The 115,940-nt window shown below is 38.7% G+C and overlaps 3 protein-coding genes across 7 annotated transcripts; 2 read left to right on the top strand and 1 right to left on the bottom strand.

The window, feature by feature from the left end:
* Window positions 1-24,031: 24,031 nt before the first annotated feature.
* Window positions 24,032-25,012, bottom strand: LOC112309148 (methylglutaconyl-CoA hydratase, mitochondrial-like). The gene is given in 1 exon segment (XM_053919706.2): window positions 24,032-25,012. A coding segment is annotated over 1 exon segment (804 nt). The 5' UTR covers window positions 24,992-25,012; the 3' UTR covers window positions 24,032-24,187.
* A 17,623-nt stretch (window positions 25,013-42,635) lies between these two features.
* LOC112309272 (guanylate-binding protein 6) lies at window positions 42,636-62,471 on the top strand. Of its 3 annotated transcripts, XM_071220950.1 has the most exons (12): window positions 42,636-42,820; window positions 43,099-43,255; window positions 47,776-47,979; window positions 48,782-48,909; window positions 50,667-50,776; window positions 50,975-51,171; window positions 54,254-54,499; window positions 56,095-56,375; window positions 56,684-56,896; window positions 57,875-57,977; window positions 58,277-58,470; window positions 62,234-62,471. In XM_071220950.1, exons 3-12 carry the CDS (start codon window positions 47,790-47,792, stop codon window positions 62,456-62,458), a joined length of 1,887 nt encoding a protein of 628 aa, XP_071077051.1. In that variant the 5' UTR covers window positions 42,636-42,820; window positions 43,099-43,255; window positions 47,776-47,789; the 3' UTR covers window positions 62,459-62,471. The 3 variants fall into 3 exon arrangements, with proteins under 3 accessions (XP_071077051.1, XP_045055470.2, XP_045055472.2); XM_045199535.2 differs by lacking the exon at window positions 43,099-43,255; XM_045199537.2 differs by lacking the exons at window positions 43,099-43,255; window positions 54,254-54,499.
* Window positions 62,472-77,873: 15,402 nt separating this feature from the next.
* On the top strand, window positions 77,874-113,085 carry LOC112309147 (guanylate-binding protein 6-like). Of its 3 annotated transcripts, XR_011650983.1 has the most exons (12): window positions 77,874-78,152; window positions 80,197-80,400; window positions 81,870-81,997; window positions 83,930-84,039; window positions 84,237-84,433; window positions 89,909-90,154; window positions 90,869-91,149; window positions 91,872-92,084; window positions 93,057-93,159; window positions 93,459-93,652; window positions 108,589-108,729; window positions 109,603-109,992. XR_011650983.1 is itself a non-coding variant. In XM_053920894.2 (11 exons), exons 2-11 carry the CDS (start codon window positions 80,211-80,213, stop codon window positions 112,838-112,840), a joined length of 1,683 nt encoding a protein of 560 aa, XP_053776869.1. In that variant the 5' UTR covers window positions 77,874-78,152; window positions 80,197-80,210; the 3' UTR covers window positions 112,841-113,085. The 3 variants fall into 3 exon arrangements, 2 of the variants coding, with proteins under 2 accessions (XP_053776869.1, XP_024421124.2); XM_053920894.2 differs by lacking the exons at window positions 108,589-108,729; window positions 109,603-109,992 and adding an exon at window positions 112,820-113,085; XM_024565356.4 differs by lacking the exons at window positions 108,589-108,729; window positions 109,603-109,992 and adding an exon at window positions 94,623-95,848.
* The last annotated feature ends 2,855 nt before the right edge of the window (window positions 113,086-115,940 follow it).

The raw sequence follows: 115,940 nt of genomic DNA, 5'->3' as shown, positions 1-115,940 counted from the left end.
TAATATTAAAACGTAATAAATCCCAGGGTGTTTAGTGATTGAAAGAATAAGTAAATAGATGAATGGTAAGATGAGTGATAAATGTATAATTTGTTTATTATTTAGAAGGATTATAAATATCTCTTCTGTTATTCATAGTCAAAAGAATAAAGACTTTTGCAGAGAGTGTTGTGATCTTGGGAACCACGGAACCAGAACACAGACAAGTTCCTAGGTAGAAAGATCACATGACTAGGCTGATGCAAGGCTCTATGTAGCTGGGTTGGAGGAAGCAGGTACCATGGGCAAGCTCCCTCACAGAGCAGGGCTTGGGCTTTATAGCCCTGTACTCCAGAGTCCCAAAACACGGTTAATCCAAAATATTCCTGACCTTATTACGACTCAAAATGATTTCTTGTCTTAGGTTTGAGTGATTATCAGAAGTAAATAATCTTGTTAAAAATGATCTCATGAATTTTTCTCCACCCTTTTCCTGAGATACTTTCTCTGTTTCCAACACCAGTATCTGGGGTGGACATATTGATGGCCTTTGCCTGATTGGCTCTGAGATCATTTTATTCCCTTTCCTGCTGCTCCCTATTGTAGTGGGACTGGCAGCCACAGCACCGTGTTCCACCTCTCCAATTCAGCTAGCTGGCCGCCTGCTGGGTTCAGGCAACATAGGAGGCACTGGGTCAAAATTGCAAGTGGAGAGTAAAGGGCAATTTGGGGTTTCTTACACTTCTGTGTGCCTCACATTGTATCAGGGGGCAGGTTTAACTCCTCCACTGCTTGAATTCCCAAAACACAAGCCCTGTGTGATACCACACTCCACTGTGAAGAACAGGCCTCTAGGCTCTTGTATCATCACCTTGTGACTTGCCTTTCCAGCTTTAGATTATTGCTTCTCCCTGGTTTGCTTTATGAGCCCCTGCTTATGGTCTCAGCTCCTCTATCAACTGTATAAATGCATTATGTTTCAACAGACTTAAGTGGTTTCTGGTTCCATGACTGTACCATGACTTATAATGTCAACTCTAGAATGTTCTTTTCATTATCTCTTTTTTGGAAGTGTAGCTTCCCTACTCAGCAGTTATTTAACTGGAATCCTTCTTAATTTAGACAAATGTGATCCTATCACCTGATCATCTTTATTTAAAAATTAAATTTATTGGGGTGACATTTGTTAATAAAATTATATACATTTCAAGGGTATAAATCCACATTGCATTGTGAGCTTACCACCCAAAGTCAAATCTTCTGTCACCATATATTTGACCCCCTTTACCTTTTATTACCCTCTTCACCTCCTTCCCTCTGATACCCCCCAACTGTTGGGTCTGTGTGTCTTTTTCCCCCTGCTAATATGATAGTGTTTTCATTATTGTCACTTTGTATATGATTTAAAGCCAGAAGAGTGATACCTCTAGCTTCCTTCTTTTTTCTCAGGATTGCTTTGATTATTTGGGAGTCTTTCATGGTTCCATAGAAATCTGATGATTTTTTTTGTTCTATTTCTTTAAAAAAATGCCATGACCATCTTTTTGAGGTCATTTGTCTCGTGCTGGACTGAAGGTGGTGCCCACTCTTTGCTCAGTTGATTGGGCCAGGTAAAGTCCCTGAGAAACATGAATTAATGAGTAATTTTCCCTGATATATGAGTATTTTGACTAGGAGAGGCTCCAATCTCTTGTCCCTCTTGAATGTTCATTAATATATAAAATGCAGAAACTATCACATTGTCTTTTCCTTCCACTAAAATACTTGAACACTTTTATTGTGGTTTAACATTTTAACTATTCTAAAGGGTACAGTTTTGTCAAATTCAATGTATTTACGTTGTTGTGCAACCCTCACCACCATCTATCCCCAGAGTTTTTCATCATCCAGGACCTACAGTCTGTATCCGTTAAACAAGTCTCGATTTCCCTCTCCCCCAGCCCCTAGCTACTCTGGAGAACACAAACAACATCATACAGTATTTCTTTCTTTTTTTCTAACTGGCTTATTTTACTTAGCATCATATCCTTAGGTTTATTTATGCTGTAGGATGTTTCAGAGTTTCCTTCCAGTTTCAAGCTGGATATTATTCTATGCCACATGCATTTGTACTTAATGATTAATAATGTTGAACAAATTTGCATTCATCTGTTGATGAAGAGTTGGGTTATTTCCACTTTTTGACTGTTATTAATAATGTTGCTATGAGTATTGCTCTTCACACATGTGTTCAATTTTCTGCTTTCAATTCTTTTGGTTATATAACTAGAAGAAGAATTGTTGGATCAAATGGTAATTTTATGTTTAGTTATCCAAGGAACTGCCATGCTGTTTTTCATAGCAGCTGTGCCATCTTACATTCCCCACAGCAACGGACAAGAGTTTCTATTTCTCCACCTCCTCACTAAAACTAGTTTTCTGTTTTTAAAAAAATAATAGCCATCTTATTGGGTATGAAAGGTATCTTTTTAATGTTTTGATTTGCATTTCCTTAATGATTAATGATATCAAGTATCTATTCATATGCTTATTTCACATTTGTATATATATCTGGAGAAAGTCCATTCAAGTCCTTGCTCAATCTCTTTCATTAAATATTTTATTGTTGTTCAGTTACAGTTGTCCCCATTTTCCCCCCTTTGGTCTCCTCCACTCAGCCCATGCCCCGCACCTTCCTCACTTTTGGATTGTTTTGTGTGTGTGTATGTGTGTTCTTGTTGTCGAATTGTAGGAGTTTTTAAAAATATGTTAATCTTAATATGTTATCAAATAAATAATTCGCAAATATTTTTCCCTTTCTATGAGTTGTATTTGTACTTTGTTGATGTCCTTTGATGCACACAAATTTTTAATTTTGATTATGTCTAATTTATTTATTTTTGCTTGTTGGTCATTCCTTTGTTCATAGCCAAGGAATCCTTGCCAAACCCAGTGTAATAAAGCTTTCTCCCTATGTTTTCCTTCCAAGAGTTTTTTTATAGTCTTAGCTCTTATGTTTAGATCTTTAATCAATATTCAGTTAAATTTTGAGTATGTTAGAAGATAGGGTGTAACGTCAATCTTTGGTGTGTGTATACTAAGTTTTCCCAGTACCGTTTGTTGAAAAGCCTGTGCTTTCCCATTTGGATGGTCTTGTCATCTTTGTTGAAAATTGTCTGATCTTATAGGAGAATGTTTATTCCTGAACTCCATTCTATTGGTCCATATAATTGTCTTTATGTGAGTACCACATTGTTTTGATTACTGTGGCTTTATAGTAAGTTTTAAAATCAGAAAGTGTGGTAACTCCAACTTTTTCTGTTTTTTAAATTTTTTAATGTTTTTTTGTCTACTTGGGATCCCTTAAAATTCCATATAATTTTCAAAATGAATTTTACTATTTCTGCAAAACATCGTTGGAATTTTGAGAAGGATTGCATTGAATCTGTCGGTTGCTTTGGGTAGTGCTGACATCCTATGAATGTAGATATCTTTTTATTTATTTATATTTTCTTTAATTTCTTTTAGCAATGTTTGTAGTTTTAACTGTACAAGCCTTTCATTTCCTTGGTTAAGTTTATTTCTAAGTATTTAGTTCTTTCGATCCTATTGTAGATGGGATCTTTTGCTTAATTTTCTTTTCAGATTGCTATTATATAAATATAATAGCTTATATTTATATAAGCTATTTATATATTTATATATTTATATATTTATATTATTATATAAATATAAGCTATTATATTTATATGATATAAATATAATAGCTTATATTTATATAATAATATTTATATTATATTATATAATTTATATTAGATAATAGGTGTAAAATATATAATATTTATATATTATATAAATACATAATATATTTATATTATATAAATGCATTATATTTACTCTACAATTTACTACATTCTATTTTATTTAAATCATAAAATATATTTATATTATATAATTTATATCATATTCTATAATTGATATTCTATAATATTGATACAATAGCTGTAATAAATATTTATGTAATAGATATAATAAATATATAATTTATATTATATGATACTTATATAAATCTACATAAATATTATATAATTTATATATTTACATAAATAAATAATCTATATTTATTTATATAAATATAAATATATAATATAAATATATTTTATATAATTATATTTGTATTATATTATATAGTTTATATTATATAATATTTCTATAATAGCTGACATTTGAGTGTTGATTTCTTAACCTGCAAATTTGCTGACTTTGTTTATTTGCTTAGATAATTTTTGTGTGTGTGGAATCTTAGGGATATTTACATGTAAAATGTGGTCATCTCTTAACAGAGAGCATTTTACTTCTTTCTTTCCAATTCTGAATTCTTTTATTTATTATTTGTGCCTTTTTGTACTTGGTAAAATTTCCAATAGGATGGTAAATAGATGTGGCAAAAGTGGGAATTCTCTTCTTGTTCCTGGTTTTAGAGAAAAGGCTTTTAGTCTCTCACCATAGAGTGTAATATAGCTGTGGATTTTTCATGCATGATTTTTATGTTGAGGAAGTTTCTTCTATTCCTAGTTAGTTGGGTGCTTTTTCTTATTTTTAATAAAAAAGGTGTTAAATTTGTCAAAGACTTTTTCTGCTTCAGTTGTATGATCGTGGTTTTTCTTTCTTTTTTTCAGTTAGTGTGGTATATTACATTGATTGATGTTTGTATTTTGAACCAATAGGATTTAATAAACATTTATACAATACTTCATAAAAATAGCAGAAAACATTATTTTCAAGCTCACATGCAACATTTACCAAGAAAGACCACATTTGGAACATAAAACATATCTTAAAAAATTTTAAAGAGTAGAAATCTTACAACATATGTCTCAGACAATGATGGGACTAAAGTAGAAACCAAGAAGAGAAAGATAGCTGGAAAACCCTAGAGAACCTAGATATTAAACAGTACATTTCTACATTACACATGGACCAAACAACTCTCAAGAGGAACTAAAAAATATTTTAAATAAAATGGAAATGAAAACACAGCTATCAAAATTTGTGAAATGAGGTGAAAGTTGTTGAAAGAGACAAAAGATTTACTTTTGCTCTGACATGTAATTTTATGCCAAATGTGAACTAAATTTGGGGAGAGGGACTGAGGAAACTCTGAGTGGCTGCCTGCGTGTTTTTAAACTCATCTAAGAGGATAAAATATTCATTCTGTTTCTAGCTAATCTTTTCACCCTCAGGTAGTTGTTTTGGGGTCTCTGAGCTCCTCAGAGCCTTTGAACGAGTGGAGAAGGCCTAGTCAAGTGAGTATATAGAGTTAAGGAGCTGCAGTGGGAAGGAAAAAAATCTGACAAGGGTGGATTGAAGAACAGAGTGTACAGTAATTTGGAAGTGGGACTTACTAACAGATCTCATGTCTTCGAATAGGCGGTACTCCTTTCCATTTGATTTTTAACAGACAGAATGGAAGTGTTGCATGAGTTAGAATAGGAGCCAGGAGTTCTTTATCTAGTATTTCTGGAATTATTGGGCAAAATCTCTCAAATTTGTTTAATTTTAAATTATACTTGGGAATCTTGGGGAGGGACATAGAGGTTTCTACCTCTATTTATTATGATGTTTTCTTATGGGGTTGCACACCCCTGTAAATGCCCAATGTCAGTGGAATTTGCCCACAAGGAGGAGGAATCTGTCCACTAATTGGCATAAGTTCTCAGTAAGATAGATAACAGGTTGAAGAGGGCAGAGGGATTAAAGAAGTCAGATTTTAGGAAACACAGGTGTAAAGGAAATGAATAAGGGGAATTTTGACAGGAATCCTTCTGGGTCACAATAAATTTTAACACCCCAGTCCATGAAGTTATTGGCATAGTTGGGCCCAGGAGGAAATGTGTTTAGCCTTAAGGGAAACTATAGAGATTTTGAAGGAATGAGAGACAAATTACGAAGTAAATTCTCAGACTTCATCACTTGACAATGTTTGGTGACTCTGAGGAAGAGTGTGACAAATGAAGCAGTGTTAAGGGTGGAATGTGTCATCCCTATATTGGTGAGAAATATGGTAGGTTGTCCTTCAAGCAATGTGGATAATATCACCTTTTTAATCCAGTGAGATTTGTTTGGAACATTTTCTTTCTCAGAATTGAGTTAGTATTCCTTCTGTGAATGGGGTATTTAGGTTTTTTCCCTCATTTTGAGGGGTGGACATTCCCAAACCAGGTAACCTTTTCCTTTACAATACCAGCAAGTACCCAGATCAATACGTCTTACATTTCTGGGTCCTATCTTTATTTGAGCTTTTCTAATGGTTTTAATTGTAAAGCCTCAAGCTTGGGTTGAGTATTTTCTGTCTTACTGGAAATGCTACCCTAATAGCTAGTGTTAGAAGTTCTGACATCTCAGTATTTTACCAGTAGACGTTATTTTGTAGCGACACTAAGCTCAAGACTTAGGCAATTCAAAAAGCCTGTAGCTAGAGCAAAGGCTATTTGGTAATTAAGTTTAAGCCCCAAATGTTCTTTCCAAATACTTTCTAATCTGTGTCAATAACTTGCCACAGTTTTATCTTTTAGTTGTTTATAATTTTAAATATGACCAATCAGTTTTAATAGGATAAACCTTGAATTAGCTTCTAAAGTTTTTCCTTAACTATTGGTCTCTGACTGGACTCAGTCGTGGTTTGAGAACCCTTGAGGTCTTTCAACACAGTAGTCTATTTTGCTTTCTTAAACCAAAGAAAGACATCTCTTAGTCCCACAAATAAGTGGGCCAGTTAATATAATTTGGGGAATCTCAGATATAAAGATTTAATACATTCTGAAATGTTCAATAAGTTTCTCTCTCTCTTTTTGGGAAATGGGTAAATCTTTAGTTAGGAAACTGAACCAAAACCAAGGTTTAGATGCTGCTTCCACAGTTTGGTTTCAGTTGGGATTAGGTTGTGAGAGAGGCTTGAGCATCTAACAGATTTAGTCATCAAGCCAAACTAACAGTAGGACAGCATTCTGAGAGGAGAAGGAAAAGGGAGAGGGAAGAGAGGATTATGGAGACACTGTGGGGTGGGGTCCAAAGGATTGGGTTTTGGGAGGTCAAGAGATGTCTCAGGGTCTGAATTAGTGATCTTGGAAAATTTTTGTTCCAGGGTTCCTCTAAGGTGAAAAAGTAGCTCAAAGTTAATATAACTAAGTACACAACACAAAGATGCACCATAAATAGGCAGAAGCAGAAATAAAAGAGAACAGGTAGAGAACTTCAAAGTCTTTAAATATAAATTATGAAAAGAATATTAAAAATACTTACGTTCTCTATGTGTAAAGAAATAAAAGACGAGAACCAAGATGGCAGCATAGGTAGACACACTGCGCCTCCTCGCACAACCAGAACTGACAGAAAATCGAATGGCAAGGAAGTCCGACACCAAGGAAATAAAAAATAAACATTCATCCAGACCGGTAGGAGGGGCGGAGACGGGCAGCCGGGGAGGAGAGGACTCGCGTGGCCGTGGCGGGACCGAAACTGGCAGACTGTGGGACGAACGAGGCAGGCAGTCTGACCACTGGCAGACCCTGCAGCCCCACATTCGCACAGATAAACCCAGAGGGCCGGACTCAGAGTGGCGGAGAACGGGGCAGGCAGGACGGTGGGTAGCACCTGGCGGCCCCACATTCGCGCACAGATAAACCGGACAAATGGCAGGGAGCGAAGCAGACCGAGCAACCCAGGGCTCCAGCACGGGGAAATAAAGCCTCAAACCTCTGATTGAAAGCACCCCTGGGGGTTGGGGCAGCAGCAGGAGAGACTCCCAGCCTCACAGGAGAGGTCGTTGGAGAGACCCACAGGGGCCTAGAGTGTGCACAAGCCCACCCACTTGGGAACCAGCACCAGAGGGGCCCAGTTTGATTGTGGGTAGCGGAGTGAAAGATTGAGGTCCGGTGGAGAGTGGAGCGGGCGCCATTGCTCCCTCGGCCCCTCCCCCACTTACAGCATCACAGCGCAGCTACCAGCATTACCCCGCCCAGGTGAACACCTAAGGCTCCGCCCCTTTAAGTAACATACGCGCCAAGACAAAAAAAAAATGGCCCAAATGACAGAACACTTCAAAGCTCCAGAAAAAATACAACTAAGCAAGGAAGAGATAGCCAACCTATCGGATGCACAGTTCAAAACACTGGTTATCAAGACGCTCACAGAATTGGTTGAATTTGTTCGAAAACCAGATGAAAAAATGAAGCCTATGCTAAGAGAAACAAAGGAAAATGTACAGGGAACCAATAGTGATGAGAAGGAAACTGGGACTCAAATCAATGGTATGGACCAGAAGGAAGAAACAAACATCCAACCAGAAAAGAATGAAGAAACAAGAACTTGGAAAAATGAGGAGAGGCTTAGGAACCTCCAGGACACCGTGAAACGTTCCAACATCCGAATGATAGGGGTGCCAGAAGGAGAAGAGGAAGAACAAAAAATTGAAAACGTATTTGAACAAATAATGAAGGAGAACTTCCCTCATCTGGCAAAGGAAATAGACTTCCGGGAAGTCCAGGAAGCTCAGAGAGTCCCAAAGAAGCTGGACCCAAGGAGGAACACACCAAGGCACATCATAATTACATTACCCAAGATTAAACGCAAGGACCTACATCCAAGATTACTGTATCCAGCAAAGCTATCATTTAGAATGGAAGGGAAGATAAAGTGCTTCTCAGATAAGGTCAAGTTAAAGAAGTTCATCATCACCAAGCCCTTAGTATATGAAATGTTAAAGGGAGTTACCTAAGAAAAAGAAGATCAAAAATAGGAACAGTAAAAATGACAGCAAACTCACAGTTATTAATGACCACACCAAAAACAAAAACAAGAGCAAACTAGGCAAACAACTAGAACAGGAACAGAACCATAGAGATGGAGATCACATGAGGGTTGTCAATGGGGAGTGGGAGGGGGAGAGGGCGGGAAAGGTACAGAGAATAAGTAGCATATATGATAGGTGGAAAATAGACAGGGGGAGGGTGAGAATAGTGTAGGAAATGTAGAAGCCAAAGAACTTATAAGTATGACCCATGGACATGAACTATAGTGGGGGGAATGTGGAAGGGAGGGGGTGGGCAGGATGGAGTGGAGTGAGGGGGGGGAATGGGACAACTGTAATAGCATAATCAATAAATATATTAAAAAAAGAAATAAAAGACAAAAGTATCTTCAGGAAATGGTAAACTGCATGATTATATATATATTTAAAATGAACTTATTGAATTTCTAAAAACAGAAGTTCAAATAATTGAATAAAAAAACTCAAAAATGGTTTTAGAAGCAGATTAGACACAGTTGAAGAGAAATTGATTGAGCTGGAATATATATCAAAAAAGTGGCTATGGTGAAAGGTTTGTAATAGAGAGGCTGGAGCAAGATAGTCTAACCAACCTGTAATCAGAAATTGTAGCCGAGGAAAGAGAAATGGGACAGAAGCAATATTTGAAGATAAAATGTCAGAGAGTTTTCCAGAACTTTAAAAATCATCCATGAGCAAATGTGTGATTTAATGAAAGCTTTTTTTTTCTTAATGAAAGCTTATTTTAAAAAGTAAATCTAATTCTGAGCAATCAGGACAGAATTTTGGCATATAAATGAGAATGTCTTATAAACATCTATAGAGCAAGAGCTTACTTGCTTCAAAGGAAGACATAGTGAAAGCTGACTTCTCAGCAGCACCGTGATAGTCAGGCAATAGTGGAAGAGGGAAAGTGCAGGCAGAGAAAAGAATAATTGTTGACATAAATGGATGTGGAAAAACTTCCAAAATATGTGCAAAATTCATATTTAGAGAAGAATTTACCACAAGCAGATTGACTAACAAGCTCTAAATACATGTTTTACTTTAAACAGAATTAAAGAGATCCCAAATAGAAAATCTGAAATACAAAGCAAATGAGATTGCAGACAGCCTAAAATATGTGAAACCATAAATAAATGTTGACAGCATAAAACAATACTATGGTGTGTGTGGGAGCTTTACCGCAGAGCCCCCCGTCTGCCACGGATGAGAATAAATCTACCAAGACATGATCTGCTTGGGGAGGAGAGGTGGCCAATCTCTCAAAGGAGAAGGGCCAAGAGCCTTTTCCTCTATGGACTTTTATTAGGTTCATTTTGCACAGGAATACAGGTAAAGCTCATCAATCGTTGTCAGGCAGTAAGGGTCAAACAATGGATAACATATAAAGAACTTTGAGGGCTTATTCTGAGTTAGGGTCAGTTAGTTAAAGGGCTAGAAACTTTGGGAAACAAACTCATTTCAGGCCTGGACCCTCATCATTTATGCTGAGGGTATAAACAAAGCAAGTTTCACAGGATTTTATGCATTCTTTTTTAGGCCTGATTGCCCCAGGGAATCTGCCCTTTCAAGCACAGGACTGCACCACCCTCTGTCATTGTTTCAAGCTTAAGTCAGGCAGGGGAAGTAAGGCAGCCAAGAGATTAGGAGACTTCTTGCAGACAGAATGAGGACTCAGGCTATGTCAAAGCCGAGGGGCGAGGGTCCATCACCCCCTTTTTCTATAGCCCCCCAAGTCCTTCCCTGTGGGCCTTTTTCATGACCATGCCTGTCTTAGGTCATTCTTCCCTTGAGGAATCTTACCCGTCATTGGCTAACTGGTCAAGCTCAGGGCCAAGCAGGGTGAACTAAAGTGGGCAGAGATGGTGCCCCTGCCAGGGATAAGCTTTGTCTCCTTAGTGGCTTATGGTCCCAAGGTCTCTGACTCAGCCTTACCATGGGGGGTTACAACTTCTGAAACCAGGCAGGGCAGTTCCCAACAATGGTGTACTCTGGGATTAGAAGAGAGAAGATAGCATTAACATAAAATAATACAAAAAGAGTGGGGATATGGATCAAGCGTTCTGAGGTCCTTGGATTGTTTTGAAAGGTAAGTAATTTTGAGTTTCATGACTTAAGTCTGGATATTGTCATTTATATTGTACACAATACAGAACAAAGAAAGTTTTAAGTTTCCATAGCAGGAAAAGTAAAAATGATTTTCACATGCCTTAGTAAGTTAGAAAAATAATAGACCAAAAATGTCAGTAAAGTTAGAAAAAAAATTTTTTTAATAAGTAATACAAATTTGGTCAAACATATTGATGTACAATAGAACCCTACTCCAAACAAAATAATACACATCTTTTTAAAGCACACTTGGAACATTTATGTGAAGTTTATATATACTAAACACCAAAGCAAGATTAGCAATGTCATAGGTAAGATTCCCTAGAAGCAAAACCTCATAGGTGGATTCATGTGCAACTGATTCATTGAGAAAGTGCTTTCAGTAGAACGGGCCTGAGGGAAGTAGGAAAGGGCCAGAAAATAAAAATGAAAGAGGCTGCGGTCAAGGTGGAAACCGACTTCAGCCTGATCTCAGGCTGCACGTACAGCACCAGAGTTGATCCCTTCTTGAAGCAAAGGGGCTGGAATCCTGTAGAATGTCAGGCATTGCCTGGGACCATCCATGTTAGGCAGAGAGGTCCTATTAGTTCAACGGAATGAAGGCTAACCAACCCAGCTGTAACAATCAAATGTTTCTCCAGACTTTGGCAAATGTCAGGTGGAGGGCAAAATTACCACCTTCAGGCACTACAGAGCTGGAAAAAATAGAGTCATGTCTATTCAAACACATCTTGATGTCATAATAGGTGTTCCAGGGTACAAACAGCCATAAGGGCCAGAAAAAAGCAGGGAAGATGGGGCCATTTATTAATGTCTAAGGGAGATGTCTTCTTTGCTTTAAAATGTTTAAATTGCCAATCTGTGGGGAAAATAAAAGTAACATGATCCAACCCACTGAATCATGATGTACTTCCTCAGCTCTCTTCGTTTTGTTTGCCAGTTAATAAGGAAGTGGGCCTCATTATAATAAAAGTTTTCCTCATTTATTATTTTATATTTTATTATTTTTTATTTTATTTATTTTTAAAATAACTTTTTAGTTTTCAATTCCAGTTGACATACAATATTATATTAGTTTCAGGTGTACAACCAAGTGATTTGATGTTTATATAAATTATTATGTGATCACCTTAATAAATATAGTAACCATTGACAGCATATGTAGTAATTACAATATTATTAACCATATTCCCTGTACTTTGCATCCCCATGACTGTTCTGTAACTACCAAATCGTACTTCTTAATCCCTTCACCTTTTTCACCCATCCCCTCAATCCCCCTTCCATCCAGTATCCTTTAAAATATTCTCTGTATTTATGAGTCTTTTTCTGGTCTGCTTGTTCATTTATTTTACTTATTTATTTTATTTTAGGTTCCACAAATAAGCGAAATCATATGGTATTTGTCTTCCTCTGTCTGACTTATTTCACTTAGCACAATACCCTCTAGGTTCATCCATGTCGTTTCAGATGGCCAGATTTCTTTCTTTGTTTCCTTTTTTATGGCATATATGCACTGCTTCTCCTTTATCTGTTCATTATTGATGGAAATTAGGTTGCTTCCATATCTTGAGTACTGTAAATAATGCTGCAATGAACATATGGATGTATATATCTTTTTGATTTAGTGTTTTAGATTTCTTCGGATAAATACCCCGAAGTAGAATTGCTAGGTCCTTCTTTGTCTCTTGTTATAGCCTTTGTTTTAAAGTCTATTTTGTCTGGTATAGGTATTGCTACCCTATATTTTAAAAAAATTATTTTCATGAAATATGTTTTTCCATCTCTTTACTATCAGTCCGTGTCTTTTGACCTGGAATGTCTTGTTGACAGCATATGTAAAGGTCTTGTTTTGTTATCCAATAGGCTTACATGTTTTTTGATTGGAGCATTTAATCCATTTGAAGTAATTGTTGATAGATACATATTTATTGACATTTTGTTATTTATATATTTAAGATTTTTTCTTTTCTTCTCCTTAAAGAAGACCCTTTAACATTTCTTGCAATACTGGTTTGGTGGTGGTGAACTCCTTTAACTTTACTTTATCTGGGAAGCACTTTATCTGCCCTTCCATTCTAAATGATAGCTTTGCTGAGAAGAGTAGTCTTGGTTGTAGGTCCTCATTTTTCATCACTTTGAAAATTAGTGCCAACACCTTCTGGCCTTCAAAGTTTCTGTTGAGAAATCAGCTGACAGTCTTATGGGAGATCTCTTGTAGGTAACGAACTATTTTTCTCCTGCTGCCTTTAAGGTTTTCTCTGGGTCTTTAAACGTTGGTTTTATAATTATGATGTGTCTTTATGTGAGCCTGTTTGGGTTCAGCTTATTTGGACTTTCTGTGTTTCTTGGACTTGTATATTTATTTCTTTCACCAGATTAGAAAAGTTTTCCATCATTATTTTTCAAGTAGGTTTTTCAATTCCTTGCTCTCTCTCTTCTTTCTGCACTCCCATTGAAGCAGGGTGCAGCCAAGAGGAGGGCCCTAAGAAGGGATTTGTAATGGGGTCCAGGACTCGGGGTGTCCAGGAAACATTAGAAAAATGTATATAGGATGTCCTCACCCCTACAGGCCTGAGCCAGGGGGGATGGGACACATGGAACAGGGCCATTCAGAGCTGTTTTGGGTAGCAACAGCTTTGTAGCTAACCCCTGGCAGTCATTTAACATATCTATAACCTTTAACTGGTTTCATGGATATGTTAAATAGCTGTGGCCCTGCTTTGAGCCAGGGAGATGGGAGTGGCTTCCACCCAAGATGGGACTGGGAAGCAACTCCCCCTGGTTACAGGGCCTGCGTGAGAGCTTGGAGATGATTGGCTCCAAGCCATGGGGCCACACCTGCCCAGACTTACTATGGCAGCCCAGTAAAGCTGGAAGAATACAGGGATGCTGGCAGGTGTAGCTGACTGTAGGAGGAGTCGGAAATGGGCTGCAAAGGAAGATGGGAACTGGGATTTAAACCTAGGTCCGGCAGCCATAGGTAAGAGGAGAGACCATGTGGCTCTGAAGGGAAGAAGAGAGACCATGTGGCTCTGAAGGGAAGGAGAGACCATGTGGCTCTGAAGAGAAGGAGAGACCATGTGGCTCTGAAGAGAAGGAGAGACCATGTGGCTCTGAAGGGAAGGAGAGACCATGTGGCTCTGAAGGGAAGGAGAGACCATGTGGCTCTGAAGGGAAGGAGAGACCATGTGGCTCTGAAGGGAAGTAGAGACCATGTGGCTCTGAAGGGGAGGAGAGACCATGTGGCTCTGAAGGGAAGGAGAGACCATGTGGCTCTGAAGTAAAGGAGAGAGACCACGCGGCTTCAAAGAGTAGGGAGGACCACAAGGTTATGGGGGAGAAAGAAGAGACCATGCAGCTCTGAAGGAAGGAGTGAACCACGAGGCTCTGAAGCAAGTAGATAGATAGAGGTCCATGTGGTTCTGAAGTGGGGAAAAGGACCACGCGGTTCTGAAGGAGAGTAAAGAGGACCACGAGGTTTTGGAGTGCTTCTTCTTGCCACGCGGCTTAGGCAGCAGGAGAGACTTTGCAGCCATAGAGAAAGGGGAGAAAGGACTCTTGCTGCTGGGCCATGAGAAGGTGCCACATGGCTTTGGATTAACTGGAGATCGCAGCAGCCACACAGCTGATGGTGCTGGGAGCATGAATCACGGACTTCTACTTCTTTTCCTGAGACACGGTACCCCGGACTGGGCACAGGGAGAGGGAAGGACTGTGCATCTGTGGGTATTCTAGAGGACTTTAGTATCTTACTGAAGACATTAGGTCATTATTCTAAGTTTGTGTAACTTTTGAATAAACAATTCCTTTCCTTTTCACCAGTCTCTGGCATTGAGAGACGTCTTTCCTCTGGCGGCGGGCATTGCGAACCTAGCAGGTGGGCGTGGGGGGAAGGAACCTCCAGAGACAGAAAGGCGGAATCCTTTCTGTAATAATTTATCGTGAACCACCCCCACCCTCTTGCTCTGTAACACCATGATGCTAATGTTGATAAGCTTAAAGTTGTCCCAGAGGCTCCCTAACCTTTTCTCCTTCTTTTGGATTCTTTTTGTTTTCTGGTAGGGTGTTTTCTGCTTCCTTATCTTCCAAATCATTGATTTGATCCTCTGCCTCATCTACTCTACTGTTAAGTCCCTGTATTATATTCTTCATTTGTAACTGGTACTTTTTAATGTTTTATATCTCAGTTTTTATGTTTCTTATCTCTTTGTTGAAGTTCTCACTAAGTTCGTTTACTCTACCCCTAAGTTTATTGAACAATTTTATAACTAGTGTTTTGAACTCTGCATCTGGTAGGTTGCTTGCCTCTGTTTTGTTTAGTTATTTTTCTGCAGTTTTGTTCTGTTCTTTCATTTAGGACGTGTTTCTTTGTCTCCTTATTTTGATCGTATTTCTGTGTTTGTTTTTATGTATTAGTTAACGCTGCTATATCTCAATGTTGATAGAATGTGCTTACGTAGTAGATGTCCTACAGTGTCCAGTGGCACAGCCTACCTGACCTGGGCATTTCAGATGTGCACCGCAGGTAGGCTGTGTGCACCTGCCTGTTTTAGTTGAGACTTGATTGCTGTTGGCACCTTAATGGGAGGGATTTACTCACAGTTGATCCACTGTGAGGACTGCTTGCAACCACTGTAAAGTGTCTGCTGTTCAGGGGACAACCCAATTGAGCAGAATACATTTCACTGGGATTCTGATGCCCACTGAATCTGCCCCTTGAGGGTGTCACTCATTGAGGTGGTTAGATGATGCTTTGGTGATAGGTCTGAAGCTGTTCACTAAGTGTCTGTCCCTGGGCCTTCCCACAAGGAGCAGACCAAGGTCAGGCGCAACCAGTGCCCTGCCCTAGGACACCCAGAATGAGCTACAAAGTGATCTCCAGATGGCTGCTACTTGTGCTGGGATTGGAAATAACTAGGAGAGGCCAAGCTATGAAATGAGTGCCGGTCTTGGGACCACTGAGGCCAGATGCTGTTTGTTTGAGAGGTTTTAGGAAAGTCTGCAGCATGAACCTAGACAAGTCATTTTTATGGAAAAGCCAATGGAAATGGCTTGGGTGGGTCCAAAAGTTGGGTGGGGCAGGGTCTCACGAAATCACCAGGGTGGGACAAATAGTGTTAATCAGATTAATGGAGACTCAGAGATTGTACCTGCCTGCCAGCTCGTAGAGGAGGGCTGAGCAAAGGAACAATGGTTTCTGGCAGCACTCCTGTCTGGAGAAAGCTGCCCCTCCAGCTTTGACTCTGAAGCCAGACAATTCAGTTCCTCTTCACATTTTGACCCTGGCACATTTTGAGCTGCTGCCTCAGTGCTGGAGCTCAGAACAAGTGAGTCCAATTAAATCCATGTGTACCCCTTTAAGAGGAATGTCTGGGACTTCAGAAGCCCTCAGTCATACTAAGCCACAATCCCTACTATTTTTCACAGCCAGAAGTTATAGGGACTTTTCCTCCTGGCACTGGTACCCTGGGCCGGGGGGTGGGGGCGGCCGGCAGTGTTGTTGTAGGGCTGGGACTGCTTGTTTCTCAGTGGGTATCTTCATTGCTGAGATATCTCCCCTGATTTTTAACAGCCACATGTGTTAAACAGCCAGGAGCCCATTTTGTTAAACAGCCACATGTTATACAGACCCTCCTATCAGTCACAATGTGGTATCTTCCTTATACTCTTAGTTATAGGACTTCTTTTTAGCTAGATTTCAGGTGGTTCTGAATGATGTTTTATTTAAAGTTTAGTTGTAATTTTGTTTAAAAATATTTTTTTATCCTCACCCAAGGACATATTTTCATTTCTTTTAGAGAGAGAGGAAGGCAGAGAGGGAGGGAGGGAGGGTGGAGGGGGAGCGAGAGACAAACATCTATGTGAGTGAGAAACATTGATCAGTTACCTTCTTGTAGGCGCCTCAACTGAGGATTGAACCTACAACCTGGGTGTGTGCCCTGACTGGGAATCAAACCTGCAACATGGAGGTCTACAGGACAATGTTCCATCCAACTGAGCCATATCGGCCAGGCATAAGTTTAGATGTAATTTTGATGTGGTTGTGGAGGATGTGAGTAACGCATTTACCTACCTGCCATCTTGACCAGAAGCCTGTTCTTCTATTTTTTATTCAGAATAATAGTAAGTAAATAATTGAACTCAGAATAAAATTTAAAACTCTTAGTATAAAAAAATATAAGGAAAATACCTAAATATCTTTGGTTTTGTATTATACATTTATGTCTTTGAAACACTGTTTCTTTTGAGTCACGGAACCATCAAAGGCAAACCTAATGCAGATGATGATGGTGATGATGGCAGCGGCAAATACAATGCTATGAGAGCACACCTCTATCAATTCATGTTCTGTGTATTGCCATTGTGTTCTCCATACTTTGTCAAGGTTACAATGCAGAGAGCAAAACTCATATGTTCCTGACTGACATCAAAATGGGTGTTTTAAATGTGACTGCATTTCCTCACTCAATAAATATGTGTTGACCACTGACCATGGGCTGGTCACTGGGAAAGGCATTGGAAAAATGCTGAGGATTGTGTGGCTATCATAACAGCCATGGTCCCTGTGCTCATGCATTTTTTTAGTTTAGAAATAAGATATTAAAGCAAGTTACACAAACAAATGTCATACCAGGTTTCCGATAAGCATTGTAAAGGAATACCACAGGGTCCCATGAGTTAAGGGTAGAAAGAAGACCCATTTAGATTAGTCAGCCAGAATCTCGCCTGATGAAATGAGATTTAAGATGAATTTTCAGTATGAGGATGATCAGTAAAGAAATGGGAGAAGTGAGTTATAGGCAAAAGGGAAGTTTGTGTACAAAAGTCCGTATTAGTGAAGAGTGGGGTGTGTTTAGTGTCTGAATGAAGGACCATGTGCTGAAGCTCAGATTACAGGCGATGAAGAGTGGGCAGGCAGGAGCCAGCATGTGTGGCATCTTGCAGGCATAGTATAGAGAATACAAGACATTTGTGTAGAAAAAAGTGACTTAATTTTTGTTTTAAAAGATTCACTGTGACTACTGTGTGGACACGAATCAGGACTGCCACACCCTATTCTTGACCATACCTTCAGCCCTAAAAATAAGACAACCAGCAGCTTCTTAAAATTATCTGCTTGGTTGTTAAAGATTTAAAATGCCAAGTGCCATATACTTGCTCGTAAAAACAATAATGAGAGCTGCTAGAACCTTTTATTTGTAATGTTTTCCCCCTTACTCCCTCTAAATTGCACACACTTCCAGTCATTACTTTTTCTTTTCAGCTTTAGTGAGATATAGATAACATTCAGTAAGTTTAAGGTAAACAGTAGTTAGGTTTTTAAATAACCTGGCGTGAAGGTTTTCCAGCCAGAAAAACAATTTCTTATGTCATGCAAGGCCACTGGGAATGTTATTTCTCAGAAACAGAACTCAGATGAAACAGAAAGCAGTGAAGAGCCACTTTTATCATGAGCTCATTTCCAGGAAATCAGCTATCTTTCTGTATGAGCAACTGAAGAACCTGCTTTGACCATCTAAATCTGTAGCGGAGTGCAAAAAAAGTGACCATTGTCCTTGATGTGCTTTGCATGCTTTCTTTGGACAACCCATTCTTCTACTGGGGACGAATTGTATTTCATGGGCCAAAAAAAAAGTCACGGATTGTACAACAGCTGCTTGTTTGGAAACCTCACTAAAATTCCAGAGTGCTGTCACTAAAACTGTGAAATTCAACTCAAGCTGCATGCCTCTGGCTTCCTGTAGTGCCTTTTCCCACAGTTTCCAAAAGAAAAGTGCCTGGGCACTAGTTGAAATCTTAAGTTGTTCACACACAGCCTTATTTCTTATAAATGAATAGATATTGTGATAACATATTATAAAAAATTAAAAGAAAGTTTTATTATTTTAACTTTGACCTCCATTTTTAATTGAATTTATTAAGGTTACATTGATTAATAAAATTATATATGTTTAAGGTGAACAATTCTATAATACGTCACCTGTATATTGTATTGTGCATTCAGCACCCAAGTCATGTCTCTTTCCATCACCATTTAACCCCCTTTACTCTCTCCTGTGTCCCCTACCCCATTTCCCTTTGGTAATGACCATACATTTGCTTATCTATGAGGTTTTTTTCTTAATCTGTTCAGCTTTTTAACCCAGCTCCCCCTACCTCTTCCCATCTTACTAATTTGAAAAAAATATATGCACCCTTGTGTTCATTGCAGTATTACTTACAATAACCAGGATTTGGAAGCAGCCCAAGTGGCCCTCAGTAGGTGAGTAGATAAAAAAGTTGTGATACATTTACACAATGGGATACTACTCAGCTATAAAAAAGAAGGAAATTTTACCTTTTGCGACAGCATGAGTGGACCTGCAGAGTATTATGCGAGGTGACCCCCAGTTCTTGATAGATATGGAAATGCGTGTGTTTGTGAAAATTCATTAACATGTCAATTGGAGCAGAGGGAAGATGCAAGGACGTAAGCATCAGGAGAAACCCCAGCAATAAAAAATGGTGTTTAGTTGCTTTATTAGAGAAAGTTTAATTGCTCCTAAAAGCAAGGTAGTGAGTAAAGGACAGGCTGGAATAGGGAGATGAGGGTGAGCCAGCAAGGTAGAAGGGGCTGGGCTGCTGTGGTTTGAAGAGCTCCTGGTTCCTGTCAAAGCTATGATGAGCAAACAAATCTTAGGGGAAAATATTCCTCCCAATTTTCAATAAAATCTATTACATTCACGTAAACCTTTGCATAGTCTTGCATTTGGCAGTGAGGTTATAGGCGGTGATATATGCAGCTCTATAGCTCATTGAATTGCCATCTAGAAGGTGAGGTCATTTTCCCTGTGCCTGTAAAAGTCATGCTGCACAGAATCAGACAGTGTCACAACATGGTGTGAGAGCCCTTGAAACCACCCAAGTGTCACAGGAAATAATGGGAATCACTCCTTGATCTGCTTTCCCCTTAAGGATGCTGTGTAATTTGAGATAATATTTTTGAATTAGAGAAATGGGATTTTATTCCAATAAATGACCTAAGCAGAGTAAAGAAGTCCATCATGAATTAGCAAGCAGAAAAAAGAGCTCTGAGAGTGGAATTCTAGGGAAGGAAATGGAAGTTCAGCCACATATTCTTGGACTGTTTTAAATTCTTAACTATGTTTCATGTGTTGGAGACTGGGCTCCCGGCATTAGATTGGCTCTCAGGTAAGTATTGGAGGATGAGCTACAGATTATGTCTGCTAAATACTAGAGGTGGTTTTAGAAATATTTTTAAGAAATGAAAATAGTCTAAATGTGTTTCAATGGGCAAATCCAAATGTTTGTATCCATAAATGGATATGGATATTTGTATCCATAAATACTGTTATTTAAGAATATGTACATTTGCACATAGATGTCAAAAATCACATGAAAGAAGAAATATTATAATCAGTTCCATTTTTCTGACAAAATAATGAAAAGGGATATCAAATTACCAATAAACATACAAAAAGCTACTCAATTAAATGAGTCATTAAAATTTATTTTTATTTTTAAAATATATTTCATTGATTACACTATTAAAGTTGTCCCATTTTTTCTCCCCTTTATTCCTTTCTGCCCTGTACCCCCCTTCCACCAGCATTCCCCCACCCTTGTTCATGTCAATGGGTCATACATATAAGTTCTTTGGCTTCTTCATTTCCTATACTATTCTTAACCTCTCCCTGTCTATTTTCTACCTACCATTTATGCTTTTTATTCCCTGTACCTTTTGCCCCCTCCTCCCCACTCTACTTTCTCACTGATAAACCTCCATGTGATCTCCATTTCTATGTTTCTGTTCCTTTTCTAGTTGTTTGCTTAGTTTGTTTTTGTTTTCAGGTTTGGTTGTTGATAGTTGTGAGTTTGTTGTCATTTTACTGTTCATATTTTTGATCATCTTCTTTTTCTTAGATAAGTCCCTTTAACATTTCATATAATAAGGGCTTGGTGATGATGAACTCCTTTAACTTGACCTTATCTGGAAAGCACTTTATCTGCCCTTCCATTCTAAATGATAGCTTTGCTGGAGAGAGTAATCTTGGATGTAGGCATGAAACCTTGCCTTTCATGACTTGGGATACTTCTTTCCAGCCCCTTTTTGCCTGCAAGGTTTCTTTTGAGACATCAGCTGATAGTCTTATGGGAACTCCTTTGTAGGTAACTATCTCCTTTTCTCTTGTTGTTTTTAAGATTCTCTTCTTATCTTTAGTCTTGTAATGTAATTATGATGTGCCTTGGTGTGTGCTTCCTTGGGTCCACTGTTTTTGGGACTCTCTGAGCTTCCTGGACTTCCTGGAAGTCTATTTCCTTTGCCAGATTGGGGAAGTTCTCCTTCATTATGTTTTCAAGTAAGTTTTCAATTTCTTGTCCTTCTTCTCCTTCTGGGACCCTTGTTATCCAGATATTGGAATGTTTAAAGTAGTCCTGGAGGTTTCTCAGCCTCTCCTTATTATTTTGAAGTTTTGTTTCTTCATTCTGTTCTGGTCAAATGTTTATTTCTTCCTTCTGCTCCAAATCATTGATTTGAGTCCCAGATTTGTTTTGTCTAAAACCTAAAAAGACACTTGAAGGAATTTAATAACTCTGCCTTTAAAATTTTATATCTGCCTTTATCCCTAACTAGTATTATTAACTACCAGGCAAAAGCTCTACAATCTGAAGGAGAAAAATAGACAGAAATGGGTGCCAAAAAATAATCAGATGAATGACATATTGGGCCAAACAGATTTCCTGTAGTTCTTTTCCCTTTGGATGTATGGCTGGTACTTTTATCTCTCCAAATGGAACATACGTGTGGACAGGGGATAATTAAGAAACAGAAAGAGAATGGGTTTTTCCCTGGCATCCACAAAATTTCTAACCAATTACTTCCTAGTGAACAACTTATAAATCTTACCCAACTTTTGAAAAAACATCAGGAAGTATTCCTATGTTCATACTGCCCTTTGCGGCCCTTCAGATAAAACTTAGATGCCCCCAGCTGCAGGCTAATCTCACCGATTGGTCATTATCTGCATGTTCAGTGGGTGGACTGAATGCTGTAGGACTAGATGTGCTAACACCGCAGCAGTGGCAAAAAATTTAATAACTGTGATAATCTATATTTTGCATTTCCTTTTATGGATTGAAACAGAACAGGAAGTTTATTTTACATCAGAGATAAACTATGTGCTTGTACACACTCTGGGGTACTAATGAAAATATCATACCTCATACCATCCTCAATCCTCAGGGCAAATAAAGCATAAAAATCTGAAGGAAAACAGGACTTTAGAAAAGATCTATCAAGAACTGAACTTACCTGGTCAGAAGCTTTGACCTTGGCCCTTGTAAAGATCAGGAATACTCAAAAGAAAAGAAATGTATTGATTCTTTTAAAAATAATATTTGAATACCCAATGCCTATTGGCATCTCTAAATTTTCCATTCTTACGTGCAGTGAACATTATGGGAATTTAAGTGAACAAACTGATGCTATGACTAGCTATATCCAAGACCTAGCTAGCATATAGAACTATATAACCAGCAGGTCAAAGAGGCATAGTCTCAGGCAACTGACAAGCCTTACCATCCCATTTGACCAGGAGACCGAATGTACATCAATTTCTTTAGAAGAAAACACAATCACTTCCATAGACAGGACTACCTACACTGCCATCAAAATAAAAGTCTTCCTGGGTCCACGCAAGCCACGCCAAAATAGACCCATCATTCTCGAGACAATATGGAGATATCTAGGGCCAATCCCCAGGCTTAGAAGCAGATGGCACTGTGACATAGACAGCTTTTCTCAGGATTATGGATCAAGAAACTTTGCTTTCATCTATTACCCTCCCTTTTAACACCCCCTCCCATATACATACACAATTATTAAGCACATTTTTTGCACATTTATTAGAAGCCTGACTAAAGAATGCTTATTTCTAACCCACTTTCTCTTGCTGAAGCTGCAATCCCAGCCTTTAATATGTGAAACTTTCAGGGCCATTGTAGAGGAGGGAACTGACAGGGCCCAAGATAGGCTGCCTCAAAATATCCTACAATGACATATTGATTACTTCAAATTAAAATGACTTGAGAAGCAGCTGGTGCCAGAAGGGTACCTTGACCCTCCCTTGTCTCCTTAGGTGTAGGAAATAAACCTCCCACTTGAAAAGTGTCCTCCCTAAGTGAAGGCACTTCTTACTGCTAGCATTAAATAACTCAGAACTGAAAATTTTGTATAATCAAATCTTATTGCCTCTTCTCTAATTTATTTTATTACTTTTTTAGATTTCTCACTAATAAATACCCAAACTTTGCTTAGATTCCTTTCTTTCGAGCACTTTCATTGTCTGTCCTGTCAATTTATCACAAATTTATTGTCTGCTTAAAAAAGTATAAAAAGGTACCCGATTCAATTATTTTGGAGCCTCATTTTATGATCTGAGCATTATATTATCATCTTCCTGTTTGCATGTATTAAATTGGTTTTCCTCCTGCTAACCTAGCCTTGTGTCAATTATACTGTTTTATTATTACTCCAGCCATAAGAACTAAAGAAGGCTAGAGGAGGGGATTCTGCCCTTCCCTGACAATATTGACAAATGCAGTACCTGGCATTTAATAGATGCCCACTAAATACTTATTGGATTTAATTTATAACATCTCTATCCCATGGGTATTAGGTAACCCAGGACTAATAAAAATTTGCTAAGGAAATACCTGTCCATTTGCTGTGCATCTACTGTGTTCTAAGCATTTATTAAATATTTTACACACATTGACAGCATCATTGACTTTTTAAATTCCCATTTCCCTACCTCCTCCTCTTTGCCAAACATCAGCTTCTTCTCTATATCAATGAGTTTGTTTTTATTTTTATTCATTTGTTTTTTTATTTTTATTTTTTGCATATAGAAATAATTTTATTTTCATATTGTAGCACAGTAGACATACAATCAACATTATTTCCTAGAGTGTGTAATATATAAATTACATTAAAAAATTAAGAACAGAAAGCTTCATATGCAGGGAATATTTTAAAATGTCTACCTACTTTGGAATCTGTTTTGACAGTACACATCACTAGCTTTATAGATCTGAATGCATATGACATGTACACAGTGGAACAAAACACACATATAGGCCGAGTCCAGATGTTTAACTCACTATATGGCTCACTCACTCCTCACTTTGGTCATTGGGATTCCAGGTGTTGAGGCCTTGGTGGATCTGAAAAATACTCCCAGAAGTGCATTTGTTACAGTGACATTTGAAAGATTGCTGTTTCTTCTATTCTCCTTTATAGCGAGGGGATCTTTTCTCCTTAAAAGCCAGAAGACCTTCAAGTCTGTCTTTCGCTGGAATGGTCTGAGCATAACAAGCTTCTTCTATGGCTAATCCTGTTACTAAATCCACCTCCATCCCTTGATTAATGGCTAATTTTGCCACTCGCATTGCAACAGGTCCCTGAGGTAAGAACTCTCTCACCAAGTTCAAGGCCTTTCTGTAGGCAGCATCGCCCTCCTGGTTCTATTCTAGAACGTGGCTGATCAAGCCCACTGCTTTGGCTTCTTGGCCATCGAGCACACGTGCAGAGAAGATGAACTCTTTGGCTAGGGACATCCCAATGACGCGAGGCAGTCACTGCGTTCCCCCTCCACCAGGAATAATTGCCAACTTTGTTTCAACCAGGCCCATTTTTGTAGAGGAAGCTGCCACTCTTATATCACACGCTAACTCCAGTTCAAGACCACCACCTAAAGCGAGTGTGTCTATGGCAGCAATCGTTGGCACTGGTAGATAAGTGATTTCATTAATCACTGCTCTTATTTTGGAGACAAAAGGACCAACTTCACTGGAATTCATTTTGACTCTTTCCTTAAGGTCAGCACCAGCACAGAATATCCCTGGAACTTCACTCCTGACTATTACAGTCCGTACTTTCTTATCAGATTTGAAAGCATCCACAGCTTTTGAAAGCATTCTTACAATATTTTTACTGAATGAGTTTTCGGCATAAGCTCTGTTTATTCCAAGCACCACAATTCCTCGGTTCTCCTCCTCCAGGTACCGCACCCTCAGCTCGTCCTCCATCTTCAACTCAGAGCTGTAGCCCCGCCGCAGGTTCGCCTCCCACCCCCCGGCCGCGGGCCTCCAGCCCAGGACAGAGATTGCGCAGCTGACCCCCGGGCGGGTAAAGGAGCCGGGTGTTCTCCACCTTGGGCGAAGCGGCGCACAGCAAGCTGCCGCCAAATGGGCGCGGCTGGCCTGCAAAGCGCCCAATGCCCCAGGTGCCGCTGCCACCGCCAAGTTGTCTGTTTACGGCGCCGGCCTGCCTCATTTGTTTGTTTAGATTCCACATATAAGTAAAATCATGATATTTGTCTTTTTCTGTTTGACTCAGCATAACACATCCTAGATCCTCCATTCATGTTGTTGCAAATGGCAAGATTTCATTCTATTTTATCTCTGAATAACAATCATTCACTTCTTTTAGTAGTTAAAGATGTGGAGGCCCTGAGAAGGGTTAATATAATACCAAAGCTGAAGTTTGGATGTAAGATTGTCTTCAAAACTTGTTTCTTTTTTCTTTCTTTCTTTCTTTTTTTTTTTTTGCCCTAACATTTTACTATATATCCTACAGTTGAAAGAAAGAATGAATAAATGAATGGAGAGTGAACTCCTAAATCTTACTCTGCAATATGCTTTCTAGGTTGACTGTGAGAACATCTCATGGATCTTTGTGCTGACTATACTTGTGAGCAGCGCTGTTGCCCACTACAGCAGGAGCACCATCAGCCACCGGGCTCCGAAGTAGCTACTGGATTGTTAGGGAAGGCCATCAAGGCCGCCAGCGGGACCCAGCCAATCAGAAGACTGCCACTTCATTCCCTGTGCTTGGAATATGCCCTCTGCTTGAGTCTGCCCGAGGACACCGCCTGGACACAGTAATGTGGTGATGAGAGCATCTGGACTGGGCACGTGGCTGAACCCTGTTAAGGCCTCTTATGTACCTGACTGAGCCCAGTTAAAACATTTACATAATCTTAAAAATTTTTTTTTAAATTTTATTGTTGTTCAATTACAGTTGTCTGCATTTTCTCCCCACCCCTCTATCCCACCCCAGCCAAACCCACCTCCCTCCCTTGGTTCCACCCTCCCCCTTGGTTTTGTCCATGTGTCCTTTATAGTAGTTCCTGAAAACCCATCTCCCCACTATCCCTTCTCCCCACCCCTCTCGCTATTGTTAGATTGTTCTTAACTTCTGGTTATATTTTGTTTGCTTTTTTCTTCTGTTGATTTACATAATCTTTTACAATTTGATGGGTGGGTGCCAAAATCTATTTGTATTGCAGGTGCCAAGACAAGCCTATTACATCACTTCCCTTGTGCGTTAAACCTGTCACCTAACAGTCTGGAGTGAGCTGCTTTTCTCCTTGGTCTCTCCCTGTCCTTCCTGTGTATAGGGATGTGTTTCAGATTATACTTGGGAAGCTCCCACTGGCTGCTTTGATGTTCTTATTTGAAGAACTGTGCAGAACACACCATGGCAAAGAGGAAGAACAAATGGCTATTTCAGTGGGTGACCTCTCTATGGGTAGTTCTGCTGGGCACGGATGCCCAACCAGAGACTAGAACTTAAGGTAGAAAGTTGGAGAAAGAGCTAAGATTAAAGAAGGATGTGCTGTTATTCACCTTGGGGCCACTTACTGTGAATCTACATTGTATTAAATACTGTATTATATATTTTACACATATTTACAGTATCGTTCACTTCTTTGTGCAAATTTTTTTTATTCCCATCCCCCAGCCTCTCTCCTTTGGCAACTATCAGCTTATTCTCTGTATCTATGAATTCTGTTTCTGTTTTGCTCTTTTAATTAATTTGTTTGTTTTGGAGGCTGGCAGACATGGTGAAGGAGCAGGATAACAAGTTGAGACCCTGGCATGCCGTTTTGCAAAGCTAGGAAGGTGAAAACTGCCTCAGAGTAAGGTCCGAGGGCTTGTGACAAAGCCTGATTAGGACACCAAGAGGTAGAATCCCTGGGAAAGTGAGGAGAACAAAGGGGAAGATGTTATGGTTGACAGTGGCACAGATGCAGCACCTCATGCCCTCTGACCCCCAACACAAAGGAAAATTTTAAACAGCAGTTAACCCCAAACTCCTAGGAAAAAACTTGCATTTACTCTGTCTCTTGAAATTATAAATCTTATCATGTCTCTTAAATGTAAACACTCTAGAAGGTAACCAAAACAGAAACGGAAGAAAAAATAAAAATACTGTTAATTTTAATGTATAAGTTCTTCTAGGGTTTATCTACATTTTATTGATTTATAGGTCTTTAAAAAATAGACTTCTACTCTTCATAGACTAATAAACTTATTGTTATGGACATTTCAAGTCCGTATGCATGCAATACATAACTTTAGCTTGTCTGGGAAAGGGTTTGGAGCATTGGCAAGAATCTCTCTTCACAAAGTTCACAAAAACAGCTGTGCCTGGAGCTCTTTCTCACTTCCCTGACACAAACGCTTTTTTTTAACCAGAACAGGCAACTGATTTCTTAACATTAGTCCGATTTCAAAGTAGCCCTGCTCCACTTTACTTTCATTCTCACTTTGAGTAACAGCAAGTTGTCCTGAAAATGACACCAGAATTTTACATTCACAAGAAGGAGAGGGTGAACTTTAGACCTTATCCTCTGCAAAATAGTAATCGGACAGAAAGTTAGGGAAGAGGAGGGACAGGCAGAATTGGTGAATTGTTTCCCAGTTTCTCTCAGATGAAAGTTGCATATAGTTCCCACACGTATTGACATAGTGGTCCTTTTTGCATCTGAGCCCATGTTACTGGTAACTTGGGTAAGAATCTGAATTTTAGATGAGGCTTTAAATTGTCCAGATCTTTAAAAAAGTTTCCAAAGGTTATTTGCTAACTGTGACATTAAGGAGGCAACATCTTGTCTTTCTGTTTTGGGTTTTATTTATTTATTTTTTTTGCTATTTTTTGCGTTATAATAACTTTTGCCATAATTTTTTACCTTTTAAAGTAAAACATAACATAGAAACCAAAAAGTGCTCAGCTCCAAAGTACAGAGTAGGTGAAACACACAAGACGAGCCCATCTCTGTAATTATTACCTTTGTTTAGTAAAAAAGGGAGCACTTCCAAATTCCAGAAACTTTCTGTACCTCTAACCCCTCAATTCAACTCAAAGATAGACAACTCCCATTAGTTTTTTAATCAGAGACTAAGTTTGCCTATTTGTGAGCTTTAAGTAAACAGAATCAAATAGCAAGCATATAATCTAGTGTGCAGATTATTTTACTAACCATTATGACTATCAGGTTAATACATATTTTGGGGTACAAGTATAGTTTTTATATTTTTATTACTATTACACATTTCTTGTCCAATATGCCATAGTTTATTTAGCTACTTTGGACGGACATTGTTTATATCCAGCTTGGAGCTATTATACATGTCGCTACTATGATCATTGTCTGGTTTTTATGTACATGTACCCACATTTCTGCTGGACATATCCTTATGAGTGAAATGGTCAAGTCATAGAGAACTGAAGTTTAACTTAAGTATATTGTTCCAAATAGTTTTCCTGAGAATACTTCAAATCATCTTGACACTTATAATGGCCTCTAAAAGAGAAATAGCTTTTCTAGAGTTTTACTAGTCTGAAATAATTTGTTTATAGTATATTTATGTATTTTTTGTGTCTTGCTTCTTTTGTTTAACAAAAGGTTGATTCGATTCATCCGTTTTGTTTTCAGTTGTAAGCTTATGTGTTCTACTGAATGACAATGTGACACTATTCTACTATTGAGACATGTCCGGGTCTCAGTTTTTCTATTACAAAAATATGTCTACAAAGCTTTCACATATACACTTGTACACATGTACATAGATTCTCTTGTGGAAAGGTCCAAGAGTGGAATTCCCGAGTCATAATATATGTGCATCTTCAGTCTTTCTAGATAAGGTTAAACAGCATTTGAAAGTAGCTATAACAGTTCACACACTGACCAGCAGATTATGATTGTTCTCCACATCACAGTTTTTAACTTTTTAAAATTTACTGGCTGTGTGGTGACATCTCATTGGGACATTAATTTGCACTTTCTTTAATACAAATGCAATTGAGCACCTTTTCATGTTTGTTTACTATTTAGTTTTCCTGTGAAATTTCTGTGAATACGTTTTTTCCTATTGAGTTATCTCTCTTATTAATCTTGATTTCTAGTTTTCTTATATGTATTTTATTTTATATTATTTTATTTTAAAATTGTTTTTCAAGTACAGTTTTCTCCATATTTCCCCTGTAACTTCCCCCTGCCATACCCATCCCCACCTCCCACACTCAATCCTACCTGCATTGGCTTTGTCCATGTGTCTTTTATACATGTTCCTTGATGATCCTTCCCTTATTTTCCCCATTATCCCTCCCCCACTCCCCGCTGGTTACTGTCAGTCTGTTCTTTATTTCAATGTCTCTATTTATATTTTACTTGCTTATCTGTTTTGTTGATCAGATTCTGCCTATAGGTGAGATGATATGGTACTTGTCTTTCACCACCTGGCTTATTTCACTTAGCATAATGCGCTCCAGATCCATCCATGCTGTTGCAAAGAGTAGGAGCTCCACCTTTCTTTCTGCTGTGTAGTATTCCATCGTGTCAATGTACTATAGTTTTTTGATCCATTCATTTAGAGATGGGTACTCAGGTTGCTTCTAACACTTGGTTATTGTAAATTGTACTGCTATGAACATTGGGATGTCTAGGCTCTTTTGAATTGGTGTTTCAGGATTCTTAGGCTATAGTACCAGCAGTGGGATTGCCAGGTCAAAAGACAGTTCCACTTTTAGTTTTCTGAGGAAATTCCATACTGTTTTCCACAGTGGCTGCACCAGTCTGTATTCCCACCAACAGTGCACTATGGTTCCCTTTTAGCTACAACCTCACCAGCACTTGTTTATTGATTTGTTTATGATTGCCATTCTCAATGGTGTGAAGTGGTATCTCACTGCAGTTTTAATTTGCATCTCTCTGATGGCTGTTGATGCTGAGCATCCTTTCATATGTCTCTGGGCCCTCTGTATGTCCTCCTTTGACAAATGTCTGTTCAGGCCCTTTGCCCATTTGTAATTGGATTGTTTGTCTTTGTGGAGTGGAGTCATGAGTTCTTTATATATTTTTGAGATCAAACCTTTGTCCAAAGTGTCATTTGCAAATACATTTTCCCATATGGTTGCTTCCCTTTTCATTTTGCTGATGTTTTCTTTATCCATGCAGAAGCTTTTCATTTTGATGAGGTCCCATTTGTTAATTCTTTCCTTTATGTCCCCGTTCTAGGGGACATATCAGTGAAAATATTGCTGTGGGGAATATCCGAGATTTTCCTGCCTATGTTCTCCTTTAGGACTTTTATGGTGTCACGACTTATATTTAAGTCTTTTATCCACCTTAAGTTTATTTTTGTGTATGGTGTAAGCTGGTGGTCAAGTTTCATTTTTTTGCATGTAGCTGTCCAGATCTCCCAACCCCATTTGTTGAAGAGGCTATTTTCCTCCATTTTATACTTCTTCTTCTTTTGTTGAATATTAATTGACCATAGAGACTTGGGTTTATTTCTGGGCTCTCTATTCTGTTCCATTAATCTATGTATCTGTTCTTATGCCAGTACCAGGCTGTTTTGATTACTATGGCTTTGTAATATAGTTTGATATCAGATATGGTGACCCCTCCTACTTTTTTCTTCTTCCTCAAAATTTCTGCAGCTATTTGGGGTCATTTATCATTCCATACAAATTTTTGAAATGTTTGTTCTATATCTGAAATATGTCATTGGTATTTTAATAGGGAATTATGTTGAATCTATAAATTGATTTGGATAGTATAGACATTTTGATTATGTTAATTATTCCAATCCATGAACATGGCATATGCTTCCATTTGTTTGTGTCTTTCTTAATTTCTTTCTTTAGTGTCGTGTAGTTTTCTGAGTACAGGTCTTTTATCTCCTTCATTAGGTTTATTCTTTAAGTACTTTATTTTTCTTGTTGCTATAGCAAATGGAATTTTTTTCCCTGATGTCTTTTCTTGATGTTACATTGTTGGTGTACAAAAATACCTTTGATTTCTGAATATTGACTTTGTATCTTGCTATTTTGCAAATTCACATATTAGGTTGAATAGTTTTTTGGTGGAGTCTATAGGATTTTCCATGTACACTATGATGGCATGTGCAGACAATGACAGTTTTACTTCCTCCTTTCCAATTTGGATACCTTTTATTTCTTCCTCTTTTCTGATCACTGTGCTAGGACTTCCAATACTATGTTGAATAGAAGTGGTGGAAGTAGACACACTTGTCTTCTGATCTCAGTTCCTGATCTCAGTAGGATAGCTTTTAGTTTTCGCCTGTGTCAAGTATGATGTTGGCTGTAGGTTTCTTGTATGTGGCCTATTATGTTGAGGTATGCTCCCCCTATTCCCACTTTGCTAAGTGTTTTTGTCATACATGGGTGCTATACTTCATCAAATGCTTTTTCAGTATCTATTGATATGATCATGTGATTTTTGTCTTTTGTTTTTTTTATGTGATGTATTACATTTATTGATTTGTGAATATCATACCATCCTTGCATCCCTGGGACAAATTCCACTTATCATGTTGTATGATCTTTTTAATGTATTGCTGGATGCAGTTTGCCAATATTTTGTTGAGAGTTTTAGCATCTATGTTCATCAGCAATATTGGCCTGTAGTTTTTTTTTCTTTGTTGTGTCTTTATCTGGTTTGGGGATTAGGATGATGCTGGCCTCATAAATAGAGTCTGGGAGTCTTCCCTATTCTTGGATTTTTGGGACTAGTCTGAGAAGGATAAGGGTTAGCTCTTCCTTAAATGTTTGTAAAATTTTCCTGTGAAACTGTCCAGTCCAGGGCTTTTGTGGGCCAGGAGTTTTTTGATTACTGCTTTAATTTCACTAGCTGTTAGTTGTCTGTTCAAGCTTTCTGCTTCTTCTTCATTCACTTTTGGAAGATTATATGTTTCTAGAAATTTGTCCATTTCACCCAGGTTTTCAAATTTGTTGGCATATAATTGTTCATAATAATTTCTTATGATCTTTTGTATTTCTGTGGTATCAGTTGTAATCTCTCCTCTTTCATTTCTCATTTTATTTATTTGGGTCCTTCCTCTTTTTTTCTTGAGGAGTTTGCTCAAAAGCTTGTCAATTTTGTTTATCTTTTCAAAGAACCAGTTCCTGGCTTTACTGATCATTTGAATTGTTCTTTTAGTCTCTATGTCATTTAATTATGCTATGATCTTGGTTATTTCCTTCCTTCTACTTGCTCTGGACTTTGTTTGTCATTGTTCCTCCAGTTCCTGTAGATGTAGGGTTAGGTTGTTTATTTGAAATTTTTTATTTTTATTTTTTATGTAGGCCTGTATTGCTATGAACTTCCTTCTCAGGACTGCCTTTGCTGTGTCCCAGAAGTTTTGGACTATTGTGTGTTCATTTTCATTTGTTTCAGACACTTTTTGATTTCTTCTTTGATATTATTATTAACCCTTTCATTATTTAATAGCATGCTATTCAATCTCCATGAATTTGAGTGTTTTTTAGTTTTTTCCTTGAGTTTGGTTTCTGGTTTCAGGCCTTTGTGGTCCAAGAAAATTCTTGATATGATTTCAACTTTCTTGAGTTTGTTGAGGCTTGTTTTGTGTCCTAGCATTTGGTCTATCTTTGAAAATGTTCCATGTGCATTTGAAAAGAATGTGTATTTTGCTTCTTTGGGATGAAAGGTTCTATATATATCAGTTAAGTCCATTAGATCTAGGGTGTTGTTTAATGCAGCAATATCCTTGTTGATACTTTGTTTGGAAGATCTATCCATTTTTGACATTGGGATTTTAACATCCCTAGTATAAGTGTTTTTCTGTCTATATCTTAAAGTCCTCCAAGATTTTCCTTATATATTTGGGTGCTCCTATGTTGGGTGCATATATGCCTATAATGTTCATGTCTTCTTGATGGATTCTTCCCTTGAGTATTATGAAGTGTCCTTCTGGGTCTCTTTGTATGGTCTTTGTTTTAAAGTCTATTTTGTCCAATATAAGTATTGCTACACACACTCTTTTTTCCTTCCCATTTGCTTGGAATATTTTTTCCAAACCTTCACTTTCATTCTGTTTAGATCTTTTTTTTTCTTTTCTTTTCTGGGGTGGGTCTCTTGTAGGCAGCATATGTGCAGGTAATGTTTTCTTATCCATTCAACTACCATATGTCTTTTGATTGGAGCATTTTATCCATTAACATTTAAGGTTATTATTGATAGGTACTTATTCATTTTCCCCCCCGTGTACCTGTGTTCCTCTCTCTCTTACTCTTTTTCTTCCTCTTCTTAAAGCAATCCCTTTAGCATATCTTGCAGTGCTGGTTTGGTGGAGGTGTATTCTTTCCTTCTACTTTTGTCTGGAAAATTCCTTATTTCACCTTCCATTTTAATTGAGAGCTTTGTTGGGTAAAGTAGTCTTGGTTGCCGGCCTTTGCTTTTCATACTTAGAATATTTCTTGCCATTCCCTTCTGGCTTGTAGTGTTTCTGTTGAGAAATCAGCTGGTAGCCTTATCAGAGTTCCCTTTTATGTTACTTCTTGTTTCTACCTTGCTGCTTTTAAGATTCTCTTTTTGTCCTTATAACTTGGCATTTTAATTATGATGTATGTTGGAGTAGGCCTCTTTGGGTTTATCTTGATTGGGACCCTCTATGCTTCCTGAACTTGCTTGGCTTTTCCCCTCTCCAGGTTCAGGAAGTTTTCCATCATTATTTTTTCACACAGGGTTTCTATCCCTTGCTCCTTTTCTTCTCCTTCTGGTATTCCTATGATTTGAATATTGTTGCCTTTCATGTTGTATTGCAGTTCCCTTAAGCTATCTTTATATTTTTTGTGTCTGTTTTCATGCAGCTGCTCTACCTGGATGTTTATTTCTACTTTATCTTCCAGCTCACTAATTTGGTCCTCTGCTTCATCCAGCCCGCTTGTAATTCCTTCCAGTGTATTTTTTATTTAATGAATTGTATCCTTCATTTCTTCCTGGTTCTTGTTTATAGTTCCTATTTCCTTTTTCATACTGTTGTAGTTCCCACTCAGTTCTTTGTAGTTGTGAGTTCCTTGAGCATCCTTATAACCATTCTTTTGAATTCTGTATCTGATCATTTGCTTGCCTCTATTTCATTTAGCTCTTTTACTGGGGAGTCTTCCATTCCTTTTGATTGCAGATTCTTTCTTTTTCTCCCCATTTTAGGTGACTCTTTTTGTTTGTTTCTGCTATTCCTGGTCCTCTCCTTTGCCAGCTGTCTTTGTAGGGTGAACTTCTGTGGTAGGAATTCTGTGGGACTCAATGGTGTGGTCTCTTTGTTCTCCATGTCTGGATGCTCTAGGGTTGCCCCTTTTTCCATTTGTGTGGGCTCTGTTTGTGTGGGCTTCCATATGTTAGGCTTTACCTGTTGGTGGCTCCTTTGTTGGTGGGCTCTCCCCTCTAGCAGGTTTACTGGTATTCACAATTCCCACCTTGTCTTGTATGTGATCAGGGGCAGGGTGAAGGCGAGATGGAGTAAGACGGCAGGAAAGTACTCTATAGGATTTAAAGTACTAACATATAGAGAACAGATAGGAGATACTTTGGAGAGGTACAGCAATAACCATGATACTTTACCCAACTAGCCACTTTTTATAAAAGGCGAAAAAGAGATAAGACACTTATTAGAAGGGAAAAAGAATATGAGTTGACTTTAGAAAGTAAAGTGCTTATGCGAGGTTAGATGGTGAGATACAGTGAGAGTAAGGGATAGAAACTTGGTGTAGTGTGTGAGAGAATAAAGTTAAGAACAACAGTAATAAAACTCCAGAAGATGGCAGAATGGATTAAGACCAGGGAAGGGTGCTGAGTTGGACTAGGAATAACAATAATATGATTAAAAATATATAAACTAAATAAAAAGAATAAAAAGTAAAAGATCAAGAGTAGTGCATTATTGGAACATGAATGAAGTAAAAAAAGAAGAATTAAAATACACTATGAAAGGGAATGTGAAGAAAACCAAACAATCAAATCAGACAAATCCAAAAAAAGCTAAACAGAAAGAGAAATTAAAAAAATAAAAATTAAAAAATTAAAAATAACAAAAATAAAAAAAAATAAATAAAATGCAAGTTCCGAAGGCTAGCAAAGTGAAATTTGTCTCAGCTGTTGGTGTTAGCCTTTTGCCTTCTTTCTGGACCTGTCTTTGGTCTTCTCACAGCTCAAGGTCTTTTTGTCTTACACTTGGAAAAAAAAAAGCCCCCTGCTGACTTTACATCTGTGAAGCTGGTTTTACTGTTCTTCCAGGATGCTGCAAGACAGGGGGGTGCTGGGCTCTGTCTTTTTGTTTTTTGTTTCCCCTTTTCCTATGGTTCTGTGAGGAGGGGGGCTCTGTCTGGGCTACAGTATTCATGGGTGCCCAGTTTCAGTCCCATGCCCTCAGGGCGCTGTGCGGCCCACCCTGTCCCCTGTGTATATGCGCCAGGCTAGCACCTCTAATTCATCTACTTGTGCAACCCTTTGATTAGTCTGTGAGGTGTACTGAGTGGGAGCAAATTGCATCCCTTCTTTTCCCTCTTTGTTGGCCTGGGCCTGGCATGCCCAATGTTCCTTCAGGGCAGTTATGTTCCCCTATTGAATTAAGTCTCTCTGGGCTTTGCTACCTCTCTGAGCCCCTGCTGCCCTCCTTTGATGAATCTGTGAGGTGCCCTGGAAAAGAACAAATCGCTCCCCCTCTTGCCCCTCTTTGCTGGCCTGCCTGCTTCATGTGAGAGGTCCTTGCACAGTGGCTGAGAGCCTTTTTTGAGCGTATTTCCCTTGTTTGCGGCACACGGTTCCTAACAAGGGCCCGGCTTTCCCCATAGTCCAACTCTCTGACCAGCCCAGAGTCTATCTGGGTCACGGCCAGTCATGGGCTACATTTTTCTCATACCGTCCCAGCTGGCAACCACAGTCCCAGCCAGGCTGTGCCACCAGCTGTGTGTGTCTTACTGAGTCTTTATCCCCCCAGTGACTTTAAGCATCCAGGTTTCTCCCAGAACAAGTCTGTGAACTCGCCACTTTTGGAAGGGAGGGAGCTGCAAATTCGCAATCGCTGACCTGGCTCTGCTCTAAAACTGCCAAGGCAGCCAGGTCACTGGGGCAGGGCCTGGGGACCCTCCCATCAGCCTCCAACACCTCCTTACCATTGGTTTTTAAAAGTCCTCTGCAACCTTTGGCTTCCAAACTTTGTATCAGCTGGAATTCTGTTGGCTGTTCACTCTGTTCCTCAGAAGACTGGCTAGGTGTCCCAGTTGGGTGTAAGAACAGGAGGGTTCAGCTCCCACCTACCTTGCTGCCATCTTCCAGACCTCTCCTATATTGTATTTTAGATATGAGTTTTTTGTTGGTTAGATGGTTTGAAATACCTATTCTGTGACTGCTTTTTAGCACATTTAATGGTGTTTTTCATGAAAGGAGTAGTTAGATTTGGTGTAGTCAAACATCAGGGTTTTACTTTATGGAGGTAGTGGTAGGTATTTGTGTGTCTTGTGTTCTGTATGAATTGGTTTTGATCCAAGTCATGACATTATTTATATACGGTAGGTTTTCTCACCCTCATTCTTATGATTAAATTGTGTTGAAAAAATTGGTACTCACCTCAAACATACACTTTGAATCCATGTTCACACCACATAAAAATCTACTATTGGTGAATTATAGATTTAAAAGGGAAAGGTAAAATGATAAATATTCTAGAAAATATTGTAGGCAAATAAGACAATGACCTGCGGTGAGAAAAAATTCTTGGAGAACACACACACATACACACACACACACCACCAACACCACCACAATGATTTACAAATAATGACAGTCTTATTTCATTCTGTCCAATTTTTGTACTTTTCTCTGTCATGTTACTTGCACACTGCAATGAAGAGACCATCCCAGAATATGAAGAAGTAATAAAAGATGGCATTCCTGTCTTTTTCCTAGTTACAAAAGTGTAATTTAACCTCTAAATATATTTGTTATAATTTCTATAGGCATTTTCTTTATTAGATTAATCTTATAGATTAATTGTATTTTATCCCATTTGATACAATTTTATAAACATATAAAATTGGATGTTAAGGTTTATCACACTTTGATTTTATATCTATGAAGATGATCATATTATTTACTTACCTTAAGTCATATCATTTAATGTGAATGATTATTTAAAATTTAATAAAGTAGACTTTTGAGGATAAACCAAACTATGATGTCGTATCTTTGTTTTTATGGCCGAATTTTATTTAATACTTGATTTAGAATTTTTTGCCTCTGTATTCATAAGTGGTATAAGCTTTTTTATTTTTTGTATGTATTGTGGTTATATTTTGATATAAAGGATATTCAATTATCAAGTAATGAATTGGGTAATATATCCTACATTTTTACTCTGGAAGTATTTATATAAAACTCATGTTATTTTTTACTTAAATATTTGTAGAAACTGAAATAGAAAGGTCTTGAGATTTGTTAAATTAAATTTATTAGGGTGGCATTGGTTAATAGGGCCATAAAAGTTTCATGTGTACATTTCTATGACATATGATCTGTATATTGCATTGTATGTCCGTCACCCAAAGTCAAACCATCTTCTGTCACTATGTATTTGGCCCTCTTTACTCTTTACCACCCCCCTGCCCCCTTCCCTCTGGTAGGCACTACACTGTTGTCTGTGTCTATGAGTTTCAGTTTGATATCCCACCCATGAGTGAAATCATATGGTTCTTAGCTTTTTCTGATTGACTTGTTTTGCTTAGAATAATATTCTGAAGGTCCATCCATGTTGTCGCAAATGACAGATAGTGTTTTTTAATATATAATCTTTATGATATTTTTTCCATTACCATTTAGTCCCCTTATACCCCCTCCCCCCAGCAATCACCACCCTGTTGTCCATGCCCATGAGTCTTTTTTCTTTTTTGCTCAATCCCTCCACCCCTAACTTCCCACACCACTGTATTTCATCTTTTTTTAGGCCCAATTTTCATTTATTCTTTTTTTTTCATTTTTTATTTTTACTCTACTAACTTCCCAATTTTTCCCCCTTTGCCCTCCTCTATCCTGTCCCATCCTTCCCTCCCACAATCCATTCCCACCCTCTTGTTCATGTCTGTGGGTCATTCATACATGTTCTTTGACTATTCCCTCCCCCTTCTTTCCACCATTCCCACCCACCCCGTTTCTCTGGCAGCTGTCAGTGTGTTCCCTATTTCCATTATGTGGTTCTGTTTTGCTCATTACTTTATTTTGTTCATTAGATTCCTCTTATAAGTGAGATCATATGGTATTTGTCTTTCACCATTGATCATTTCTCTCTGATCATGTTAGCACACACCTTTTCCAGCTGGTTAGAATAATTCTACTTTGGTGAATTGAACCGGAAGTATCTGGTTCCATGGGTGTCTTTGCTGTATCTTTAAAAGGTATTGCTGCACCGCACTCTGACCAATTTGTTCCTTGGGAGAGGGAACAGCGGTGAGTCAGGAGCAGAGAATGGCTGAACAGTGGTTAGCTGCAGCTGCAATCGCATCTTCCTCAAAAAGACGATTCCCTTTTCATTTTGATGATGGTTCCTTTATCCATGCAGAAGTTTTTTAATTTCATATAGTCTCATTTGTTTATTTTTTTCCTTTATGTCCCTTGCCCTAGAAGGTATATCATCAAAAATATTGCTATGTGGGATATCTGAAATTTTACTGCCTATGCTTTCCTCTAGGACTTTTATGGTATCACAACTTATATATAAGTCTTTTATCCATTTTGAGTTTATTCTGGTGTGTGGTGTAAGTTGGAGGTCTAGTGCACAGGTGGCAAACACAAGGCCCGCAGGCTGAATCCGGCCCTCCATCTTGTTTTATCGCACCTGGCACCTGGTTTCTACCCCACGGCAGCACCAAGCTCCTTGCCCCTACTTAAGAAGTAGTTACATTTATACAGTCCTAAAATGACATTCGGCCATTTGAAGGCAACTACAAGGCTGATGTGGCCCCTGGTGAAAATGAGTTTGACACTCCTGGTCTACTGTCTTTTTTTTTTTTTTTTTTTTGTATATACCATTCCAGTTCTCCAAACACCATTTATTGAAGAGACCATTTTTACTCCATTGTATGTTAGTATTTCATATACTATATATGGATCATATAGTATTTGTCTTTCTCTGACTGGCTTATATCATTTAGTATAATATTCTCCAGGTCCTTCCATGCTGTCTCAAAAGATAAGATTTCCTCCTTTTTTATAGCTGAGTAATATTCCACTTAAAAGATACCACAGCTTTTTTATCCACTCATCTACTGATGGACACATAGGCTTATTGAATATACAGTGTGGAGCAAAAGTGGATTTATAGTTGTAAGTACATTAAATGCCAGTCAATGAAGCTATTGTAATAACCATAGCCTGCATGTTTTTTTCCATGTGAACAACTGTAAATCTACTTTTGCTGAACCATGTATTTTTAAAAGATACCTTTTGTTACAATAATTTGCCACCATGGAAGATGGGAGAAACTCCAAATGTATTTTCTTCAATAATAATAATAACAATAAATAAAATAACAACTAAAATAATTTAACAAACATTAAATGTGATAAACAGCCCTATTCTATGTGGCTGCGTTGGTTGAGTGTGGTCCTGCAAAGCGAAAGGTTGCCCATTTGATTCCTGGTTGGAGCACATGCCTGGGTTGAGGGTGTGGCCCCCAGTTGGGGTGCGAGCAAGAGGCAACCAATGGATGTTTCTCTCTCACGTCAGTGTTTCCCTCCCTTTCTTTTCTCTCCCTCCACTCTCTCTAAAAATAAATAAATAAAATCTTAAAAAATAAAATATAATAAAGTAATAAAACAATAACAATAATAGAATATTAACTTAATGGCTAGAAGAACCATTTAAACGTATATTCTTTATCTCTAGCCTCACAGTTTAATATTGTAGCCTCCAGGAACAAAATAAAAAACAACAAAAAATAAGGAGACAGAAGGGGAGGTCCAACGATTTTGATCCAGTTGATGTGGAAGGACTCTCTTTCTTCAAGTTGGTTTGCTGCCCAACACTCATCTTGCATCAATTGCTGTGTCTTGGTAAATACAGGCTCACAACACTAACTGAGCTTATGTTCAACTCTAGAAATTGCCAAGTTAGAATAAAGGTCTTTTTAAAAAGCTGTTTCTGATATTCGTGCATATACTTTTAAAGCTATGACAGAATTTTTGGCTCTAAATATCGGATGATTATATTTTAAAAGATGATCTCATAGCTACCCAGGTTGAGGTTAAATCTTTCTAGCTGCTCTTGCATCCGGGTGTGGCTGTGTGCACATGGAATATGAGCAGAATTATATGCATGTTACTTGTGGGTCTGGGTCAGAAAACTTTGAGCCTGTTCTTTACCAGTTACTCATTTCCATTTACTGTCTGGATATCAGATGTGGCAGCACTCAACCTGTACCTTGCAGATGTGTACAATTCCTTAGGGGATACAGAACAACGGAATGGAAGGAACCTGAATCCCTGAATGACTGTGGAATGTAGAGTGGTGGGACTGTAATATACTCTCTAAGCGGTAGCACCAGCCTGTTAAATGATCTTGATCTCTAATATTCTCAATTTATTTATTCTCTACTCCTGCCATCAGAGAAATACACTTCAAAATGGCTCTGAGCATGCCAAGTAAACATCGAAGTCTCTACTTGTCTGTGCAACATGGTCCATGAGCCAGGTCCCAATTGATCTTTCTACTTTATTCTCAGTGAGCCCACTCCACCGGCTACATTGGACCTGGTCGATTGCTAGCATCCAGCCCCTACTTTTGTGTATTTGCTCATTCCCTTTCTTTGCTTTGTTCAAAAGTGAGTTATTCTTTAAAAAAAAAAAAAGATTTTATTTATTTTTTAGAGAGAAGGGAAAAGAAGAAGAAAAAGAGTGAGAGAAACATCAATGCGTGCCTCCAGCTGGAGACCTGGCCTTCAATCCAGGCATCTCTCCTGACCAGGAATCAAACTGGCGACCTTTTGGTTTGTGGAACTATGCACAGCCACTGAGCCACACCGGTCAAGAATAGAAGTGGGTCATTCTTTAACATCCAACAGGAATGAGACCTTTCTGTCAAGCCATCTTCAATCCTTCCTGATACTTCACTGTTGCTTTTGTAGAGACAGGCACTTTTCTTGAAATATCATTTTTAACACTCATCACTTCTCGCTTTATTTTATATTTGTCACCTTCAAGGTACAGATTATCCAAGGGTAAGAACCTCACTTCGTTCATCTTTAAATATGCAAAGGCAATGGTCCTCAGTTATATTACATATGCCAGTGAAAGCTACCACTGTTTTGCAGGAAAATATTACCACTGCCCAAATTAAAAATACCACATAAAAGTAAGTTATAAAGAGTGACTAACTAATATCCCACAATAGAATATGTTATAACTCTGAAAATAAGAAGTCCAGGATATAAACTCATATGAAAACACAAACACTCCCATAAGAATATGGTTGGTAGTACTATACAACATATTAAATGGAATAAATGGATTTCAATTTAAAAATTTTTAAATGTATTTAATAGCTTTCTTGGAACAAGTTTTTCATCTTAGTAATCTATTTTTGATAATGCTATACAAATGAATCTAACATCTAGCTGTTGCTACTTTGTTTTTACCATGTTGTCAAACAGCCAATTTCAACCAAACATTTTGATGAAAGCGGAAATAACACTTTAATGTCTTTGAAACCAACTCAGAATATTCTAAGCAGAGAAAAATAGGCAGGCAATGAACTAACCCCAAGTTGTTCCAAGAACATGACTCCTACCTATATCCATCTAGAAACAACAGGTGTTACAAAAGTCTAATTTAATTGCATAATTTTGTTCAGTAGTTTAATAGAGTGGAATACCTTAGAATTACATATGTTTTGTCTCTGAATTATTATTCATACTAAAATTGAAATATGTGGGAATGAAACTCACTAGAAGACAAAATCAGAAAACAGAGACAATATTTGTGGCACTTGTCAACTTTGCAAATTTGTTGATGGTTATTTCTTTGCTCATGTTGCATGTTCACTTTGGGGTTTGCATTTTTATATTATTTCACTTAAAGCAAACACTCAAAATATAAACTCAGGACCACTATTATCCCCCATAGAGCCACCACAAAGAAAGTAAGCGGAAGAATTTACTACAAAATAACAGTGATTATCTCTTGATTGGAAAAGTAAGAGTTTTATGCACACAATTATTGTTAATTAAAAAGGATGAATTATTAACAAGAGCTTAAAAGATTTAGCAATGAAAAGGGAGTCTAAGCATAAAATTGAAACAACAATTACAACAAAACCCTTATTGCTTTACAAAAAGTACCCAGGAGAGACAGGCTCTTGACATCTGTCAGCCTGCAGTTACGGGCTCACTTTCTGCCTTTTACTAATCTGTGTTCATTGTGGGGTTAAGGAAAACAAGCCAAATGAGGAAGAGGGACCCGCCTGGGATCCTGAAGCTTTGCTTCCTTCCCGGTCCTTTCATGCCTTTCGGTGGAAGGAGGGAGGGGTTGAAAACCCAACAGTTAACTTTACAGGAAAGGGCGTATCCTTTCGATTTCGGTTCTGTACTTCCCAACCTGACTTATAATTGCTTGCCTGCGATATCTGGCTCAAATTTTCAGCTTCCGAGCTAGATATCGCAGGCAAAGAGAGCAGCCGGCCCGGGAGGAATCAGAAGGAGGAGACGGGGAGGGGAGAGCGAGGACAGCTGAGATCTTGTCCTTGTTTGCAGTGTCGGAGACGTGTAAGTTTGCTCCTAGACCTTATCTTCTCTGTATATGTTCGTTAACTAACTAACTAACTAACTAACTAACTAAATAACTCACTCACTCACTCACTCACTAACTAACTAACTAACTAACAACAACAACAACAACACGTGCTTCAACACACATCCCTCCCAAGGGTGCAGGCTCCACACCCGCAGTCCAGGAAGCAGCTGGCAGGTGGTAGGGGCCAGAGGAGGTGTAACCCGTGGGACTATACGGTGTGGGAAGCTCAGTGTCTCTGTTTGGATCCCAGGCTGCTGAAAGGCGACAGTGGGCACACTTTGTCCCTGGGATGTGCTGCTCCTTTTTGGGTGTCCACCCAGGGCTGCACGAAGAGCCCTACATGGGTGAAGGAGGAGTGCATCCTACATCACCTGCTTGAAGGGGCTGAAGTCCTTTCTGTGGCTGAGGTACAAAACCCGGTCTCCTCCTCAGAGAAGCACAGGTTGGAGGCCCTTCCCCTGTCCCCCTCCTCCCCACCTGAAACATTTCCCCTTTAGGACAGTGGAAAAACAGAGAGAAAAAATGATCCTCAACATACAATTAAGTATTAAAACATTCTTTATTGTATTAACCATATTTTGTATTCCAAAGATTCTATAAAGTGGTATTTAGATGAAATTAATTCATTCTGAAGTATTTTAATCAACTGTCAAAAATAACTATAAGGTCTAAGCCTTTCTTTATCCTGCAATTTGCAAATGTGTGCTCCCTACCAAACAAATTACTTCAGTTACTTTTGTTTTCTGGTTCAGTTCTTTCTGTTTCCTTTGCAAAAAATAACAGTATTTCTCAGTTTGTTTTAACTTCCATACACTAGCAACAGAAAAGAGGGAGGAGGAGAGGGAGCAAGCAGGAGTGGGAAACAAGGGGAGTTTGTGCTGGGACACACTGACCTGAGGAGCCAAGGGGCAGAGAGGCTGACTCATCAACTTTCTTTTGCCTGCAACTTGGTCTTGTGCTTAAACCTCCCAACTTCTGACTCAAAATGATCTCTGAGGAATGTGGTGGTAAGGGCGCCTGTAGCCTGGGAGTCTGTGCTGCAGGCTTCACTTGTGGCTTTAGTTCTGGGAAAGCCCATCTTCTCCATTTGGAGCAGAGGTACCTGTGAGGTGACAGCCACTGTCCTGGCATGTCACACAGCCAGGACAGTGGCAAGTAGAGTGGAAAAGACAGCTGCATGGAGAGATGAGAGATTAGGGTCTTCTGACTCTTTAAGAGCGGATACTGGAGGCAGTTCCATCATCCATGAGCTCAGTGCTCCTAATTATAATTTGCATAGGATAGACTTATCACTGGTTTTCAACCTTGGCTCCACATTAGATTAGATTTGCTTCCTATATTATTGCCATTATCATTATCATTGTCATTATTATTATTAATTTTTATCATTAAATCAAGAGTAGGCTTGGGTAAGAGAGCTCTGCCTGCCGTTATTTGTTGGATGGAGAAAAAAAAAGAGAGCCAGAATGAAATGGGCTGCCTAAAGACTCACCTCATTCCCACCCCCAGTCTCACCCTTACCATCTGGGAAGTCAGCATGCTATCTCTGGTGCTGGCTGCAAGTCACTGCTCGGGCCCAAGCTTGCTCCTGGGGCAGCTTCTTTCATAGTGTGTTCTGAAAATTGGGAAGGACCAACTCCTCAGCACTTCCTGGAAAATGAGTAGTTCTTTCTTTTCCCTAATGAAATCCTATGGCAGCCGTGTTCAGGAGTTTACAGACCCACTGGAGAGTAGAGTTTGCTCCGGGTCTTTTCACATGGATATTTTTAAAACTGTATTTTTACATTATAGTTGACATATTATGTTATTTTTAGTTGGTGTACCTGTGTGGCACTATACAGAATTATTCCCATATTATTGACTATATTCCCTATGCTGTCCTTTACATCCCCATGACTACTTTTATAATCGGAACTTTGTACTTTTTAACCCTCTTCACCTTATTTGTCCATCCCCCAGCCTCTCCTATCTGACAATCAGCAGTTTGTCTCTCCATCTATGAGTTTGTTTTGTTTGTTTATTTATTTTGGTTTTTAGATTCCATTTAATACCATAATTATTTGATATGGTATTTGGTCTTCTCTAACATACTTCACTTAGCATAATACCTTCTAGGTACATTCATGTTGTTGCAAATGGCAAGATTTCAGTTTTTTAAAGATTTTATTTATTTATTTTTAGAGAGGGGAAGGGTGGGAGAAAGGGAGAGAGAGAAACCAGTGTGTGGTTGCCTCTCACGCGCCCCCTACCGTGTACCTGGCCTGCAACCCAAGCCTGTGCCCTGACTGGGAATTGAACTGACGACCCTTTGGTTCGCAGTCTGGCCCTCAATCCACTGAGCTACACAAGCCAGGGCAAGATTTCATTTTTTATGGCTATGGAATATGCTAATATTCCATTGTATATATGTACCACATTTTCTTTATCTATTTGTATATTGTCGAACACTTAAATTGCTTCCATATCTAGACTATTGTAATTAATGCTGCAATGAATATAGGGGTGCATGTATCATTTTGTTTCTTTATTTTTCAATTGAAGTTTACATTCAATATAATTCTGTGTTAGTTACAGATGTGTGGCATAGTGGTTAGTGCATACATCTTTTTGAATTTGCATTTTGATTTCTTTAGATAAATACCTAGAAGTAGGACTGCTGAGTCACGTGGTAGTTCTATTTTTAATATTGTAAGGAATCTCCATACTGTTTTCCATAGTGGCTGCAGCTGTTTATAGTCACACCAACGGTGCACAAGGGCTCATTTTCCTCCACATCTTTGCCAAGATTTAGTCTTCATTGTCTTTTTGATGCTAGCCATTCTGACAGGTGTGAGGTGATAGCTCACTGTGGTTTTTATTTGCATCTCCCTGATGACTAGTGATGATGTGCATCATTTCATACATCTGTTGGCCTTATCAATAGCTTCTCTGGAAAAATGTTTACTCAGGCCCTATGACCATTTTTTTAATTGGATTGTTTGTTTTTTGATATTGAGTTGTATGAGTTCTTTATATATTTTGTATATCAACCCCTTACCAGATACGTTATTTGCAAATATCTTCTCCCTTTAGTAGGTTGCCTTTTTATTCTGTTGATGGTTTCCTTTGTGGTGTAAAAGCTTTTTAGTTTGATCTAGTCCCACTTGTTTAGTCAGCCCTTTCGTTGACTTTACCTTAGGAGAAATGTTCTTCCCAAATATTGCTTATTGCCTATGTGTTCTTCTAGTATTTTAGGGTTCTAGGACTTACATTTAAGAATTTAATCTATTTTGAGTTTATCTTTTATATGGTATAGTAAAGTGGTCTAGTTTCTTTTTTTGTATGCATCTGTCCATTTTCCAAACATCACTTATTGAAAAAACTATTCCATTGTATATTCTTGATTCTTTTGTCATAGATGAATCAAACATCTAAGTGTGGGGTTATTTCTGGGTTCTCTATATAATCTGTGTATCTGTGTCTATGCTAGTTCCATACTGTTTGATTACTACTTCCTTGTAGTATAGTTTAAAATTAAATAGCATGATACCTCCAACTTTGTATTTCTTTCTCAAGACAGCTTTGGCAATTCAGTCTTTTGTGGTTCCATATAAGCTTTAGGAATATTTCATCTAGTTAGGTGAAAAATACCATTGGTATTTTGATAAGAATTGCATTGAATCTGTAGATTGCTTTCATCATATGGTCATTTTAGCAATATTATGAGCACTATATGTCCTTCAAATTATTTGTATGCTCTTCAATTTCTGGCATCAATATCTTATAGTTTTCAGAGTATAGGTCTTTTATTTCTTTGGTTAAATTTATTCCTAGGCATTTTACTCCTTTTGATGCAATTGCAAATGCAATTGTTTTCTTAGTTTCTCTTTCTGATTGTTATTGTTATATAAAAATGCCATCGATTTCAGAATATTAATTTTGCATCCTGCTACTTACTGAATTAATTCATTAGTGTTAATAGTTTTTTCTGGAATCTTTAAGTTTTTCCATATATTGTATCAAGTCACCTGCATATAGGACAACATGGATATTTTTGAACACTGACACAGAGGGTAAAGAATTCAGAGGTACTCTTGTTATTGTTAACTGAATTTCATTAAAATATACACTTTATTGGCTTAAAATATACATCTTTTTTATTTTGATGCACATTTCTATTTTGAAAAACAAAAATGATCTCCCAGTGACTCAATTTTGTTTCTAAAAGGATGATTTGTATACTTTGTAGCCAAAAGGATTTTGATGACTTCTCAAAAAAGAGAAAAATCTAAAGCTGTTTTCCTTCTGGAACCCCAAATTCATTCAGTCTACTGAATATCATAGATGACTCTATAGGAACTACATTTCATTGATCTGTCATATGTCAAACCGAATTATCAATTTAAAATATCAAATTTGATGAATACTAGTCACACTCATCACTAGTTCAGTAGCTGTTCCCAACAACTAGAACCACGAGACAGAAGAGATGCATGAAATCTCTGGCTAAGAAATCATGGCTTGTGTTTCTGGGGTCATCTTAGTGCCAAGTCCTCCCTTGGCATCATCCTCATTGCCCTCTTTGCAGCTGGTTAAGTCTTAAGTCTGGCGAAAGGATATTCTCATGAGGTGACGGCTTTGCTTCTCAGTGAGGATGACCCTCACATCGGGTAGGGCCACTCTAGTGCATTATAAGAATTGGCTGCCCAGTGCCAACAGTAACATTCAATCTGAGATCCTTGTGGCACTGGGAGCAGTTTGGCCCTTGCAGAGAGTCACTGTAAGGGCAGAACCAAAAATCGATGAATTTTTCATTGTGGGGCTTAGCCTGTGCTAACTGTGGCAGAAACAAAGAAGAAAACTCACACAGCCGAAGATGCTGGGGGCTTTGTGTAACGCTGCAGGGAGAGTAACAGTATTATCTTTTTTCAACTGGGGTGTCTTGCAGGTTGGCAGGCTGCCATGGCATCTAGACCCAACATGACAGCCCCCATTTGTCTGGTGGAAAACATCAATGAGCAGCTGTCAGTGAATCAGGAAGCTCTAGAGATCCTTGACCAGATTTCTCAGCCCGTGGTGGTCGTGGCCATTGTGGGGCTGTATCGCACAGGCAAATCCTACCTGATGAACCGTCTTGCAGGACAGAACCATGGTGAGTGCTGTCCTCGGGCAGGGGACATTTTGTTGACTCTGTATCACAGCTTATTAGTTTTTTTTTCTGATTACATGAAGAGAGGATTAAACTCCTCTTGATAAACCAATTTTCTAATTCTAATTCTCACCACTAAATTATAACCTTATTGTATTTTGTTAACATATTCTTTGTTTTATTCAGTTAAGGAACATCTCTCCTACTAATGTGCAGATTCCTACCTTATTCTACCTGTGCAAGCACTGTAATCTTTCAGTTGTCTCTTCTCTTTTATGACACATTTTGCTTTCTCTACAGAATATTCCCATCAACACAGAAAGATGTTTGAGTATCTATCATGATGCTCACATTTTATGTGAGTGCACATTCCACTGTGGCCACTATCTTCCACCAACCAGCCACCATTTTTTAAAATCACTTTGACTGGACAAAATATTTTCTCAATTTCTTTTTTTTCCTTTTGTTGTTTTTTCTTTAGTTGCCTCTTTTGTCCACTGCTATCTGGCTTGGACTTGACCCTTCTTTTAAAGTGCTTTTATTAGGGTTATCAGATACCTCCATTATATCTGGTGCGTGGATGCCTCTTGCCTCCATCTTGAGTACTTGCTGGGTATCATTCTCACAGTTAACATTCATTTTCTCCTTGAAGTAGATGGCACACACAGTAGGGCATTCTTACAAAACAGGGAATGCACCATCCTATGTCCTCAAGTACTTACATTCCAACAAGTTTGACTTTGCAATCCCTTGGCTGCTTAGATTCTCTGTTGTCACTGTGTGTTGGGTCTCTCCTTCCATTTAGGTTTCCCTCTGGGCTCTACGGTGCAGTCTGAAACCAAGGGCATCTGGATGTGGTGTGTGCCCCACCCCTCCAAGCCTAACCACACTCTGGTCCTTCTGGATACCGAGGGCCTGGGTGATGTGGAAAAGGTAAGGCAGAGAGTCATGGATAAATTGTTTTCAATCTGGATATTCTCATAATGAACTGTTTAATTTAACTGCTTCATCTATATGTGAAACCTCAAAATCCAACTGCATATCAGGCAAATTTTGTTTGAATCTTATTTCTAGGTTAGGCATCATGATGCACTGAGTAAAATTTTCTTTTATTTCTTGGCATCTAATGAATAATTTGATTCAATTTAATAAATAACTACTGAGTACCATATTCTCAGGTCTCTAGATTAGTACCGTAGATACTAGTGACCAAAGTAAAAGTCCTTCCCTCAAAGAGTCGGCAGTCCTATGGTGAAGTCCGTCAAGTGCTCACAGAGCATTCTGGAAGCCTTTGAGACACTTCTTAATGCATCGATTCTATGAAAGCATGTATTTGTTCTACAACATCATTTTAACATGGGTTTTTGATATTGTAGTTTTATACTGATTGGTAAAATGAATTATTTCTCCTTTTCTGCTTTAGTTTGAGACTTATTTGGAAATAGTACCTAATTTTCTTCAACTCTCTATTTCTACCCAAGAAGAGTTAGAAATTTTGTGTTTATTTTTAGATATCAAACAGTGGTCTTGCTGTCTAAATAACCTATTGCTTGCCATAAGTGTAATTATGTAATTAATTGTAATTATTATGATTAATTACAATGTTGTAATTAATTATTTTTTTAAATTGAAGATTGGGAAGATAAACTAACAAATTGATGTTTCCTTCTAAAAATTTCTTATTGCATCTTCTAGACAGTTTTAACTTCGCTAAGGAACCAATTTAGATACTGTTTATAATAGAAAAAACTCTGTATTATGTCATTATTTAGACACTGCTGTATTTTATACAAACGAATTAGCCCAGCCTTTAAGACCCTTCGTGTGGCTGCAGTAGACTCACTAGGCACCCTTAACTTCCTGCTTACCCTGTGTTCCAGCCAAATCAAGTAACTCTATTAAAAAGACCCCTGTATTTTGCCATGTCTACTTTGGCTTCTGGGGGTCTTTCTACAGGCCAGTTAACTTTCATTTCTTCAGTTTCACATTCAACCAAGTCTTTAATTTTCAGCCAAGATGCTGAGGAAGACTTCAGGTTATATATAAGTCTCCAACTTTCAGAGCTCGGTTCTTCCTTGAAGGACTTGGAAATTTTAATTTAATATTGTAGCTATAAGTTTTAGTGCTTATATATATTATTAAGATGTAAGCTTTTTACAGATATTATCTTCGTTGCATTCATTGTTATAGATGTTTGTCACAGCTTTGAAATACTCACCTGGAAAATAATATTTTTCATTTTAAACTGCTTTTTAAATTTAACAACAGTGGAAATACTCAGTAGTTCCCCATGAACATTTGTTGACTATATCTCCAGTTGTGTTACTTATGGTGTATTTTATATAGCCCATGACCAACAAATATATTTAAAATGAATATGTGCTAACACCCTTCATTAAACCTAATTGTACAATAGGTAGTGCACTATTTTTCTGTTATTTTATTTCATCCAATTGAATAAAAAGAAAGCCCTGTGAAGATAGAATCCTTTAATCTATGAAAAAATTACAGTCACAAGAAATGCCCTGTGATTGTCAAAGCTGATATCTGCATCTATGTCTGTCTTCAAACTTACTGCTTTGCATGGTGAGGATGTTAGCTGGAATAAAAACAACAGACTGGCAGACTTAGTGTCTGAATGAATTTCCATGCATAAACTCTGAGAGGTCTGGCCCTAATGTCCTTCCTAGGGTGACCCTAAGAATGACTCGTGGATCTTTGCCCTGGCCGTGCTTCTGTGTAGCAGCTTTGTCTACAACAGCATGAGCACCATCAACCACCAGGCCCTGGAGCAGCTGCAGTATCCTTCCAGGGACCACACCACCATGGTCCTGGGGTCTGTGGGAATGGAGATCCAGTCAGCTTCTCCTTCCCTCTCACTTAGTTGTCTTTGGTGGACCAGAAGGAACCAGAGAAAAAGAGTTTTACCATATATTTTTCCTTTTATAGAAATGTGGGATTGTGGGTAGGAAGTTTCTTTTCCTTAACCAGGTCCTAGTTATGTGACAGAGCTGACAGAACTCATCAGGGCAAAGTCCTCCCCTACACCAGATGGAATAGAGGATTCCATGGAGTTTGTGAGTTTCTTTCCAGACTTTGTCTGGACTGTACGGGATTTCACCCTGGAGCTGAAGTTAAACGGTCACCCTATCACAGAAGACGAGTACCTGGAGAATGCCTTGAAGCTGGTTCCAGGTGAGAGAGCATGACTGGGCAGTGGACGGTCCAATACGGGGCGGGGGTGCCAAACACTGCCTGTCATCTCTGGAGTTGTGCTTGTGTTTTAGACCAGATGAAATCTGTAGAAATGGTGGCTGGGAGGTGGGTTGAAAGGCTCTAGGGACTGGAGTTTAAGTTCACTTAAGAAAAGTAGAGCCTAAGTATAGTAAAATTATTCAACGTCAATTTGTTCTTTACATAATTTTTTATTTAGCATCTGATTGTAACCTAGAATACAGTGGTGCTAAAACCGTCTGAAGACCAGACATTTGTGTTTATCACTTTAGCTCCTGCTTTCCCCTTGAGGAAAACAACTGATCAGGTAGATGCAAAATTACAAAGAAAAGTCTATTAAATGAAAAAAAATCTTTCATATAATTAGACAGTATTCTTCTAAAATAGGCATATAACTTTCTAATGTCTTTATATATTGTCTATAAAAATGATTTTATGTTCTAATAAACCTGAAGAAGTGTATTTTGTCTTTTCAATCTATGCATTTTTGATATTTTTGATAATTATCAGAATATACATTTTAATTTCTATATCTTAGCATTTCTCTTTTCTAAAATAAATTTAATTTTTCAAATAAACTTTACATTCAACATTATTTTATATTATTTTTAAGTGTATAGCATAATGGTTAGATGTGGCATACTTTACAAAGTAATCCTAATTTTTCAAGGACCTGGCACCATACACGGTTATTACAATGTTATTAACTATATTCCCTATGCTGTACTTTACATCCTCATGACTGTTTTGTAACTACCAATGTGTGTTTGTTAATTTCTTTATCTTTTCACCCAGCCCTCCCAAACTCCTCTCCTCTGTCAGCCATCAGTCTGTTTTCTGTATCTATGAATGTTTCTATTTTGTTTGTTAATTTTGTTCTTTGAATTTCACATAGAAGTTAAATCATATGAGATTTGTCTTTCTCTAATGTATTTCTCTGAGCATAATATCCTCTAGGTTGTCCACACTGTCACAAATGGTATGAGTTCACTCTTTTTTATGGTTATGTAATATTCCATTGTTTATATGTACCATCTTGTCTTTATCTACTTGTCTATTTGGGGGTATTTCCACATCCTGGCTGTTATAAATAATGCTACAATGAACATAGTGGTACCTATATATTCTTTCGAATTACTGTTTTAGATTTGTTTGGATATATACTCAGAAGTGAAGTTGCAGTGCCAGAAGGTAGTTTTATTTTTAATTTCTGGAGGAACCTCCTTGTCGTTTTCCGTAGTGGCTGCACAAATCTGTATTGCCAGCAACAGTGTGCTAGGGGTCCCTTTTCTCCACATCCTCACCAATACGTGTTGTTTTATTGATGAGAGCCATTTGGACAGGTGTGAAGTGACATCTTATTGTGGCTTTAATTTGCATTTCCCTGATGATTAGTGATGTTGAGCACGTTTGCATATGTCTTTTGGCCATCTGTATGTCCTTTTGGAGAAGTGTCTATTCCAGTTCTCTGCTCACTTTTTAATTGTTTTGTTTGTTTTTTGTTAAGTTGTGTTAGTTTTTTTTTTTATTTTGGGTTTTAATCCCTTATTGGTTGTTTTGACCAATATCTTAATCCATTCAATAGGTGTGTTTTCTTTTTGTTGATGGCTTTCTTTGCTGTGCAAAAGATTTAATTTGATATAGGCCCATTTGTTTGTTTTATGTTGTTGTTTCCATTGCTGGCGGAGATATATCAGAAAAAAATGTTGCTAAAAGAAATGTCTGAGATTTTACTGCCTATGTTTTCTTCTAGGAGTTTTATTGTTTTGGGTCTTAACAGTTACATCTTTAATCCATTTTGAGTTTGTTCTTGTGTATGATATAAGAAGGTGGTGTAGTTTCATTTTTACATGTATTTGTCCAATTTTTCCAACACCATTTATTGAATAGACTTTCTTTACCCCATTGCATGTTGTTTTGCCTCCTTTGGCATATGTTAATTGATCGGATTCATATGGGTTTATTTCTGGGCTCTCCATTTATTTCCATTGATCTATGTGTCTGTTTTTATTCCAGCACCATGCGGTTTTGATTACTACAGGATTGTAGTATATTTTGATATCAGGTAGCATGATACCTACAACTTTGTCCTTCTTTTTCAGGATTTCTGTGGCTTTTTGGGGTCTTTTGGGTTCCATATAAATTTTTGGATTATTTATTCTTGTGCTGTGAAAAACACCACTGGTATTTTGATGGAAATGGCATTGAATCTATAGTTTGCTTTGGGAAATATGGACATTTTTACAGTTATTTTTTTCCATCTATATTATAGTTTTTTTCAATGGACATATTTATCCATGCTATGATTTCAAAAATAATAAATAATTTTAATGGGTATGAATGTATCTGGTGAAACCTTGAAAGAAATATCAATTCTGATTTATTCATTCTTATCTACATGTTTCTATTTATGCTTTCTCAAAAAGTGAGAAATCAGCTAAGCAGAAGAGCAGCACTGTCAAACCAATACAGTTCTTTAGCTTAAAGACTTTAGAGATTAGTGGTGACATCTTCAAATTACATTTTAGTTATATTTACTCTTCAGAGGTTTTGGTTTAAAAAAGCAAATGCTGTACATATTACTTTTTGGCATCTAAACAGTTTTCCTTAAATAATCTGGCTGTTATTGCTACTAGTTTTTCATTGTCTTATTTGTGGCTCTTCATTTTGGTCCCACAGCTCCATTTCCACATGGAATCAACAGATTTACATTTGACTTATTTTTCCGTTAGTCATTCATCTAGTAATCAACATAGACAACACAATGTTCTAACATTTTAGGTCTGATGGCAGCAATAGATGTTTTTACCATGTTTGATATATTCCAATATTTCTCCCCAGAGTTGTATCATTGGTAAACTTGATGTTTAAAGAAGCATTGGAGATCTATGGTGAAGGAGTTATAAACTGAAGCTATACACATAGAATATGGCAAAGATACAAAAGTCTGTCATAATAATCTTTAGGTCCCTTGTCCTCACTCAGACTGTTTCTACTGTAATCTGTTTTTTTGTTGTTTGTTTGTTTGTTTTTTTGTCTTCAGGCAGGAATCCCAAAGCCCAAATATCCAACCTCCCCAGAGAATGCATCCGGCATTTCTTTCCAAAAAGAAAGTGTTTTGTCTTTGACCGGCCTACAAATGACAAACAACTCTTAGCCGATATTGAGAATGTTGCAGAACACCAACTGGACCCTAAATTCCAGGAACAAACAAGGAATTTCTGTTCTTACATCTATACCCAGTCAAGAACCAAAACGCTCAGAGAGGGAATCATGGTCACTGGGAAACGTGAGTCTCCTTTTCACACTCTGTGGGGTCTAATATTTGTTGAATATGTTACATGATGTGTTCTCCAGTATTTCTGTTTGATTCTATATCGAATTATGGATTTACAGATATTTATACTCCATGAAAACACATGTATATTTATCACACTTTTGGGGGTTTATTAAATCTTCTTCAAAATGACAGGCATTATCAGTAATATCTACAACATACATGTCTGTAAAAAATCCTCTAGTGATAATAAACCACTAACTGGGTATTAAACAGAATATACTACTTCCTCAAAGGAATTTCTTTATAATGAGTGTGATTTGCAAGGAGAATACAAAAGATATTTTGGCAGTTTAGAGCAATCCAATAATGAATATTAGCTCATATATCTCTGAAATTTATTGGAAACTTTAGAATTAGAAATAAATATAATCACATTCACCCTGAGCCATATGTCTACCTATGTAAATGATTTCTTCTAATATTGCTAATGAGATGTTATGTTTTCCAGACATCCTTTAGTAAGTGAGATGAAGGTAGATGTCGAAATTTTTCTTTTCCCCAGACAAGGATATGTTTATTGATTTGACAGAGAGAGGAAAGGAGAGAGACAGAGAGAGGAACATCGATGTGAAAGAGATACACCGATCAGTTGCCTCCCATGTGTGCCACAACTGGGGATCGAATCCACAACCTATTATGTACCCAGCCCGGGAATCGAACTTGAAACTATTTGGTGCATGGGACAATGCTCCAACCAAGTGAACTACCTGGCTAGGGAAACATTGAATTTTTTTAGTCTTGTGGCATGAAGAACCATAAAAGATAAGAGTCAGTGGGGACAAAAGGGTTACCAGAAGAAATAGGTTTTTCTGTGGTGTCATGGAAAAAGAATTTCAGGGACCCTCATCTAGGAAAACTTTTAAGCAATGGTGCCAAGATATATTAAACTGAAAGTTGAATGTAAACTCTCAGAGATACAGAGGGCGGGTGGTCTAGAGAGCAGCTACTTGCCTGAAGTCTTCATTAGCCTCCCTATCTTTTCATGGGTTTGGAAAAGAGCAGGCTTTCTTTCAAACTATGTGATTTCTTTCTTGAATTTTTCTAGGCTTGTGCTTGTGCCCTTAGGCTTTTGCGTGCACCATTCTGACTCTTGTTGCACATGCCTCATAGTTTTGCTTGTCCATTTGGCATCTACTGTGCATGCAGTCGGTAAAAGGAATTCTCTCTGTACCTTTTTCTCCCCTCTCTGTTAGTCAGACAGACTTCCCGGGGAACTGAAAAACTGTCTCTCCTGCCTACTTGGATGTTTTTATTTTGTTTGGCAAAATGAAGTCGGTTACTCCAATGTTGGTCACTCGCCGAGGTGACTCTAAAGCTGTTTTTTCCTATTTAATCAGGCTTAATCAGATGTCTAGTTCCCTTCACTCCCTCCTCTCTTGATAATATCTAATTAACTGCTTATTGTGATAGTGTAACAGTGTAGAAAGAGGCAATGTGTGTGTGTGTGTGCATGAGAGAAAGAGAGAGAAAGAGACTTTTAGAGATGTAGTCTCAGTAGCTTGACCTTGTTGAGTGATAACTTGATAAATTTCTTGGCTTATTAGGGCTGCAGACTCTGGTGGTGACTTATGTGGATGCCATCAATAGCGGAGCAGTGCCTTGTTTGGAGAACGCGGTGACAGCTCTGGCCCAGATTGAGAACTCAGCAGCCGTGCAAAAGGCAGCCGACCACTACAGTGAGCAGATGGCCCAGCAAGTGAGGTTCCCCACAGACACGCTCCAGGAGCTGCTGGACCTACACGCAGCCTGTGAGAGGGAAGCCATTGCAATCTTCATGGAGAACTCCTTCAAGGATGGAAACCAGGAGTTCCAGAAGAAGCTTGTGGTACTTTGTCTTAGTACTTATTTACCTTTTGTGGCCATTCCCTTTGAAGAATGATGCCTAGATGTGCTTTTAATGACCCCATTCTTCCTCTCTCACTCATGGATCAAGTAGTTTTTTTCCTGTCTCACATGGACTTTTCAGGTAGTGAATAAATCATATCTCGTAATTCCTGTTTTATTCCATGTCTTTTTCCAACAGAATGCTTTTCCCATGAGGATCAGAGCTAGACTTCCTTCTGCCACATTCTTTAGAATTTTATCTCCTTGGTTCCTTTCTTTTGGTGACATCCTTCTACACTTCCTTCTTAGGAAATCATAAAGGATAAGAAGGATGATTTCACGCTGCAGAATGAAGAGGAATCTGTTAAGTACTGCCAGGCTACCCTCGATCAGCTTTCAATGGCTCTTATGGAGAGTATTTCAGCAGGAACTTTCTCTGTTCCTGGGGGTCACAAGCTCTACTTGGAAACAAAGGAAAGCATTGAAAGGGACTATTGCAGAGTGCCCAGGAAAGGAGTGAAGGTGAGGAATATGTGAGCATGGGGATCCTACAGATTAAAGTCAGGCGGGTCTCCTAAAAGTCTGAGAGCAAAGCATCTGTTGTGGGTAATAGGAGGGCATGGGGATATCATAGCTTTAGCTTTCGAGGTCCATTATTTGGTCTTTCTTCTAGAAGAGAGTAGAAAGTCCATTCTCAGAAATGAATATGGATTTCTGAAATCCATAAGAGACAGAAGAGAAATAATCATTTCTTCATCCAACAGCGGGACATTCAGTGTGCCAAAGGCAGACAATTCCCAAGTTAAAGTCAGAGTTTGTATTCAAAGCTGATCCAAAGAGAAAAGGAAGTGAACCAGGTAGACAATTGCATATAGGCGTATAACTTATGAACCTGAAGAAATTGGCGACATAGGTAGTTTTTAACACAAATCAATATTAAAAAACAATGATAATAATGATGCACTAATATATTTTTAAATGTTACCATCATAGGCATATCTTTAAGCTCTTTCCCTAGATATTTCAAATTAATCCATCAAGTAGCATTAAAAAGCATCTACGCTTTTTGTGAACATTTTACACATCTGAACTGAGAGGCAGAGACAGGTTAAAATGGCTTGCCTAAAGTTACAGCCAGCAAGTGGCAGAGGAGAGGAGCAATGTTAACTAGAGATATTTCACCCTGGGGAAGCAAATATAAATAAAAAAGCACCAGAGACAGTGGGTGTGTAGAACTGACCGTGGTTCTCACTGGCTGGAACCTAGAGTGCAGGCAGGAAGGAGCACTGGGAGAGAGATGGGGGGAGTGGGGGAGAGAAGAGGGAGACAGGAGGCAGGGTGTATGGAGAACCTCTGGTCACTCTAAGGAGCCTGGACACTGTGTGTGGAGCCACGACACAGTTTTAATCATGAAGAAAAAAGTCCATGGACTTACTCGTTCTTGTAGCAGTGTTCTTCCCAATGGAAATCAAAGTCCTTTGTTCCTTCTTATTTCCTTAGGCAAACGAGGTTCTCCAGAGCTTCCTGAAGTCTCAGATGGCCATAGAGAAATCCATCCTGCAGGCAGACAAAGCGCTCACAGATGGGGAGAAGGCCATGGCAGGTATGGGGCAGGGCAGGTTCCTGCATTGTCTTTGACAGGTGTGAAAACAACACCTTCCCAAAACAAGGAGCTCTTTTCCTCTGTGGAACAGATTCTGCAAAATCTGATAACAAGTAGGGGACATCAGCCAGTCAGGCCTTTTCCATCACATACTGAACTGTGCTGTTGATGGTGTGGTCAAGGGGGTTGATTCAGAGATTTCCCACTTCCCCTCTGGTTTGGCTTGGGTTCTGAGCTCAGGGTGGTAGAGATAAGACTTCACTTACATTTCTTGCCTCTCTCAAACCTCCCTGGGGCAGCGGAGCGGGCCAGGAAGGAGGCTGCTGAGAAGGAGCAGGAGCTGATGGCACAGAAACTAAAGGAGCAGGAGCAACAGATGGAAGCCCAGAGGAAGAGTCTCGAGGAAAACATAGCCCAACTGAAGGAGAAGCTGGAGCGAGACAGAGAGAACATGATAAGAGAGCAGAATATGATGTTGGAGCATAAACTGAAGGTAAGTCCTGCTGTGGCCTCAATGGTCTTATCCGCAGGTGGGATGGAGAAGGTTACAGCCAGATTATGGAAGGAAGCACATTTTCTGCTTATGGTTTATTAAAACCTTGGATCTTCCTCTGATTCTCTTTCATTGTTAAAATGTCTTTGTGCTGTATTGTGTCATACACTCTGGCATGTCAGGACAAGTAGTTGGCTTGCTGAATCATTGGAGAATATAGATAGGATTTTAGGTGTTATTTGGTGGTATTTTCATTTTTATTTTTGTTAATAAATGTGGTTATTTTATTTTTTAAATTATGTTTTATTATTTATGCTACTACAGTTGTCTCAATATTTATCCCTTTGTACCCCTCCATAAGCCCCTGTGCCTCCACCCCCACATACTCCCTCAGGCAATCCTCACACCATTGTCCATATTCATGTGTCGTGCATGTATGTTCTTTGGTTATTCTATTCACCATGCTGTACTTTACATCCCCATGACTATTCTGTAACTATCACTTTGTACTCCTTAATCCCCTCACACTTTCACTCATCACCCCACCCACTGGCAACCATCAAAATCTCTGTAACTATGAGTCTGTTTCTGTTTTACTTTTTTATTTAGTTTGTTTTTTAGATTCAATTGTTGATGGATAGATATATATATTTATTACCATTTTATTTTTCTTATTCTCTTCCTCCTTCTCCTTTTCTTCTTCTTCTTCTTCTTCTTCTTCTTCTTCTTCTTCTTCTTCTTCTTCTTCTTCTTTGTCTTTGTCTTCGTCTTCTTCTTCTTCTTCTTCCTCTTCTTTCTTCTTTCTTCTTTCTTCTCCTTCTTCTTCTTCTCCTTCCCTCCAACATTTCAATTAATAGTGGTTTGGTGGTAATAAACCCCCTTATCTTTTTTCTTGTCTGGGAAGGTCTTTATCTGTCCTTCGATTCTAAATGATAGCTTTGCCTGGTAGAGTAATCTTGGGTACAGGTCCTTGTTTTTCATGTCTTTGAATATTTCTTGCCAATCCCTTCTAGCCTGCAAAGTTTCTTTTGAGAAATCAGCTGACAGTCTTATGGGAATCCCCTGTAGGTAATTATCTGCTTTTCTCTTGCTGCTTTTAAGATTCTCTCTTTATCTTTAAACTTTAGCATTTTAATTATGATGTGTGTTGTGGTAGGCCTCTTTGCATCCATCTTGTTTGGGACTGTGCTTCCTGGACTTGCATGTCTATTTCCTTCACCAAATTAAGGAAGTTTTCTTTCATTATTTTTTTAAAACAGGTTTCCAATTTCTTACTCTTTCCTTCTGGCACCCCTATTATATGAATGTTGGCATGCTTGAAATTGTCCCAGAGGCTCCTTACATTATCCTCATTTTTATGGATTCTTTTTTCTTTTTGCCTTTGTGATCAGTTGTTTTTTGCTTTCTTATGTTCCAAATTGCTGATTTGATTCTTGGCTGCATCCACTCTATTGTCGATTCCCTGTAAATTGTTCTTTATTTCAATTAGTGTATCCTTGGTTTAAAACTGGATCTTTTTTATCCTGTTGAGGTCCTCACTAAGTTACTCAATCATCCTTATAACCAGTGTTTTGAATTCTGCATCAGACAGATTGCTTATCTCTGTTTTGTTTAGTTCTTTTTCTGGAGTTTTATTTTGTTCTTTCATTGGGCCATGTTTCTTTGTTACTCATTTTGGCACCCTTCCTGTGTTTGTTTTTATGTATTGGGTGGAGCTATTCTGTTTTCCAGGCTTAATAGAGTGGCATAATGTAGTAGGTGTCCTTTATGGTCCAGTTACACAGCTTTGCTATCACTCAAACTGGGTACTTAAGGTACACCCACATTGTAGGCTGTGTATACCATCCTCTTGTAGTTGGGCATTGACTGCTACTGGCATGTCCAAAGTCAGCCACTGACTGTGTTCTGTCTGTGGTCACACAGCATAAGCCATAAACTGATCTGCAGATAGTCTGCTATTGATGCTGGTCTTGAAGGGACCCTGGAGAGGCCAAGCTACGAACGAAGACTGGCTCCTACTAGTGCCAGTCCTGGGGCAACTTACTGAGCAGTAGGTGGCTTGCTGAAGCCAGACACTGCTTGTTGGAGAGAATTTAGAAAAATGTGGAGCATAGGTCAAGACAAGCCTTTCACATGGAAAAACCACTGGAAACATCTTGGGTGGGCCTGAAAGCTTGGTGTGGTAGAGCCTGATGGAATCACTAGGGTATGGTAAACAGTGTGAACCCTGTTGATGGAGTCTCAGATATAATGCCTGCCTGCTGGCTTTGTGGCTGTATGGCAGAGGGCTCAAGAAGGAACAATGACCTCTGCCAGCACTTCTGTCTTGGAGAAAGTTGTTCCCCAGTTCCTCCCCATATTTCTCTCATGCCTTTCAATCTTCTGCCCTCATACTGGAGCTTGGAGGTAGTGAGTTTGAGTAAATCTGTGTGCAGACCCTTTAAGAGGAACTGCCTGGAATTCCAGTAGTTTCTGTTTCCCATAGCCTCAATCTCTGCTGGCTTTATAGCCAGAAATTATGGATTCTTATCTTCCTGGTACTAGAACCCTGGACTGGGGGGCCTCATGTGGGGCTGGGACTCCTTGCTTCTGAGATTTCCCTCCCAATTTTTACCTGCCACATGTAGGTTAGGGGCCAGTCCATTTCACATCTCCATTGCTTCTCCCATCTTGATGTGGCGTTTTCTTTAATTCTGCAGTTGTAGGACTTCCATTCAGCTCAATTTCTGACCATTATTAATGATAGTTGTTCTGTAGTTTAGTTGTAATTTTTATGTGGTTGTGCAAGGAGGCCAGCTGTGTTTATCTACACTGCCATCTTGACCTGAAGTTCTTGGGGTACTTTTAAATAATCTTACATGGCCTGATTAAACAGTTTTAAAGATTTTATTTATTTGTTTTTAGAGAGAGGGGAACAGAAGGAGAAAGAGAGGGAGAGAAACAGCAGTGAGTGGTTGCCTCTTGTGCACCTCCTACTGGGTACCTGACCTACAATCTAGTCATGTGTGCTGATTGGGAATTGAACTGGTGACCCTTTGGTTCTTAGGCCAGCACTCAATCCACTGAGCCACACCAGCCAGGGCATAAACAGCTATTTCAAACACATGTATTTATTATAACCATCAAATGGTTTGCTTTACCGTGATCATTGCCAATTATCAGGAACCCTACTACCACCCAAAGACCCTAAGGTAGATCTATGCTAATAGTAAACTATTAGAAATGACCATACTTCAAATCACAGGGAAATGACAGCTTTTAAACATGCTACATTTTCCCAGGCATGAATAGTTTACCAAAGTTACTCTATGGCAAAGGAAGCACTCCTGATTTCCATCTGTACATGCTTATAATAGATTTCTAGAACAAAGTATAAGTTCTGATTATTTTTACATTTTAGGTAACCATGTTATTCCAAGTGGGACTGAGAATTAGTGTCAGCACGTCAAGACTATCTCTCAATTGGTATTATTTGTCTGGAACATATTACATTTGTAGTCAGGCCAGGCTTAGGATCCCAGCAAAACCCTATTGGTGTGTGAATATTTGGAAGGCTGTGAACTATGCTCTTTTTCAATGTTTAGGCCTAAGACAGAACATATTCCTTGTTGCAGAATTCTCCTTGATTGTGTGAGAGAGGACAATTTTAGGAGTGAAAGAAAAATATTTCATATATTTAAGAACAAGTTTTTAAATACTAAATTTTATTCTTGAAAAAATGAGAATTTAAAAAGATTTACTTCTCTCAAATTTTTTGTTTCAGATTCAAGAAGAACTGCTTAAAGATGGATTTAGAAAGAAATCTGAGGAGATGAATGCAGAGATAAATCATTTGAAAAATATGATTGAGACTACTCAAAATGATACTCCCTGGGTTGGAAAAATCATAGATAGAATTGGGTCTGAACTCACTTCAATATTGTTAGCTCCTGCTAAACTTGTTGGTGGTATTGTGAGAGGCATAAGCTCACTACTTAAAAAGAAATAGTTCTCCTTTCAAATAGTTTTGTGAATGTAGATATATGTTCTGGCTTGTTTTTGGTCTGTGTTCTATTTCATTTCATTCATCTCAGGTTTAAACATAAAAAGTACCTGCCAGAGGATATCAATACTTAGCCCACATTAGATAGAATAAATGCATGTACACCTTGATGTAGCATGTTTATTGTATGAAATATACATATTTAAAATCATATAAATATACTTACAAACAATCCATTGCATCATTACTTTAAGTGACTCAAGGTTGGAAACTACTTATGTATTCACCTATGGAAATTAGTAATATAAATTTGGCATGTGCATATACTGGAATACTATGCATCCAGTAAATAAATTTAGAGTGCAGCTCTATTTTCATAATTATTCTGCAATCTTGAAAATATACTGTAAAGGGCAAAAATGAGGTACACAAAGTGTGTATGATGTGGTTACTGGAAAGCAGTGTAACTGCTGTGTGCAATCATACACATGTACACACTGACTATGTCTGGGAACCCTTCTTAGAAGTTGGTGATATTGGTTCCTACTCAGGAGAACTGGGTGGAATCAGGAATGAACAAGTTACGTGCTTTTCCTTTTATACTCTTTTCTTTGAATCCTCTAAAGAAAACTTGCATTACCATTTCATAAATAAATAACAAAGAAAATGTAAAGTGTAATACTAATAACAAAAAATAATGTGAAAAAAGGCTATTAGCTGATGAAAATGCTCATTACTTCTAGCGATGACATTAGCCTATACAATGAAGGGTCTTAGATTAAGATCAAACTATAGAAAGCATAAAGTTTGCATCTTAATATTGTTTTCATTTAGGCCTGCTCTGAATCCCTTATATTTGCTTCAGAAGTGAGATATACACTTTCTTGTCTTTCTTTGAAATCTCAGCTAGAGTGGCCTCTACATCCTATCTTTGAATTACACTTTGAAGGTATTAGAAGCAAATTACCAAACATAAGAATATGCACTGGTGAGAGGGATCCCATCATCGTTAAAAGTGCTGCGGTGGCCTCTCTGCTGTAGGCAAGAGCCAAAAAGACACGAGCCATTGCAGGACTGGATGCTCCTGCTAGTGCGGGGGGTGATAAATCTTTACACATGGAGGCCAGGTGTTGCCACTTAAATATCAGAAGCCAAGAACATACAACAATAGTAATGAGCATCATGGTTTATCTTAGCTCAGGCTGCTCTTAAAAGCTATCATATATTGTGTGGCTTGAAGACAAATATTTATTTCTTCTAGTTCTGGAAGCTTTTATTTTGAGATCAGTGTGCCAGTGTTGGACGGTTTTGGTAAGGGCACTCCGCCTGCTTTACAGAGGGCTGCTTCCTTCCTGTGTTTTCACATGGTGGAAAGGGTGGGAGGAGCTCTCATTATTCTTTATTATAATGGGGGCAGTAATCAGACTCATGAGAGACCCAATGTCATTTCCTAATTGTCCCCAAAGATCCACAAGTAAATACCATCACTTTGGCACATTGAAGATTAAGGTTTCATCAAATGAATTTTGGAGAACACACACATTCATTTCATAACAGGTTGGAGTCACAGCTAGCTGGGCCTGACCAGGAAGAGTTCTGAAGATGGTGAATACACAGGACATCTGTAAGGTCACAAGAGATGGGGAGGAAACAATCAAATAGAATCTAGGGTGTTAGCAGGAGGCTGAGAGGAGGTCATGATAAAATGTCACAATGCCTAGCCTTGATCTGAACCAATTTGGGATCCTGAACCCATCTCCTGGAAAAGGGAACCGGATCCCAAGACAAAGGACCCAGGAACTCTGGGACAAAAAATAATGATAATGATATTCTTAGTTCTCCTAGGGGGGCCTCTGCCCATTTACTTGGTACCTGTATCCTGGGGAATGGGAGTGCCCAAACAATTTGAGAACTTTTGAAATCAGGATCCAAGTGTGGATACCAGATATGGGAAAGACATCAAAATCGCTCTGGTAAAGTAGGGGCACACGAGATGCAGGCACTAACTGCCATCTTGGCCCAGGTGCAGCTGTTGGAATAAGTAGCTGGATGTCAATAAAAGAAAGGTACAAAGGAAATCAGAGATTAAGAAATTTAAACTACTGGAAAGCTACAGCCTCACACATTCCCTAGGGGATCACAGCATTGCCAGGCCAAGGAGATTAACAATCCTTCCCTCCCCTTGTAGGGAGAAAGAACCAACTTTCCAGTCTCCCTGGGAAGCTGCTCACACTGGATTATCTGGCAAAAGAGTAGGGGAAGTTCTGCCGGGCACATGCATGTATAGTAGTCAGGACTGGAAGTATTAGAGTTTCTGGTAGGACTGGATTGTTAATTGGTCCAAACCAGAGCTTTCTCTTCTTACTAAACCAGCAATTGCTGGATTTCCAACCTAGCTTTCCCGCCCTCCCTCAAGTCAATTGTTGGGCTTCTTTGGCCATTTTTTTCTGAGTTATTACCTGGGTAAATATCTCTTTGGACCATAACAGAGGTTTGACCGCTGGTGATGCCTTTACATTCAGCAATTCAAGCAGAAATGTCAGCCAGGTGATTTCCCTTAGCTCCCATGGAATCCTTTAGAATGTCCTGAAAGCTTAATAACTTAAAGCATCAGGTAAAACTATAGAACCCAAAAATTCCTGAACATACAGATCATTTTTAATTTTAGCTCCATTAGAGGTAAGAAAACTACCTCACTTCCATAACATTCCAAAGTCACAAACTACTCCAAAGGCATATCTACTGTCAGTGTTAAGTGCTGACAGTTTTACTCCTCGCTGAAATGCAAGTTCAAGTGGGGGCATATAATTCAGCCTGCTGTGCTGAAGTAGCCAAAGGCAAAGATGCTGTCTTGATTAATTAAAAAAGTTACAATTGCATAATCTGCCGAGTATCTACATTTTTGTTTTAAAAATATAAACCATCTGAAAACCATGAGAAATCAGCTTTATCTAGAGGAGTCTCCTCTACATTGTCACAAAGAGTCAGGAGGTGATTTGTCAGTGTCAAGCAGTCACGAGGTTCTTCAGTAGTTTCAGAAGGGAGAAAAGGAGCTGGATTAAGGTTGTTACCATGGCCCTGGCTGGCGCGGCTCAGTGGATTAAGTGCTGGCCTGCGAATCAAAGCATTGTGGGTTTGATTCCCAGCCCAGGGTGTATACCTGTGTTGCAGGCCAGGTCCCTAGCAGGGGACACACGAGAGGCAACCACACGTTGTTTCTCTCCTCTCTTTCTCCCTCCATTCCCCTCTCTCTAAAAATAAAATCTTTAAAAAAAAGATTATTACAATGTGAGTTACATAGGAAGCAGTTAACAAGAGGATTTCATAGGAAGTACAGTGACCAAGTGAAAGATGCTGGGTGTGATGAAAATTCAGGACAGCTCTACTGCATGAGGTACAAAGATGGTTGGAGCAGATCCCATAATAATGTCGTTTGTGACCTTAACCAAGAGGGCAGTAGCAGCAATGGCTCTAAGGCAAAGAGGGTACCACGGAGCCAATATACTATCCTAGCAGTCTATGAAGCACCCCAAGGCCATTTTCTTCCTTTTCATGCACAAAAAGGAAAAAAGGAATCTGATAGTTAAGATGCCCTAAAGCAGGTGGGCATTATTAAACTCACCTTTAAGGCTTTCAAGGTTATGCTATCTTGTTCTTCCCATAAAATTGGGTCAGGACTATCGTTCTTTAGTAAGGCATACAGAGGTTCTGCCATAAGAGAGAGATTTGGGATCCAGCTTTGGCAATAACAAAGGAAATCTCACAGTTGATGCTGAGTTTTGGACCTCGGAAACCGAGGACACTATGAAGCCTATCTGGATCCAAGTGTAGTCCTCGTTCTGATATCAGATACCAAACCTGAAACCTGAGTCTGGACAAATTGTGACTTTTCTTTAGAGACCTCAGATTCCTTTTAGGCCAAAAGTTCTAACAGATGGCTGCTATCTTCCTGTGAGGAGACCTGAAGACAAGATCAAACAAGTAAATCATCTACATATTGCACAAGGTAGAACCTTTAAGGAAAATTGTGTCATCCAAATTAGTCTTCAAAATTTGTGAGGAATAAGAAGGGTTTTCAGAATAACGCTCAGGTATGCCTGTCCTGGTAAATTGTTTCCCTTCCCAAGTGAAGGAAAACAGGTATCAGCTAGCTTCACCCTCTGAGATACTAAAGAACGCACTACATAAGTCAATTACTGTACAGGATTTACTTCTAGTTGGGATAGATGGTAGCAGTGTGTGAGGGTTAGGAACACCAGGGTGTTGAGGGATGACAATGTGGTTTATTGCCCGGAGGTGTTGACAAACCACCCTCACCCCTTGGTTTTATCACAGGTAACCTAGGAGTGTTACAGGTACTAGTGTAAGGCATAGCTTTCAAGAAAGTTTTCTAGCTTCTTCCCCCAAATTGGAAGTTTGCCTTTCTATGTTCCTTCTGAGATGTTGTCATCTGGCAATTTTCATCAATGCCAAGGTTGGCCTTCACCAACTAACATGTGAAATAGCTGATATAAATAAGAACCCCAGGCACATAGGCCTGAATACTAACATTAAAATTCTCAGCAAACTTGAGAGGATCCTCAGTTACCTCAGGGAATTCCTTTACAATGGCTTGTAGCTCAGATTTAGTCCAAGGGACACATGAAACTTGGGGTCTGTTAGATACCCAGAGGGTTTAATTTTTAATGAGAAAGGACTGATGAATTCAGAGGATTCAATGGGGAGATGGCACTGGAGGGGGAAGAGAAGGTGAGAAAGGCAGTAACAGAAGGCAAGATGCTGTTGGAGGCGGAGCTGGACACAAAGGAATTGAAGAAAGGGGTCTTATGCAAGCTGGAGAAGAAGCCTGGAGGGAAAGTCTCCACAGAAGATAGAGCAGACTGGGAGATGGATCCTGAGACAGGGTAAGGCACTTCAAAGGAAGGGCATTCAGCTTTGGGTGCCATTTTCTCTCCTTTTTAAATTCTCAGTAGCTTCTGCTAATTTTAAGACTTTGTTTCCCAAAGAGGTGACTTCAGACCATTGGTCTCATTTGGAAGCCTCAAAATACCATCTAAAATAGGCCTCCCACTCACTTTTTACCAGTTTTAGCACTATTATTGTCCAATTCAGTTTTAAGGAAATTGAGTTTGGGAATCTTGAAAGTTCCCAGAGTGACCACTAATTTCCTGAACTACTTTTAGTCAGATCTGTTCTTTTAGTAAACATGCTCCTTAAAATTGCCCATGGCTTTTAACCTCCTACTCAGCCAGAGTCCCTGGTGGAGGAGGGTTGGTCTTAAAATATTTAGATAGCTAAGATCGCACTTTTCAAAGGCTCTTCTCCAGAGCAAAAGCCCGAGACTGTTTACAACAGCTAGAGCAACACACGTGTCACGCCAGTCAGTCACATCCCACAACAGTCTGGTCACAGAGGACCAGGCCAAAGGCAGAAAACCAGGTTTTGTAAAATAACCCACTCTTGGAGAGTCCAGTTACAGGCCAAGTGACACTCCTCTCAGTGAGAGAGCACAGTCTAATGCTGGTCTAAACTGCCTAATTTCAGTAGAAATAAACCTAGTTCTTAAAGCAATCTTTAGGCAAAAGCTACTTCTGTCGCTTTTGCCTAAAGGACAATCTGTTTCTGAAGAAATCAGGTTGATGTGCCAAATCGAGTACTCAGAGACACAGATGAAATGATCGAGCAAGGCCTTTTAACAAAAACAAACTAACAAAAACTCTAAACAATCCCCAAATAAAGCCTGGAAACCTTCAAAAGGCAAAAAGTGGAAGCTAAATTCCAGGAGAAACTCACTCTAAGCTCCCAAATTAAGAGCAACCAGTGAACCAAAGCAGCTCTATGAGAGGTGCTTATACCTGGTTGCTCACCTGCTCTGAAGCTTTTGGGGTTGTTCTTTTCTGGATCCCAAACAAATGCCCCAAATGTCAACTGAAAATTAATATCAACTAGGTGTTTTGTCACCTAGAAAATGATTTATTTGGGAAAATAAAAAGGTTACAACCTGGTGTGAGCAGACATGACAAGCCACGTGAACACCATGCCTGGTGGGCCAAGATGGAGAGGTGTTAATCCAAGGGAAGAGGAAGTTAAGGGGAGGAGAAGTTAGAAACATAGAGCTTTATTATAAGCATAGAGTTCTTCCTGTAGAGACTTCTGTAAGCCCTAGCTCTTCCCGTAGATCCTTCGGAGTCACTGTGTTTTCTTCAAGTTTCGGTTAGTTCTTATCAAAGTGAAAGGCAAAATGATAAATATTATAGAAATGACGCTGCTAAATAATGCAGTGACTTTATATGAGTGAGAAGTTGTTACAGAACACACATCACCACCACAATACCACCACCACCATAAAAATTTATAAATAATGAGAATTTTATTTAATTTTTTCCAATTTCTAGACTTTCCCCTTCATCTAACTAGCAACTGTAGTGTAGAGAGCCCCCCATACTGGGAAGAATAGACGTCATAAAAGATGGCATTCCTATCTTCTTCCTACTTACAAAAGTATGATTTAACCTTTAAATATGTTTACATGTAGTTTTTGTTAGTACTGTTTATTAGATCAAAGAAGCTTCTTTTTATTCCCATTTTGATGGAACTTTGTAAAACAATTGGATGTTAATATTTGTCACACTCACATTTTGCATCCTTTAAGATGATGCTATAATTTACCTTCTTTTAATCATATCATTTAATGTGAGCGATTATTTAAAAATTAAATCAAAGTAGCCCTCTGAGGCTAAACCAAACTAGGTCATGATATTTCATCCTTTCTTTGAACTATTGAATTTTGTTTGTTAATACCTGGTTTAGAATTTTTGCCTCTCTATTCATAAGTGATATAAGCTTTTATATTTTTGTATACCATTTGGTCATGTTTTGGTATTAAGCATCTCCAGTTCTTAAACAATGAATAGGGTAATATATCCCCCGTTTTTTTCCTTTTGGTGCTCTGAGATAAATGTATATAAAACTAAAATTATTTAAGTTGAATATTTGTAGAAATCCCAAAAGAGGTATTTAGGTCTTGTGATTTCTTTACAGAAATCTTTCTGTAAACACCTAGATGCCTTACTAGGGCATCTTACTGACGCCCTAGCTGGGGTGGCTTAGTGGATTAAGCATCAGTCTGCAAACTGAAAGGTCACTGGTTCAATTCCCAGTCAGGGCACATGCCTGGGTTGCAGGCCAGGTTCTCAGTTGGGGGCATGCAAGAGGTGACCTATTGATGTTTCACTCCGTCTCTCCCTCCCTTTCCCTCTCTACAAGTAAATAAAATCTTTTCAAAAAAAAGAAAAGAAAGAAAGAGTTCTCACTGATTCCATTTTGAGAATAGTTGTCAGAAGTTTCTAGGTGTTTATTTGTCCCTTAAGCCAGTTGTGGTTATTTACATTTCTCAGAATTTGTTCATTTTACTCAACTTTTAAATTATTTATATAAAATTAATTATACTTTCTTACATTTTTACTATTTTCAGGGTTTGAAAAAATGTCTCCATTTCAATTCCTGATATAGATATATTTTTGCATTCTATTTTTTTATATGTACTGACACTTAGACCACTTCAGCAAGCTAACCCAACAAGCCGGATTTATCCCTTACATTTTGTGTATATGCAAGTCTACTGTCTTATTCTATTTCTATGCCTAGTAATATCCATGGTGTTTTTAGTTCTGCTTTGCTTTTACTCTTTTGTCATAGTGGGCTCCTCTCTTCAATTCTAAATTCCTGAAGCTTAGGAATCTTGTTTTTTAGGGGCAATTGTCCCTACTGAGGTAAAAAAAAAAAAAAAAATCCTTTTATCTTTCTAAGTTCTTCTGTTTGGGCTAATAAATTAATTTGAAACAGATTAAGAGGAGAAAATGTACAAAATTATGGATGTATATGGGGGTGGCATAAGAATACGAGACTGGAACATGAACTGGGGACTTAAGGTTTCTATGCCATTTTGGACTAAAGGGAAGGATGGGTATGGGATTTTAAAGGGAAAATAGGCAATGCACAGATAGAAGAGAAAGAGTAAGGATGCTGTGAACAAATTCTTGGCTGAGTAACCCAGAAAGAATGGGATCTAATGGGAATTCCAACAAACAGGTTTTGCTGGATTTCTCCCTGTCTGCCACATTCATGTAGTTTATGTCACCATGCTAAGGTGATGATTTGCAAATGGCGTGTGGCCGCAGGCACACTGGTGTGCCTCGAGATTTTTAAAACATGCAATACCTGACTATTTGTCATGGGCACTACTTTCCCTTAGATTGTCGAATTGAAAAAATGACAACAGCCAACACAACAATAGCTGTCCAGTGTGAATGCATCAAAATTATTGCCTATTTTTGTCAGATCAGCAAAAAATATAACTTTAGGGGTGCCGCAGAAGGTTAGTGGTTAGTTTATGTGTGCTGTGAGATGAAAAAGGTTGAAAGTCACTCTGCTAAGGTGATGTTCGCTTCCTTTAAGTAGGTTTCTCTATCTGAATTTCTTTTATTTATTTATTTATCTATGTATGTATGTATTTATTTATTTATGTTGTTGTTGTTCAAGTACACTTGTCTCCATTTTCACCCAACCATGACCCTGCCCCACCCATCCCAGCCTTCCACCCTTGGACCTACCCACCCCTCCTTGGCTTTGTCCATGTATCCTTTATACATGAATTTCTCTTCTTTTAAATACATTTCATTGATTATGCTATTGCAGTTGTCCAATTTTTCCCCACTTTATTCCTCTCCGCCCAGCACCTCCCCCTCCCACTCACATTCCCCCACCTTAGTTCATGTCAATGGGTCGTACATGTAAGTTCTTTGGCTTCTCCATTTCCTATACTATTCCTAACCTCTCACTGCCTATTTTGTACCTACCATTTATACTTTTTATTCCCTGTACCTTTTCCCCCATTCTCTCCACTCCCCATCCCTGCTGATAACCCTCCATGTGACCTCCATTTCTGTGATTCTGTTCCTGTTCTAATTGTTTGATTAGTTTGTTTTTGTTTTTGTTGTTTTAGGTTCAGTTGTTGGTAGTTGTGAGTTTGTTGTCATTTTACCGTTCATAGTTTTGATCTTATTTTTCTAAGATAAGCTCCTTTAGAATTTCATATAATAAGGGTTTGGTGATGATGAACTCTTTTAACTTGACCTTATCTGGAAAGCACTTTATCTGCCCTTCCATTGTAAATGAGAGCTTTGTTGGATAGAGTAATCTTGGATGTAGGTCCTTGCCTTTCCTGACTTCAAATGGTTCTTTCCAGCCACTTCTTGCCTGCAAGTATTCTTTTGAGAAATTAGCTGACAGTCTTATGGGATCTCCTTTGTAGGTAACTGTCTCCTTTTCTCTTGCTGCTTTTATGATTCTCTCCTTATCTTTAATCTTGGGTAATGGAACTATGATGTACCTTGGTGTGTTCCTTGGGTCCAACTTCTCTGGGACTCTCTGAGATTCCTGGACTTCCTGGAAATCTAGGCCCTTTGCCAGACTGGGGAAGTTCTCCTTCGTTATTTTTTCTAATAAGTTTTCAATTTCTTGCTCTTCCTCTTCTACTTCTGGCACCACTATGATTCGGATGTTGGAATGTTTAAAGATGTCCTGGAGGTTCCTAAGCTTCTCCTTATTTTTTTTAATTCTTGTTTCTTCATTCTGTTCTGTGTGAATGTTTCTTTCTTCCTTCTGGTCCACACCATTTATTTGAGTCCCGGTTTCCTTCCTGTTACTGTTGGTTCCCTGTACATTTTCCTTTATTTCACTTAGCACAGCCTTCATTTTTTCATCTATTTTGCAACCATACTCAACCATTTCTGTGAGCATCCTGATTACCAGTGTTTTGAACTGTGCATCTGATAGGTTGGCTATTTCTTCAATGCTTAGCTGTATTTTTTTGCTGGAGTTTTGATCTGTTCTTTCATTTAGGCCATTTTTTGGTCTTGGAATGACTGTTACCTAGTGAGGGGTGTAGCCTTAGGTGTTCACCAGGGCAGGGCAACCCAGGTGCTGTGTTGTGGCACTTTGTATGGGGGAGGGCTCTGAGAGGGACCAATGCCACTTGGTCAGCTCTCAGCTGGCTTTCAGTCACTTCCTCCACTACTCACAAGCAAATTGGGCCCTTCTGGTGCTGATTCCCAGGTGGGTGGGTTTGTGTACATTCTAGGACCCTGTGGATCTGCCCAAGGAACTCTCCTGTGAGGCTGGGAGTTTCTCCCACCACCCCAACCCCCACAGGTTTTTTCACTTAGAGGTTTTGAGGCTTTATTTCCCACACTGGAATCCTGGTTTGCGCAGTCTGTCTCACTCCCCAGTTTTTCCTCCTCGTTTATCTGCACACATATATGGGATTGCCCAGTTTGCCAGCTGCCACCTTGCAGCAAGTCCTCTCCTCCCCAGCTGCCCATCTCTGCCCCTCCTACCGGTCTGGATGAATGTTTCTCCTTTAACTGCTTGGTTGTTGGACTTCCCTACAGTTCGATTTTCTGGCAGTTCTGGTTGCTTTTTTGTTTTTAAATTTGTTGTTGTCCTTATTTTGGTTGTGCAAGGAGGCACAGTGTGTATACCTATGCCTCCATCTTGGCCGGCAGTCCCATACATGAAATTCTTTGGGGCAGTAAGAAGGAGGGTCAAAGTTTTTTTTCAGAGTCTTTTGTTTGTTAATAACAGGCTTAAAGTCCTGTTTTGTAGTGGAAAGAATTTTTGGTCCCTTTCATTTCTTTCTGTATTTTTCTTAGTTGAAAATTGCACTCAGAGGAATTTTCAACTGAAACTTCTTCAAGTTTGGGCTTCTCTGGAAGGGCTGCTATGTCTTCAGCTTTGTGGTCTTCTTCCAAGCTCTTTCACAGGATGTTAAAACAAGGCTCCTGTCTGAGAATTTTTAGTAGGCCCCAAAGCTTGGTGCCAAATAAACACATTTTCTAAAACAAAATACTAGGTCATCTTTCCTAGAGTTAATTTAATAAACATGAAAACACTTCATTTCAGTTGCATCAAATCTTATTAACCTCCATAAATTTAGGACATCATTTTTTTTAAATCCTTATCTGAGGATATATTTATTGATTTGAGAGAGAGAGGAAGGGGCTGAGGGAGAAGAGAGAGAAGAGAGAGATAGAAACACTAATGTGAGAGTGAAACATCAACCAGTTGTCCCCATGCACGCCCTGGCTGTGCTCTGACCGTGCCCCAACTGAGTACTGAACCTGAAACCCAGGTATGTGCCCCGACCAGGGATCGAACCTGCCACATTTTGGTCTATGGGATGATGCTCCAACCAACTGAGCCACCTAGCCAGAGATAGAATATCACTGCAATAATTCTTTGTTAATCAATATTATACTTTTGTGACTTAGACTTGAATATATTTTTAGAAGACTTTTTTTCTTGCCACCATTTCTCACCATGGAAACTGGGAGAAAGACTCCAAATATATTTTTAATAGTAATAAAATAATAAATTTAAACATAAAATATTAGTATAAGTCAACAATTACAGTAAAATAAGAGAAATAATAATAAAATATTGATTCAAGCCTAAAAATACTAAAAAGCCTTATATTCTTCATCTATAGAGTCACATTTTTGTATTATAATCTCAAAATAAAGAAGAATAATGAGGTGAGGGAGAGAGAGAGAGAGAGAGAGAGAGAGAGAGAGAGAGAATCAAGCTACTTTGATCCACTTGGTGATGGAGGATGCTCTTTCTTAGGGCTTGGATTGATGCCCAGCCACTACCCTGCATCAATCAATCACTGTATCTCACTATACTTAGCCCAGCTTACATTCAACTCTAGAAATTGCCAAGTTGGAATAAAGGTCTTTGAAAACAGCTGTCTCTGATATCATTGTATATACTTTTAGACCTATGACAGAATTTTTCAGCTACAAATATTATATGGTTGTGTTTTAAAAGACTATCTCATGAAACCCAGGTAGACATCACATCTTTCTGGTTGCTCTGGCAACTAAGTGTTGCCATGTGCACATGGAATATGAGCAGAATTATGTGTATGTTACTCATGGGTCTGGATCAGAGAAATGTGAGCCTGTTCTCCATCAGTCACTCTTTTCCATTTACTGTCTGGATATCAGATGTGGCTAACTCACTCAACTTTTGACCTTGAAGATGTGTACAATGGCTTAGTGGTGTGGAACAACAGAATGGAAGGAACCTGAATCCCTGAATGACTGCAGGGAACCTAGAGTGCTGGGAACGTAGTATGCCTTCTAAGCTATAACACCAGTCTCCTAAATGATCATGCTCTCTAATGTCCTCAATTTATTCACTCTCTACTCTTGTTGTCAGAGAAATGGATTTCAAAAATGGCTCTGATCATGCCCAATAACTTTCAAAGCATCTACCTGCCTGTGCAACATAGTTCACGATCCAGGTCCCGATTGATCTTTCTACAGTATTCTCCGTGAGCCCGTAATACTGGCCACATTGGACCTGACTGATGCCTCCCATCTAGCCCCTACTTCGGGATATTTGTTCATTTCTTTCCTTTCTTTTAAAATACCCTTCTTCCAATCACTCTCTGTTCAAAAGTGAGTCATTCTCTAACTTCCAAAAGAAATGGCACCTCCTCTGTGAAGCCATCTCTAACCCCTCCTATTACAATTAACTGTTGTTTTTGCAGAGAATAAGCACCTTATTTGTAACATTATTTTAACACCCATCACTTTTTAAAAAATTCCTCCAAGAAGATCACATTACAGAATTAGGTAGTCAAGAGATTTAATGAGTAAAATGCCTGTGACTGACAAAGAGGAGAGGGAGCAAGATGCAACTCGATGTGGTCCACAAGTAGCATGCTTTATCATGACAGAAAACTTGTAAATAGGCAGAGAAGGATATAGTCTACAAATGCTAATTATAACAAAGCTAAAGCATCTGTATTAATGTTAGATAAAGTAGACTTACTGAGAAAAGATTTTCTCCAAAAACGTGATATTTCTTTTTTTTAATATATTTATTGATTATGCTATAACAGTTGTCCCATTCCCCCCCCCCACTCCACTCCATCCTGCCCACCCCCTCCCTCCCACATTCCCCCCCTATAGTTCATGTCCATGGGTCATACTTATAAGTTCTTTGGCTTCTACATTTCCTCCACTATTCTTACCGTCCCCCTGTCTGTTTTCCACCTATCATCTATGCTACTTATTCTCTGTAGCTTCCCCCACTCTCCCTCTCCCACTCCCCTATTGACAACCCTCCATGTGATCTCCATCTCTATGCTCCTGTTCCTGTTCTAGTTGTTTGCCTAGTTTGCTCTTGTTCAAAAACGGGATATTTCATACCAAAAATAAGTCATCAGTAATACACAACAATCATGAATGTGTGTTTATGTAGCTAATAGAGTTTCAACATTTATGACATATATATTGGGGGCATCAAAACAGGTACAATCAAGTCCCTATATATTTGTGTACAAATCTGCCACTGCAGTTGGAGATTTTAACAGCTGTCTCTCAGTAATTGATAGAATAACTAGACAAAACATTTTTAATGGTATAAACAACCTTAACAACCCTGTTAATCAAGTCAGTCTCACTGATATTAATATAACACAAATACCCAACACATTCTGTTTCAAAGCACATAGTACATTCCTCAAGATATACCACATCCAGAGCCATAAAACAAGTCTCAATAAAATTTGAAAGACTGACAAATTACAGAGTAGGACTCAGTAACAGCGAGAGATCTGTTCAGCCTCCAATATATGAAATTATATAGTAAGCACCTATGAAAAACATAAGTCAAAGAAGTTATTACATGGGAAATTTAAAGTATTTTGAACTAAGTGATAATAAAAATAAAATATAAAAGTCAAAAATTAATATTATGAGGTTCTACTTCTTGCTTGATTTTTATAATATTTGCCCTTTTCAAGGTATAGGTTGTCCAAAGGTGAGAACTTCACTTTGTTCATCTTAGAATATGCAAAGGTAATGGGCCTCACAATCACATTACTTGCACTAGTGACGGTACCACCGTGTGCTGCAGGAGACAGTAGCGCTGACCAATTCTAAAATTAACAAGTAAAGACAATTCATAAGATTTTCCAACAAATCACACAGTAAGAGTAGATTTAATTCTGCAAATAGGAAGTCTAAGGTATAAACACATGTTAAACGACAAACATTTTAGTAAAAATATGATTAGTAGTGATATTATATCATGTATGTGTATTAAAGGAAACAAAGTGGTTTCAATGTTTCATTTTTCAATGTATTTTCTGATCTTGTAGTCAACATAATATCTTTCTGGGAACAAGTTTTTATTTTCGCAATGTAATTTTTATAATATTGCGGAAATTAAAATCTAAAATCTAGCTATTGGTAGTTTTTACCGTGTTGTTAAAGAGCCAATTTCAAAAAAATGATTTGTGAAAGTAAAATTAACACTTTTAATGTCTTTGAAACAAACTCAGAGTATCTTAGGAAGAGAGAAATAGGCAATGAAATTAAAACAAAATTGTTCCAATAATATAAATACCTACTTCTTTCTATCCAGAAAGCAACAGATGTAGCAAAAGACTAATTTGATTATTTGAGTATAATTCTTATTCTGTAGTTTACTACAGTGGAATCCCTTAAAAGTACACATATTTGTTTCTTAATTATTTGTCACACTAAAATACAAATGCCAGGGAAACAACCTTAATAGAAGATAAAACCAGAAAACAGAGATGATATTTGTGGCCCAAAGAACATTTTGACAGTTGCCAGATGGGAGGGGGGTTTGCGGGGATGGCAAAAAAGGTGTAGGGGTTAAGAGGTACAAATCTGTTTTAACACAATAGTCATGAAAATGTGAAGAACAGCATGAGGAATATAGTTAAGAATATTCTAATAAGTATGCATGGTGTCAGATGGGTATGAGATTCACCGTGGTGATCACTTTGGAAGTATAGAATGTCAGATCGCTGGGGTGTACACCTGGAACATAATATTGTACGGCCACTGCAATTGAAAAATAAAAAAAATGATTTAACACAAAATTGTTGATTGTTACGATTTCTTTGTTCATTTTTAATATTCACTTTTGAATTGTATTTTATATTATTTTACATATTTGAAACACTCAAAATAGATAAACTCCACACCCTTGGTATCCCCCATGGAGCCACCACAAAAACATAGGTGGAACAATATGCTATAAAAATAATAGTGGTTATCACTGGACTGTACAATTGGGAGTTTTATACACTCACAATTTAATGAAAACGACATGTTAATAACAGGAGTGCTTAAAATGAAGAAAGAAATGAAATAGACTAAACGAAAAATTAAACAACACCCAAATTGCCCCCCAAAGTAGCCCTGAGAGGCAGGCTGTTGACATCTGCCAGCCTGCTGTTAGGGGTTCACAGGGCCTGGGCTCTGTGCTCGTTCAGGGCGCCCGAGCCAAGGGTGGAGCAGGGACCGGCTTGGGATCCAGCGGCAGGCTGTGGAGCAAAGAGGTCCTCGTTTAGCTCCCACACTCGAAAGTAGCCTCCGCTAACAAAAAGGAAAACCCCTAACAGTTAAAACCACTGGACGCGCGTGTCCTTTTCGCTTTCGGTTCGCCTCAACCTCACTCAACCTCTTGGCTCTAACACCTGGCTCGATTTTCAGCTGCTGAAAAGAACAGTCGGTACCCGGGGGATCCAGGGGCCAGAGAAGCGCGCGAGGACAGTTGAGGACTTGTCTTCTGCCTGCAGCTCCTGCACGACGTAAGTTCGATCCTAAACTTGGTCTTCCACGCACGCGTTTCTTAAACGACAACGCGACCAAGAGCACTTCCCGCACTGTAGACGCAGGGTCTGCGCTGGTGGCAGGAAGGCAAGCGGGAGACGAGACCTATCGGGCTTTGGGGGTTGGGGACCGCAGGAGGAAGCCCGTGACTCTGGGAAGCTCAGCGTCTCTGTGTCCGCAGGATGCGCTGCTCCAGGCTGCACACAGAGCCCGCCACATCTGCACAAGGGGTTGGAGTCCTTTCTTGGACTGAGGGACTAAACTGTAGCCCCCTTGCAGAGGTGCTGGGTAGGGTCACTTCCTCCATCTCCCTTCTCTTGATGCCTGGCACCTGCTGGACACTGGAGAAACCGAGAGAAAAAATGGTCTTCCAATCTAAACATTAAAACAGTCTTTATTATATTAACCATATTTAGTATTCCAAAGATTCTATAAAGTGATATTTAGATGAAATTAATTCATTCTGAAGTATTTTAATCAACTGTCAAAAATAACTATAAGGTCTAAGCCTTTTTTAATCCTGCAATTTCCAAATGTGTGCTCCCTACCAAACAAATTACTTCAGTTACTTTTCTTTTTAGGTTCAGTTCTTTCTGTTTCCTTTGCAAAAAATAACAATACTTCTCAGTTTGTTTTAACTTCCATACACTAGCAACAGGAAAGAGGGAGGAGAGGGAGCAAGCAGGAGTGGGAAACAAGGGGAGCTTTTGCTGGGACACACTGACCTGAGGAGCCAAGGGGCAGAGAAGCTGACTCATCAACTTTCTTTTGCCTGCAACTTGGTCTTGTGCTTAAACCTCCCAACTTCTGACTCAAAATGATCTCTGAGGAATGTGGTGGTAAGGGCGCCTGTAGCCTGGGAGTCTGCGCTGCAGGCTTCACTTGTGGCTTTAGTTCTGGGAAAGCCCATCTTCTCCATTTGGAGCAGAGGTACCTGTGAGGTGACAGCCGCGCAGCATGTCACACAGCCAGGACAGTGGTAAGCGGAGCGTAAAAGATGGGTGCACGGGGAGATGAAAGATTAGGGTTCTCTCCTGGCTCTTTAATGGGGTGGGGTAGGGGCAGTGGAGGCAGTCTCTTGGTCCATGAGCTTAATATTCCTCATTGTAATGTGCATTAGGATGGACTTATGGTTCTCAATTGTGACTCTACATTAGATTCATCACCCATACAATTTAAAAAATTTTAATTTTTAATTCCATTTATTTGTTTAATCAAAAGCAGACTTGGCTCAGGGAGGTCTGGCTTGCCTTTATTTATTGGACAAAAAAAGAAAGAAAGGCCAGACACAAATGGCCTGTGTAAAGACTGTAGACTCATTTCCACTCCCAATCTCAACCTTAAAAGTTAGGAAGCAAGCATGCTGTCCCTGGACTAAGCTGCTAATCACTACTCAGGCCCAAACTTGCTTAGGACACCTGTCAGTTCAGTTTCATTCTTGATATGTTCTGAAAATTGGGAAGGACCAGCACAGTGCTTCCTGGAAAATAAGTAGTATTTTTTCCTTCTTAACAAAGTCCTATGGTAGACATGTCCAGGAATTATGAAGACCCACGTAATATTTTCACATAGATATTTTTAACTGTACATGGAGGGTGCAGAATTGGGTCATCCTAGTGCCAGGTCCTCCCTCGGCACCAGCTTCATTGCCCTCTTTGCAGCTGGTTAAGTCTTAAGTCTGGCAAAAGGACGTTCTCATGAGGTGACGGCTTTGCTTCTCAGTGAGGATGACCCTCACATCGGGTAGGGCCACTCTAGTGCATTATAAGAATTGGCTGCCCAGTGCCAACAGTAACATTCAATCTGAGATCCTTGTGGCACTGGGAGCAGTTTGGCCCTTGCAGAGAGTCACTGTAAGGGCAGAACCAAAAATCGATGAATTTTTCATTGTGGGGCTTAGCCTGTGCTAACTGTGGCAGAAACAAAGAAGAAAACTCACACAGCCAAAGATGCTGGGGGCTTTGTGTAACGCTGCATGGAGAGTAACAGTACAATCTTTTTTTAACTGGGGTGTTCTTGCAGGTTGGCAGGCTGCCATGGTGTCTAGACCCAACATGACAGCCCCCATTTGTCTGGTGGAAAACATCGATGAGCAGCTGTCAGTGAATCAGGAAGCTCTACAGATCCTTGACCAGATTTCTCAGCCCGTGGTGGTCGTGGCCATTGTGGGGCTGTATCGCACAGGCAAATCCTACCTGATGAACCGTCTTGCAGGACAGAACCATGGTGAGTGCTGTCCTCAGGCAGGGGACGTTTTCTTTATTTTTTATTTTATTGTTGTTCAGTTACAGTTGTCTGCATTTCCTGCCCACTGCTCCTCCCCACCCCAGCTAAATCCCCTTCCCTCCCTTGCTTCCCCCTTCCCCCCTTACTTCCACCCTCCCCCTTGGTTTTGTCCATGTGTCCTTTATAGTAGTTCCTGAAAACCCTTCCCTTCATTGTCCCTTCCCATCTCCCATCTGGTTACTGTCAGATTGTTCTTATTTTCACTGTCTCTGGTTATATTTTGCTTTTTTCTTTTGTTGATTATGTTCCAGTTAAAGGTGAGATCTTATGGTATTTGTCCCTCACCACCTGGCTTATTTCACTTAGCATAATGCTCTCCAGTTCCATCCATGCTATTGCAAAGGGTATGAGCTCTTTCTTTCTCTCTGCTGTGTAGAATTCCATTGTGTAAATGTACCACAGTTTTTTGATTCACTCATTTCCTGATGGGCACTTAGGTTGCTTCCAGCACTTGGCTATTTTAAATTGTGCTGCTATAAACATTGGGGTGTATAGGTTCTTGGGGACTTTTTTTTGACTCTATATCACAGCTTATTAGTTTTCTTCCCTGGTTACCTGGAGAACTAAACTCCTCTCAGTAAACCAATCTTCTAATTCTAATTTTCACCGCTAAATTATTATCTTATTGTATTGTTACCATATTCTTTATTTTATTCCTTAAGGAAAATCTCCTGTACTAATGCATACATTCTATGTTTTTTACTTGTAACTTTTTACTTTTTAATCTTTTTACTTGTTTGAGCATTGTACTCTTTTTTTTAATTTTTAAAATTGAATTTATTGGGGGTAGCATTAGTTAGTAAAATTACATAGGTTTCAAGTATACCATTCTGTAAAACATCATCTGTGTGATATACTCAAACACTGTACTCTTTCCATCGTGTCTCCTTTCTCTCTCTCATAACATATTTTGTTTTCTTTATGAAATATTTTCATCAACATATAGATGTTTGAATACCTATTATCTCAAAAACTCTTCAAGAATTTATACACCATTGACTCTACCAATCCCTCACACCTTTTTTAAGTGACTTTGTCTGGCAAAAAATATTATTTTAGTTTTTTTCCTGCTCATCTCTTCTCAGGTCTCTCTTTAATTCACTTGCATTTGGCTTTGAATTTTACCAGTCTTTCAAAATGTTGTCATAGTTAATCAATTACCTTCATTATTTGTGGTTCAATGATGCCTCTTTGCCTCCAAATTGAGTCCTTTCTTGGCGTTATTCTTACACTTTATACTCCCTTCTACTGGGAATAAATGACACACACAGCAGGGCATTTTTACGAAGTAGAGAACACACCATTTTGTATTCTGGGGTGCTTACATTCCAACAAGTCTGACTTTGTAGCCTTTGGCTGCTTATATTTTCTACTTCCATTTTATGTTGCTTTTCATGCATCCATTGCAGGTTTCCCTCTGGGCTCTACGGTGCAGTCGGAAACGAAGGGCATCTGGATGTGGTGTGTGCCCCACCCCTCCAAGCCTAACCACACTCTGGTCCTTCTGGATACCGAGGGCCTGGGTGATGTGGAAAAGGTAAGTCAAAAAGTCACAGATAAAGTATTTTAAATCTGAATGTTCTTAATGTTTTGGGATGCTTTGTAATTTCACAGCTGTGATCTATTTTGAAACCTAGAACTCTAACTACATTTATAAGGCAAATTTTGGTTTATTGGATTCTCTCTTCCAGGTAAGATGTCATGGTAGAGTGAGTAAGCCTTTTTGATTTCTGGTTCTATTCAATTTAATAAACAATTCTGAGCACATAATTCCCAGGTGTCTGGATTAGTACTGCAGATATTAGTGTCCAAAGTAAAGGCCGTGCCCTCAGGGAGTCTATAGCCCTATGGTGAAGTTCATTAAGTACTCACAGATCATTCTGTAGGCTTTGAGACACCTCTGAATGCACTGATTCTAGGAAAGCGTATGTTTGTCCCACAACATCATTAAAAATTGGTTTTTAATATTTTAATTTTCTACTAGTAGGTGAAATGAATGATTTCTTCTTTTCTGCCTTCGTTTGTAAGCCTTATTTGGGAATAATACTTAAATTTCTACAACTACATGGACAAAACCAAGGGGGAGGGTGGAAGCAGGGGAAGGAGGTGGGTTTGGCTGGGGTGGGGTAGAGGGGTGGGGAGAAAATGCAGACAACTATAATTGAACAACAATAAAGTAATTTAAAAACGGAAAAAGAAATATTTCTATCTAAAGAAGAGTTAAAAATTCTGTGTTTATTTTTAAATCTATGTATAAAAGAATGATATAATCTTGCTATCTAAATAATTTATTGTTTGTTGTAAGTGCCATTTCTTCTTATCTTAAATGATTACTTTAAAAAATTGAGGTCAGGGAAATAAATAAATGAAGTGGCTATTTCCCCCCACCCAAAATTCTCATATTGAGTCTCCTAGGTGTATGTCCCAGTTTATATAGTTTCTCTAGGAAATGGCTTTTGATTGTTAATAAAAGAAATAATGTCTTGATTAGATCATTGTTGAGACACAGCTGGCTATAATTCATACAAATAAATTATCATCGCCATTAAGGACATTCCTCTGGCTGCACCAGGTTCACTACCAGCCTTAATTTCTTGACCTACCCTTTGCTCCAATCAAATCAAATAACTAACTTTATTCCAAAGACCTGTGTATTTGACGATCTCTAACTTTGCTTCTGTGAGTCCTTCTACTTCCAGGATTACCTTTATTTCTTCAAGTCTACATGCTACCGATTCTTTTGCACTCAACTAAGACTTTGAGTAAAACTTTATAATATGTAATTTTTATCCCAATGTTTATAGCTCTGTTTTTCCTTGATAGATATCTAAACTTTTAATTAATATTATAGCTATAGGATCCACTGTTTATATGCATTATTAAGATGTGAGCATCTTATAAATATTTTCATCATTGTTGTATTCATTGTAATGTTTGTAACTGCTTTAAAAGTCATCTTTAAAGTAACATTTTAAACATTGCCTTTAGCAACTTAAGAACAGTGGGAAACACTCAATAGCTCCTACATACACTTGTTGAATTTAATTGCATATAAGTTGAATCCTCCATTATACCAGCTATGGTGAATTTTATATGGCCTATGATGAACAAACATGTGGAATGAATAGGTGCTAACATCTAACATTCAATACCTAATTGTACACCAGGCACCATACTAGTTTTTCTACATGTTATTTGATCATCCAATTGAATAAAAAGAAAGCCCTGTGAAGATAGAATTTTTTTATATGTGAAAAATCGCAGTGACAAGAAATTCAATTGCATTCGTCAAAGCTCATATCTGTATTTATGCCTGTCTTTAAACTTATTTCTTTGCATGGTGAGTACATTAGCTGAAATAAAAATGAAAGACCAATAGACTTAGTGTCTGAATGAATTTCTACATGGTAAACTCTTTTTTTTTTTACATGGTAAACTCTGAAATGTCTTGCCCTAATATGCTTCCTAGGGCGACCCTAAGAATGACTCGTGGATCTTTGCCCTGGCCGTGCTTCTGAGCAGCATGTTCGTCTACAACAGCATGGGCACCATCAACCACCAGGCCCTGGAGCAGCTGCAGTATCCTTCCAGGGACCACACCACCATGGTCCTGGGGTCTGTGGGAATGGAGATCCAGTCAGCTTCTCCTTCCCTCTCACTTAGTTGTCTTTGGTGGACCAGAAGGAACCAGAGAAAAAGAGTTTTACCATATATTTTTCCTTTATAGAAATGTGGGATTGTGGGTAGGAAGTTTCTTTTCCTTAACCAGGTCCTAGTTATGTGACAGAGCTGACAGAACTCATCAGGGCAAAGTCCTCTGCTACACTGTATGGAGTAGAGGATTCCATGGAGTTTGTGAGTTTCTTTCCAGACTTTGTCTGGACTGTACGGGATTTCACCCTGGAGCTGAAGTTAAACGGTCACCCTATCACAGAAGATGAGTACCTGGAGAATGCCTTGAAGCTGATACCAGGTGAGAGAGCATGACTGGGTGGTGGATGGTCCAATACAGGGTGGGGGGTGCTAAACACTGTCTGTCATCTCTGGAGTTGTGCTTGTGTTTTAGACCAGATGAAATCTGTAGAAATGGTGGCTGGGAGGTGAGCTGAAAAGCTCTGTGAACTGGAGTTTCAGTTCACACAAAATAGAATCTATATAATAAAGAATAAAGAAGGATATTACATAATGATAAGCAAATCAACCCAAAAAGAGGATATAAGCCTTATAAACATTTACATACCCAACTTAGTAGCACCTGAATATATAAAGCAAATTTTGATGGACATAAATGAAGAGATCAACAGTAATACAGTCAGTCATAGTAGGGGATTTTACACCCAATTGACATCAATGGATAGATTTTCTAGGGTAAATTGCATTTTTGGAAGCAAAACAAGTCGGAGTAACTTTATGAAGATTGAAATCATGTCAATTGTTTTCTCCCATCACAATGATATGAAACTAGAAATCAAGTACAAGAAAAAAACTGAAAAACATAAACACACATTGAAGCTAAAGAACATGTTACTGAACAATAAATGGGTCAACAATACAATCAAAAGTTACCTTGAGACAAATAAACATGAACATACAATAACCAAAAATTTATAAGACACTGAAAAACAGTTCTAAAGGGGAAATTCGTGACAATATAAGTCTACCTTAAGAAGCAAGAGAAATCTCAAGTACACAATCTAACCTTATACCAAGAACAACAAACAGATTCCAATGTGATGAGCAGGAAGGAAGTAATAAAGATTAGAGCAGAACAAGAAGTGAAGCCTAGAGTAAGTAAAAAAAAGGAAATAATAAAGATTAGAGTGGAAATAAATGTCATAGAGACAAAAAAATATCAGGAATACCAAGAGCTGGTTCTTTGAAAAGATAAACAAGATCGATGAAGCCTTTTAACTAGACTCATCAAGAAAAAAGGAGAGAAAACCTAAAAATTAAAATTAGAAATGAAAGAAAAGAAGTGACAACTGACACCACAGAAATATAAATGATTATAAGAAAATACTATGAACAATTATATGCCAATGGATTGGACAACCTGGGTGAAATGGAAAACTTCCTAGGAACATACAATCTTCCAAAGCCAAATCAGGAAAACCGAAACACCTGAATAGACCAATTACAACGAATGAAATCAAAGCAGTAATAAAAATATTCCTAGCAAACAAAAGACCCAGACCAGATGGCTGCCCAGGTGAATGCTACCAAACATTTAAAGAAAAACTAACAGCTACCCTTTCAAACTATTCTTAAAAACTCAAGAGAAGAATGACTTCCAAGTGCTTTTGATGAGTCGAGTATTATTCTAATTCCAAGTCCAGCTAAATACACAACAAAGAAAGAAAATTGTGGGCCAATATTTCTGATGAACCTAGAAATCCTTAACAAAATATTAGCAAATTGGACCCAGCAATACATGGACAATATCATACAACACGATCAAGTGGGATTTATCCTGAGAATGCAAGGTTGTTACAATATTTGCAAAAAAAAGTGATATACCACATAAAAATGAAGGGTAAAAATCAGATGATTATATCAATAGATGCTGAAAATGCAGTTGATAAAATCTAGCATTCATTTATGATAAAGGCTCTTGGCAAAGTGGTAATAGTGGGATCATACCTCACATAGACACAGACAACAGTGTGGTGATAGCCAGAAGGAGAGAGAGATAGGAGTAGGCAGGGCAGTGGGGATGGAGAGATACTTTGTTGGGGTGATGTGTGCATGATGTGGTAGGCAGATGATGTTTTATTGAGTTTTACACTTGAGACCTATATGGTTTTGCAAACCAATTTTACCTCAATAAATTCAATAAAAAATAAAGATTACAGTAGATAGAAATGACATAGAGGCATTGAAGAAAGAAATTCAAGAATATACAAATAAATGGAATCATATGCCTTGCTCATAAATAGGAAGAATTAGCATAATTAAAATGTCCATACTACCCAATGCAATCTATAGGTTTAATTCAATCTTTTTGAAAATACAAATGGCATGCCTCACAGAACTAGAGGAAATATTCCAAAAATTTATATGGATCTTCAATATACCTTGAATAGCCTCACAGTACTGAGGAAGAACAATGTTGAGAAAGAACACTACCTGATATCAGACTATGCTGCAAGGCCATAGTGATCTAAGCAACATGGTGCTGGCATAAAAAAATAGACATATAGATCAATGGGACAGAATAGAGAGCCCAGAAGTAAACCCACATTTATACGGTCAATTAAAATTTGACAAAGGAGGTAAGAACATACAATGGGGTAAAGAAAATATATTCAAGAAATTTGAACAGATGTTTGCCCCCTCCAAAAAAAGAAAGAAGACCACATACTTACACCCTCTACAAGAATAAACTCAAAATGAATCAAAGACTTAAATGTCAGACTCAAAAATATAAAAATCCTAGAAGAAAATATAGGCAGTGATGTCTCTGACCTTTCTCCTAGCAAGATTTTTATCTGATATATCTTCTCAGGCAAGGAAAACAAAAGAAAAAATAGTCAGATGGGACTACATCAAACTAAAAAGGTTTTTCACAGCAATGGAAATCATCAACAAATTTAAGAGACATCCTACTAAATGGGAGAACATAGTTGCAAATAAAAAATCTGATAAGAGGATAATAGTCAAAATCTATCAAGAACTCATATTACTCAACACCAAAAAAACAAAGAACAAAATCCAAATAATCCAATTTAAATAATGGGAAGAAACCTGAATAGACATTTCTCCACAGAGGACATACAGATGGACAAAAGACATATGAAAAGATGTTCATCATCACTAATTGTCAAAGGAATGCAAGTTAAAACCACAATGAGATATCACCTCCCAGCTGTCTGAATGGCAATCATCAGTAAGTCAACCAACAAGTGTTGGCAAGGATGTAGAGAGAAGGAAAGTCTTGCGCACTGTCGGTAGGGATGCAGATTGGTACAGCCACTACAGAAAATAGTATGGAGTTTCCTCAAAAAATTAAAAATGAATCTGCCTTTCCACATATGTGGATTTATCCAAAGAAACCCAAAACACTAATTCAAAAGACTGTATGCACCTTTATGTCCACTGAAGCATTATTTGTAATAGCCACGCTATGGAAGCAGCCCAATTGCCCATCAATAGACGAGTGGATATAAAAGTTGTGGTACATATATAAATAGAATATTAATTGGCCATAAAAAATGAAATCTTACCATTTGGGATAGCATGGATGGACCTAGGGGGTTTTCTGTTAAGTGAAATAAGTCAGATGAAGATGATTACCATAGGACTCCACTTATATGTGGAATCTGAAGTAAATGAACAAACAAAATGGAAACAGACTCATAGACACAGAGAGTAAACTGGGGGTTGCCACAGGGGAGGGGCATTGGGGGACTGGGTGAAAGAAGTGAAGAGACTAAGAAACTCAATTATGTAACTACAAAACAGTCACAGGGAAGTAAGTAAGGCATAGGAGATACAGTCAATAATATTGAAATAACTTTGTATGGTATCAGTTGGGGTACTACAAGTATTGGGGTGAACATTATCTAAAGTATATGATTATCTAACCACTAAGCTGTACACCTGAAATGAATACAAAATAAAATTGATAATAAAAAATAAAAGTAGAGCCTAGAGTATAATTATTCAAAACCAATTTGTTCTTTACACAACCGGTAATTCATCATCCAGTTGTAAGTTAGAATACAGTGGTACTAAATCCTTCTAAATACCACACACTTTGTTCCCTATTTTGGCTTCTGCTTTTTTGTGTGTTGAGAAAAGCAACTGCTCAGGTACTTGTTAGGCATCAAATTGCAATAAAAAGGCTATCCAGCAAAAAACATCTTTCAAACAAGTAGATATTTTTCTTTTGAAATAGGGATATATCTTTCTATTGACCATATAGCTAAGTCATCTACAAACATGACTTTATGTTTTAAATAAACCGAAAGAAGTATGTGTCTTTTTAATCAATGCTTTTGGAATATTTCTAATAATTATCAAAACATTCAGTTTATTTCCTATATCATAGATCTCTATTGATTTCCACATTTTTACGCATGCTATAATTTGAAAACAATCATGTATTTTAATTGCTTTCATTTACCTGGATGTGTATCTGATAAAACCTTGAAAGAAATATCAGTTCTGATACATTTATTCTTGTCTTCACATTTCCATTTATGCTTTTTCAAAACACTTGGTGAGAAACTGGCTGGGCAAAAGATCAGCACTGTCAAATTAAATATAGTCTTTACTTAAAGAGCTTAGAGATTAGTGGTGACATCTTAAAATTACATTTTAGATATACTTACCCTTCAGAAGTTTTTGCTTTAAAAAAAAGCGAATCCTGTACACATTATTTTTTGCATCAAAACAGTGTTCCTCAAATAATCAAGGTGTCATTTCTAATATTGCTCCATTATTCCTTGCTTGTGGCTCTTTGTTTTGATCCCACAGCTCAATTTCCACATGGGCACAAGTAGACCAAAACTTACCTTTGACCTTTTATTCCATTAGTCATTTATTCAAGAAATATGTGATAGCAAATTACTGTATCATGTTCAAGGCTGCAAAAATCAGCCATCGATTTTTAATTTTTCACCTGGGTTAGATCTCTCCCCAAATTTCTACCAGATTTGTATCATTGGTATAAGTTTGATATTCAAAGAAGCATTGCATGTTTATGCTAAAGGAGTTATAAACATAGAAGATGGTAAAGGTACAAAACCCCTGTCATAAAGATCCTGAGGTTTGTTCCCAGGGAGAATGGGTCCACCTGCCTGCGTGCATCAAAGCCTAATGAGACACAAACAGAAGTTTATGGCTAGGAAAGTCAAGATTTATTAAGGAGATGGTGTCATGCCCAGAGCCACAGGTAGCTCATACTCAAAGACACAGCTCCCTGATGGCTTCCAGTGAATGGGTTACAAAGGGAAAACTTTTGTTGTCATGGTGAATGAAGGAGTTCGGGTTGTGGTCTCTACTGATTGGTTGGTGCTAGCTAGACTAGGGAGTAATTGATCATTGCACCTGGTTCTGATATCAGCCATGGAGTTGTTCTGTCCAACCTCACCAGGATTCGTGCTGTGGGATCATTCCTCTTTCTTCGGTTTGGAGCTAAAGCACAACTGAGGCCAAGATTGTGTCTTTAGTTTGTTTGAAAACTCTGTCTCTGTAGTCAACAGACCCAGGACCTTGTTCCTAAGACTACTGGATAATGGCCAGAACCTCATTGTCCTGAGGGATTAGTGATTTAGCAAGGGAAAGGGGGGTGGGTGAATTGGGACACTGGGGGAGGCCATTTTGAGTCAAAGGGAAAAAAATTTTAAAAAAAGGCTGCATTTAGGAAAACAAGGTTTCAGCACTGTTACAGGTTTCTCGCTCTGGGACTGTTCCTACTATAATCCCTGGGTCTTTTTATCCTCAGGAGGAAATCCCAAACTCTACGTGGCCAATCTTCCCAGAGAGTGCATCCGGCATTTCTTTCTAAAACGAAAGTGTTTTGTCTTTGATCAGCCAACAAAGGACAAAGAACTTCTAGCCAATATTGAGAATGTTCCAGAAAATGAACTGGATCCTAAATTCCAGGAACAAACAAAGAATTTCTGCTCTTACATCTATACCCAGTCAAGAACCAAGACCCTCAGAGAGGGAATCATGGTCACTGGGAAACGTGAGTCTCCTTTTCACATTCTGTGGGGTCTAACATGTGTTTAATAAATTGTAATGTATTTCCTAGTATTTTTGTTTGGTTCTACATAGAATTGCAGCCAGATAGACATTGATATTTTATGAAGATATGTATATATTTTGTAATTATCACACTTTTTATGGTGAACAAATTTCTCTCCAAAATTACAAGCATTATCAGTAATATCTGTGGCTTCCATATTTCTGAAAAAATCCTCTACTGATAAGAAATCAATAATTGTATAAAAACAGAATGTACTATTTTCTCAAGGGAATTCCTTTATAAAAAATGTGATTTCTAGGAGAATATAAAACATATTTGTGGAGTGTAGAAACAGCCAAGGATAAATATACATCCCTGAAAATCCACTGGAAGTTTTTAATTAGGAATAAATATAATCTCATTTACCTGGCCTTATGTATCTACCTATGTAAATAATTTTGCTTTTAATTTTTAAATAGGAAATTATGTTTTCCAGATAACTTTTTGTATGTGAGATGAAAGTAAATATTTAATTTTTTAGTCCCATGTCTGGAAGAACCATACAAATGAATAGTCAGTAGGAACATGAAAAGGATGAGAGTAGAAGGAGTAGGATGTGTGTGTGTGTGATTCATAAATATAATATAGTCTCATATACTTCAGTTTGTTGAGTGATAACTTGATATTTTTTCCTTAAATTTCCTGGCTTATTAGGGCTACAGTCTCTGGTGGTGACTTATGTGGACACTATCAACAGTGGAGTGGTGCCTTGTTTGGAGAATGCGGTGACAACTCTGGCCCAGATCGAGAACTCAGCAGCTGTGCAGAAGGCAGCCGACCACTACAGTGAGCAGATGGCCCAGCGAGTGAGGTTCCCCACAGACACACTCCAGGAGCTGCTGGACCTGCACGCAGCCTGTGAGAGGGAAGCCATTGCGATCTTCATGGAGAACTCCTTCAAGGATGGAAACCAGGAGTTCCAGAAGAAGCTTGTGGTACTTTGCCTTAGTACTTATTTACCCTTTGTGACCCTTCCCTTTGAAGATTGAGCCTAGAGGTGCTTTTAATGACCCCATTCCTCCTTTCTCACTCATGGATCAAGTAGTGTGGATTTATCATGAGGAATAGTGTTTCAAATGACTCCTGACAATTACTTCTGTAATTCCCCCAAAGCTCAGGTACTTTATCAGGAAACTCTCTGATCCCTGATGCCTAATTAGCATAGATACCACCCGAAGTGAATACTTCTAGGGATTTCGAGCCTGCCTAGAATACCCTAGGAATGACCCAAAAGTCATTCCTAAACTGGTCGCTTTTTCTAACACATCCCCATTCCTAGGTACCAAAATTTCTTTATTAGACCCTCTTTCCAGGCCATTTCCATTTTCTGTTGCTCCTGTTATATCCTTGTGCCATTGAAGATAGAATCCCTGAATGCTACAGCTGCAAGGAACCACGGAGATTAAATAATGCAATGGCAACTTTTCAGATAAAGAACCGAGACCCAGAGAGATTAAGATGCTTCCCCAAGTCTTGCAGAGAGTTTCCATGTTTGTGAATAAACCAAGACTTATGGTTTCACATTTATTCCATGTCTTTTAGGAACAGAAAGCTTTATCACAAAGACCACATCCAGATGTCCTTCTGCCAGATTCTTTGGAATTTTATCTCCTTTGTTCTTTTCTTCTGGTGACACCCCTGTATGCTTCCCTTGTAGAAACTCATAAAGGATAAGAAGGATGATTTCATGCTGCAGAATGAAGAGGAATCTGTTAAGTACTGCCAGGCTACCCTCGATCAGCTTTCAATGGCCCTCATGGAAAGTATTTCAGCAGGAACTTTCTCTGTTCCTGGGGGTCACAAGCTCTACTTGGAAACAAAGGAAAGGATTGAAGGGGACTATTGCAGAGTGCCCAGGAAAGGAGTGAAGGTGAGGAATATGTGAGCATGGGGATCCTACAGATTAAAGTCAGGTGGGTCTCCTGAAAGTCTGAGAGCACAGCACCTGTTGTGGGTAATAGCAGAGCATGGGGGATATTATGACTGTTTTAGTCTTTAAGTCCTATTAGTTGTAAATGGAGTAGAAATATTAAATCTCGAATGAGTATGGATTTCTGGATTCTACAACAGGCAGCACAGAAATTATTCATTTCTTCATTCAGCAACTTGACATTTAATGTACCAAATGTTCATGATTTACAACTTTAAGTCAGACTCTGGCTTTAAAGCTGATCAAAAGTAAGAAAGGAAGCCCAATACATAGATAATTGCACATAGTTATAATATTCATGAACCCGAGAAAATTGGCTACATAGGTGATGGCAACATGTAATAATATTAGAAAGCAATGATATTTATAGTGGAACTAATATATATTGAACTGTTATTATTATAAGCCCAGTGTTAAGTTCTTTCTCTAGACTTTTAAATGTAATCCTTCAGATAGAATCAAGAAACATCTACACTTTTTGTGAACATTTTACACATCTGAACTGAGAGGCAGAGACAGGTTAAAATGGCTTGCCTAAAGTTACAGCCAGCAAGTGGCAGAGGAGAGGAGCAATGTTAACTAGAGATATTTCACCCTGGGGAAGCAAATATAAATAAAAAAGCACCAGAGACAGTGGGTGTGTAGAACTGACCGTGGTTCTCACTGGCTGGAACCTAGAGTGCAGGCAGGAAGGAGCACTGGGAGAGAGATGGGGGGAGTGGGGTAGAGAGGAGGGAGACAGGAGGCAGGGTGTATGGAGAACCTCTGGTCACGCTAAGGAGCCTGGACACTGTGTGTGGAGCCACGACACAGTTTTAATCATGAAGAAAAAAGTCCATGGACTTACTCGTTCTTGTAGCAGTGTTCTTCCCAATGGAAATCAAAGTCGTTTGCTCCTTCTTGTTTCCTTAGGCAAACGAGGTCCTCCAGAGCTTCCTGAAGTCGCAGATGGCCATAGAGAAATCCATCCTGCAGGCAGACAAAGCGCTCACAGATGGGGAGAAGGCCATGGCAGGTATGGGGCAGGGCAGGTTCCTGCATTGTCTTTGACAGGTGTGAAAACAACACCTTCCCAAAACAAGGAGCTCTTTTCCTCTGTGGAACAGATTCTGCAAAATCTGATAACAAGTAGGAGACATCAGCCAGTCAGGCCTTTCCCATCACATACTGAACTGTGCTGTTGATGGTGTGGTCAAGGGGGTTGATTCAGAGATTTCCCACTTCCCCTCTGGTTTGGTTTGGGTTCTGAGCTCAGGGTGGTAGAGATAAGACTTCACTTACATTTCTTGCCTCTCTCAAACCTCCCTGGGGCAGCGGAGCGGGCCAGGAAGGAGGCTGCTGAGAAGGAGCAGGAGCTGATGGCACAGAAACTAAAGGAGCAGGAGCAACAGATGGAAGCCCAGAGGAAGAGTCTCGAGGAAAACATAGCCCAACTGAAGGAGAAGCTGGAGCGAGACAGAGAGAACATGATAAGAGAGCAGAATATGATGTTGGAGCATAAACTGAAGGTAAGTCCTGCTGTGGCCTCAGTAATGCTTGAAGGTCATTGTCCTGGGCCCTCAGGTGGGATGGAGAAGGTTACAGCCAGATCATGGAGGGAAGTACGTTTACTACTTCTGATTTACTAAAACCCTGAATTCTTTAAAGCTTTCTTTTTGATTTTTGTTAAGAGCATTTTGAATTTTACTTTATACTTCTACTCTTGAGACTTTGGAATGGGCATGGCCCCTCCATTTCCCGTGGAGAATACAAATAGGATTTGAGCTGTTATTTTTGGAGATTTTGAAATGATCTTATGAGGCCTGTTTAAATAGGCATTCCAGACATGTGTTTATTGTGACCAGCAACTGCTTTGCTTTACCAAGATCGCTGCCAATGATCAGGAACCCTAGTACAACCCAAAGGCCCTGAGGTATATCTAGGCTGACAATAAACTATCGGAAATGTTCGGACTTCAAAACACAGGGAAGTGGTCGCTTCCAAACTTGCTTCATTATTTTCTCTTGTGGTCCTCCCGGGTTATCACATAGCATAGGGGGAATTCTCTCATTGTCTATCCAGACACGATTATAGCAAATTTCTAGAACAATGTGTAAGTTCCCATTAATCCTCCAATTTCAATGACCATAACATCTCAAGTGGGACTAAAAATTAGTCCAAGCAGAAAAAGGCTACGTCTCAGCTGGCATTATTTGACTGGAACATACTACATGTGTCCTCATGTCAGGGTTAGCATTCTAGCAAATCCCAAATGGTTGTAGGAATATTGATGAAGCTGTAGACTATGCTTCCTCTGAATGTTCACGTTTGAGGCAAGAGATATTTCTTGTTAGAAAATTCTCTTTGATTTAATAAGAGAGAACAATTTTAGGACCAAAAGAGATATAGCTTGACTAAACTCTTTAATATTAAATGTATTTTTTGGAAAAAAAATGGGGATTTAAAAAGTTTTCTCTTTCCTTCTTCTTCTTTTTTTAGATACAAGATGATCTGTTTACTGAACAGTTTAGAAAGAAATCTGAAGAGATGAATGCAGAGATAAATAAGTTGAGAAATATGATTGAAACTGAAAATGACAGTCACTTAATTTCAGAAACCTTGAGTATGATTATCAAGGAGATCATTCCAATATTGTTTGCTAAACCTCTTGGTAATATTGTGACAAGAATGAGCTCACTATTTAAAAAGAGCTAGTTCTCCATTTAGTGAAATTATAAAATGTAGATATATGCTCTGGCTTACTTTTTGTATATACACCTCTGAACTGAGAGGCAGAGACAGATTAAAATGACTTGGCTAAAGTTACAGCCAGCAAGTGGCAGAGGTGAGGAGCAACATTAACTAGAGATAACATTTTACCCTGGGGAGGCAAATGTCAACAAGCACCAGAGTGTTGGGAACCTCCCTGCCTGGTTTCAGAAGCTGTAACCCACCATGGCTAAGGCTGAGTGACAGAGCTTGAGACCCTAAGCCACTAAGGAGACAAAGTTTATCTCCCTGGCAGGAGCATTGCATCTGCCCATTTTACTTCATCCTGCCTGGCCCCCAGTGCATGACCAGTTAGCCAATGACGGGTAAGATTCCTCAAGGGAAGGACGACCTAAGACAGGGATGGTCATAAGGGAGCCCTCAGGGAAGGACTTGGGGGGCTATGGAGAAAGGGGGTGATGGACTCTCACCCCTGTGCTTTGACATAGCCTGAGTCCTCATTCTGTCTGCAAGAAGTCTCCTAATTTCTTGGCTGCCTTACTTCCCCTGCTCCACCTAAGCCTGAAACAATGCTGGAGGTGGGTGCAGCCCAGTGCTGGAAAGGGTAGGTTCCCTGGGATGATCAGGCCTAAGAAAGAATGCATAAAATCCTGTGAAACCTGCTTTGCTAATACCCTCAATTTAAATGATAAGGATCCAAGCATGCAATGAGCTTGTTTCCCCAAAGTTTCATGGTCCTTTAGCTATCTGACCCTGACTCAAAATAAGCCCTCAGAGTTCTTTGAATGTTATCTCTTTGATCATTTCTGCCTGATGATGATTGATGAGCTTTCCATATACGCCCTGTATTCTTATGCAAATGAAGCCAATAAAAGCCTGTCAAGGCAAGGGTTGGGCACTCTCCCCTTTAGAGAGTAGCTGTGCCCTCCCTGTTCCTCCACAGGACTCAGTAGTCTGTGTGAATTTGTCTCGTCTCAGCCACAATGCCAGGGACACTGCTTGCAGGTGACTGCGTCACCAGACAGTGGGTTTGTAGAACTAAAGATGGTTCTCACTGGCTGGAACCTAGAGAGTGGGCAGGAAGGAGCACTGGTTGTTTTTTCATTCAGACAAATTTTAAATGTAAAAAGTGTCTGTTAGAGAATATCAATGCCTGGCCCACTTTAGGGAGAATAAGTGCATGTACATTTTGATATAGCATGTTTACTTTTGAGAAATATACATGTGCAAAATTGTATGGGAGAATATATAAAATCTATTGAGGCATTGTTTTTAATGAACAGATTTTTAAAACTACTTAAATATCCATCTATAAAAATTGGTAGTATAAATTCATCACGTCTGGCTAGTGTAGCTCAGTGGATTGAGCACAGGCTGTAAACCAAAGGTCGCCAGTTTGATTCCCATTCAGGGCACATGCCTGGGTTGCAGGCCAGGTCCCCAGTGGGGGGTAGGTGCGTGAGAGGCAACCACACATTGGTGTTTCTCTCCTTCTCTTTCTCCTTCCCTGCCCCTCTGTCTAAAATTAAAATAAATAAAATCTTTAATAAATTTATCATGTACATATACTGGAATATTATGTAGCCAATAAATAAGTTGAGGATGGTGCTCTATTTGTTCCAATATAGAACAATCTTCAAAATATATCACACAGAGGAAAAAAAATGTACATAACAGCCTGTATAATGTGTTCACTGTAAATAAATGTCATTATTGTGTGCAAACATACATAAATACACATGAATGATCATTAGAAGCGAGTAACATTGGTTTCTCTTGAGAGGATTGGAGGGATCAGGGGTGGAAAACATACATGCTTTTCATTATAAGCTGTAGATTTTGAACTTTATAAAGAAAGCTTGTATTAACATTTTAAAATAAATAAAGGAAAATTAAAATGCAATACTAATATAGATAATAAGAAGAAGAATGTGAAGTCCACTATTAGATGATGAAAGTGTCCATTGCTTCTAGAAATGACACCAGTCTGCTCAAAGATGAGAATACTGCACAACATAAAATTTGAGTCCTCATCTTATTTTCATTTTAGCCTTGCGTCTTGATCCTTTATATTTGTTTCAAAACTAAGGTATAAACTTTCATGTTGCCCTTTGAAGTCTCAGCTAACTTATCCTCTTCTGCCTATCTTTGGACTACACTTTTAAGGTGTAAAATTCAAACTACTAAACACAAGAATATGCACTGGTGAGAGGGATTCTATCATCCTTAAAAGTGCAGTGGTGGCCTCTTTGCTATAGGCAAGAACAGGAGGGACATGTGCCATTGCAGGACTGGATACCCCTGCTAGTATCCAGTGGGGGCTGATAAACCTTTACCCATGGAGGCCAGGTGTTGGCACTTCAATATCATAAGCCAAGTATGTATAATGATAGTAATGAGCATCGTGGTTTATCTTAGCTCAGGCTGCTGTAGCAAGTTGCCATGTATTGAGTGGCTTAGACGATAAGCACTTACTTCTCCAGTCCTAGAAGCTGTTAGTTTCAGATAGTTGGAGATCAGTGTGCCAGCATCCCAAGGCAAAGGGCCCTGCAACTCTGGGACAAGGAATAATAATAACAATTTTCCCATTCGTCCTCCTAGGGGATCTCTGCCCATTTACTTGGTAATTGTGTCCTGGGGAAATGGAAATGCTCAAGCAATTTGATGACTCTTGGAATCAGGATTCAAGTTGTCAGTGATGCCAGTTATGGGAAAGACATCATAGTCTTATGTCTGAATGCAGGTCCAGCTGCCCGCTATTTTAAAAGCTAATACTCAGGAGGCAGGTGCTGATGTAAAGTGATTTTATTCAGGTGCCAGCAACCTGGAAGATGGGAGACTCTCGTCTTACAGCCCATCTCAGCATCTCAGGCGTCCTGGCTAGTTTACTAGGGAACCGTGGGCAGAGGGAACGAAGGACTTTCTGGTGAAGTGCAGTTTCTTAGCTCTGCTTCTGGGTGGTTTCAGTGTTACCTCCTGCGTGTGTCATCATGTATTTTCACCGTTCTGTCCACAGTTTCACTGCTGATGTCTGGAAATAGGACGTGCAGGCAGCGTTTCTGCTGGTTCTGATAGGAGTCGCTGACGCTTGCCCAATTTCTTGTGCTCAGGGTCATTTCTTGGTTCAGCAGGAGCTGCAACTGCTGATGTCTAGAAAATCCTTATAAGGAAACATTTAGTACATGCATCTTCTGTGAGTTTGTTATACAGCCTATTCTATAATTACGATCTGATTAGTAAATTATGTTTGCTTCCATCACTGTTCAGTCTCTGTCAAAGTAGGGGCACGTGGGATTCAGATTACAAATGTCAGTTTGGCTCAGGTACGATTAACGGGGATCTTGTATTTGTTTTCACATAAAAGTAAAGCTCATCTGAAGACAGGAACCATTGCATATTTTTAAGGATATTTCCTCATAGCATGCCTAGTTACAAAATGCACTAAAAGCCATCTTCTGGAAAAACAGAAGGTTAACACGCGAATGATTTTTTTTTTAACAGTTAAAATTCTATCAACACTCCAAAGTTTGGAGGAAATAAATAGTTTGTTTTTCAGGCACTAGACTAAGATCTCCAAGGTGGTTTCAAGGCTGGCAGAACAACAGAAACTTTTCTGATGAAGGCCCCTGTCTTGCAACCTTGGGTGTCAGTCTCTGTGCCTCTGTGAGGATGTCAACATGTCACCACGGGAGATTTGGAACTGCTCCATCCAGCTGTGACTTCACATGTTTAGAGGAAAAATGAATATTTTTTAGGGGAGATACCACACAGTAATGCACATGTAGCCACTAAATGGTAGGGTTTAATGGAAAAGCCAGCTTTTCTATAGAAATACCTGTTTTAATCATTTAGAGACACCATGAACTGACAACCTAAAAAAAAAAGGCTTCCAAAGTAGTTAATTTATTCACACACTTATTTGAACACTCATTAAGGAATACTTAGTTTCAATTATTTACATCTTTGCTAAATTGTCGTGCTCTACCTGCCATTGTTCTGCATTTCGTGAAGAGAAATAGGTAAGGACCTTGTCCTCATGCAGCTTATACTTTATGGAGACATTATAAAAGAAATAAAAATAAGTAATATTATTTAAGGAGGAATAAATACTGCAAATAAATATTTCTTTTGGGGGTAGTGATTAAGGCTCAGAGTAGAAACCAATGGTCCTTTTCTAAATTTAGCTTCAATCTAATTCTAATTATGTGGGAATATAATTGCTTGTTTCTTATGGAAATATTCATTATTGACTCTTAAGGATCTAAAATGATAACATTTAAGCATGGCAAAACCCAGGGTGCATGGTGATTGATAGGATAAATAAATAGATGAATAATAAGATGAATAAATAAGTGTAAGTAACATTTGTTTATGACTGGAGGGATACATATCTTTTTTATTACTCGTTGTCAAAAGAGTAAAGACTTTTGCAGAGAGTGTTGTGGTCTTGGGAACCATGGAACCAGAACACAGACAAGATCCTAGGTAGACAGATCACATGACTAGGCTGATGCAAGGCTCTTGCTAGCTCCATTGGGTGAGGCAGGTACCATGGGGAAGCTCCCTCACAGAGCAGGGCTTGGGCTTTATAGCCCTGTACTCCAGAGTCCCAAAACACGGTTAATCCAAAACACTCCTGACCTTATTATGACTCAAAATGATTTCTTGTCTTAGGTTTGAGTGATTATCAAAAGTAAATAATCTTGTTAAAAATGATCTCATGAATTTTTTCTCTGCCCTTTTCTTTTTAAATTTCATTCCACATTTATTTTCAAAAGGACATTTTGAGTCAAGTCCATTTCCATCACAGTATTTCAGATAAAAAAACAAAAGGTAACTTTTGTATATTAAAATAACCGCCTATCTCTGGGAGTTCCAAAATTTTAAATTGGAAACTATGTACCTTTTTAGCTTTTCATATCCTCTATAAGTGTAGGAAAAAACTCAAGGAGAGTTTGGATAAACCTGGAAAAAGAAGTGGGCTTCCTTGCCAGTGATTCTAACCAGGTTTTGGACAAGTGACTGTGGAACTCGGCTTTACAGGGTCTAGCCGCATGTACTTTTATGGCAAAACAATGATGGTGAAAGTATTGGTGATGGACACAGAGCCAGGCCAGCACCCTGTACTTGGTTTTGCAGAATATATTGCTGGACCTGCTGTGCTTGTTGATCTTTATGAATTTCCACTCACTCATAAAATGCCTTCTGCCTCCATCTTCACTTGCCTGTGGCCATCCAAATTTTGAAATAAACACCTGCAAGACATGGAAAGGGTCCTCAGGGAAAAATAATCCAGCCCACAACTTGATCTCAAAATTCGAACTGCCAGAACTAGGGTGTGGGTTCAATCCTTGATAAGGGAGGATATACAGAAAGCAAATGATCAATGTTTCTCTCTCACATCGGTGTTTTCTCTCCGTCTGTTTCTCTCTTTCTCCATCTATTTCTGCAATCCAACTGATGGTCTCCCTTTCTTCCAACTGATGCCAGCCTCCCTCCCACCCCGCCCTTTTCCTGAGATACTTTCTCTGTTTCCAACACCAGTATCTGGGGTGGACATATTGATGGCCTTTGCCTGATTGGCTCTTAGATCATTTTGTTCCCTTTCCTGCTGCTCCCTATCGCAATGGGACTAGCAGCCACAGCACCGTGTTCCACCTCTCCAGTTCAGCTGGCTGCCTGCTGGGACCAGCTAGTGAAGCAGGAACTGGGTGAAAATCACCAGTGGGAGGAAAGGACAATTTCGGGTTCCTCTACCTCCTTTGTGCCTCAGGTGGTATCTGGGAGCAAACTCATCTCCTGCATGGCTCCAACTTTACAATGTAGGTCCTGTTTGACATCAGTATACGTAAAGAGGCCCAGTCTTCTGGGATTTTATATCACTGCTTCATGACTTGTCCCTCCAGCTTTCCCCCTGGACTGCTTCATGAGCCCTGCTTGTGTCTCAGCTCCTCCATCAACTGTACAAATGCATTATGTTTCAACAGACTGAAGTGGTTTCTGTTTCCATGACTTAAACATGACTGATATATCAACACTGGAAAGTTCTACTTAACAGCTCTTTATTTGGAAGGGGGGTTCCCCACTCAGCAGTGTTATTCTCTGACTACAATTTTTATATCACTTGTGCCTTGCTGGACAGAATATGTCCACTCTTGGCCCAGTTGATTGTTCAAGGAAAATGTCCCTGATCAAAAGGCAATCATGTTGTCTCTAAAAAGTGATACTTTTATTTATTCCTTCCAACTGTGCATACCTTTTACTTCCTTTTCTTGTCATACTGTGTTAGGTAGGACTTCCAGTACAGCATTGAATAGGAATGGTAAGAAAGGATGTTTTGCTTTGTTCTGGTCTCTTTTTTTTTTCTTTTTTGCCTTTTTTCCTTTTCTTTTTGTATTGTTGTTCAAATACAGTGGTTTCCATTTCCCCTCAATTCTCCCTCCACCCCATGCATCCCCACCTCCCACCCTTGTTCCTACCCCCTTTTGGCCTTGTCCATGTGTCCTTTATGCATGTTCCTTGATGGCCTTTCCCCTTTTTCCCCCACTGTTACCCCCTCCTGCCCTCCCCTCTGGTTACTGTCAGTTTGTTCCTAATTTCAATGTCTCTGGTTATATTTTGTTTGCTTTTTTCTTCTATTGATTATGTTCCAGTTAAAGGTGAGATCATATGGTATTTGTCTTTTACCACCTGGCTTACTTCACTTAGCATAATGCCCTCCAGTTCCATCCATGCTGTCACAAAGGGTAGGAGCTCCTTCTTTCTTTCTGCTACATGGTATTCTACTGTGTAAATGTACCATAGTTTTTTGATCCATTCATCTAATGATGGGCACTTAGGTTGCTTCCAGCACTTGGCTATTGTAACTTGTGCTGCTGTGAACATTGGGGAGCATAGGTGCTTTCAAATTGGTGTTTCAGGAACTTTAAGGTATAATCCTAGCAGTGGAATTGCTGCGTGAAAAGACAGTTCCATTTTTAGTTTTCTGAGGAAATTCCACATTGTTTTCCACAGTGGCTACAACCAGTCTGCATTTCTACCAACAGTGTCCTAGGGAGAACATATTTGCCAAGGATACATCGGACAAAGGTTTAATCTCCAAAATATAAAACAAACTTGTATAAATCAACACCAGGAAGACAAACAATCCGATTAAAAAATGGGCAACAGACCTGAAAAGACACAACTCCAAGGAGGACATACAGAGGGCCCATAGACACATAAAAAATGCTCAGCATCACTAGACATCAGAAAGATATAAATTAAAACCACAATGACATATCATTTCACACCTGACAAAACAACAATCATTAATCAGTTAACAAATAAGTGCTGGCAAGGATGTGGAGAAAAGAGAACCCTAGTGCACTGTTGGTGGGAATGCAGACTGGTGCAGCCATTGTGGAAAACAGTATGGAGTTTCCTCAGAAAACTAAAAATGGAACTGCCTTTTGACCCAGCAATTCCACTGCTGGGACTATACCCTAAGAATCCTGAAACACCAATTGAAAAGACATTATTCATCCCTATGTTCATAGCAGTGCTATTTACAATAGCCAAGTGTTGGAAACAGCCTAAGTGCCCATCATTAGATGAATGGATTGAAAACCTGTGGTACATCTACACAATGGAATACTACACAGCAGAAAGAAAGAATAAATTCCTATCATTTGCGACAGCATGGATGGAACTGGAGGTTCTTATGCTAAGTGCAATAAGCCAGTTGGTGAAAGGCAGATACCATATGAGCTCACTTATAAGAGGATATAATAAACACAATAAACTAATGAGCAAAAAGAAACCAGAGGCACAGAATCATGGAATAGACTGGCAGTGGTAAGAGGGGAGGAAAGAAGTGAGGACTGTTTGAAAGAAGTGAAGCAATTAGTCAAAGAACATATATGAAGGACTCATGGAAATTGAGTACAGTGTAGGGAGTGGGAGGTGGGTTGGGTGGAGGGGGGGTCAAAGGGGGAAAATTGGGACAGCTGTAATAGCGTAAACAATAAAACAAAAAAAATAAACTCATAAAAATTCTCTTAAAAAACAAACAAACAAAAAGACCCACCCCAAACTAATAGGATATGTATACATGTAGAAGTAAATATATTTAAAGGAAGTGGCTCACATAATTGATGAGTTTATCCAGTTCAAAATCAGCAAGGTGGACCAGCAGGCCCAGGAGACCTGATGTTCCAGTTTTAGTCTGAAGGCCAGGAAGAGCCAATGTTGCAGGTGAAGTTCAAAGTCTACTGGAGACTTTAGTATCTGGGTACCTAATTACTTACAAATAAATACATCCTTATAACTCCCACCCAGATCAAAATATAAAACATTACTTGAGTTCCAGTAATGTTTTTATTTCTGGTTACTCAAGGTCAACCACTACTCTGACTTCTATCAGCATGCCAAGTTTAATGTGTTTCTGAACTTCGTATAACACATATTCATGTACTGTTTTCTGACTGTTCTCTTTCATTGCTCCACAGAATATTTCTCAGCTTCAGCACTCTTGACATTTTGGGCTGGGAAAGTCTTTGTTGTGGAGCTGTCCTGGACATTGTAGGATGTTTCACAGCAGCTCTGGCCTCTAAACACTGGATGCCAGTAGCGTCTGTTCTGTTAAGCAACCCAGTTGTGACAACCAGACATGTTTCCTGACATTGTTACATGTCACCTGAGGGCAAAAATCACCACTTTTAGGAGTTATTGAGCAGGAATAATTAAAACCATCTCTATTCAATCACATTCCAACCTCATCGTAGGTGTTCCAGGGTCTAAACTGACGTAAGGGCTGAGAAAAGTATGGAAGAAGGGGCCGCTTCACAATGCTTAAGGAAGATGGTTCTCCTTAACTCAAAACATGGTTACTTACCAGATTCATTCTGGAGGAGATAAAAGTAATATTATCCAAACCACTGACCCATTTGTACTTCTTCAAGTCTTGGGGTTTTGTTGTTGTTGTTATTGTTTTGCTTTATTAATGAGTAAGGAAGTGTGTGTTACTTTATTGAATTTTTTCAATTTTTAAAAAAATTTTTAATTTAAAATTATATTGAGGAAATCATTGAACTCAGAATAAAATCCAAACTCTCAATATTAATACAAAGCAAATTTAAGTCTAATCTCTAAACGTCCTTGGTTTTGCATAATACATTTATCATTTAGGGACAGTGGTTTCATTTGAGTGACAGAACCATCAAGAGCAAACCTAACACAGATGGTGATGGTGATGATCATGCTAACGGTGATGGTGATGACAACAACGATGACAGGAATAAATACAGTATCAGCAAGAGCTTGCCTTCATCAACTCATGTTTTGTATATTGTTCGTGGGTTTTGATACTTTTTTTACAAGGTTACAATGCAGAAAGAAAAACTGAAATGTGGCTGACATCAGATGGGCACTTTTAAATGTGACTGGATTTAATCACTCAGTAAATGTGTATTGACCACTGGTCGTGGCCTGGGCACCGGGGAAGACGTTGGGAAGGCGTTAAGGATTCGGCGGTTAGCACAACAGCCATGGCCTCTAGGCTCAATCAGTTTTTCAGTTCAGAAAGAAGACATTGAAACAAGTTATACAAACATATTTAATAATATAACATTTGAATGCCTAATAAGCATTGTAAAGGAATAATTTAAAGGGCTTATGAGTAAGTGTAGAAAGGACACTGAATTCAGTCATTCAGCAGTCCTTCCCTGAGAAAATAAAATAAGAGTTAAGATAGATTTTCAGTGAGCGCAGTTAGGAAAACAATAGGGACGGGAATTACAGGCAGAAAGAGAGAGTGTGTACCACATTCCGGACTGGCAAGGAGCTGGGCGTGCCTGGTATCTGAACGAAGGTCCGTGTGCGGAAGCTGAGATAATGTGATGAGAAGGGCAGGCAGGAGCCAGACTGGCTAGGATCTTGCAGCCATCGTGCAGAGAATACAAGCTTTAAAGGCTTTAGGACTTTGGGTAGAAAAATAAGTGGCAGTTGGTTTTAATGAACTCATAGTGACTACTGTGTGTACATGAATTGGGACGGCCAAAACTGATTATTCCTGGCCATACTACCTGACCCCAAAATAGGTCAACCAGCCGCTTCTTAAAATTAGCAGTCGGTTTGTTAAAGATTTAAAGTGCTGAAAGTAAATAAATAAATAAAATGCCAAGTGCCGAATATTTGCTCTAGAAAATGACAATGAGAGGTGCTGGAACTCTTATTTATATTTCTCCTCTTGTTCCCTTCAGTTTTCACACCATTACAGCCATTTTCCCCCTCAGCTTTAGTAAGGTAGAATTGACATATATATAACACTGTACAAGTTTAAGGTGAACAGTTATTAGATTTTAAAATGATTTAGTCTAAAGGTTTTCCAGACATAAAAATAACCTCTTTGTCATTCAAGGCCACTGGAATGGCATTTGCTGGACCCGGAACTCAAATGAAACTGAAAGCAGTGCAGAGCTACGTTCACCACAGGCTCACTTGCAGGAAATCAGCTGCTCTTCTGTAGGAGCAACCCAAGAGCCTGGTTTTGACAATCTAAATCCATAGTAGAAAGCGTGAAAAGGGTTCAGGCAATTAAACCACTGTCCTTAATGTGCTTGGCACACCCTCTTTGGACACCTTCCACTGGGGGCCTCTTGTATTTCATGGGCCAAAAAAAGTCATGGACTGTGCAACTGTTGTTTGGAAACTCCACCGAAATTCCAGAGTGCTGTCACTAAAATTGTGGAATTCAACTCAAGCTGCATGCCCCTGGCTTCCCGTAGTGCATTTTCCCACAGTTTCCAAAAGAAAGTGTCTGGGCACTAGTTGAAGTCTTAAGTTCTTCACACACAGCCTTATTTCTTATAAATGAATAGATATTGGGGTAACATATTATAAAAAGGTAAAAGTAAGTTTTATTGTTTTAACATCTGCCCCCCAGTTCTTGATTAAAAAAATGTGTGTTTGTAAAAATTCATTAACATGACTATTGGAACAGAGGGGAGACTACAAGGATGTGTCAGCCGAAACCTCAGCAATAAAAATAAGATAGAGTTCAGTTGCTTTGTTATAGGAAGTTTAATTGCTCCTAAAAGTAAGGTAGTGAGTAAAGGACAGACTAGAATAGGGAGGGGAGGGTGGAGCCAGCAAGGTAGAAGGGGCTGGGCTTCTGTAGATCGAAGAGCTCCTGGTTCCCGTCAAATCTGCGATGAGCAAAGAATCTTAGGGGAAAAGATGTACGCTCCCCTTTTCAGTAAAATCTATTACATTCATATAAGTTTTCCTGGATAGTTTTCCATTCGACAATGAGGTTACAGGAGGTGATATGTACAGCTCTATCTCTGATGGAATTGCTATCCTGGAGGTGAGGTCACTTCTGCAAAGTCATGCTGCAAGACATGAGACACGGCACAGCATGGTCTCAACTGGTCGTTGAAACCACCTAAATGTCACAGAAAATAATGGGAATCACTCCTTGATCTGCTTTCCCCTTTGGGGTACTGTGTAATTTGAGATAGTATGTTTGAATTAGAGAAATAGAATTATTCCAATAAATGACCTAAGCAGAATAACGGAGTCCATTGTGAAGCAGCAAACAAGAGCTTTGAGAATGGATTCTTAGGAAAGGGAATGGAGGTTCAGCCACACATTCTTGGACTGTTCTAAGTTCTTTACTATGTCTCATGGGTTGCAGACTGGGCTCCCAGCTCGAGATTGGCTCTGAGATAAGTACTGGAGAATGAGCTACAGTTGGCCTCGTTGGTGGACGTTTCAGCAGCAGTGGGGATTCAGCACTTAATGTCAATTTTTATTTGAGTTGGGTTGAGGTCCATGTTAATGGTGATTGTTATCAGCCTGTCAGGTATTAGTAATGTGGACCATGAGATATATGTATAAAGGAATACTCCAAAGTCACTAAAATAAAGATGGAAATGCTGTTTTTACTAATATTGCTACCAGGGAAACCTGAGTCAGGAACTCCCCTTCCTTGGTTCTTGTCCCACTTGCAAGAGATGAAGTCATACAGAAGACAACAGGTGTAGTGGAAGCAACATGGCAAGTTTATTTATGAAATAGACTTGAGCACGAAGCTGCACGTGGGCACCCAGCACGAAATAAGTAACTTTAGCTTATCGGGAAAGAGGTTTAGAGCATTGGCAGGAATTTCAGTTTACAAAGTTCACCAAACCAGGCAGCTGTGCCTGGAGCTCCTTTTGCTTCCCTGACATTAACAAAGCCTTTTTTGGTCAGAAGAACAAGCAGCTGATTTCTTAACATCAGTCCGATTTCAAAGTAGCCCTGCTCCACTTTACTTTCATTCTCATTTTATTAATAGAAAGTTAAGTATCAAATTTTGTCCTGTAATTGACACCAGAATATTACACTCACAGAAGGTGAAGATGAACTTTAGACCTTATCCTCTGCGAAATAGTACAGAGACAGAAAGTTAGGGAAGAGGAGAGACAGGCAGAATCGTTGAGTTGTTTCCCGATTTCTCTCGATGAGAGCTGCGCGTAGCTCCCAAACAGCGGAGACCATATTACTGATAGCTGGGGTAAGAATCTGAATTTTAGATCGTATTTTAAATTGTCCAGTGATCTTTTATTAGTGTAACATTATTAGTGTCACCTTTTAAAGTAAAGCATGACCTAGAAACAGAAAGGTTCTAAGGTCAAATGCACACAGTGGGTGAGACGCACAAAATGAACGCATCCTGTAATTATCTTGGTTAAAAAAAAGGAGCTCTCCCAAAGCCCAGAAACTTCACTGTGCCCTCTTCACCTAAGAACCACTCCATCGTATTCAAAGATAGCCAGTCTTACTACTTTTCTCATCACAGACTAAGTTGGCCTGTTTGTGAACTTCATATAAATGGAATAAAATAACACAGATTTTACAGTGTGCAGTTTATTTAACTCACCATTATGACTGTCAGATGAATTCATATTGTTGGATTTGATTATTTTCATTACTATTACATATTCCATTGGCCAATACACCACGGTTTATTTAGCTATTTTAGATGAATATTTGGGTTATATTCAGTTTGGGGTTATTATACATATGCTACTATGATCATGTTCGGTATGTTTTTTATGTTCATGTGTACACATTTCTGCTGGACATATTCTTAGGAGTGAAATGGTCAGATAATGAGCAATTTAAGTTCAACTTAAATATATGTTTCCAAATAGTTTTCCTGATAATACTCCAAATCATCCTCATGCTTGTAATGGTTTCTAAAAAAGAAATAACTTTTCTAGAGTCTTAGTAGTCTGAAATACTTTGTGTATATTCAATGATTCTACTTCTTCATTGTGGCAGATAACAAATATAGTTTATATTTCTTTGGAAACAAAGAAGCCACGGCAACAAGTGAAAAAACGTGTGGAATGAACTTAGGCATAAACAGAAATGTCTGGTCCCACAGTATTGCAGGAAGCAGGAGGCATGAGATGGCTCAAAAAGAGAGAAGAGGAAGAGGACAAGATAGGAGAAGGAAAAGAGACAGGTGGAAAGGAACAGAGGATGCTAATTCTGCCAAACTTTGGTGAAATGTACTGGACATATAATCAGAGGAAAAATTGGGCACAATGTTAAAAATAACAGCTCTCCTCAGTTACAAGACTTGATGTCCTTCTTCAGGTTTGGTCGTATTCCATAGTTTGGGGAGGATAATTCCTAGGTAGCTGGCCACTCACTGGTCTAACTCCTGTGTTCAAGTTCGGGCTGGAACACCTCTCAATTATAGGAAAGAAGATCATCTACATGGAGAACTCAGGAGTTCCTGGGACCTTGGACCCTGCAGAGAGCGCTCAGGAGGCAGATTCAGGAGTGAGAAGACCTGTGTACTTCCTGTAGTGACATTTTTTCCGAGACTGTGCTACTTTTAGTAAGTCTTTTCTATCAACACATGTTTCTTCTGAAGACATTGGAGGTATAAAAATGATAAGTAGAACAAATGTAAATCACTACTCTTGCCAGCAGAGTCACAAATGTGACAACTATTTAGCTTAGAACATCATTGAAACTATCCTTGGAGTTTTGGACACAGATATTAAGAGGCATTTACAGCAGTAGAAATTAATACCAGTCTATGTGTACACATAACATATTATTCACCTCAAACCAGATGTCACAGCACTAAAGGGAAGGCAGTCTTTTGTTTTAATTTCACACACTGGATTTGGGGACCAGGAGTGAAGATACTCTTTATAATTGGCTTCACTTGCAAGGCATCAAATCTGTTCGTTGGAGACTGGTGTCAGGGTGAGATGAGGAACAACCAAGAATATGGGCTGTACCCTGGATTATCAATGATGTGGCCCAAAGAGATATATGAAGTTAGCAGGGGAAGGAGGCAAAAGATATGAAACAGAAGGGGCTTCTCATGGAATGGCATAGAAGAACTTTCTTGTCTTATGTTAAGTTTACAGATATAAAACTCTCATATCCAGTATCCTGTTCTTAGAGGAAGTTTCTTTCTTTCTCAAGTATATAGCATAATACTAGTAAATCCTCCTAAATTTTCATATCCATCCTACTCCCCAGGCTCTAGACACAGCGAGGGCAGACTTTCCCTCTAGTCACCCACAGTATCAGTTCCGTTTTCCTTTTTTCTACGTCTCCATGCCCAGCAATATCCAAAATGTTCATTCGGTTGGTGTCAGGTTTGCGTCACAGCAGCTAATGTCTCTTTTTACTGTTCATGAATCCCAAGCCTATAAACCTTGATTCTAAAGAGCATTTCTTCCTCTTTCTCCAGATTTGCATCAGCTGAGGAATTTCACTAAAAATATTCCTGACCTGAAAGTGCTTAAATCGTGGTTTCAAGAGCCCCCTCCACATATAGATATCATCAGGTTTGTGTTCCTTCTCCTTATGTTGCAGGACTTTAAAATGAAACTCTTCCTGTCTGGGAATGTTTACTAAGTACCCAAAGCTGAGAACATTTGGTGTCAAATAACAACTTATGCCTAATCAAAGCGCTCCATCACCCTTTTTCGGGGTTGGAAGTTCATTAAATTAGAGGGGCAAGAAAGAATGCTATTCCAAATTAAACAAACATGTTGCTTACAAACATACCAGTTTAGGAAAACTTTTTGATTGTAATCCTTCTCTTCCCAATATACCTTACCAATACACCAATGCCTTCTGTAATTACACATATTGAATAAAAATATTTAAAAATGAGGTTTCTAAATTGAATTGGGGGCAGAGTGAGCACACACATGGTTAATAAAAACTTAAATAACCAACTGGAGTTCATTTTTTAAAAAATATTTTATTTATTTTATTTCATTTTAGAGATGGAGAAGGGAGGTGGAAAGAGAGGGAGAGAAACGTCAATGTGTGGTTGCCTCTTGTGCGCCCCCTACTGGGGACCTGGCCCGCAACCCAGCCATGTGCCCTGACTGGGATCGAACTGGCAACCCTTTGGTTCTCAGGCCTGCAGTCAATCCACTGAGCTACACCAGCCAGGGCCATTTTTACTTGTGCTAACAGCAAAAAAATATATTTATCTCTGTATGTTCAGTACTGGAAAGATGTTACTTATAATTTCTCATGAAAAAGCTACAAGATTGGTCCTATTATGACCACTCTGCAGATGAGAAAACTAAGTCAGGAAGAAGTTGGGTAAATTCCTCAAGGTCACACAGCCACAAGATGTAGAAATACAATTTGAAAACATGCATCTTGGTTCCAAACTTATGCTGTTATGAACTTTACTACATTATTTCTTTAAGATCAGCATATCCTACAAATTTTCTAACATACTATGATTCCATTCTAAAAGGTATAGTAGACTCTGGTTGCCTGCCCCGTAAAAAAATCTGTTCTGCCTTTTTTTCTTATCACATGGTCACATACCTGTAGTCTTCATTGACTACATTGCAGCTGGGTATGTCCTGGTGTTTAAATTTTCACAATGAAATATGAGTACACGTGGATTAAGCATATTCCAGTCTGGACCATGAATCATGGACAAGTATTCTGACATTCTGTCTTTTCCCCTGTCATGGTCTGGAGTTCAGATATGTGCTTTAGAAGCCTAGAAAATTTGGTCTATAATGTAAAATACCCTTTCATATTTTAAAATATATTTTGATATTTTGGAGTCCTTTTTAAAGCAATATATAGTAGATGTTACCTTTACTGGTATAAAAGACAAGCAAAATGAATAAGAATATTTAAATTTCCTCTTGGGAATGAAAAAGAGAGACAGAGAGACAGAGAGGGCTCTGAACTGAAATTTTAAAGGTATCAGTAACAATTCCTTTATTTTGGGGAGGGAATAAAAAGTAGAAATTTAACAAAAAGTTATAATAATAAACAAAGATTTCAAGTGATTATCATTTCTAGCAATAATGCTTTTTTTTTACTCACTCTGTCTATAGGCATCACACAGGCTCATGAGGAGGAGCTTCATCTATGTCAACACCAGTGCCATTTGATATCTGGTGTGGCTGTAGTCCTATGGGTCTGCCTTTCTCTTCAACATAATACAAAAGCAAATTGTGTTTATTCTCACAATTACCAAAATTTAGAGAAAGACTTCAAATCCCAATCCCAACTGTATATCTATCTATCCTATGATACACTTCCCTCAGAGAGAAATTAATACTAAACCCACATTTGCAAGCAGGAACTTCATATTGTGTAAACTCTGTCCAGTCTATTCTCCATCCCTGCTTCTACTTGCTCAACCATCGATTTCCATGTGTTCTTAGCTTACACATCACCTCCACAGAGAAAGCCTGCCTTGCCACACTTCTGAAGTCTCCACGGTCGTTCCCCCAAAAGGCTAGAGTCACATTCGGATGTGAATGTGTCCTACCAAGTGCAGAAGCAGGTGCATGTGAGCAATGGGGAAGAAAAAGAGCGTGCTGTAACAACTTACACATTAACAGCAAATTACCATTGCTCTCCACATCAGAACTTCTAACTTCTTAAAAATCTACTGGCTGTGTGGTGACATCTCATTGAGACATTAATTTGCATTTTCTTCACTATACATGTGATTGAGCCCCTTTTCATCTGTTTGCTGTTTTGTTTCTCTGGGAAATCCCTGTAGCTGTCTTTTTTTCCTATTGAGTTGTCTTTTTCATCTTGATTTGTAGGAGGGTTTTTTTTTTATTATTTTAATTGTTCAGTTACAGTTGTCCCACCTTTTTCCCCCGTAACTCTCCCCTGCCCTGTCCCCCCCCCAGTCCCACAGTCAATCCACCCCATTTCCGTGCCCATGTGTCCTCTATTCATGTTCCTTGGTTTGCCCCTTCCCCTGCTTTCCCCCTTTATGCCCCTCCTCTTCCCTTCTTATCATGTATTTTGGAGTTTTTTGGTGGTTATATAACTGAATGCAGGTCCAGCTGCCTGTTGCTTTGCCAGCTGGAATACTAAAGAGGCAGGTGCTGATGTAAAGGAAAGTGGTTAATTTTTAGGTACCAGCAATCTGGAAGATGGGAGACTCATGTCTCAAAGCCCATCTTTGCATCTCAGTGCAGGCAGAGATTTTTATAAGGAGGGAGAGGGGAACAAAGAGATCAAGGGAGGGGGTTGAAAAATTCTCCACATGCAGATGAGCACAGTCCTTTCAATCAGGCAAGTGATGGTCCAGTGTGCGTCATTCTGGTTTAGTCATCCTGGATTCACGTCATCCTGGCTCCATGGTTGAAGGTCAGCAAATCTCCCGGGGCTGCGATGCCTTAAGGTCAAAGTCTGTATCTTTTGAAGTTGGTTCCTAGGATTCTTATACAAACATGCTGTTTATCTGCAGGCTACATGTTAGTTAGAGTGAGCACTTACAGAAACAATGTCAACAAAAATGGTGGAGTGGGTTACAATTCCCCACTGTTTCAATTTTCCACTGTTACACTTACATGATTTGCAAATGTTTTCTGTCTGTGACTGCCTTTTCATTCTTTTAATGGTATTTTTCTTGAAAGACGTATAGTTTTGATGTAGTCAAACTTTTACTTTAGGAAGGTGGTGGCGAGGAGTGACGCGGATGTGCCAGATGACGCAGATCCTGGCCCTCATGATCTGCTGTTGTGGCCGCAATATACAAATACACAAGGACTACAGAAATCCTGTGGAGGAAAAGGGCAGCGCGGCCACTCTCTCAAGAGGAGAGTGCCTCTGAGCGCCTCGGCCGCTCCAGCAAGAGAAGAGCGCCTCGACCCTTGCTTTTATTATTTTTCTAGACCCCTTACATCAAAGATGGTCCTCCTTTACTATGCAAAGGTTTGTTTTGGGTGGTTATCTTTTGCAGACAAAGGAGAGGGTGTCACTGAATACATCAAAGGAGGATATTTGCAATGTAAAGGGAGAAGTGGTCGAAACAGGCTCTGCTCCATACCTGAAAGGTCTAGCTCAGATTTTGGGAAGATAAAGATACTCAGTAAACATTTGCTGCCTCAGGATGAGGGAGTTTTAGCAAGAGCAAGTCTCATAGCAGTCTAGGTACAATGCAGGCCTGATTTCCCACTGGAAAACGTATCCATGGACGTGGGTCCTGCCCGCCAACCTCGCTCCCCACTGGCTTTTCCGAGTGGGGGCTGAGCCACATTTCCCACGCTTGGAACAGTTCCCCACAGGGGAGTGTTTGTGCGTGTGTGTGTTCTGAAAGAATTATTTTTGTCATCTAAGGTTCTAGCATTTTGTTTATGTGCGTGTGATATGTAAACTGTTACAGCAACTTTGAAATGCTCTTTAACCTTATCTACAGAAAGGCTGAAGATGAGCATACCCTGCGACTCAGGAATTCCACTATTAGTACACTCTGCAAGGGGGTCTCATGTGCATGTGCACAAGTTTACACACACGGAAATTTCCCCCCCAGTCCCTATGATTGATTTGTTTGAAAAAATTAGTGCTCATCTCCAAAAATAAGTTTTGGGCCCATATTCCACAACACGTAAAAATCAATTCTCAGTCAATTATAAATGTAAAAATGAACAGTAAAATGGCAAATATTTTAGTAAATAACACATGACTTTGGATGAGAGAAAAATACAGATCATACACATCACCATCACCACCACCATAATTACAAATAGTGGCAGTTTTATTTAATTTTTTCAATATTTAGACATTTTTCCTCATTTGACTCATAGCATACTGCCATGTAGAGAACATCCAATACCGTGAAGAATAGATGTAATGAAGATGGTAGCTCTGTCTTCTTAGCTACAGAAGAATGATTTAACCTCTGAATATATTTGCTATAATTTTTGTAGGTATCTTTGTAAATTAGATTAAGGAAGCTTTCTTTTCTCCCCAGTTTGATGGAATTGGATGATAAGATTTATCACACTTTTAATTTGCACCTAATGAGATGATCATATATATAATTTACTTCACTTTAATCGTATCATTCAATGTGAGTGATTATTTAAATGTAATCAAAGTAGACTTCTGAGGGTAAAGCAAACTAGGTCATAATGTTTTAGTCTTGCTTTATACAGCCGAATTTTGATTTAGAAAATTTGCCTCTATGTTTATAAGTGATATAAGCTTTTAAATTTTTTGTGTACTGTTTGGTCACATTTTGGTATAAATAAAGGATCTCCAATCCAAATATTGGATCTCCAATCCGAAGGATCTCCATCTCCACAAAAAATATAGTGTATGTTATATTTTTTATATGTTGAAAGAATATGTATAAAACTGAAATTATTTTTACTAGAACATTTGTAGAAAGGATAATGGAAGCACTTCTCACTGATTCCATTTTGATAATAGTTGTTGGAAGTTTCTAGGTATTTATTTCTTCCTTGCATCAGTTGTGGTAATTTACATTTCACAGAATTTGTTTGTATTACTCAACTTTTATTTACATAAAATTGTTCGTATCTTCTTATAGTTTTACTATCTACAGGGTTTCTAATGATAAATAGTCTTTCTAATTCCCGATATAGATTTATTTATGCATTCTATTTTATTTATATTTATTGACACATTGTTTCAGGCATGTATCATTTCTTGTGGGAAAAAGAACAACCTTCTTTATCAATCTTTAATAAAAGTCTGCTTACAATAAATTCAGTCAGTTTTACTTTGAGAAATTATTTTGTATTCCTTTTGGAAGCATTTTGACTGGGGAGAGAATTCTGGTTTGACATTCTTTTCCATTCGGTACTTTATCAATGTTATTCCTCTTCTAACTGGCGTCATTTCTAGGCAAAAGCCTTCTGACATTGCACTTTTTAGTCTTCTGTAGGTAATGTTTCTTTTTTTTTCTCTAGATGTTTAAGATTTTTTCATAATATGTGGGTTTAATAAATTTGACTATGGTTGCATAGTTGTGATTTTGTTTGTTATTCACTCTACATGGAGTTCTCAGAACTTCTGCATATGTGGTTTCTTGTTTTTCATTCATTTTGGAATAATTTTGTATCTCTTTTAATTCCCTCTTTCATTTTGCTATTCCAGTGGTATACATATTACATATTTTGGTATGGGTTTACCTTTTGGGGTAGCTGTAAAAGATAGTGCCCCCTCCCTCAGACATACTCCTTAAAATTTAAAAGCCTCTTAACTAACTTTGTTATATGAACTCTCTGATATACAAGAAATGCTAATAGAAAAATACTAAGCCAGGAAGAACATTATCCCATTTATAAATAGGACCTGAAGAGGCTTTAGAGTGAGCATTGTGTAATGTTGAGACCTGAAACTGGTAAAAAAAATAAATAAATTTCTTATAATTTACCTACGTATAAGGTCTGTCCAAAAAGTATCCAGTTATGTAATATGAAAAATAGAGGTATTTATTGAAGAAGATGTGAAAAACATTATACTTAAGGCAATAATACCTCAGTCCCCTTCAAAGTAAGCACCTTGGAACCACACATAGTTCTCCCAGTTGCCATCAGCTGCCTTCTCGTATTTTTCTGAATCTCATTGATGCTCCAAAATCTCTTCCCTTTTAAAGGTGATTTTAGTTTTGGGAAAATCCAGAAATCACAAGGCACCAAAGCTGGGCTATAAGGGTGCTGAATCACCTGGGTGATTTGATGTTTCACTAAAAAAACTCCACATATGAGAAGTTATGCACGAACGGGTACGTTGTCAGTGATGAAGCTGCCAATCACTGGTTGC

This window comes from Desmodus rotundus, chromosome 3 (genome assembly GCF_022682495.2).
Source record: "Desmodus rotundus isolate HL8 chromosome 3, HLdesRot8A.1, whole genome shotgun sequence".
Classification (NCBI taxonomy): domain Eukaryota; kingdom Metazoa; phylum Chordata; class Mammalia; order Chiroptera; family Phyllostomidae; genus Desmodus; species Desmodus rotundus.
The sequence above is the reverse complement of the archived record's forward strand: the minus strand, read 5'-3'. Positions and strand labels throughout refer to the sequence as shown.

Coding starts and splice junctions, on each gene's coding strand:
- LOC112309272 (XM_045199535.2), top strand. CDS start 47,790: ATGGCATCTAGACCCAACATGACAGCCCCCATTTGTCTGGTGGAAAAC. Junction 48,910..50,666: donor GCCTGGGTGATGTGGAAAAG/GTAAGGCAGAGA, acceptor TGTCCTTCCTAG/GGTGACCCTAAGAATGACTC. Junction 56,897..57,874: donor TGCCCAGGAAAGGAGTGAAG/GTGAGGAATATG, acceptor TTATTTCCTTAG/GCAAACGAGGTTCTCCAGAG.
- LOC112309147 (XM_024565356.4), top strand. CDS start 80,211: ATGGTGTCTAGACCCAACATGACAGCCCCCATTTGTCTGGTGGAAAAC. Junction 92,085..93,056: donor TGCCCAGGAAAGGAGTGAAG/GTGAGGAATATG, acceptor TTGTTTCCTTAG/GCAAACGAGGTCCTCCAGAG. Junction 93,653..94,622: donor TGTTGGAGCATAAACTGAAG/GTAAGTCCTGCT, acceptor TTCTTTTTTTAG/ATACAAGATGATCTGTTTAC.